General features: G+C 34.2%; 14 protein-coding genes and 2 long non-coding RNA genes across 28 annotated transcripts in view; 5 read left to right on the top strand and 11 right to left on the bottom strand.

Annotated features, from left to right (window-relative positions):
- LOC659716 (venom acid phosphatase Acph-1) overlaps positions 1–798 on the bottom strand; it is a 1525-nt gene extending 727 nt beyond the window's left edge. Inside the window, exons 1-4 of the mRNA XM_015979546.2 lie at positions 533–798; positions 386–490; positions 97–336; positions 1–49 (exon numbers count right to left, since the gene is read on the bottom strand). The exon at positions 1–49 is cut by the window's left edge and continues 134 nt beyond it. Of these exons, the coding sequence (XP_015835032.2) occupies positions 1–49; positions 97–336; positions 386–490; positions 533–637 (499 nt within the window). The 5' untranslated portion in view covers positions 638–798. The remainder of the gene's footprint in view (positions 50–96; positions 337–385; positions 491–532) is intronic.
- Positions 799–1711: 913 nt separating this feature from the next.
- Positions 1712–3348, bottom strand: LOC659580 (venom acid phosphatase Acph-1). Its single transcript, XM_001811033.4, has 6 exons — positions 3189–3348; positions 3033–3137; positions 2740–2979; positions 2386–2692; positions 2131–2342; positions 1712–2082 (listed from the first exon to the last, which is right to left on the bottom strand). Exons 1-6 carry the CDS (start codon positions 3297–3299, stop codon positions 1939–1941), a joined length of 1119 nt encoding a protein of 372 aa, XP_001811085.3. The 5' UTR covers positions 3300–3348; the 3' UTR covers positions 1712–1938.
- Positions 3349–5109: 1761 nt separating this feature from the next.
- LOC659516 (PDGF- and VEGF-related factor 3) lies at positions 5110–28613 on the bottom strand. Of its 3 annotated transcripts, none has more exons than XM_008194589.3 (7): positions 27522–28613; positions 25312–25794; positions 13068–13269; positions 8871–9103; positions 5724–5896; positions 5545–5676; positions 5110–5499 (listed from the first exon to the last, which is right to left on the bottom strand). In XM_008194589.3, the coding sequence occupies exons 2-7, from the start codon at positions 25714–25716 to the stop codon at positions 5376–5378; spliced, it is 1269 nt and encodes a 422-aa protein (XP_008192811.2). In that variant the 5' UTR covers positions 25717–25794; positions 27522–28613; the 3' UTR covers positions 5110–5375. The 3 variants fall into 3 exon arrangements, with proteins under 3 accessions (XP_008192811.2, XP_008192810.2, XP_970909.2); XM_008194588.3 differs by having other exon boundaries at positions 25312–25822; positions 27522–28612; XM_965816.5 differs by having other exon boundaries at positions 25312–25783; positions 27522–28612.
- A 2872-nt stretch (positions 28614–31485) lies between these two features.
- Positions 31486–34425, bottom strand: LOC659456 (uncharacterized protein). 3 transcript variants are annotated; one of them, XM_008194587.3, is made up of 4 exons: positions 34289–34410; positions 34183–34221; positions 32275–32400; positions 31486–32226 (listed from the first exon to the last, which is right to left on the bottom strand). In XM_008194587.3, the coding sequence occupies exons 2-4, from the start codon at positions 34217–34219 to the stop codon at positions 31529–31531; spliced, it is 861 nt and encodes a 286-aa protein (XP_008192809.2). In that variant the 5' UTR covers positions 34220–34221; positions 34289–34410; the 3' UTR covers positions 31486–31528. The 3 variants fall into 3 exon arrangements, with proteins under 3 accessions (XP_008192809.2, XP_970853.2, XP_008192808.2); XM_965760.4 differs by lacking the exon at positions 34183–34221 and having other exon boundaries at positions 34289–34425; XM_008194586.3 differs by having other exon boundaries at positions 34183–34341.
- Positions 34426–34746: 321 nt separating this feature from the next.
- LOC659384 (uncharacterized protein) lies at positions 34747–41561 on the bottom strand. 2 transcript variants are annotated; one of them, XM_008194585.3, is made up of 5 exons: positions 41101–41561; positions 40710–41043; positions 39650–40656; positions 35027–35385; positions 34747–34979 (listed from the first exon to the last, which is right to left on the bottom strand). In XM_008194585.3, exons 1-5 carry the CDS (start codon positions 41459–41461, stop codon positions 34755–34757), a joined length of 2286 nt encoding a protein of 761 aa, XP_008192807.2. In that variant the 5' UTR covers positions 41462–41561; the 3' UTR covers positions 34747–34754. The 2 variants fall into 2 exon arrangements, with proteins under 2 accessions (XP_008192807.2, XP_015834899.2); XM_015979413.2 differs by having other exon boundaries at positions 39650–40647.
- A 3385-nt stretch (positions 41562–44946) lies between these two features.
- On the top strand, positions 44947–48957 carry LOC103312850 (uncharacterized protein). 2 transcript variants are annotated; one of them, XM_008194584.3, is made up of 2 exons: positions 44947–45115; positions 46782–48957. In XM_008194584.3, exons 1-2 carry the CDS (start codon positions 45113–45115, stop codon positions 48750–48752), a joined length of 1974 nt encoding a protein of 657 aa, XP_008192806.1. In that variant the 5' UTR covers positions 44947–45112; the 3' UTR covers positions 48753–48957. The 2 variants fall into 2 exon arrangements, with proteins under 2 accessions (XP_008192806.1, XP_064214860.1); XM_064358790.1 differs by lacking the exon at positions 44947–45115 and adding an exon at positions 46455–46473.
- A 30-nt stretch (positions 48958–48987) lies between these two features.
- fs(1)N (female sterile (1) Nasrat) lies at positions 48988–56419 on the top strand. Its single transcript, XM_008194672.2, has 14 exons — positions 48988–49152; positions 49198–49386; positions 49432–50390; positions 50437–50705; positions 50752–51232; positions 51284–51383; positions 51432–52376; positions 52423–52532; positions 53686–54034; positions 54079–54453; positions 54497–55494; positions 55539–55689; positions 55738–56024; positions 56070–56419. Exons 1-14 carry the CDS (start codon positions 49029–49031, stop codon positions 56388–56390), a joined length of 5658 nt encoding a protein of 1885 aa, XP_008192894.2. The 5' UTR covers positions 48988–49028; the 3' UTR covers positions 56391–56419.
- A 5874-nt stretch (positions 56420–62293) lies between these two features.
- Positions 62294–106587, top strand: DAAM (Dishevelled Associated Activator of Morphogenesis). The gene is made up of 8 exons (XM_008194579.3): positions 62294–62485; positions 96220–96342; positions 99611–99739; positions 100253–100411; positions 100457–100687; positions 100739–102130; positions 104858–105709; positions 105755–106587. The coding sequence occupies exons 1-8, from the start codon at positions 62423–62425 to the stop codon at positions 106202–106204; spliced, it is 3399 nt and encodes a 1132-aa protein (XP_008192801.2). The 5' UTR covers positions 62294–62422; the 3' UTR covers positions 106205–106587.
- LOC659168 (sialin) lies at positions 64579–70525 on the bottom strand. The gene is made up of 5 exons (XM_965495.4): positions 70443–70525; positions 70207–70397; positions 69687–70157; positions 65935–66306; positions 64579–65888 (listed from the first exon to the last, which is right to left on the bottom strand). Exons 2-5 carry the CDS (start codon positions 70232–70234, stop codon positions 65380–65382), a joined length of 1380 nt encoding a protein of 459 aa, XP_970588.2. The 5' UTR covers positions 70235–70397; positions 70443–70525; the 3' UTR covers positions 64579–65379.
- Positions 72923–74608, bottom strand: LOC659088 (sialin). Its single transcript, XM_965420.4, has 2 exons — positions 74508–74608; positions 72923–74459 (listed from the first exon to the last, which is right to left on the bottom strand). The coding sequence occupies exons 1-2, from the start codon at positions 74530–74532 to the stop codon at positions 73072–73074; spliced, it is 1413 nt and encodes a 470-aa protein (XP_970513.2). The 5' UTR covers positions 74533–74608; the 3' UTR covers positions 72923–73071.
- Positions 77089–79635, bottom strand: LOC659007 (sialin-like). Of its 3 annotated transcripts, none has more exons than XM_064359043.1 (3): positions 78515–78540; positions 78428–78465; positions 77089–78375 (listed from the first exon to the last, which is right to left on the bottom strand). In XM_064359043.1, exon 3 carries the CDS (start codon positions 78365–78367, stop codon positions 77093–77095), a length of 1275 nt encoding a protein of 424 aa, XP_064215113.1. In that variant the 5' UTR covers positions 78368–78375; positions 78428–78465; positions 78515–78540; the 3' UTR covers positions 77089–77092. The 3 variants fall into 3 exon arrangements, with proteins under 3 accessions (XP_064215113.1, XP_064215114.1, XP_008192799.2); XM_064359044.1 differs by having other exon boundaries at positions 78432–78465; positions 78515–78531; XM_008194577.3 differs by having other exon boundaries at positions 77089–78465; positions 78515–79635.
- On the bottom strand, positions 80526–82081 carry LOC658935 (sialin). The gene is made up of 2 exons (XM_015979381.2): positions 81904–82081; positions 80526–81858 (listed from the first exon to the last, which is right to left on the bottom strand). The coding sequence occupies exons 1-2, from the start codon at positions 81932–81934 to the stop codon at positions 80564–80566; spliced, it is 1326 nt and encodes a 441-aa protein (XP_015834867.2). The 5' UTR covers positions 81935–82081; the 3' UTR covers positions 80526–80563.
- On the bottom strand, positions 99036–99635 carry LOC107397818 (uncharacterized). Its single transcript, XR_001574833.2, has 2 exons — positions 99521–99635; positions 99036–99472 (listed from the first exon to the last, which is right to left on the bottom strand). It is a non-coding gene; the product is annotated as an uncharacterized LOC107397818 (long non-coding RNA).
- A 5882-nt stretch (positions 106588–112469) lies between the features above and the next one.
- On the top strand, positions 112470–136101 carry LOC658789 (ras association domain-containing protein 10). Of its 5 annotated transcripts, XM_008194573.3 has the most exons (7): positions 112470–112610; positions 121640–121664; positions 134559–134743; positions 134798–134923; positions 134970–135193; positions 135240–135459; positions 135513–136101. In XM_008194573.3, exons 3-7 carry the CDS (start codon positions 134564–134566, stop codon positions 135996–135998), a joined length of 1236 nt encoding a protein of 411 aa, XP_008192795.1. In that variant the 5' UTR covers positions 112470–112610; positions 121640–121664; positions 134559–134563; the 3' UTR covers positions 135999–136101. The 5 variants fall into 5 exon arrangements, with proteins under 5 accessions (XP_008192795.1, XP_970241.1, XP_064214896.1 ...); XM_965148.4 differs by lacking the exon at positions 121640–121664 and having other exon boundaries at positions 112491–112610; XM_064358826.1 differs by lacking the exons at positions 112470–112610; positions 121640–121664 and adding an exon at positions 133700–134052 and having other exon boundaries at positions 135516–136101.
- On the bottom strand, positions 136098–136834 carry LOC658723 (sperm mitochondrial-associated cysteine-rich protein). Its single transcript, XM_008194575.2, has 2 exons — positions 136682–136834; positions 136098–136634 (listed from the first exon to the last, which is right to left on the bottom strand). The coding sequence occupies exons 1-2, from the start codon at positions 136710–136712 to the stop codon at positions 136183–136185; spliced, it is 483 nt and encodes a 160-aa protein (XP_008192797.2). The 5' UTR covers positions 136713–136834; the 3' UTR covers positions 136098–136182.
- A 1266-nt stretch (positions 136835–138100) lies between these two features.
- On the top strand, positions 138101–139873 carry LOC135267190 (uncharacterized). Its single transcript, XR_010335551.1, has 2 exons — positions 138101–139583; positions 139641–139873. It is a non-coding gene; the product is annotated as an uncharacterized LOC135267190 (long non-coding RNA).
- The last annotated feature ends 2665 nt before the right edge of the window (positions 139874–142538 follow it).

Genomic DNA, 142538 nt, shown 5'->3' with positions numbered 1-142538 from the left:
ACTCCTTGGTTTTTTTCACAAAGTTTGGGCACAATGTCCCGAGCAAAACCTAAACAAATTAAATAAAACCAAGGGTTATTTACCAAAAATAAATACGTTATCGTTGGCTTGAGGGACGTAATTGTAGGGAACCGGCTGCCAGTTTAACCAATAATTCCAAACTTCTTCGCCTCTTGGCGGAAACAGCCCTGCAAGGGCGAGTTCCAGCGACATCTTAGTCCTGTTGTAGTCGGTACTTCGCGCTTCGACAATTTCGGGATAGTAGTACGGCCCTAAAAATTTATTGTATCGGTTCCTGAGGGCTTTCCCAATCATGAATTCGCGTTTTTTGCCGACCTGAAACCGCTCAATTATTTGTGTTTCTGGAATTGGGAAACTTATATACATTAGTGAGTTGTCCTAACCCAAACGGGAAGTACTTTTCGTTTCGGTAGGGGTCTTTGGGGTACATTTCTTCAAGGGATGGGGTTCGATTCCCATGCCTGAAAATCTAACTGGGGGTAATTTTGCCGCAAATTTTTAAAACACTTACGACATGGACCAGAATTAGGCTGTCGTCTTCAACTGGAGCACAAGTGATTTCAAAGTTGTGCAAAATTAAAGGCAGTGCCAGCAAGACCGTGTAAATGTCTTTCATTTTGCAAAGGAACTGAAGCCAATTAACGCAAATATTAATTACTATGTGCCTGATACCTTGAATGACTTTTTCGAATGTGCAATTTGTAGTTCACTGTTTTGAATTTCGCCAAGCGAGTGAATAAAGGTGGTATAGAATATTTATCATCAGATTTAGATAATGGTTCCGCGTTACGGTTAGTATAATTTTATTAGTGTATTTAACAATTTTTTAAAATTCCTAAATTACGATTTTCGATATGCAATTTTCCACTTGGAACTGATAAAGCTATTTTGCTGTCGAAGTTATAATTACGTGGATTCCTGTAGGAAATGAATTATTTAGAAATTTTGCATAGTAATGTGCGGATGGATTCTTGACCGTTATTATGGTAATTTTTACCTCAGATCCTCGGAACTAAATCACTGTTTATTTTCAAAATCATACCAAATCAACAATAAAAAATATCATCTACAGGCTGTTCCAGAATTTTCAAAAAATATTTGAGTAATATTTGGGTCACAAAAAATTTTTCCAATACCGCCGTCTTTTCCGATAAAATTGTTACCCACATTTTAACACGACTTTGTGATAAGAACGCGTCTAAACAATTTTCTATTTATTTCAAATCGGAATTTTAAAACAATAATTTTATGTGTAAATATTTGCAACAATTGATAAAAGAAAATTTTTACCGTTATTGTTTTGAAGAGTACTTCTTGTACACCACTTTTACGTACATTCTGAGATCGGACGTAGGCGTTTCAAGCAAGTTAAGCCATCTGCACTCCACACACACTAACTTTCGCGATTAATCTTCGATCTAGTCGAAAATCGGACGCTCTTCGTCTTCATATTTGGGGTTTCTGAACCAGAAACTCCCGCTTTAGAGTCACCATTTAACATCGTTTTAGTTCCAAAGTCTAGAGTAGGACATGGAGGATTTTTCCGAACACCTGTAGCTTTTTAATTTTGCCAATTATTTCCACCATCGAGCTATTAACCTCTAATCTTTTTTTTTGTTCCCTAATTTTAATTTTAAATATTTCAAGTTTCATTAATGAAAAAATGGAGAGGGAAATTGAAAGTGTCAAGCAGTGTCAAGATTATTTATTGGGGATTTAAAATTACAACAAAATTCTTTGTAGAAAATATGCAAACTATTTCCAGAATTTACACAAACACGGACACACTTTTTCAAAGTTTGCCGACGTTAACCGAGAGACACGTTCTGATTTTGATGGTTGTTTATTTGGGATTTGACTTGTTGTCCTTCCTGATGTGGACTCCAGACGAGGAAAGATCCAAATTAGCATCCTGAATTATTTGTGATTTCCATTACACGCGTCCTGACGGGGAAAATACTCGGACAGTAGGTCAATAAACTGGTCCAAAGGGCAAAATTCATCACAGGCCGGAAGTTTGATCGGTTGGGGTTGCGCAGAAGTGTAATCTTCGTAATAAATCTGAAACCATTTTCAGTTATTTATTTGGCGATTTTTCAAGTCAAGTACCTTAAATCCAGGAACGCGGTTAATAACATGAAGCTCAAACAAAATGTAAGAACTGTAGGGTGGTATTTGGGGCTCAAAAACGTCCAAAGTGTGCAACATATTGGCGAGATTGACCTCATGTCCCGAGTAGAGAAAAATTTTGCGATTTTTGGGCACCAACTCCCCCGAAATTTTGGCCTTCGAATCGTCGACGATTTTTTTCAACATACCTCCTACAAACTTAATTATTTTTTGCCACGTGTTGGAAAAACTCACCCGAAGACAGTCTCCTCAGTTCACTTGTGGCACTCATGAGTTCGTACGTTTTGATGGCAAAATCTTTGAGTGGCTGAGGATAGACGTTTTTCGTCCATTCCGGAAGAGTGAAGCCGAACTCTTTCTCAGTCGTTAGACACAGATATAAATGAAAAACATCGAAATAATTATTAACCTCAAGCCCGGTATTTTCCGCAATGTAGTCAAACGTTGTTTTGTGTTTTTTGAACTCCTTTTGCCATTTGGGTGCGGTGACAATCTCGGCGAATTTTTGCTTGAAAGTGGAACAAGTCAAACCGAAGAAAATCTAAAACAGTGGCATTGGAAGAAATTCGATTACCGTTAATTTATTACAGAATCTTGTCTTCGAGGTAAGACATTGAACGGTATGGGTTGCCAGTTTAAACCAGATTCCCAGATTTGGTCGCCAACAGGAGGAAACAATCCGGTTAAAACCAGCTGAAGTGATGTTTTTGTTCGATTGGTGTCGGAACTTTGAGCTTCCAGGATGTCCGGGGAGTAAATTTCGCCCAGAAAAGCGCCATATCTTTTGCGTAGAGCTTTCCCCACTTTGTAAGCTTTTTGTTTACCTTTCTGTGGTCAAAATTACAATTCACACCAAATTAGGAGAAATAATATTTACGTACATTTGTTAATTCTCCGAGGCCGTAAGGATAATACGTTTCGTTGATGAAGGGATCCTTCGGATACAAAGTTCTGGCATCGGTGGTTCTGTCGCCATGGCGAAAAAGCTTCAAAATAATTCACTGAATTCAAGTTAAAAAATCTAGCATTGTACTCACAACATGGACTAGTCGCAAGGTTGAGTTGGTTTCGTTTGAAGACGCAATTTTTATTAATTGTATAATTAAAAGTGTCAGCGAAAATTTTAGAATTACCGTGTGATTCTGCATGGTCGTACTTAAATACTAGAAGAACCTGTTTCAAAGAAAGTCTTGTTGCGAGGTGCGCGGTATAATCGTTTTTTTTAAGAGCTATAATGACAATGCTCATAAATATTTATCAATTTTGATTGTACTGAACCGTTAACAAATTAATTAGCCACATAATAGCTAATTATCTCCCGCACGATGAAGATCTATTACGCTTCAGAAGATCCGATTCAAGAAATGAAATTTTCAGTCTTACGTATTCTGTGACACACTTTATAAGCAGCATATTAATCAAAAAACATTAGAAACTCGACTGGGTATCTAAGAAACGTAAAAACCTTCAAAATCAATCAAATGTGGATTTCAGTTTGAAAAAACTTTATTTTGAAATTTTAGATTTACTTAATTATTTTTCTTGTTTTGTTTTTCATACAAAAAGGTACAAAAATATAAAACTTTGGGCATAAAAAAATAATCTAATCAATGGTTTGTTTACAAACATTTCAATATCAACAATTCCGAAACAAAAGTTTTGAAACAATATTAAATTCACTCAGTAATTGTAGAAATCTGTACACCTAAACTTGGGGTCTTATTATTTTACCCTCTTTATTTGGTGGTGGTTTTTTCAATTTTTTCGCTACGAGCTAGCCATTCTAAAAAATTTAAATATCTTTGATGAAAGTCGATTGAAAATTGCGTACATTTTTATGTAAGGGCCTCTCCACAATGATTTGCATATTCTTGGAAGTTGTTTGAGTAATTTCTTCAAGGGTATTTTTTATAAACCAGCTTTGCGTCTTTGTGGTAAATAAAGCATGTCAATTGATGCAAAATCTGTTTAAAAAATTCCTTCTAATTATTGAAATACAGCAATTATTAATTATTAATGTTTGAGATAATGATACACCGACGCGTTTTTTAACACGTGGAGATAATTAGGTGTTTTCAGTTTTGTCTCCTGTTGAGGGAAAAATACAATTCAAATTGAAACAGCAGCTAATTTTACTATTGCATTTTGTGTTGTAACTGAAATGGTTGTTTTAACGCCTTGCTTGTTTTCCTGAAGGACGTTCAGGCGTTATGTCACACTTGTCCTTTGTAGAAAATTAAAAATAAGGGTTGATTTTTCGAAATTCCATACGTGTAATATTATTATCATAAATAATCACAGCACGCAATTATTACGACACGTACTTATAACAAACTGTTTTAATTACACATTTCTGGTCTGATTTTTCGAAAATTACATTGTTATCTAATTAAATTATTCAATTCTTGGAAAATTTTATTATACTGTTCCGACTTTTCTTAAATACTAGCAGGTGTAGATATTTCCACTTGTCATTCTCCTCTCTACAGTTGAAGGTAAATGTTAATCCTCCAAACGGTGGTTTAAAAAAAAAACAGAATCTTTAACCATTAAATAGCAAGGTTTTATGCTTATTTTTACGTTTCGTAATTCTTTTTCTTTCAGATTTTAATACAAGAATAAGATCCGTAAGATAAGTTAAGAAATGTTAAACATTTTATGATTACTTAAACATTTTGCTGTAGTAAACTCCTAAAGTATTAATAGTTATTCCTAGTTGTAAAATTTAATGTCCAACAATATTAATTTTCAACACTTGGCACAAGTTATATTCGTGGTTATTTATTTATACATTAGAAAAACCAGAAATATAAATTATCTTGCAATTATTGTCGTATAATAAACACATTAATTATCGTTCTTATTTAATTTTATTACTCCAATTTCCTTTGATTTAAAATGGAGCTGAGGTGTATAATGTGTTGCCTGGTGCGCTCTTAGTGCAATAAAACAACCAAATTCCTTGAGACAGTTATATTAATCATCGAAGCTTTTAAATACAGCACCTAATTTGACCTAAAGACTAGGTTTCGGGTACAATAAAAAAAAGACACTTATACAATAAACACATGCACCGTACACGAATTCTTGTAAATTTCCGCCAATTCAGTGCGCTCCGAATTGCGGAAACCCACATTTCACACAAATTAAAGTCACCGTCAAATAAATTCACTAATATATCACTGGCAAAATTGCTTTAATTACACTAAATTTAATAATACGATTCATTTCACGGTCATTTTGCTAAAACTATCGAATTTCTCCTGTTTTCGTTGGCAGCGACCCATATGGCGCATGTAAACCCCATACTCGCAAACCGGAATTCCGCATTGGTTCTCGATGATGCACCTAAAAGAGGGTTATTAGCTCGGTTTTAATTTGGGGGCAAATCACCTTCTGTCAGTGAGACTGAAGTACTCCTTCCCCTTCTTCATCCTGATGCAGTCCTGATTATACTCCTCGCAATCGCAACTGCATCTGGAATCGTACCGGAATTTCGGGGTGAACTCCTCCGGGCATTTGCAGCTGCAACACAATGCTAGATCCCGGAAATGGAACATTAAAATTCTTACTTTCGCATGTTTTCCGGTTCGGAGCCCTGCTTGAGGGATAGTCCGTGAGTCAAGTTAATATTTTCATCGGGTAGTGTTGTCGGCCCTTTCGATTTTTCGATACAAGCACATTCCGTGTGATTGTAAAAAGTCAACTTTTCTACTTTGGTTCCGGGCACGCCTAAGGTTTTCGCCTGAAATAAAACACAGGAAATATAAATTGTGTTGCGAGAAAATTGGAAGATTTATGGCCGATGGGAGATAATCTCGAGACACAAAAACGCTCCGACGACTTTAATCAAAACAAACATTTTTTCAGATTTTGTGTGAACAAAGAATTGCATCGTCCAAGCCTTGGACTTAACGAACATTTTAATTATAATCAGTTTGAGATTTATTACGTCTTGATGCAACGATTTGCGTAACAAATTGACTCTCTCATTAGGGATTATTAAGTTGCAAAATGAATCGTAAATACAGCCCACGAGTTGGCCACAAGTGGGTTAAATAATGCGTGATTACGGGCTACGGTAATTGCTGATTAAGTTTTTAAACTCTTGCAACCTTCTGACAAATAAACTTTAAAAATATTTTAGTAATTTTTCTAAAAATAATCTGAGCTGAATAAAGGATATAATATTTTTAAAAGGTTAAAAGGTTAAAAGATAGGAATTTTGCAAAAAAAACTAAAACCTACTGCCTGCGCCAATTATGTTTGTGGAAAAATAATCTACAAGTGAATAATTCACTCAATTAATTTTAGAAATAACAGAAAATAAATTAATCTTAGGTGAATCAAGACGTAAAAGAAGTGATTCAAATATTTCATACATTTTTTAATAGTGTAATTTCTCTAAAAACATTTTTCAGTTATGTTCCGGGACTCGAGTCCTGGATTTTTCAATCAACTTTTTAATATCTCCAATTAGTTCCTTGAAAAGTTATTATTAGAGAAGTGTTTCCAAGTCATTAAAACAGTTTCTGATTAATCTCGGAAGACAATAAACATGCTCCTCTCCTCTCATAAAAACTTCCCTGTGGAATAAATCTTCCACTCACAAAAAGTTACGAACCGGATAAATCAACAGTTCGTTAACTTCGGAAAAGTCTAGTCGAAGCTGTGCGAATTACACAAATTAGTTGAAGCTAATCTAATTTGCACGTAGGTGATTCCACGTTTATCTCAGTTTTTACAGCGAAACAAATCTCAGACAAGAAATTTTAACTCTTATCTCTGACTTTTCAAGTTGCACAAAAAGCAAACAAAAACAATTTTTTTTACTTTTGTCTTTGGCGCAGTCAGTAGGATTAAACATTAAAAATCTCCTTGCTTTGTTGTGGCGGCTTTGGGCTGCGATATTCGGTTTATTAAAACGTCCCTCGTCAATCATCGCATAAAATCATTCCGCGGTGTGATTAATGTGGAAGCAAAGTAGGAAGGCAGGCGTAATGGCTTGTAAAATAATCGTAAAATCGTGTTTGTTTTCCGAGTCCGTGTCGGGTTGTAATTGCCCGAATCTTGGGCTGAATTCGTTAAAGTTTGTCCTCAAATTATAAACTTGCAAGCATATCAGGTTTTCTCCCATTTAACACTATAAATAGTTTCCGGAAACGAATGGCGAATCTGGGAGCATTGCACTAAAATTCACTCAAGACGTTAGCCAGCATTTCAGACTGTCTCATGAAAGTGGGTTTATTTATTATTCGTTTCAGCTTGAGACCACTGCATTTCCTATTCACTGCATGGCGATCGCGTCCGTCCGATCGATTTGTGATCACTTCACGTCTCGAAATAGGTGCTGTCCTATTATTTTATCAATATTCAAGACGGGAGACTAAACAAACTTTTAACAATAAATAACACAAAGAGGGTTTCAGATAGGCATGAAAATTGCCTATGGTCACCGTCGCGTCTAATCGCCAGACTGTGAAATGACTTGGCTTTTTATACTTTTTTCCGAGGTGTGCAGCGGTATTCCTGCATACGAATGCAATTTATGCCATGCAAAGAAAAGTTGTTTATTGTACCAACATTACTCACACAAGGATAAATCGAAGAAAAATTTAAACCGACACTTGCAACGATTAGATAAAATTGGAATAATTCCCACGTAACTAAAAATCGGACGTTGAATAATCACTGCAACGATTATAATTCCTGTAGCGGCTGCTATTACTGTCAGAATAATAATTACTCAAAGACTGTGTTAATTAGAATTTATATTGTTACAAATAAAACGTCTCCTGCTCCCACATGAGGGAGGAACCTCCACTGCCTCCAGCACTTTGAGAAATCCCCGCACCGGAAATTGTGTTTCACGGACGTTAAAAGACAAGCAGTGCAATTTCGGTCAAAGGTCGAAATATGAAATCCCTGAGAGAATTCCTGTGTGGGTTGTGATGCACGCACTAATTTGTAATCTCGATTATGGTAATTAGAATGCTTCATTTAACTAATAAACCCACTTAGCAGGTGATGAGTCAAATTCTATTAAAAATCTTTGATGGAAAAGATATTTCTGTTAATTAAGTCAACGCTCATTTCACGCTTCATTTAACGAAGTGACTCCTCAAAAGTTTAAACGAAACGAGGGCCGGTTGATTCATTTTTCATTAGGTTTATCAATCAGTTTGAAATTTTTTGATTGATTATGGTTTTAACGCAGTTGGAGGATAACGAGTTTTTGAAATCGGAGGAATGCATTTATTTAATTTTATCTCCTTAAACCGAATTAAAATAATGTCAAGCAGCATCCGAGTCTATTCACCTATGACTAGTTAAGTAGCCGTAAAAATGATTACCTCGAATTAAGTTTTAATAACAATGGTTTTAGAACGCACTTGTTAATCGTCGCTTTACGACAGAATTAGCTCTTAAACCGCATTTTCTTGTTACGAGCGAGATTTACATGCACCTGTGATGAAGGCGTACAAATCCTGCACGAATTAATAAAAAGCCGGATTTATAACGTCCATAAATCGCACCAACATTGTTGTAGAAATGACCTCACTTTATAGGGTGCAAGCCAAAGAATGTCGTCTAAATGCAAAACCTGGCCCCGCCTTGAAATTTTTCAAGAGTAAATCACAGAGCGATCTTGAACAATTGAGGGAGTACTGCATGAAGCCTCCCACACGGAGTGTGGACACATCACCTTTGATACTTACGTAAAAGTAAAGGTGAACGAGGACTTGGGTTTTGGGCCCACATCTGGTCGTGTGGTTAGCGCAACATCCTGTGTCTTCGGCGCAACGATGCAGGATGGTGCAATGAGGAGTGTAGGTTTTGCTAGGATCGGGATGTTCGCTTTGGACTGAGATCACTTTTGGTAATGGTTTGCGACATTGGCCTTCTTGGCGGACCTTCGCGTAGTGCTCCAATGCGGCGTTTATTGCTCTTCCTGAAACGGAGAACGACCTCAATTCGGAAATATCGACAAAAAGCGAGGTTTCAACACTAGATGGATTGCCAAATATTTTAATTGCTGCGCGGTTGGTGGTCGCACGATGTAAAGTGGCTCAAACAGATAAAAAAGTGGACTAGATTACTAGAGTCTGGATCAAAAATATTTCTAGTTGAGTGAAAATAAATTAAAGGCCAGTTTATAGAACATTTTAATTGTAATCAAATTTTAGTTTGAGATTAACTTGACATTTGTCATTGCATTTTAAATGGTCTAGATTTTAATTTCGCTTTCTGTAAACCGACCCAATGAGTAATAAAATAATAGCGTACGTATGTTTTGTTTATTTTTTTAAAGTGTAGTTCTTTGGCACTAATAAAAATAGTAAAAAAAAAATAAATTATTGGTTTTGAGATTTTTAATATTAAAATGTTAATCAATAATTACTCAATACCTAGCAGTTTTTGCATAACACTATATTACCCATTACCTCCATCATAAGGACTAAAGGAGGTTTATCATCATATAAGAAAAGTAATGTTTGGATAATCCAAACAGAAATTTGGCAGATATCGTTCGGATTACAAAAAATTTCGGCATATAGAATTCGTAATAAATGACATCAATAATTCGAACTCGTTCAACAAATTATTCCTCTATCGTCTATGCTATTAATTATTATTGTTTTACAAACTAGAAACATTTATTTTTGTTCGTATCTAAGGATTTGGACACAATGAATATGTTACCGTAAAAACTCGATTTCAGTTAAAATATGATCTTCCTAGGAAAAATTAGTTTTAACTATGCTCTTTAGATAATTCTAGTTTTACCTAGTAAAACTAGAAATATCTCATAATTTTAGTAATAACTAAAAATCCCGAACCAATTTTTCATTGAAAGCTAGTTTGAAGTAGTTTTTATTGGAGTAGTTAAAACCATTCGTTGTTTTTATTTTGTACAAGCGGTACTTTTTTGTTGATTCCTTTTGTGCTTAAGTACTACAGTTGTTTCACAGTGTTTCCTGTTTTGAGTTTAAAATAAATTGTTCACAAACATACAAGTTACTGTATGTTTTACGTTAATTATGTTTAGTCAAAACTAAAATTATCAAATAGTTATAGTTTTCACTAGCTAAAAATAGAATTGCCTAAAAAACAGTTAAAATTATTTTTTCCTAGAAAGATCGGTTTTTAAATGAATTCTGGTTTTTACGGGAACATACAGGGTGTATCAGAAATACACGGTAACATAACTCAGCAAATAAAACATCTTTTCTATTGGTAATTTTTCAATAAAAAATTCGCAAATTTACTTAAATTTTGGTAAAGATAACGTACTGAAACGTGGACCCGCCTATGGGTACAAAAATAAAAGAGCTGAACTATTTTTGTTGTGATAGAAACGGAAAATTTAAACAATTTAAAACAATGAAAATTGTTGCTATGAATACAAAGTAATTATTAAACACTGACCGGCTCGTTTGCACAAAAGAAAGGAGGAAAGCAGTGAAAATTATAAATAAGAATTTTGCAAAACGTTATATAGAAAAGTTGTTTTATTTGATGAGTTTTATTATGTGGTAAAATTAATACTCGTATTTCTGATACACCATGTGTTCAAAAATGGTTGTTCATCAAATCAACTATGGAATTCAAATGCTATGTATACGCCGCTTCATCCAAATGACTATTGTAGTTTCTGTCTAGTGTCATCTCCGTCAAATTTTTGAGTTAGCTTTAATCTCACTTTTTGTTTTATATTTCGGTAATTTTTGTAGTGCAATTTTTCTTTTTAAGATTCGAAACCTTTTTGCTTTATTTTGACGAAAATTAAGTGACACACTACGTTCAGATTCCATAGGTGACTTGATGAACAACTATTTCTGAACACATTGTACAAGATGAATCTACGGAAAGTATTATGTACACAATCTTGAAAACTAATAACCACATAGAAATCGGTGTAAGCTAATTAATTTTGTATATCTTTCTTTGCAGATTTGCAATTTTGTTACAGTTCTTTATACTAAATATTAATTAATTAAATAAATTATTCAATAAAATTAAAAATATTTTAATATTAATTAATCGAAATATTATGATTTCTAGTGTCATTCTGAGATAATTAAGTAGGTAATTCTTAAACAATATATTCTGCATAAAAATATTAAAAAACATTTACGCTAGTCCCAAAATTACGTTTGTGTGAATTTTCAATTTTTATTTAATTTTTTTTGGGTTAGAGCCTTTTTGTAAATCTTTCGCATAAACAAAATTAAATACGTCTGAATAATTAATACATTTTTATTGTAATGAATAATTGTCAAAAAGTAATGAAAAAAATCACATACATAGAGAAAAATATGTATAAAGTATTTAATAGCAAACGCCGATTTTTGAGTGACTATTAGGTTTTGAGATATACTACTCTGACAGATTCACCTTCAAACAACAAAATTACGAAATAAGCTTATCAAAATTGAAAATATTTTGTTTTATCAAAAATGTTGAGACAGGCCAATTTTATTTTTGAAAAGTACACTGTCCTCAACTAAAAATAAAATTCTTTACCTTTTGATTTCTAAACAATGATTTTTTTTAAATAGAAATTTCTAATTTTTTAACCAATCTTGATCTTTTAATTGTTGAAATAGCAAGATCGTAATACTAAATATTACAAATAAGACATCAAACATACAATTTCATTACATTGTCAAAAATTCATAGAAGTAGGTAAGTAAGTTTTAAACAAGATCCTACAAACTTCTTTTTGTTAAATGATTTTTTTGTCTCGAAAAAATGTTTGTTCAGTAAAAAAAAGACAATCGTATACGTTTTCCTTCATAAAACCACAAGGTTTAGAAGATTTAAAAAATATTATGAAATTATTATTATTATTAAATATTAAAAGAAAGTGTCCACAGGTCATCATCATCACACCACATTGTTAAGATTTATTTGAGGAATTAACATCTTTTTTCAAAGAGTTTATTATTAAACGCCATCTCGACAATTAAAAGATTTATGGAAAAGGCTAAAAAGGTTTCTTTTTAAAAATAATGTCAACGACGTCTTTGCTCAAAACCAAAAAGTGAAAAATTTTACTGAGCGAGCATTTCAGCCAAAACATTTTCGGTTATTTCATAATTTTGCTGGTCACTGTATGACTTAAATCCAGTTTTTTTAAACCTACTTTAGTGATGACTGAAAACTGAAACTGAACTTATAATAATTTGTCGAAAAATGTGCTAAATTAGAAAATATATGCTCCACTTCTTCTCTTTCCTGTTTTGAAAAACATGAGTCATCGCTGTGCAGTCCACGTGCCGCGTTATTATCGCTAAATTATTAAAAAAGCCTCTTGTAAATATTTGAAACCGTTGCATTGAACTATAAACCCTGACATTATGTAACCGTAGATCTCGCAGTGAATTCGTTCGAATAAGTCGAGAGATCATGAATTTATCATCACTTCCGAAACATGTGGTAAGTTTCTACAAGCTCAAGCGTAAAATGCATAAAATATGTGGATTATCATCTTTGCTTTTCATCACACCTGAATCCCACTTAATGTGTGATTTATGAACGAAACAAAGCTCGAATCTTTTCGAGTTGTGAGGTCTTTTTTGTGCGAGTAATGAGACACGAAAAGGTTAAAATTTGCGGGCGAGATAATGAAGCGTGAGGAATCTGACCCTTTTTTTAATGACAATCAAAGGGGACGACAATTGTTTTGCGATAATTTGACACGAACTGCCGGCTCTCATGTAGGTAGAAAAGCAGATAAGTAATAAATTAGAGGGACGGCAGCGTTGAAAGACGGAAATCGAGTTAATTGACTGACCGGGGGCTGCAACAAGACCATGATCTCCAGACAAACTCTCATTACGGAAATTGAGTCATTTCGATTAACATAGCGATAACCCTTGGAGATATTATCAATTTGCGAATTAGCATACCTTCGTTATGGGGCTTGAGATCAAGCTGCTGCCGTCTGCTTTCTTCAACCCTTGAGCGAGTGCCGTAATTGTCCCACTTGTATTTGGTGAAAGAAGAGACAGGAGCTGGGGGCTCGGTGGCTTCTTCGTTTTGCCATTCGTCGGCGAAAGGGTCGTCACTGTCGAAGGTTTCGTCGTCGTAATCATCGAAATTCTCGTCGTCCTGAAATGTAACGGAACTTGAAAATATTGACTCTTTCTTGGTATGTTTGGAGGGCTCATTAGCGCCCATATGGACGGATTTTTTCCTAATTTCACCCACGAGAACACTCCCCGGCTATCGCTTTCCAGCCGAATAAAAACAATACGATTCTCATCATGATTTTACGATGACGATCGGCGTAGGTCGCTGAGTTATGGATGAGAGCCGATGCCGACAACAGTACGCCCTTCTTTTGCCACGCACGCCTCATAAATCCGCTAATGATGGCAATTACACCCTGGCAAAACGAACACATTGTCAAGGAAACTCCGCCGCATTGAAATTGCGAAGGAATTCCATCTTCGACATGACAGACTTTCCCACTATCAATTATTAATTTGCCACCGTGTCTTGTCTATCAAGTGGAAATTATTCAACGTCAGAAAGTAAAACTGGAGTCGCCGGTTCGTGGCAATAATACGCATTTGGAATAGCTAAGGGCGAAACGGCTCTCAAAGAACGTTATTAGTGTTATTACCGTAATTATGAAGACCACCACGGGTTGAAAAACGTACTGTATTAATGGTGCGTCTAATGCAACGAGCTTTTTAGTGGGTTTAACGCCGCTTTGTGCTACACATACTGTTATTAGGGCATGGAAATTGCCCCAATAGCCGGCATTCCCGAATATTCAAACCCCGACATTTTACTTAAAATTCTTACAACAAATTCTAATATATCCAATGTATAACAAACTAAAAAGGATTTATTAAAGAGGTATCAGTATGATTATTGGTATTAATACAACAGTACTTAAACTATTTTTTGGAAAAAAGAAAAGAAATGTACTTATACCATCGACAAATTCAAAACTTTTAAGCCACCCTTCAGATGTCTTAACAATTTGGTTTTCCAATATCGTGGTCAACTCTTTAGTTTTAATGCTGTTAATTAATCCAGAAAGCAGAATATTTTTATTAAGTGTTTTATAAACCAATTATAAGTTAATCGATCAATATTTTCAATCTTTTAGTTAAAAAAAAAACTATGATTTTCACAAACGTTTCCACTTCCAGGTCAACTCAACTTTATTTGCTGCTTGAGTTTTTCTGATTTCAGGTTTTTTTGTTAAAAATTCGTATAATCGTTTTGTGTTGCGTAAATGAAACCAGGATTTATGTTCTTTTTCTTTTAATTTTTACTTTAACGTTAATGTTATGTTTTTTTAGTTTTATTTGCCATGATAATGCTGTATAACAGAACAAAATGATGAGCAAATAAGAACTATTGCAATAAATAATACCTCTTCTAAATCTGAATCTGAATTACACTGAAATGTACCCGCTTAAGTAATTCCCCGAATTTTCTGACAGATTGATATAATAATAACGATTTAAGAACACACGTGCGTATGATATGATGTCCGCTTAAAGGACAGATGCTGTCTCCAAGGACCCGAATTGCATTGTCTGCGTCCGTTTATTGGAGAGTGCGCTTAAAAGAGAATCAATATTTAAAATACATTAGCAACAAACGGGACCAACAAAAACGTCTGTTTGTCAGAGGGGTCCGCTTGTAGGAGGTGTCCTTTAAGAGAGATTTCACTGTAAATCGATTCGAAACATTACAAGAATACGTATAATGTAGATTTTATGTTAACATTTTCAGCAAAAATCGTTTTCATTAAAAAAATTGATTTATGCAAAAATCTGTTTTTTTTTAATTAGTCCTGTTCTGCTAACTTAAAATTAAATTAAATTAAACTTAAAATTCAGGTCTAGGTATAGGGTGAATCTACTAGAAGTATTTTTACTATAGGAATCTAAAAAAATAACAATCACACAGATTTCATTTCGTTTGCTATTAAAAATACTCTAAATAATTTTTTCTACAAAAATTTCCCATTACAGTATTTACTCTAGGTATTACTTATTATAAGAACATTAATAATTTTGATTAAATTAAACATTTAAGACCAGTTTACAGAAGCGTCATTAATTTAATTCGCAATTAATTAACCAATTTGGTTCATTCGCGTTGTTAACTTTTAACAACGAAATAAATTTTAACAGAGCTTCCTACCAACCGGCCCTTAATGAAAATTTTATAATTTATATTTTTTAGAATATCTATCTTAAATCGATAATGAGGAAAATTGAAACAGCAAGAGCTTATTCTTCAATTAAATCGCTCTTAATAAAAAAAGTAGTTTAATGTTTTTGGAAATTTTATTAAAAAACCTTTTATTTAATTGGTCTTATTCAGTTGACTGGTATCGCAACATCGACCGTTTTGTTAAATGAAAATTTGGCTTATTGTTTAAGAAACTTGTTATCTATGTATAAAATCACAAAAATAAGTTCTAAGCTCATTTCTAAGTTTGTATTTTGCAGAATATTTCCACCAACTAAACATTTATTTATTTTTCAAAAACAGTAGATGTTAAGCCATCGGTCCTGATCACTAACAGTGGCCGTTAGGTCAGGTCAGAGGCTGTAGATGCGACCTGAAAACTCTGACACTTGGGTGATGGCATTACCACCATACGCATATTTATTTATTTATGGAATAAATTTCAAAAATAGTGTTTTATTTATTAAAAACCATCCTTATTTTATTAAGAAATTAGAAAAAATGGGCTTTAAATTTAATTTTTTCAGCCCATTTAGTTCGATTGAACTTAATTTTCAATAAAAATTGGTCTTTGAATTTTTATAGAGCGTTCCAACTTTTACTTGGAGAGAAAAAGACTAAAGCTTTTGCACTGTGCAAAAATAAAACAAAGCTGTAATAGGCAGTACATTTCTATTTTAACAATAAACGGAACCTTTCGAGATTGGAATCGTAATATCAAAGATATTCAACGTTCCTGACTCATTCAAGGGTAAAATGTTGCTAAATCCGAATATTATTTTCGAGGGTTGGAATGAACAAAATTCCGTATCGAGAATAGTTATCTGTTGAAAATTAGAAATACCAAAATTTTTGCTTTATGCTTCGCTCGTCGAAGCCGCTGTTGTCATGACCGGATCTGAAGCTGGTCGAAAAAGCCCCCTTGTAAATATCAAATTCTTGTGAGAAAAAAGTACCCGGACAAATCCGATACGATTACCACATTTAAAAAGTTCATTCATGTCACGCAAGTGCTCCCAAGCTGTCTGCGTTCACTTTTAATGACTGTTGAGAAGAACAAGAATTGGCCACCTCTTCTTCGACCGCAAATAACAACCAGTTTGCTGCATCTTCAAGGTTGCAATTGCAAATGAATGTACGATAAGTTGCATAATAAGAATTGCGTGATTTCACAATTTACGAGCGAACATGACAAAAGCTCCGAGCTTTTGAATTCTAATCTAAAAACGTAAACAACGTTTACGTGCTACAAGTGTTTTGCATGTTGATGTGAGGAGATAAATGTGGCACGGGTAACTGATTGTTTGAATTAAGTTTTTTCTTGCTGCAGACGTGCAAAATTCGACAAATATTTAGTCGACAGTTTCATTATTCCGAGAATTGCCGCCGGGTAATTTACTTGACTCGAATCAGCAATTTAACACAATGCACGCTACTGGAATCACCCTCTGAATTTTTAAAATCGAGTTAAAAGGCACATAAAATAAATGAAAATTTTAGTTATTCCATCACTGTTCCCAAAATTAGTCAAATAGTCGTCCACCTGCTGAGGAAATTATTCATCGCTACAGTCGGTATAAATCAATGTTTCTCCTCCGCTAATGTCTTCAGACAACGGTACCCAATTAGTACATGTTTAATAAACTAACATGAGCATTGGCACGTCATTAAGACAACACAAAAGAATCTGCTTTTGCACACATTAATAGAACAGCTATTTCTGGAGCTGCATTTACGACAGACAGAACAATAAAATTTTGATCAGCTTTGGAGGAATTCTAAAAGAAATCAGTGTTTTGACGTCTGTCAGCTTCAACTCAAGCAAATTTCCTCGCCTTTTTGTCACACAAATTGAGTCGATAACTTCGTCTGAACTAAATCAAAATCCTATCTGCAAATTTTTCCTTTGTCCGTTGTTTATTCAGCTTGTGCAGCGATCGCGGAAATGCTTACTCAAATGCAAATCAGGCTGTTATTTATGAAAGCACACCCTAGACTTTAATTAAATCAAGAAACGGATTCACACAAAAATGCACGCAGGTGGCATATATCACGATTTGTAAAGTGTGTTCGATGATGGATCAATTATGTAAACAAACAGAAATTGAACAACAAAACAAGTGTTATTTTTAGCACCGCCTTTCACAGCGATGTGCATAATTTAGACACTAATAAATCATTCTTCCTAGACAGACAGTCTGGCGAGAAATTAGAAATGAAACGTTCAATTAACGATTAATTAAACCGTCAATTAAAACAACACACAACAAATAACCGGCGAAGGGCTAGGTCGATTTTTGTGATTAAAACTGACCATGAAGGGGCCATAATTACTGTAATTGAAGCAGATTTCACGTGCACTTTTGTATCGCACCTATCTTTACAACAACGTATCCATTTCAGTTATTTACGATATTCAAACAAAGAATAATTATCTGTGCAAAATTGCACTCTCACTAACCCACTTGCATCTGCATTCCTGCTTGCTTTATGACTGCAGTAATAGTTTTTTTCAGAAACACGCTTCGGTAGCCAATATCAAATATTTACATGAAACACTGACCTAGCACTTGCTTATTATCACTCCAGCAAACCACATTCCCGGCTCCAGACCAGATTCATTGCGGATTCTTTCGACCCGCTCTATAAAAACGTCGACTAATCCTGGAATTATGAGATACTAATCGGGCTAATAAGGGGTTTATGGAGCCCAGGTATTGTTTGCTCGAGACTCGAGAATAAAAATTGTTGTTGGTCAATTCCATTAAAGAGAGATTTATTTTTAATTTCATAAAGCTCCAACTGATTAGTTGTTATTAATTGTAGAATTTACTATTTTAATCGCCGGTTTGCATGTTGACCACACATTAATAATAATTTCATTCCGATAAAAAATAACCTGACATTTCCAAGAGTGTGTCACGTCTGACTCGTGTGATCATAGGTCTATTAAAAGCCTATAAAATCGTACTTATTAATCGGAATTTTCTAATATGACATAAATTGAAGTGAGGCATTTCCGTCAGTTCAATGTTGCGCTGCGTTTTTCCGAATGTGAATTCACGGATTGTGTATTTCGTGCCAAGATTTTCATCGAGTGAGCACGATTCAGGTGCACTTGAATTTATTGCTTGGTAAAATAGTGCCTTTAGCGCCGCAAAATCACAGACTTTTCTCGGCTATTTATAGAAATTACTTAATAAATCTGAAAGTGCGTTATTGATTGTGTTATCGCAGACAGGTCTTGAACTCTTGAGCCATTTCCTTCAGATTTTTGCTCAAAGGTGTTGACGAAGGAAAATGTCCGTCAAGTGTAATTAGCACGACGGGTTGTGTTCGAGACAAGTGGTCGCTGACAATGCCAGACTTTACGTTTCTGACAACAAAACATGCTTGGAATACTCGAAGTGGATTTAAAATTATAACTAGATTGCCTGATATATCAAATATTCCAACACGCTGAGTTATTTTATGGATTTATAAGCGACATAGTGGCTTTGCGTAATCAGGATTGGAACTGACACTGATATATTCCTGGAAGCTGTGAACTAAACTGCTTTCATGTCTTCATAAAAATAGAATAAAAACGCTCTGTAACCTGTTAAGGAAGAATGCGTTTGAAATTTTGATACGATCAGTGTTCGCGCGTTATTGGAACAAATTCCAAAAGGTTGGGATACATGTCGTCGAATCAAATAAATCAGCGTAATTATTTTCGCTTTATCATAATTATCACTAGTTCAGAGAAGCGCGTTTTTGAAGTGTGAGCAGATCATTTTATTTTAATTAAAAGATAAACCCTTTTAATCTCGAAAGTCAGTGACCTGTTTCCTAAATTCAATTACAAGCTCTTATCCAACATACTGACATTTAAAAATTAATTCTGGTTAAAAATATTACATTCTCAAAGTCGGACGATAACTAGGCTTTATTTATTCAGTCAACTATCCTAACCACCGTTCGTTCGTCCGAAATGTGATTTCCTGGATAAAATTCTTTCGACATTAGAATTCAAGTGTCCGATTATGAATGATTCACGCATCCAAGCACTTCATTTAGAAATAAAGCTTTGATTGAGGAAGTGTCAAGGGTATTGATAGTGTTGGACTTTTACCAAAACTTTCGCTGCTTGTCACGCATTTGGAAATTTATGCGTGGCGATGAACGGATGTTGAAGAAGTTTTCTTTTTTTCCGTTGCCTAATTCCCATCGTTCGCAGCCATACGTTGCGAATTGTATTAGTTTACAATTGTTGCCATTTTAATTAAAACAGTCTTAATGGCTTGTTTGTTTTAGCATGAGATCATTGTAACATTAACGTCTCCTCAATTAGTATTTATTCGTTATAAATATGCAAGAGCAGGTCATAGTTGGGCGTTTTAACCAATTGAGTCGCCCGAACTGGGATGATTTAATTAATCCGACATTACGAGCGATTTGAAACGGCTCCACTATAATCATGATGAAATCACAGTGTTTATTTTTCTAACACTTCGGAAAACAAGGAGAGGCTTCTGTGCAACAACACTTGACTATTATCGGAAAAATTTTCACGCCACTTGAAACCTCCTCCGCTAATAATAAATCAAAAACTCGTTGGTTTATTAATACACCGAAAGCACCTGTTGTCTGACACACATTCCCTTTTTTCACACGTGTTCATCGATGGCACCACGTGTGAAATTACCAACTTAATCCTTCATTGCTCTGACAGTTCCTCGCTTATCGAGCCGATTGTGCAACTGCTACACTTGCTGACAGTCCGAGATATTCAATCGCTTGATGAAACCCTACGTGGGCTTATTATCATTATTGAAACTTGCCTTATTTGGCTCGAAATCTCTTACCTGCAAGTGAAAAGTACGTGACTCAGATAATGTCCCCGGTATTTAACGCAAACGAAGCGAACGCATTTTTACACGCGTCACGAACCCGGATTGAAGAAAGAAAATTCCTCACTAACCGAAATTTTTACGATTTCAGTGATATCAAAAATTTGAACAGAAATAGAACAGCCGTTAAATTTAATCGCTTCTCCGAATTTGGAAAAATAAACCCTCTGTACTTGAATTTATTCCAGTGTTAACTGTTTTCTTAACCGGAAGGGCGCATAAACACCTCTATAAAAGTAAAAATAGTAAGACAATAGCTAGACCCTTGCCTCTTGTACATTAATTTAAAAATATTGCTTGTGTGTTTGTCCTCTAGCTTAAGTGGCAATTAAAATCTTGTTAATTATTTTGTAAATCGAGATGTTTTAAATATTTTCGTTCGAGTGAATGTGAAAAATGGATTTATATTTGAAAATCCAGGGTTGTGGGTAATTGGAAAAATGAGATTATGTTCGTCCTCAAAGACAAAGAGGATCGAGTGATTTCGTTTTGTAAAAATAGCGAGTTGCCGTTGTTGCCTTCAGCACTAATTACCTTTGAAATTCCGTCACTGATCGGTTTTCTGTCCGTAAAGATTATCTCCAGCCGGCATAGAGGTGATAAAACATGACGAAATTGTCCAGGCGATGTCCTTTCCCGGTGAAAGTCTCCAATTAGTAATTACAGCAAGTAAAACATAAATTACATATTAAGTGCCTCGGAAAACGACTGTTCACATACCCATACGTTATCATGTTTATTTGTGGATTCCTCTCAAGATAAATAAACCAAGCATATGTTGCTTCCTTGCTCTCGTGCATCAAAATTCTTATTAGCGGAAAAGCCGGTTTCGTAGGCGGTACATTTTCCACCTCAATCACTGTCGATGTCTGTAATTATTGTGCGTGCTTGCGCAAGGAAGAATCTTTTGTTCCACTTTGAAAAATTAGGAAGGTGCAGTTGTTACTTGAGAAAGAGCATCAATTTTATTCACATTTAAATTACTTTCTATTGTTGACTCTTCTTCGGTGCGACGCGTTTTCAAACAACTTTCAAGCTACTTGACGGAAAATTAATACAAGTCAGGAGGGTTTCCATTAAATTGTCCAAATAAAACGTATTTCACCGCAATTTGATCCGACCTAATCTAAATTATGTAAAAGCTTGCCTTTCTTTGGAACGTCGCTGAATTATTAAAGCGCTTGGCGATTCCGACTAATGCAAAAATAGCCCGACTGTCCTATATCCGAGAATTGTATTTACGGATACCGAATTTTATTAGATATAAACGCTTGAATTAACCGAGGCGACCTTTTTAACCTCATAAAAATGCTCGGTAATAATAGATCATTGATTTAAGTAATGTAAATTTACTTTCTAGGAAGTGTAATCTTATTAATCAAAGCATTAGCCGGGTGTCCATCGTAAATTAAACTGCACTTTACATTTAAATTAACTCTGCAGGCTTATGCAAATCTTGGCATTGCAACAAACTTTCAAAGGAAAAATCGCGGTAATTTCCCGCTATTAAATTAGCTTCCAAAAAGTCAAGACTTTTACTTTTATTGCCGGTGATTTGTACCCATACCCCGCAATTTATCAGTTATTATGATAATACCAGTATTGGTAAAAATAGCATGCGATATTTCGTGTTGATTTATCGTTTCAGATTTTCATTTCTGAAAATACACTTGCTTATAGATATATGGGTCCCCTATATTGCATCTGTCAACTTAAACCATAAAATTTTATTTGGAACGTAAAAAATGAGTCTGGAGAGGCACGACTGCAGTGAATCCCACTAGTAGTTTGAACATTTGAACTTTGCAATTTTTTGTCCGAAACTATACAGGGTGAGTCATTAGTGGGTTATTTCTGACGTGTCCTAAGATGCAACCAAAAATACTAATTGCACTTACTACTTAGAACTTCGTTTAATTTTTAAAAACATTAGTTAAATCAACATTAGTTTTTTATCTTTTAAATAATAATAGTCCATAATGAAATTTTAGCAAAACTGTAAAAACAAATTTGATAATTTTCATTTTTTTTAAGTATTACTGATCTGGTCATCTGGAATCAGTATTATTGGTTGCATATTAAAAAAAATTAGAAGCAGCCCACTATTGACTCATCCTGTAGTGAACATTTCACAGGTTCAATAAAAAAATCGTAATTTGAAAATTAAAAGTTTGATCAGGAGAATTATACGGTCCATTTTACGTAAAATTCTATTAACCATCACATTTATTTATATTAGGGTGATTAATTGAACAGCTTAGGTGATGCCACGTCCGGGAAATATAATTAGAAAATATAGGAAAATGCCCCGTGGTGGTCATTTAATGCTTTTAGGCTTGTTAATGGATTCTTTAAATGATGCGTTACGAGGTTAATTTTTTTGTCAGTTGTCAGCGGAAAATAGCCCAGTTTTGTAACCATATTAATTAGGGTAAAGATATTGCTAAAACGATACTAAAGAATTATAGTTGTCGCTTTGGAAAGAATGAGGTGAGCAACTGTAGTTGTTGATTAACGTTAATTTGGGTAATTATTTTTAATAAATGGTCAAACACAAAACCATTTGCAAGTTTTTTAGGTTACTATACTTTCCTATTTTGGAGTCACTCACAAGAAATAAACGCGCCATAGATGGAAATCAGATTGATCGTAAAACGCGGATTTATGTATTAATCTGTAGTTGTTTTCCTTAGTTTTTCCATAAAGTATATTTATGTTTTCTCTACAGCGCCGTAAACAAGGTGGTAAAAGTTTCGTCATGATGTAATGCCATTTCATTGATTTATGTTTTATTGCAAAGTGTTTCGAATTTTTGAAAAATTTGCCCGTCGAGTCGCGTGTCTGATCTCCGAAATTAAAAATCGTTTCCTTAATCGCAAACTGGCTAGTTGTCAAACAAGAAAATAAAAAACGTGTTAGACGCTTGTTCACTTCTGTGACATTTAACAAGCAATTCTTCAGGTGGATACCAAGCTGTCGCAATCAATTCTCCTCCACGACAATTAATTATTCTTGGCAATAACTCACAAACAGTTGCATTTCCCTGTGAATTTTTGCAAAGCTCATCCTATTTTCTCAAAGATTGTTTGAATTCTTTGGGACGAGTTATTCAAATCTAGTTTCGTTGTAAATGTCAATGAATTCATTGAAAAATCCTGAAAATTCGTTAATAAATTTCGTGTGTTGACACGTTGGTGCGGTCTTGTCTGTTATTACCGAAGTATAACTATAATTTGCATGAATTAGATTCATATCTAATGCCTGTGGAGCAATTATCTAAGTCATTAAATTAAAATGAATAGTAATGGACGGCTTTGAGATCGCTTTACGACACTTTGTGTAGGACGGTCAAGTAGCAGCTTGATTGTATCAGTAATGCACCTTTCTAGATTTTGAAACGCGAGGAGGTTCGTCCGATTGTTGCTCAAATTGTCGCAATTAACTGTTTGATGATCAGGCTCCAAGTGGTACAAAAATATTTGCTCAAGCTTTCTCTCGTCCTTTAACACTTACACTTTTAAAATGGGATGCGCGTCACACTTTTTATTATTTCTTTTATAAAAAAAATAATCGCATTATAATAAATGAAATTGTAATTCTGACAAAAAGTAAGTTGTAAGTTATGTTAAGAATGTAATTAAAAGATGAAATGCATGCATTCCTATACGAAGACTATTTTTTTAGAATTTCAATAGGAATGTTTTGATTTTAATTAAAAATATTTTTTAATGATTTATTAACTACAAGGAGTTAGAAGACTGGCTTTCCGTATCTGACTTTTATTTGGTTCTAATCACTTTGCACATTGTTGGATATTAAAATATCTCCTAACTGAATTGAATCTTTTTCTACTTTTTCCGGTTTCAAACCACTTGGAAATTGATCTAGTTGAATAATTAAGCCTAAATTTAGAAGTTTCGCCCGTTTTTCTTTTGATGCCTCCTCATTAAAAACGCGATTAGTCTGAGTGAAACAAATCGCTTTTAAATGATCCATCCCGAGCGAAATTTCAATCTCGCGATAAAGTAAAAAGAGCAGACGTCCGCTGCAGGTTGTGCAGTAGCAGTTGGTTGAGTATCTTATAATCGTATTAATATTTACAGCTCTCGCGAGATGATTTTAGTTGGAGTGGTCGTCGCATCTGGACACAACTGGGTGGTATTGGATGCACTTTTATAAATAGCAAAATAAATTAAGACGCTCGCATTTTATCAACACTCGTAAATTATTTCTTAGATTAAAGCGCGGTCACTTTTATTTATACATACGAAGCACAATCAGTGTTTGACCTACAGCCTTTGGCCACCGTGGACAGCTCCTCGCCTTCGCGGAAAAGCCGACTTACAAAACACATTTTATTTCTTTCTTGGATTAAGTCATCAATTGAACCTTGAAGGCATGGAGATGGAAAAATAGACTTGAATTATTGGTCATGCCTGCGGGACGCTAAAGTTATTCAATTATTAGGTCCACGCACGCAGGAATGAGGAAATTCGCAGCAGACTACTGGAACTCTTTCAAATGAGAGAACAAAGATGCGCTTTGATGTGCCGCTCGAGGACGTCAGTTACTTGTATTTGTTCACTAAAGAAAATTATTGTGTTTATCTATTGGAAAATCCTGACCAGTCAAAACAACGTATTTTTGAATCTTGCCCAACTTCACACTCACATTCGAAATCGTTATGAGCTCATTTTTGAAATAATTGTTCGATGAAAACTATTTTAATCTCTTGAAGTGATTCGATTGAGTCGTCTTTAAGCCGAGTGTTACAAGAGTTGACTGTTTAAACTTCCATAAGCAGCTTATTAAACAGCTTTTGGACAGACATGTTCTGTTCCTGAGATTCTCATAAAATTTGGGAAAGAGTGTGGGGTGCTCCCGAGGTGGAAATAGCGCACCTCAGCCACTCGTAATTAATTAACTCAAGCTGACAGTTGAATGAGGAATGAAACAATTCGATTTGAATTATAAATGAGCCCGAATAATGGACGATAAATAATGAATGAGCCTTTGCGGTAAGTTCGCATCCACTTACCCACTCGTCGTAGTCATTGAGCTCATCGTTGTTGTCATCTTCGTACTCCGGATCGGAATAATCGTCGCCGAAAAGGCCTTCGTCAGTCGTGGTGGTGGTCGTGGTGGTGGTCTTGTACACGTTCTGGTGCCTAATCCTATTATGAACCGGCTGCACGTCGTTCTTCTTCTGCAAATTGTCTATCTTGACCAGAACTCTGTCCAAATTCGGGAAGCGCGAATGGTGCCTCAATTTCAGATTTTCGTAGTGGATATCGTTTGCACTAGTCACTGCACTCTCCGTCGTCGTCGGCCTCTTCGGAAGGAACCGCTCCCGCCATTTGATGTAATCCTGCTTGGATCCTTGGTAGGCCAAAGCCGTACAGATGCAGAAGCCCAGCACTATTCTCAAATCGGCGATCCACATTTTGTGATTATTTCTTACACATTATCGTTAGTTTGGAAAGGACGCGCCGACGATTTACGACAAATTCCTGGATTTCGACTGAATTAAGGCAATGTTTGCCATATACCTGAGGAAGCTCATTTTTTAAAAATTGCCCGTAAGCCGAAAACATTGGGCAAGCGTTTCTTACATAATTTGGGCGTGTGTGTTCTGCTGTGCAAACAAAAATTGTGTTGGGCCGTTTTATTGCTTTATCAAATATTCAAACAACGTCTGAGGGAAACCGCCGTTGCTCTATAATTAATAACTCACTCCTGACAGCGAATCAAAAATTTTTCCAGTTCTGATCAATATGCAAACACAATTAATGGGAGTGCCGACAATACCTGTTGAATAATTAAAATCGCAGACTGATCTACAATTATTTCAAAAACGTCGCTTGAATATTAAAGCCGGCTGACACACTCCCATTTCAATTAGTTCCGAATTTGTCCATAAATAATTCCTAGTTATAGTGAAATTTAGAGGGGCATCGGATAACCCTTTTAATCCCGCATATAAATTGCCTCGGAACGATTTGAATTTGCACCTGAACACGTTTTGCCTTATCTCAATATTGAATTTACCTAGAGGTTAATTTTATTGGGGCAAGAACTGACGTGAAATATTGCCTCGCCGAAAACTACATCGATATTTAAATTGCAGAGGAGATACGCCTGCTATTTGGGAATTTTATGCTTAAAAATGCAGACGCGAGTTGCGAAACAATTTTGTCTAGACGTTTACAAACATTATATAATGTGGAAATGGTATTCAAACCGTCTGATTATTCAAATTTTTCTCGACAATCGGAAATTTGATATTTCAATGAAAGCCATCTAAATTAATTAGATTTATTGATCCCAGGCAACGCTGCACTGCCGGCGCTAACTTTGACCCCCGACGTAAATAATTCGTTTCAGTTTTCAACTTTAATTAATTTAAAAAACTCGGATCAACTCCCATAAACACTTATTTATTGTGACACAGCGCGGGCCAAAAGTGGAAAGTTTACTACATTAACTCATCTCAAAATTTGATCAGAAAACGACGAATGTGATTCAAGTCACCATTATTTATTAGCAAAAAAAGTGGACATAATTAATTAAGACTGAAATGAAAATAATAAATTGTTGAATAACACAATTAAACAATAATAAATTGTAATTAAATCATTTGCAATTATTATTCTCCCAGAATGTAATAAAATAGTTTCTTATATTGCTGAAAAACGGTCAAGCTCTCCGCAGTGACACGTTTAATAATAGATCGTTGATTCAGAAGCTAGTGTCGTAAGACATAGTCATAATCCAGAAATTACAATAAAAGTAAGTTATCAAGATCTGAGCTAGCGAATTAGGATTTGAGCAACATTCTCTCATGTTATGTAATTTCGGAAAAATCTGAAAATTTGTCTCGCTCCAAACACACCTTGAACTGCTTTTACCTCGGCTTTTACTCCGTACCATCGAAAATAATAAGTGTAGTCATCTTTCAAAAATAACAAAACATGAACTAAGCCAACAAATTTCGAAACATTTTCTTTAAATGTGTATACAGAGTTGTTGACAGAGTGATACTCAAAAAGTGAATGAACGGATACTAAATTACTAAATTTGAATTTCTTTGATTCCGTTAATTGATGAAAATCAATCGGTCCTCCCTTTGATCAATTTACAATTAATTATCAGAAATTCCGCTTGCATTTGAACGACCCATTTTTAAGGTCGAGGTGACTCGAAAATAGTGGCGATTCCACTTCCTCAGGTATGCAAATCGCTACTTACATGCCATTTTTCCGGCGAAAATTGCTTAATTTAGAGTCAGACCGGATACACACTCACACAACCGTTGCATTTTCTGCATTTTAAAAAATAATCGCGTGTTTGTGCGAGATTCCCGTACGCGTAGTGCTTTCGAAGTCGCGCCAACGGATCGACTGAGCCTGTGGTGTCTCTTTATTTGTTAAAGCGCATTCATTGTGGTCCATTCATCTCCCGAACTGTCTGATCTCGTATTTCAGGAGGAAGCATAAACACGTATGGAAGTATTGTAATTTGTCGAGGATTTTTACCACCACGGCATTGCGGTGTTATTATCCGGTCCCATAAAATCGGGACGGATTTGCACCGGGGCCATTAAATACGCGAATTTATTAAACGTCGCTCTTATCGAGACTTTGGACAATATTTTACGATTATGTGCGCTTGCAATTTACCCAATTTGCACTAAAAGTCGGCGGACACTGTTCCTGGAATACGCTTCTTGTAAAATAAGCACCTCAGGTCATTTCGTTTTATTATCATTACTCGGAAACTCGAAGCCGAGTTTGCATACATCATCAAAACGCACGTATCAAGTTAATACGAAAACATATTCGGAAATTCCGATCAAATTAATCAGATTCTTTATCGGAGCCAAATATTAAGGTAGCATTTACTTTTAGTATTTACTGTCGTAAATTCGTTTGAATAATGCGATTTTTTCCCGTGAAATGGGCACCCTAGGAGCCGTTATATTCTATTATCATTAGTCAGAAATTTCGAGCAGAGTTTGCATAAATCACGCACTCTAATAAACATTATCCAAACATTAGCTTCAAAATAAATTTTATGATGCGGTAGCAGTGGAAGGGTCACTCATGCAATAAACCTCTTCAAAACACATCAACACATTAATTGGACCAAAAAGATTAACGTATCAAATACGAATAATTAATAAATGCAAAATAAAAACAAGCAGATAATGTTGTTATGGTATCACTTTCGTGTTTCCTTGTTATTCCAAATATGTTTTGTGTGTAAGAGCGTTGTAGTGTAAAATTATCTCATTTTCAGACCGCTGTAGCATGACTTTTGGAAGTTGTGTTAGTCCTTCATGCAGTTTTGTGTCTAGTTTAATGACAGTAGAGCATAAAATGCTACTTCTAAAAAATAAGACAGAATTTTACAAATCCAGCAAAAAAAGCCTAAAACCCTTCAAAAAGCATTAATTTTTGTTCACCCCAAAAGTACCCAAATATGTGTAGACCACCAAAAATTGGGCATACGAAAAACAACGCAGAATCTTACAAATTTAGTGTTTTCTCAAAAGTAAACCTCCGAAAAAGATCTAAAAAAACTTACAAAATGCCTTGTCCCAAAATGGCTTTTTATCTCTAGATCAGCATATGTGGCGTCTTAAAAAACAAGGCAGAATCCTACAAATTTTGCTGTTTGTCCAAAATCAAACAACCGAAGAAGGCCTAGAACCTCTCAAAAAGCACTAATTTTTATGGACCCCAAAAGTACCCAAATATCTGCAGACCACCAAAAATTGGGTACATGAAAAAACCGTTAAAAACCATCCAAAATCATGCAAAATTATCTCAAGAGCACTCTAACAGACTTACAAAATCCGTTGTTTTTAGACATTCCAAATGGCTTTGTATTTCGGGACCAAGCCATTTGGCGCAAGCAATAAAAAGGAAAAACAACTACTTCTGGATTAGCACATTTGGCGTCTTAAAAGTTGAATCTTACAAATCTAGCTGTTTTCCAAAAAGGCCTAAATCCTTCAAAAAGCATTAATTTTTATTCACCCCAAATGTACCCAAATATCTATAGACCAACAACATGAAAAAACAGGGTAGAATTTTACAAATTTGCTGTGACGTTTCAACAGTAAGCTTAAGGGGGTGGTAAAGTGAAAATCTAAAACTCTAGCACAACTTTGGCTCGAATCGCCTTGTTTCGGCGAAAACATCGATTTACTTCATAATATTTTTGGAATATTTGGGTATTTTTGGGGTACATAAAAATTGGTGCTTTTTGAGAGATTTTAGGCCTTTTTAAGACGCCAAATGTCCTGGCCCAGAAGTAACATTTTATGACAAATTCCATAAATGGGAGTCATCCTGTCATAAAATATGCTTCTTTGTTCATCAAATTAGGATTTAATTGATTTTCATTGTAAGAAAAAAGGAATTCGAATAAAATATTTTAAGGCTTTTGTACCTGTTAATAGTTTTGTTAAAAATTACTCATTATCTTTATGGTGTACTTAATTGTGGTAATTTTTAATAATCTCGAACGTAATTAGTTAAACTAACATTACGTAAGTTTTCCGAGATTTCAGAGTAATGACCACAGAAAGGTAGATAACACACAAATATTTAATAAACAATGAAAAAACCTACAAATGTGTTAATGAATGACACACTTGCAGTTACTCTATTAGATAAAAAAATCAAGTTCAAGACTACTGCTTTTCGAATTACACTAGCTTTCAAAAAAAATTCTTTTACCAAGAGATAATCTATACACATTTTGTTTACAATTTACTCACTGAAAACTAAAATATATGTTACATTTGTCTACCACGTCTAGTTTTTTTAATATATTCACTAAAAGTTTTGAAAAATTGTTTCTGATGTCCAGTTTTTGTGATAAACATTTTATTTGCTTCAAAATATCGTCAAGTGAATGTAGATTAAGTCCAAACAACTTTTGTTTTATTTGTGGTAAAGTTATCCTAATAAAACTTGGGAAACTTAAGCGATCAAATGGTAAACGTCTTCATCAAGGTTTAAAGTCTTATGAAAAGAGGTATACCAAGGTTTTTGTGAAAAAAATATGTTAGCCGATTACTCTTGATTACATTAAAGAAAGTGACACCAATCAGTGCAAAAAAAGACAATCTATATCATTTTTAATTTTTCAAAAGTTTTGAATCAGTCTTTTTTGTGATGTAATTTAACAAATTGTTAAATATTTTATTTGCTTTAAAATATCATCAGGTGAATGTAAATTAAGCCCAAACAAGTTTTTCTATGTTTGTGTTTAAATTGTCCCAACAAAACCTGGGAAGCTTAAGCGATGAACATGGTGAATGTTCCCATCAAGATTTAAAATCTTATGAAGAAAGTATTAAGGTTTTTGGGATAAAAATATGTTATTCGTTTACTACTAGACTACATAGACTGACCCTGATTTCAGTATCAGACTTAGGCTTAATGTTGTACACTAGTATTATTGTAGTTCAGAATTTAGATCTTTCATCGCCATAGTCAACAATAAAAGAGTTGTATATTTTTTGTTTAAATTTAACAAAAAATAACTAAAATGTTTACATTACTTAATTTGCCTCAGTCCTATTGACCCCTTTTTTGTATACTCACACCATGAATATTAAAATCAAACCATCATCAATCACCGTTTTATGAATCGCTGAATTTTGAAATATTAAAATTAGGTTCCTTTTGAACAAACTGTCACGACCTTCGTATTGTATTGGTTTTCTAACACAAACGCTAACCAAAAATAACAGATTTAATTGATTTATTGTATTAGGCAAGGTAATAAAGTCATAAATCACATCACAATGAGTGAGTATTTCTTCAGAGTTGGAAAAATTCAATTTAATACCTACCTTATTCAAAATTAAATTAATGACTTCCTTGGGTCGTCCATTATGCCCCGAAAATTATAAATTAAAAATAAAACTTTCCGGCTTTTAAAGTAATTATTCCAGCGAAAACATGAAAAGTGGTTTTTCTTTTGTTTGTTCCTTACCTTTTAATGAAAACCCACGTTTTTGCAAAAGCCGCAAACTTTTAATATAACGTTTATTAATTTCTCAGCCGCATTTCCATTTATAGACTTGTCAAGGTTCATAAGTTTGTTGGATTAGTAGCCAGATGTGCAGCTTTACAAATTACACGTATTTACAAGCGATATTGGGGTGGAAAGCACCCTTTGTTGAATCACCAAATCACGTACTTACATCTGTCATTTTATTGTGAAAATTTACAAAATTATTTATTTCCCAAGTCCAGGCGGTCGCGTAAATCCTTAGGCACGTCAACATAAACCCGCTTAATCCCGTATTCAAATATCAAATCCCTTAGTTTTGGAACGTCGACTTCGTCTCCTTCGCTGGACCAAATGGTCAGAGTGCAATTATTTACTTCATCCTTCAGCAGCTTCATTTCGGCGAGGCTTTGAGCCGCAATTCCCGCCCTAACGGCAAAAGTTATCTCTTGTTTAACGTCATTTTCTTTTATCACTTCAATCATCGCATTTACTTGAGCGTTATTATACGCTAGACCCATCGTTGGTCGAGTTGTCGTCCATCCTAGTGATAACACAGACTTGTCGAAAGCTTTGGCAGTCGATAAAAAGATGTTCGGGTCGACTGGAACTGTCTCAAAGTTGAGAGGTCCCCGAATAATATCCGCATTAATCCACAAGGGATAATCAATCTGATTGTATTGTTTTTTGATAAAGTCGACAGATTTGGTGAAAACCTCCGTTGATTTAAAATCCAGCTTGACACCTTTCCGAACCTTTCGGTTATTTTCATCCTTGTTAAAATTGTAAATCGTTGTTAGGAATTCCTCGAGGGAGAGGTCGGATTGGGTTGCAGGTGGATGACCCATGATGGGAATTAACTCACCACTTCCATTGATTTTGCCATAAATGACGTCAGCTTCCAGCATCATTATAGCAGAACCTGGAAGTGTTTATTACTGGTTTTGCAACATGGTGGAACTTTTTTTACTGTTGAGAGATGCAGCAAGATAAGTTTTGTTGTTCACAGCGTGGGCCCAAGTGATTTTTGTTAAGTTACCGTTTATGTCAGGGAAGAAATCGTCCATGTTTATTGATTCGACGAGAAAGAAACATCCTAGAGGGAATGAACACAATTTCAGGCTTTTCAGTTTTGTACTAATGAAAATAATTGCCAAGCAATACTATCGAGTATCGAGCAAAAACAAACATGCAGGATATTCAGTTGCATTTAAAATCAATTGACTCCAATGATACTAGCATACTAGCATAAAGAACATCGTTTTTGGCAAAATGAAGGCGATTTGAGTCATTCTGAAGCGATTTGGCTACTTTTTTAAGTTGAAAGTCATTGTAAATAATTTTATTTGAATAACATTACTATAAGTAATGCGTTGTTTTTCGCCAAAAAAGAACCATTTGAACATTTTACCTACTTTTGAAACCTAACGTATTAATTTACAACAACCTACCTATTAGGGTTATTTTTTGCAAAGGCAAAATGTATCACTTTGTGTTGTTTCAAGTAGGTAAACACATTATAACTTTTTTTGGGGTGAGTTTTTTAGAACAATTGGTTATATTGTTTGTTTTTTTCTTTTTTTTTTTTTGTTAAAAAATCAGAAACACTAATATTTCGACAAATTCAAAAAACATACCAATTGATTCCTGAACTGAATAAAAAAATTAAGCAAGATTTTATTAAAATTGAACGATGAGTGCACTAAACTAAGTTAAAAATTTCATTTACTCGTAGTTATTTACCCAAAGACTCTATTATTTTGAGGAATTTTAAAGTAGCATTTAGTTTTGCCTTGAAGAAGTTAAACTACTTTTGTACTATTTCGCAAAAGTTCTCAAAAAATCAGCGGAAAAATCACTGGATCCAAAATTAGTACATACTTATACTACTGCGTGGTCCTTAAATAGCTCCACACAATTCTATCCATGGTATGATGGGAAAAAATAGTAAAAAAATTGTATTACGTTGGTGATGTGTTCGTAAGAACTATTAGCACAGTTAGTGGAAAGCGTGATAATTATTTGATTACAATGTACTTGATCAATGCAACAATGATCACTGTGTATTATCGATACTCATGATAAAAACGAGAACTTGTTTTTTCAATACAACTAATTTAAACTCAGGAGCGCCGTAAGTGGCACAGATTAAAGGATTTCTACCCCTATGAAATTTAAACGTAAATATGGTACAAACCGTATCTGCTTTTTTTTGGAAAGATGTGATAAAATTGTGTCGGTCTATTTAAGAATCAACCTGTATATTATTTTGACTTTTGGGGTGTTTGAGCACTTTTTAACCAGAACCCAGTTCCGTCAAAATTAACCGATAATCGAGCAGATAATTCTCAAAATTCGTTGAAAAATGAAGCAATTCTTGCATTTTTCGAAAATTTAACCACACTATTGAGATAAAAATCGATAAACTCGATCGAAAATGACATGTTTTGATCGTTTTTTTGTTATATTAGTCAATATTACCATCTATAAACGCCATTAGCAAGATTTCGACAAAAATTATTGAAAAAATCTCCAAATTGGGTGGAAAATGCTGGTATTTAAAATGAATTAAAATGTTTGTTAGTTTTTTATTTCAGTTGATAAAGAAGAATGTAGTTTGGATTTTAAATTGTTTTTTCGTTTTATCAATTTTTTCTCTTCAGGTGTTTTTCATTAAATTCAAGACATGAATGAATAAGATGAAAACAAAAAAGTGTTATTGTTTATCTTTTTTTATTTTAACGTAACATGCATATTGCTACTGCGTCCATTGAATAAATGCAAATTTAATGAAAGCATTACAACGTTATTACAAAAAGCGTAAAACATGGCACTTAAAGAGCTGCAGCCAGTAATACAAGTCAGATAGAATTCTCACCCAACAGCAGCACTAATCGATAAACTTTCGTGGTCATTCCTAAGAATTCAGATTTTGTTTAATTTACGTTGAAATTACGAAACTAAGTGACTAGAAATCAGCTTACGATTTAATCAGATATGATGGTACTTCAGCTGATAAAAAATAATAATCTCAATTACGATTTAATCACATTTGATGGCACTTCTGTCTCTGACGTACGATTACTCACTGTTTTCGAACGAAAATAATGTTTAAAAATGCAGTAGTCGACTTTTACTGTTGTTAAAAAAAATGTGAGTTGTTTTTATTCTTTACTTTTCCCTTGACCTATTTTATTACTTTGAATGAAAAAGAATTGGGCCGAAAACAACATAAAAATTTGCATGATGACGTTTTAATGCAAAAAAATATAAATTTCTAAATTACCGATTATTCATTTTAATTAAGTTTTCCGAGACATTTATTCAGCTTGAGCGTTTAACTAAACTGATCCATTGTGTTTTCGTCACAATACACATTCAACCGCAAATCGATTCTCTGGTTTAATTTAAACCGGCGCGGTGTTCGCGGCAAATAAAACAATTTTAAATTTATATTTTTTTATTTAAATAATCTTGGTACAATTGAATTAAGCTATCCGGTGTCCTCGGCTTTACTATCGTCAAAGCTTTTTCAAAATGCCTTTTCTCCACAAATCTCGCGTCCAGACTGTCTTCTAAAGCCATCATCGCAGCTTCATGACACACCGCATTCACCTCAGCCCCCGAGTATCCCGGTGTCAAACGGACCAATTCCTCAACATCCACGTTACAAACCTACAAAAAAATAAAAAACTGGACCCGCAAAACACCAATAAACTGACTGGCATTTTTCCGAGTTTTAATTTAAAGATTTCTCGTCTCGTGTCATCATCAGGCAAAGGGACATAAACAATCCGGTCCAAACGGCCTGGCCTTAGCAGCGCCTTGTCAATACGGTCTGGTCTATTTGTCGCTGCCAGAACTGTGACATCACCTAGAGGCGAAACCCCGTCCAACTCTGTCAATAACTGGGCCAAAACCCTCTCTTGCACACTAGTGCTAGACCCTGAACTTCTTTCGCCTCCTAAAGCATCAATTTCGTCGAAAAAAATCACAGAAGGGGCCACTTGGCGCGCTTTGCGAAACACCTCCCGAACTGCCTTTTCCGACTCGCCCACCCACTTACTAAACAACTCCGGCCCTGTGAAATTTTAATTAACAATTATTTTAATAAGGTATACATTTTTTTCTCCAAACGCCTAAAATTATAATACAAAAACAACGTAATTAAAAAAACATTTTTTGTTTTTTGATTGACGAATTTTTTTGTGCTGTCAACTACCTATATAGTTTCGTGTTTTATTTAATGACCACTTTATCAAGATTACAAAATACAATATTTAAAGACCATATTTACGGATACATTATTATATTCTCAATCTCAATCGGAAAACAAGTTAATTATTTGTCGAGCTTCAATAGTAAAAGGTCAGGTCAGGTCAGGACACACATACCGCACGTACAGTGTAAATTATTATTATTTATCATTTAGTACACAAGACACAAATTGTTGATGGTACGAAAAAGATCGACTTAAAAAAGCAAATTACAGTCCCGGGTTCGTCAAAAATGTTAGGATATCAAGATCCAAGTCAACTCTTTAAATTATCGAATAACGAAAAGGATTTGGCGACTTTCGAGCTGCATTCACAATGAATTCGAGTTATCGAAGGTTTAACAGTAAAATAACAAACAGACAAATTACAAGTAAAAAGCAAAAAAACACAAAAAATGAGATTTTGCTTACTAAAAAAATGAGAGACATTAATGTCACACTCTTCAGCAACTAAATTAAAGTAATGTCATAAAATATTTAGGCGACATTAAAAAAATATTGGTACAAGAAGTGGAAAGGTAAAAAGTAAATAGATTGACAGTGAGTAGGGTAGGAAGGAATTAATGAATTTAGACAACTTAAGAAATTTAGGTTGACTCCTTACTAGATTAAAAAAGCTAAATTATTTAAGTCCAGTCTGATTTTAGAATGGTTTATATTAAAATTTAATAGAACTTGTGAATGATCGAAATTTTACCGTTTTCAAAATTTTCATTGTGAACAGCAAAGATGGTAGACCCTATGTAAGAGCAGTATTCTAGCTTAGACCTGATAAAAGATAAATAAAGCTCAACAAGTTTTGGGTAGCAACATTCAAGTTATATTAACCATACTGTACTAGGATATGAGTTAAATCTTTATCCAAATTAATCCGCCACGTGCAAAACTTTTTTATGAACATGTTAAACAATTTTATTCCTAGTTATTTTAACAAAATTTCAATTTTTGATTTATTTTTAAAAAATGTCATTAAACATTACAGCATCACAACAAAAATCCTCTGGAAAAATTTTAGAGATGAAATCATAGAAACAAATAGGCTAATAGGCTATTTCAAAACTATCAAAACGCCAACGGCATTTTCTGTCAAAATTAGCTGTTATAAATTATTCATGCACTTTAAAAAAATAATACCTAATATAATTTATACTTCCAATGAGAGATCTAATCATTAATAACTATTTTACCACTCTAATTAAAAAAAAAAAATATTCTGTAAAATCCGACGTTGGCGTTTTTATAGTTTTGAAACAGCTAATATGATAACAGTTTTTGCTAGAGTTTTTGTAAATGTGAAAACAAGTGTCAATAAATCTTTCTAACTCTCAACATAAACGTGTATCTTGTGGCAATTGAATTGAAATGGGCTGCTGCTAATGTTTTCGCTACAATTTTGACTGAAAAAAAGCCGTTTAAAAAAGAAAAAGGTTTATTTATTGGCTGCTTATAATTTGAAGTTTTCCCATAAATTCATGAATGAGTCCAAAAATTCAAAGTGATTGGTTTCTGCTTTATTATAATGGCCGACCTTAACTGGACCAATCATATTTTAAAACATAATTTATTAATGAATCCAAAAAACTGCAATGATTGGTTTTCTCCGTAATTTTAATGGCCGACCTCAAACGGCCCAATCAAAATGCTTACAAATTTTACAATAAACATCAGCGTGCCTTACGTTGATTCATAAAAGGAAGAGTCTGTCTTTGTTGCATCTGACATTTTCAGCTTTTCTTTGAATTCTACCTCCCTTGGTAATGTTGAGATGAAAAACACCAAAAGTGATATAATGAGAGGAAATAAACAAAGAATGTTGACTTGAAACTATTTCATATTAGTCAAAAAGGTTCAATTGACGAATTCTCGAAATGACGCACGTTGCGCATGCGCCCGCACTTTTCCAATGTGACAATTGACATTTCGAGAAAATCCAACAAAAAAAAAAGATGAAAAGTCGATCATGGTCGGTGGAAACTGCCCCAGGATATCCGAAAGTGCTAAAGGGGGTCATAGGGTTAAAAAAAAGTGCGTGTTTTTTGCAACAAGTGTTGATGTCCGCTTTGACAGCAAAAATACAAAATACAAACAAATAGAAAGTTTAGGGCAAAACACGTGCAAAATTTATATGAGAAAGGACTAGGCACACTTCTTATGGGAATTTAAGGACCACTCAAATTGAGTAATTTTTATATCAATCGATGCGTCATAAAAAACTAAACAAATCATATCATTGCGCCAAACGTGTAGCTTAATTAGGAACGCGGGAAATTGATTTGTCCCATAAGAAAAGCATTGGGGCGGATTTTCGGTGAGTACAAAGAGCTTGTAAATCTTCGAGATTTACAACACTGTGGTATTACTACAATTACTGGATTGGGGGTCAGGTATAGGGAACAGACACTTTTATGGAAATAGGGATTTAAGCGGACAGAAGTTAATATCTCCAACAATAGGAATAATTTATATTCAATCGCGATTTCTGGCGTTCCTAATCAAGCTACACGTTTGGCGCAATGATGTGATTTGATCAGCTTTTTGAGATGCATCGATTGATGTAAAAATTATCCAATTTGAGTGGTCCCTAAATTCCCATAAGAAGTGTGCCTAGTCCCTGCTATACGGAAAATCAGAACTCAAGAACACAGAATATTGTAAACTATTACATTATCTCTAAGCTGATTGAAATCAAAGCTAGTGATTGAAACTTTGTACTTTTACTAATTCATTTTCCTCAATAATGCAGCGACGTCACTCCAACTAACTATTCGTGAAGTCCAATATTTGGTGCAAATTTTTAGTGAAGCAAAAATGCACCATAAAACCTAACGAGCGAATGGAGGATAAGAAAAATTACGAGATTATAAAAAATAATTATCGTGTTTTTTTTTTGGCAAGTTGTGTCTGCGATTAATGGAGCAATAATGAATGTTACAAAATAAAATCACATTCCAATAATTTATATCTTTTTAACAGACTTAATTTTGTTTTTATTCGATAAAAAAAATAAATAATGCATGACAATTTTTGTAATGTTATACATTTACTCTAACATGCTTTCTTTATTATAATAAATTTAATAAAAATCAAAATTTACAAAGCAGTGTTATTTTAAAAATGTTATGTCTTTCTTACTTAGGAAGAAGTACCTAAAGGACAGGAAGAATACACTAACTTCCAACAATTTTTTTTATTTTTATGAAGTAAATTAGGTGTGAGATCCAGTCCTGTCTAAAACCAGTTTTTTAATTCTTTAATTATAAAAATTAATCTTTGGTTATTTCAAAACGATAATAATTTTTAAAGGGCATTTTCCAGTAAGTTTTTTTAATACAAAAAATGACCGACGTTAATACTGTTTTACAGTGACTTTTTGTAACACAATAGTAGTAAATACATAATTCCATTTATTTTTGTCATGGATTAATACTTCCGATAAAAAATTTTGCTTTCAATAATTTTATAAACTATCTGCAATAAAAAATAGTAAAAAATATATCTGACTTTATTATAATTTTTTATATGTACTTTGCGTTTATATTACGTTTATTAAAGTCTATCAGTTTGAGTCGTTTATGGCTCATTAAATACAGTGTACTTTAATAAATATAGGGATATTTAGATTTCAAAAATTTCATTGATATTGCGTGGAATATACATACGATCGATTTAATCAGCATTTCTTCTTTATTTATTATTTATTATTTTTTACCGTTACCAACTGTACCAAATCAACCCTTATAAATTTTTTTTTAATGTACTATTTTACCAATGCTTTTTGTAGTTAATTATAAAAAAATAAATTATCTTAGTTACAAAAGCCAAACATCAAATTACTCCTTCCCTACTTTATATTGATTAATTAAATGATTTTAATATCACGTTGCCAAAAAAGTAAATAACATCCATGTCGAGAAAGTAAACTTTGGAAAAAATGTTGAATTTTATTATTTCTCGGAAGATTTATGCTCAGCTCGGTTTATAAGGCCATTCTTTCCGATCGTGACTGTACTTTATCAGCAGACGTTTGGAGAAAAATCAATTAATTCAATATGATTACATAAGTACCTACCTTTGATTGATAGAAAATTGAGCCCACTTTCGGTAGCCAAAGCCTTGGCAATCATCGTTTTGGAGCATCCGGGGGGCCCGAACATCAAAACCCCCTTCGGTGGGGTCACCCCTAGTCGTAGAAAACTCTCAGGGTGTCTCAAAGGCCACTCTACAGCCTGTCTGAGTATCAATTTAAGATTCTGAAGCCCCCCAATATCACCCCAACGCACATTTGCCACTTCCACTTGAACTTCTCTCATTGCGCTTGGGCGGACGTGCTTTAAAGCCGCTTTAAAATCATCAAAAGTGATTTTTTCAGCCTCGCGTTTGGAGGCGATAAGTCCGGCCCTGGAGCACAACGCGAGCAAATCAGCCCCAACGAAACCGTGCGTATTTAACGCAATTTCGCCCAAATCCGCCTCTGATAAATTATGAGTGACTTGTGATAATAATTTCGAGAGGATTTTTTGCCGGTTCTTGGGGTTGGGAGTACTGATTTCGATTTCACGTTCAAGGCGACCAAAACGGCGAAACACTGGATCTATCGATTCCAGTTTATTTGTCGTAGCAAGAAGGAAAACACTACTAGAGTTTAAATTATCCAACATTCTTAGTAACATTGCAGAGACTCGTTTTTCCGAATCGGTCATTCTCTGCGTTCTTGTGGGACATAAAATATCAATTTCGTCCAAAATTATGATAGTAGGTGCGTGTTCGATTGCCTCATCGAACAAATTTTTGATCGTTTCTTCAACATTTCCGCTGTATTTGCTGTACAGATCTGAGGCATTTATTTCAATAATGTGTGTCTTAAATTCGTGGGAAATAGCTCGAGCTAGTAAAGTTTTACCAGTCCCGGAATTTCCATACAAAAGAATCGATTTGCAATGTTTGAGGCCGTATGATTTTTTTGTACTTAAACACGCATTTATTGCCTCTTTTATGTCTGCGATTTCGTCATCCAACCCTCCAATAGTTGAGAGTAGGTCGTTATTGAGTGTTTTTTCCTTAAAATCGCTGTAATCACTAATTTTTTACTTATACATTTGATAAAATAATAATTTGTGTTAAACAGTTACCTGAATAAAGTCCAGGTAGTCTTGGTCGTAATTTTATAAAAATGACTTCCTTTTATTGTCAAATTCCCAAAATCGTCGGCTAGTTGTTCGCTTTCGATTGATTTGATTTCAAACATTAACACTTTACCAAAAAACATTAAACTGAGTCTATTGTTTACACAAAATATTTTCTCTGCGAAGGTTTTTTGCAACCTGTTGGTCAACTCGGGGGTAAATTCGAGCGATTTTGGTTTATTTAACGCCACTAGAGTAACTCTGTAAGCTTCGGATAATTGCTCCGGAATTGTTGAGACTTTAACATTTTGATTCACCTCCCCTTGGCACAATTTCATAGCTGAAACAATCATAATAATAATTAAAATTACTATTGATTCAAACGTGTGGCAAATACCATGTTTCGTTAGTAAAACCCCCGTTAAACTTTTCTCAGTCGTGGGCCAAACCACTTTAGCTACAGGTGGCAAATCATCGAATTCCAATAACCCCCATTCTCCTATTGAAAGTCCACATAACTGAATTGCACTTTGACTTAAAAACACTAAACTGTCTTTGTCAACCACTCCTTTAACTTCTTCATTCACTTTGATGTCGAGGGTTCCGAAAAGGACTTGGTTTTGGATGAAATTGTAGCTGTTTGAGTTTGGGGGGCAATCATTTGAATGTTTATCGATGTCTTTGTTCGTGACATGGATAAGACACTTTTCACACTGGAACCACGGGGAAGAACCTTTCTTGTTCTTTTGAAGGGCCATTTCAGTGAAATCGTGGGTTTTTATTTAAAAATTTTGAGGTTAGAAACACAAGGACGACCTCAAGGTCGTTTGACAGAGACACCAATAGCAAGTAATAGAGAAACACTATTGAGTTTCTTTTTTTTATGGTTTTTATTTTTTGCAAAATTCTCATAATTTTGATGTCCTTTAAAAAATGTTTACTTGTTTATTAACCTCTTATAAGTAGTGTTTAGTGTGGTTTAGTTAAAATCATATTAAAATAAAACGCTAGGCTGCAACCAGCAATACAGTGTTGACATTTTTGCTTAGTGTAGCATACCTATCTAAAATTTGCATTTTAATTTATTATTATTTTCCGGTCATTATTAATTTTACACTAAAGTATTTTCTAATAAATACGGATGGTAATAGGAAGTAAAAACATATTTTACTTGCATTTGTTTTTTACGAGTGTAAACTTAATTGTAAATGTATTATTTCAATTTTATTTAATTGTGGGTGTTGATTTATTTCTTCAAATTTCTTTTACGTGCACAAGGCTCGAGCTTAGAGCGGCAGAATGTTAAAAAATACCCATTTAATAAATAAAATTTTAAATATCAAACAAAAAATTGAGTACAAATTATTTTCTTGAGTTTCTGATTTTTTTTTCTCTAAAAAATTAAAACTAAACAAATATTTGTTCAGTAATAATGATATGTTTAATTAGTATTTTGCTTTTTTAAACCTCGAAATCTTTAATTTTTTAAAATTACTACGTAATGAAAACATAACTGCACCTGGATGGCTTAAAATATAAGCTGCACCGTAAATAAGAGCAGCTTAAAATTGTCTAAAGCTTCCATAATTAACTATTCATGCAATAGCTAGTGTTGCAACAGCAATTTTATGCAATATTGCTAAAAATAGAGACGAAGGTGGAAGACAACCTAGATTGGATAATAAAAATGAGGTAAAGTGAGAAAATGAGCAATATTCTGCAGTGCCACATAATTGTGAAGTTCTTAATCTTCGAAGTCATAATTATCGTGGTAAATTATGAAACTTTAATCGTTTAATCGTTTTTTTATTAAATAACATTTTTGAACACAAAATCAAGATTTATCAATTAACTAAATATACGTTCATAGCAGCTCTGAACTGATTTTCCAATTCAACTCAACTCTTTCAATAATATATCTAATTTCAAAGATTTTTTCATCAATTTGAACTCTTACAATTCCTTCAATTAGCTCGAATTCTTTTTTTTTAATTCTAAATATGTAATAGCTTTTTTTTAACGTGGTAACTTTGAAATTGGTGTGGACTTTTGGGCGTCCTCTGTCACACTGTTTTTTCCAGATAATTTTGTAGCGGACTGTTGCCTTATACTCGTAGTGTTCGTAATAATTTATCTAATTTTTAATTTCACCTTTGAAAAATGTTGCAATTTAGATGGTAGCTCAACATAAAAATTTTCGAACAATGCTTTTCAAAACAACAAAACAAAAGTTTTTACTTTTTTTATTGAAATCATGGTTTGGTGTGTTTTTCTTTTTGGTCTTTTGCACCTCCCTCTACACCCTAAATATAGTCTTTTTATTGGTACATTTTAATATCTAAACAAGAAAGTTTACACATATATAAGCTGTTTCAAACCAATAAAAACTTATTTTCTTAAATAAGCTTGATAAAATTGTAAAATAGTTGTTAATGATTAGATCTCTCATTGAAAGTATAAAGAATAATTGATATCAGCTGATTTTGAGAGAAAATGCGACGTAAGCTTTTTTATAGTTTTTAAATAGCTAATAGCTCTTTTTCTGGCTTCAGTCATTTATGCACGAAAGCTTTCTTTTTAATAAAATTGAATCAAACTTAAAAAAGCGTAAGCAAGTACTCACTAATTTTAATTTCGTTTAAACGTTTAAATGTATTTAAACTTCACTTATGTCTGTAATAAGTCTAGCTTACAGAAGCCAAACCGGTGCAGTTAGGCCTATCTATCTATAAATTCAAGAAGAAAACCAAAGAGGCTAAAAAACTCCGCTTTATTTTTTCTTCAAAAACGAATGAGACAATTGTAATTTTTGAACAATTTATAAAGCGTATTGAAATAAGAAAACACAATTTTAGATTAGAAATCAAATTGATCAATTCATTTGCATGACTTTCATTCAAATTATTCAGAAAGTCCAACAAATTGTTTCTGATTGTTATTAAAATATACCTAATGAGAATTAAATGGAGCATTTCACCTAAAACAATTTTTTTTTAAATTTATGTAATTAACTTGTTATTTTTATATTTTGTTTAATAAGTAGCCTTAAATATATAAATATGGTTTAGAAAAACTATATTTTTTATCAAGTTTTATTCTTGGTAATGAATAAAACTAATAATAGTAATGAATGATTCAGTTCTGTTGTATGCTCGGTTGTAAATGTTAAAAAAAAAAATTAAAAATATTTTTAGGTAGGTACGTTCAAATTTTCATAATTATTTTTTTTTGTCATTTTTATCATTTATTTATTTAATTATTAATCAAAATTATAATTCTGATTATTTTATTAAAAAAAAGTTCTGTAACCCAAAAATAATTGTAAAAATTAGTGCATAGTTTAAAGATCCAACGACCAGGTTATGTTTTATAGTCTAAAAATTATTGCATGGATAGAGATATTTGTAACAAAATGATTATTTGCGCAGATACGCAATCCATTAAAATATAAATTTTAAATTGAAAGTATTTGAAACAGAAAAAGTGCTATTAGTTCAGGTTTCAGGTGAGTTGAAAATAATAATTTAAATGTAATCAATGTCAATGACAACTGTTTACCATTATAATATTATAAATTGAAGAAAGATACTTCACTTTCATTTTTTAACAATTAGTATTATCTATTTATCTTTACTTAACGACACTTCGAAATCAAGCTGTTCTATTCCAAACTTAGTTTCCAGTTAAATAAATAATAAGCTTAATAATTAATTAATCGTTAGCAGCGCCAGTTGAATGACTTTACAGGTATTAATTATATGATGAATGCAAGTCCCTCTTGTTCTAGAAATAGATTCTTGAAGGATATTTATGTACCGTTCGTTTATTGGCAAAAACTTGACGACTTAATTAACAGCATGTTTGGATAATGCCCCCTAGAAATGAAATTATCCGTACTGCGTTTGAATTTTGAATAACAATATTATTCAGTGCAGTGGCAGTATTTTGCAAGTGGGACTGCCACTTTGAATAATTTATTTTTCACGCAATTCGAAATGTTACGTAAGTGAAACTAACTCTAAATGAGGTGTGAAGCCTGAAGAATAGAAAATTCTGGTTGGAAAAATCGCCACCAGACCGGGGTTAATAATTTATGTCGGGCTTTGAAACTTTGCGCTTTTCCAGTAATCTTCTAACAAATTAGAGTTTTTGTAATTTTATTGCACCTGCAAGCCAGACGTTGATCGCATCTCCTGGGGCGGCCTGAAGTCGAAGTGGGGTTCTTGTTGGTCGTCTTAACTCTCAAATTGCAGGTCAGATAGATTGTGACTGTGAAAGTCTTTAGACGTTCAAGTTCTCTCATATTATGCAATAAATAAATCAAACAGTGCTTGGTGAGATGATCGTGATCTTCATTTGAATTCGCGTAGAAAGTACAAGAAAGTTGGACGGAATATTATACGTGGAAAATGGTAGGTCTTAATCGGGTTAAGTTTAAGTCCATTCATTAGCACAGTCACTCTGGAAATTTCGTGGTGAAATTTTGGTCACCGGTTGCGGAATTTCAGGCAACGAAAAATACAAAAGTTTCTCGGAAAATTATATAATTCACGGATTTACATTCTTTACGTAAAATGCCTCAAAAATAATAAGAGTAGAACAACACCACTTAAAGTCGTTAGTAAAACGGTACTTTAAAGTGACTTCATTAGAAAATTATCTCCTCTTTGAGGATGAAAATAATTACATTAATTTGTGTCCAAAGCCGGTTGCCATAAAAATATTCATTGATTTCCATAACACTTAATTGTCGTAAATGTGAGAAAAATTAACTTTTGTTGTATCCTGTAATTATCCTTTTGTTTTTACACGGCGTAACTGTCACTCTCATTATAAAAATTACTTATCGTTCAAGTAATACGCCTTGTAAACACGCATAATATAGGAAGCATCAAAAGGAATTTAAAAAAACTGGCTTATATAATAAGCACATCTTTTACTTCATAGCGTATTGTTCTAGCAACAAAAACAATAACTTTCCGCATTAAAAAAGAAAAACTTTCATTGACAAAATTTTGTTTAATTCAAGTTTTTGTTCTTAGAATTTAGGCCGGTGATAATTTTCGCATTATGTGTCATTGACATCCGCAATTTATATGGATCTCACCGCTAATTGCTTTAATGCATTGAATACAAATCTTTAGGTCAAAAGAACATGCCAGCAAATTAATTAAAGCTGCACCTTTTTCACTTGCAATGCAGTTGTGAACCTTCATCTTCATTATATTTGAAAACTGAAAAATTTCAATATGAAAGTCAACAACAGGCCTAAAGACTGCATATAATTGACCAATTGAGAACAATATCTCAATTGCAAGTCATGCTACATTCACTTCTAATTGCATAATGTTTTTATTGTGAATTTATTGTAAAAGTAAATACGTATATTATAAACTAGTTGCGTGATACGGAAAATTACGAGGAATTTTTCTTCAAACCGTTAACTTAAACGGAATTGCAATTACACTGAAAAATTATTTAGATACACTTAATTGGCATTTCTTTGCAACTTTCACAGCAAGTTCAAGGCTAGAAGAATTGAGTGTTTTAAGGAAGGCTCAATTACCAATTGTGTGTTGGGCAAGACATTTTTGAAAGTTGTGGTAGCATTGCACTATGAATAATTATGGATGATAGTGTCATTGTTTTAGATATCGTTTATAGGCGTGATCCGCTATGTCAATTTAAGTAGGAAGTGTGTCAGTTTAATTATTTACGGCAATAAGACACGACTTTACCATTTAAGTTCGGCTGTTACAACATTTTACAGGTTTGTGTTAACCTTAAATGATATTCCAATTATGTGTGTCAAGCTATTTAGACACCATCTCCAGCTAGTCATCGACCTGTTAGCACTCGATCGCGACCACAATGGAATTAGTAAAAATAAATCGCCTATTTGCAGAAAGAGAAAGTGATGAGCGGAACAACACAACAGAAAGTATTATAATCGAACAATTACTTTATAATAAAACGAATTAAGAAACATTATAAATCCAGGTTAATTTCAATAAACTGGTTGACCTAGACACCAAATTGCAAAAAAGGGAGAAAGTTTTCTCATTTATTTATTTCCAGATGCGAATTTTGCTTTGGTCAACGCTCGTCCTGGTACACTCACACCCAGCCCAAAAACTCAACTTACCAGAGCTGGACGTTTCAACACCGGAAGAAGTCAACAGTCTAGAACGCGAGGAACCACTCAGTCGCTCCATTGACCCACAAAACAGCCGCAATAAGCTCGATGATACAGTGCAAGTGGTCGAGGAAATACTCAAAGCCGACCCCACTTTACCTCGCTTGACCCGTGGCGAAATTTTAGACCTACTCGAAAATATCACAAGTTCGGATGACCAAAAAAAGTTTTTGCGCGGGAATCGAGACCCGAAAGCTGTGATGGTCGTAATGCCCTATACACCCACCAATGACAAAAACATGGAAGATCTGTATACCAAAGCACCCGTGACTCACATAATCGGAGCTGAGCCTTTTAAAACCAAGGAGGAGGCGGACAAAGTGAAGCATTCGAGGAGACGACCACCGGTTCAATTCAACGATACTGATAACGATTTGGCGAAGAAACCGCTGCATTTGGAAGAAAAGAAGAAATATTCGGCGAGTATCAGTGAGAAGGTTACTAAACCAACAACCATTCCGCGAAACCAAGTGCGAAGAAGACGCCCAGAGGCCACAACTGAAGCCCCAAAACCAACACCGGTGACCACAAACCAGCCCAAGTCGCGGCGCCCTGTCAGGAGGCGAACCACCACGACCCCAACCACTTACCACCCCAACCATCGCTACCCCGAAGATTTCCTCCCCAGTCAAGGAATCCGCATAATTGAATCACCGAAACTGTCCCAGAAAAACGATGTTTCTCTCCCCGATCTCGATTTCGAAGAAAACGTCAAACACGAAGTTTCGGAACTTCCGCCAAAACCACTCACTGAAGAAATCATGGTCCCGGATCACTTGAAAACAGTTATGAAAGACTTGAATCTGGAATCAGCCTTAAAACCGCAAGAAAATCTAGTGGAACACAACCGGATCAAGAACATTTTAGCCTCAATTGGGGTTCTCCCAGATGGTACCACCACCACAACCACGACAGAGGCACCCAATGCCGAAATGGTCGCCGAGTCTTTAAGCCCAGAAATGCGCGATCTTTTGATGAGTTTCGGGTTATTACCGAACCCGAACCCGAAACCGACCCAAAAACCGACAAGGGATGATCAGTACTTCCCCGACAAGGCTGAAGTCAAGCCGGAATCGTACGTCGGGTTCAAACCATTGCCTGACGATGGGCCGAGTCGTGACGACATGGACGCCCTTCTAGCCTCCTTCGGCTTGGGGCGAAGCGCCCGAAGAGGCAAAGTCCTCAAAGCTGAAAGTCGCAGCGACAAACCGGACGAAAAGTATAATTTTGACATGATTCCCGAACACTTGAAAGGCGTTATCAGCGATTTGGGGATTTCGCAGGAACGCGACGGGCGAAAAATTCGAACCTCGTCGGAGAAACAACACGTCTTCAACCCCGATAACCAGTACGCCACTGAGGAAGAATTGAAGAAGCTTGAGCGTCTCATTGGTATGATCAAACAGTTGGAGAAGATGAACGGGACTGCGACTGAAGAAGACTTGAAGAAATTCGACTTGGAAGGCTTGAAGGAACTTGTCAGTAGCCTCAACGGGGATAATGGCACTCAAACTTTGGACCAAAAAGAGTTAGACTCGCCAAACCCGAACAATTTTGACGTGGGGCTTGTCAAGAATGAAATCAAAAGACAGGAAAGTACGACTACAACTACGAGTAAACCGGAGGCGGAAACTCCGTCCCTTACAGCTTTGGAGGAGTCTTTCGGTGGTCAAACCGAAACTGTGACCGAACCACCGGTTCCAGAAACCACAACTCGCAAAACTGGGTTCTACTATTTGGTGGATTGGAACACGTTTTTGGACATTGACGACACGAAAGGGAAAAGGGTTAATTTGAGGTTCCAGCCTACGATTGGTGACCCGAAGAGGTTCTTGTCAGTTAGTGTCCCTTGAACTCTTGCTCAATTATTTATTAATTTTAAGAATGTACATAGTAGCAAACACGTTTGGTGTGGAAAGTGTTCTTAACGTACTCCAGTTATTTACAAAGTAGTAGTAAGTGAAAATATGTAATTAAAACTGGAAGTTTTTGTAAACAATATTTAATTCCACTTCGCTGTCTCTGTGGTATGATCAATTAAATAGTTGATTTATTGAACGGCCCCTGTCACAAAAACCGTCCTTCCCCCGATAAACTATCTCTCCTTCTTTTCTGTTTTATCTCTCCAAATGTGTGTGTGCAAAATGCCGCTGTTCTGTGTAATTTTAGTGTTGGCAAATTTTTTTAATTGTGTGAGTTTGGAACATGTGTGGCATTCTTATCAATACGATCCCAACCACCAAAACCGTGAAGGTACATTTTTTATGATTTTTGATCTCATATTACACAAATTTTTAGAACTCACAATTACAAACATCACAGCCGACGACCAATTCAAGTTTAATTATGTTGCAAAAAGCTGGAAAAGTCTGTGTGATGACCAGATCTGTTACCTTGTTGGTTTTTCAAATAAAAACGTGTTCATTTCCCTTGTAACCCTCAACAAGGAGAAAAACGAATTTTTGCAACAAAAGTCGCAAGAAATTAGTAAGTTTAATAAATTTAAAAACTAATTCATTAACTGAGTAACAGATTTTGAGGAAAATATCACCGACATTGCAATTTTCCAAAACTGGAACTCCAGTTTACAAGATTTGGAAATTGTTATTGTGATTGCGTTAACAACCGAACTGTTTTGGTATAAATTGGGCGAACCTGGCCCTTTTCTTTTTTGGGTTTGGCCCATTAACAAAAATATAAGTCACATCAACTTTTTCGAAATCGAGTATGACACTCACATATTGATAATAAACCAACATTTTTCACAAACCACCGCCGATTTGTATCAATTTGAACTAAAAGACTCGCCGAATTTTTGGCTTCGCCAGAAATTACAGTTGTCTGATTTTGCACAAAGTTCAGCCGTGGTCACTTCAGGCCCTGATTATTTCATGGCAATTCCGCAAAAATCGCTCAACCAGTTATCAATTTACAAAACGAGCGATAATCATTTTATTAGTTACAAAAATTTAACCAGTGGTGGCATTACTAGCGTTGTTTCTTTCACCTGTGGCCATAAATCATTTTTTGCCATCAACGGCATGAATGCGGGGATTTACCGATTGGTTAAAAGGGGTTTCCTGAAGGAGAATCTGTCCAATAGTCACTTCAGCGGAGTGAATTTCTGGTTGCCTATGGACTTGTCCGTTTACGGTGACGATTTTATGTTGATTGCTCAACGTTCGCTGTTTCACGGAGGCCATAAATCTTTCGCCGTCGAAGTGATTGCCTATAATGGGGATAAATTCGAGGAGCATGATGATATCCATTGTTTGTATTACGGGGAGGAGGTTTTGGGTTTATCTTGTCTGCCGGACGAGGGTGGCATTGAAGGCTCTGCTTTGATAAACATTGATAATAATTTGGGTCTGGTGGTTCCGCGTAAAAATCGCTCGAGCGATTTGTTTTTGATCAAAACTGAAATTAGGCAAATTCCGAACCCTCTTGACCAACAATTACAAGATCTAATCAAGCGAAAAAATGAAATAAATGTATGCAGCGGGCCGTTATTTCCAGTTAAATAGATTGGTTTTGCAGAATTTGATAAATATTCAAGAAGAAAGATATAACGAATTGGTGGCAAAGTCACAACAGGTGTTTGATTTGGATTCAGTTAGCGCAAAATTGGATGAAATGAATGCAAATGTTTTGATTATGAAAGAACAAATCGATTCGAGTCCGACGCATTACACTTCGGTCATTTTTAACAATGTTGTTGAAATCAAAAGTAACGTAACAGCTGGAGAAGTGCAAGTTGGGGAAATAGGCGAAGAATTGGCTAACACTCTTCTTGAAGATATTGTCTTGTATAGGTTCACACGGTGTTAACACGCGTCTAATTTATTGTTTCAGGAGAGATAACATTGGGGTCATTTCGGGCCCAAAATTTATCAAAAATCTGGAAACTGAAGATTTGCTTTTTGAAAATATCAACGGAATTAACTCAAATCAACTTCTTTACGATAGTGAAAATATCACAATTGATGGCGATTTGGTTTTAGAGAATCATTTAATTGTGCGAGATCTCACAACTGATCAAGTAAATGGAGCCAAATTTGAGGACCAAGTTATCAATTTGGAGGCGCCTATTGATGAGGAAATTATTTTCGAAAATGTGAAAACAGACAAAGCTGCTGTTCAAAAATTAAACGACCACTTTATTCCAACAGAGGCCCAAATTAACGAGTCGGGTCAACTTGAATTTGAGTCACTTTTCATTCCGTTGAATGTTACAGTTGATCAAGTAAACGGCGAAAATTTTGATAGTTTTTTGAGCCAGTTATGTCTCCGCAATATTAGGAATTATATTCCCGGATTAGTAAATATTGAAGGGGTAATCAATTACGTTTAATTTTTACGATTAGTAAAACACCATTTTTTTCAGGACGTAATCGTTGAAGGAGACGCCAGAATTGAATATTTAAACAATTTGAAATTCCCTTATGAATACGTTTTTACTGATAACATTTTTCCAAACATTACCGGTAATTTTGCGATTTTGTTAACTTGTGGTGCAATTTTTTCGTATTTAGGGGTTAAAACATTCAACAAATTGGTAACGTCTGAAGTCAATTGCGAGGGAACGATCAATGGCATCAATACATCACAATTTATAACTCGCACCACTGACCAAAGCATACCACAAACTACAACTTTCAAAAACCTGAAAATAACAGAAAGTCTGAACGTTGACGGTGAAATAATAGGCGAACATGCGAGTAAATTCCTCCCAAATCCCACTCTCCTAAAAACCGATTTTGTGACGGCCAAATGCCACTTCAAAAATTTGGAAGTTGAAGGGTTGATTGTTTTATCGGACAGTTTCAACGGGAAAAATTTCAAGTCAATGTTGAGCGATGTGGTGTACTCTAGTGAAGAGGAACCCTTTATTGAAGGCTTAAAAACCTTCCCTGAGGGTTTAACCGTTCGCAAAAACTTAATAATTAGCTCGAACAGTGTCACAAACGTAAACTTGGACAGTATTGTTACAAAAAACACCGACCAGGTCCTAAATTTGAGTGTCCTTGATGGGATTGTCACTTTTGGTAATGTTGAAATTGGAGGTTTTTACGATTCTGTCAATATCACGAAACTGGATGAGGACTTGGTCAAGTTAGACGGGGAACAATACATTTCCTCAACTCTAATTTTCGAGGATGAATTGACTGTTAATAAACTTGAGGCTGAAATTGTGCGCCGAAAAGACCGGTTTTTTGACGCACTTGATGTTGAAAATTGCGTCGTTGAGGGAGATTTTGAGGGTAAAATCCAAGGTTTTGATTTGGAGGAATTTAACCAAAATCGGATGAGTTTCACTGAAGACCAAACAGTGGAGGCTGACTTCGAATTGGGTCATTCTTTCGTCACTTCAATTTCAGTCAATAAATTAAATAACGTTGATTGCAGCGAGTTTAGTTCAGATTCGTTACAACTGAAGCTAGTTTCAAAAATTGTCGCCGGAAAGGTGGACATTACAAGTGAGTTTAATAATTGTTTGATTTTTGCACGAAATTTCATTTTTAGACTTGTCTACAAAATCGCTTGAAGTTGATAAAATTGATAACAAATCAACTATGAGTCTTGGCGGTGCCTTGGACATCACGAAGCACAATTTGACCAACCTGGTCTTCAATGTACTGCCGATTTAAAAATTATACTCAGTGTCATAAAAATTGTAACTCCAAGAAGGAATAGGAATTTTTAGGAATAGAAATTCACTAAGTTTTAAGTGTTATGAAAACGAAAATATGCCTAGAGTACGACAAAAAACAAATTACCGACAATTAAATAAACTTTAAAGAAGCACAATTTTTGGAAAACGAATAGGTGGTTTTTTATTTGGCGAAAATGTTATTTGTTTGAAGAGTAATCTAAGTACTATTATGCGATTTTATCAGTCATTGATTAGAGAAGGTTCAGAACAAACCAGAAGAGAAAGCAGACTTAAAAAAAACAAATGAAGTCCAAAATGGTCATCTTCGGATTATGGCAACAATTCAAGTACATGAAAAATTTCTGTGCAATGGTTGAGTTTGAAAATCGTCGTACTTCACTTCTGACTGTTTACCACCGAATTAGGTCATTTGGACTGCTTTTTGTTGGATTTCCTAAGTATGGGAGGAATGAGCTTAGATATGCGTTTTTTCCCACTCCTACCATACAAAGAACATCCAACAGGAAACAGTCCAAATAACCAATTTCAATGGTAAACAGTCTGACGTAATAAAAGACCCACCCATTGGGCAAAAATTTGTCTTGTAATTAAATTATAGCTATACTCTGAAAACGACCATTTTGGACTTCATTTGTTTTTTTTTTAAATGTTTTCTCTTTCGCGCTGTCCTGGGCCTTCTCCAGTCTATGACTCATAACATTGCTTAATGATACTTCGATTTCTATCCAAACGACTAGCAATTGTAGTCCAAAATTTGTAGTCCAAAAATCATGCCTTTTTCAAAACTGCTTAAATTGTTAGTAATTTTGGTTTTGTCGTCTCCAGGCCTAACTGCTCTTTAAGAACACTTAAACCTAAACGAATTTAAAAAAAAACACATAAAAAGATAGTCAGAAAAGCAAAAAATTGGAAGAATAACACTTGCTGGTAAAAGAACTGAAATGTTAAAAACTCTCTTACCACTAGATTAAAATCGTTTAAATTTTAATCATTTATTACTCGCTAATAGTCGACCATTTGTGCTAAGTTTCGTCAAAAAATTCAAATTCCTTCTTGGTGCTGCAATTTTTATGCCATAGAGTATACTATTATAACTAAAACATTTGTTTCAGGATGATGTTTCCTTTGAAACCGTCGAAATTGAGAAATTTGGTGGTGTTGATTTCACTACATTTGTTACAAATATAGTTTACAAGAACGAAACACATGTGACTTTTTCGGGCGCTAAAACATTCCCTGAAGGTTTCACAGTTCACAAATTGATAGAAACTCAAAAAATTAACAACGTGGTTTTGCCCAACATTTTAAGAAATTATGGAGTTCAGGAAATTGCAGGCCCACTTACTGTAGAGGGAAACGTCCAGTTTGGTGAAAATCTCACTGTTGGAACCCTCAACGATGTTTCAGTTCAAGCAATAACAGATTCGTTTCAAGTCAACGATAGTCAAATTCGCATCAAAGGTGGGACGTGTATTGTGATAAAAATTCGTGAAAATTTCTTTCAGGAGACGTTCTTTTCGCCCGCTTGCCCCACATCCACAACCTCCACATCAATTCGGCCCAGCAATTTTTAGACGGAATGATTTACACCGACGACAATTTCAGACTACAAGGGCGGACCACTTTCAAAAACCTGGCAAATTTTGAGAAAAATATCCGAGTGGTTGGAAAAATCAACAACATCGACCTTCCGTCATTTGTGTCCGATATGGTAATGATCACGAAGGACGCTACCATAAAGAGCACTGCCAGATTCACTAAACCTACTTTCATCGACCACATGATCGTAAACAATAATCTCAAAACGCACGACTTGAACAATGTTAATCTCACTTCTTGGGTGGTTGATGCCATCTTCGTAAATCAAGGACTCATGAAAGGTTTGTAACAACTTATTTGAAACAAAATCAGGCAAATTCGTAGGCAAATTCACGTTTGAAAACGTTACAATTGTCGATAATCTACGAACCGATTTTATAAACGACGTAAACATCGACACTTTAGTGCCGTTAAAGACCCAACAAAACCTAACACAATTGTGCTTCAAGACAATTAACTTATTCGAAGACTTGCCTGTGGGCAACTCCACCAATTTTCACAATTTACCAAAAGAGTTCGAAAACACGGTCCTGCTTAACACGGTGCAAGAAATTGACTCGGATGTTGAATTCGCTGGTAATGTTTTCATCGAAAACGACTTGCAATTAACGGGTTTGCTCAACGAAATGGAAATCGAGCGTATTGTCACAACAAACACGGACCAGGAATTGACCGGAGTTTATCATTTTAAATCAAAAGTCAATATCGGGGACGATTTAATCGTTGAAGGTCTAGTTAATGGGATTAACGTCACGGAGTGGGACTCAGAAGGGGTTAAAATATCAGCACCGTACACCCAAAATATCACCGAGAACTGGGTCATCGAGCAAGATTTGGTGTTGGAAGAAACGACCGGTTCTGGAACAATAAACGGCCTCAACTTTGCCAAGTTCAGTCGCGAGATTGCGGAAAAACGCAGCTACAAATACGCAATGGAAAAGGCGCTCGTTGACGATTACACCAACATTTGCAAAGACTTGACTTACATGCGTGACCAGCTACAAAACCAAATCTACAAGTTCAGTTATTTGGAAAATCTACAAATGCTCAATTTCCAAAACGAAATCGAGCAAGTTTTTAGTTTTGAGGACCGAGACAGGGTCTTTTTGTTGATAAGTGAGCGGAAAAATTGCGAGTCATATTTATTCACTTTTGGTGATAAGTTCCGTTTTGTGCAAAGCCTCCACTTTGGTTTAGTTGCACAGATTATCCCAGTCCGTGTTAACAATTTATTGTATTTAGTCGTACGTAACCAGGCTTTCTATTCCACTTGTAAAGTTCAAGGGACCAATCTTTGGCAAGTAATCGACAATCATTTCGTGGTAAGTTAACCAAGTTTAGATAATCACACCGAGAATTTTTTCAGCATGTTGCCAACATCGATGAGCAAGAGCTGTTGCAAGAGTCACTAGTCCCTGGAGTTTTTTACGGGATTAGTGGCAACGAAGTCACCGAATTTAAGGTTTTAACAGAGCTGGACACCGTGGTCAGGTACAGGAAGTGGCAAGTTGATGAAGGTGGAGATAAGCAATTGTGGGAGCGATATTGCAATTATTTATTTTCAGACAACTTGGCATTCGTTCCTAGAGGCTTCGCCACCGGCTTGGCGTTGCGGACTGGGAGAAAATTAATTAGATTGCAGCGTGAAGACCCCATCGTTGAGGATTTCAACTACGAGACTGAAAAAATAATTAGAGGTAACTGTACTGAAGAATTCAATCCGTTTTTCCCCGGTCGTAAAGGCAGTGATCTTGTTGTAATGAAAGTCGGGATTAGAAGCAATAAAAGGAGTTTACTGGCTGTTGCTAGTCACGAGGAGACCAGTGTTAGGGGCAGTTTAGACTTTATTAAGGTATTTAACACTTTAATAAATTCCTCACTGTCATTTTTCCGCCAGATTTACGAAGATGTGTTCGAAGGAAAAATGTTTCATAAAGTCGCGACTTACAAACCGTCGTCCCTACAATCACTCGAGTTTAAAAACGGCGAAACGTTCCTAGTGTTCTTGGAAGATCAAAGCGTTTTACAGGTGTACGAATATAAGGGAATCGAAGGTTTCAAACATAAATTGTCCTCCAAAATCCAAGGAACGGAACTAATCACAATTGGAGTGTCGGAACGCAAACTAATAGGGGTCGTGGATAAGAATAAACTAAGTTTTATGGAAGCTATAATGTTGGGAAACCAACTGGAGGAGAATTTACAATGTACTTTGTAATCTTTATTAATAAAATTTATTGTTGGCAAGTTTAATCATTTGATTCACCCTGCGCTGATGAGTCAGCGGATTAAATTCCCACAACCCCTAAAACAATGAACCCTAAATTCAAGGGTTTCTGTCTCAATATTTGCGAGCAGTCACTGACTTTTCACTTCAGGGTCGTAAACCCGTTCCTTTTTTTCAGGAAGTGAGGTGCTTACTGAGGTATTTATTATAACACAAAAAAGATTTTTTAGCCGAGTGCCAGGTTTATTGTTTCCCGTCGTGAAACGATTAGGAAAAATCGACATTCTTGACTGGAATTGAGCATGAATCATGCGAGTATAAGTAACTGAAATGAGGTTTAATATACGTGACTGAGGGAGGATGAAAGCTCGAGGGAATTGTATTACGTGCAAGTTATCAACCAGCGAAGGATACAATTTTGCATTAACAAAAGTGCAATACTTTAATTATTATTTTTGTAATTTGCCGCCATTTTGACGCTTTAATAGGCATCTTAAAGCACTCAATGTCCACAAGTGCGATCTCATAATAATAGTTATTATTTGACAAAACATTTTACGAAAATTTTTACGTGAGCAAGAAGCAAAAAGAGGGCGTTCATGCAAAATTACCTCCATTGTCATCCAAAATCTTTTTTGACAAAACTTTGATAAAACAAAAATTTTAAATCAATTTTTTACTTTCAAAATTGAGATATACCAACTGTCACAAAAATTCCTAAATCGAATAAAGTAACAATTTTTGTTTAAAAACGGCAAAAAGGGAGCAAATTACAAAAAACATTAAAAAAAAAACTCGTTTCATAAGACTTTAAAGCTCTCATTCTTTCTTTGAAACTGGATTCGTGCTTTAAGACTGGTCTTATGAAACTTGTTTTTTAATGGGTCCAAATTAAATGCACAGTAAATAGAGTAAATGCACAGTAAAAATAATAAATGCACAGTAAAAATAATAAATGCACAGTAAAAATGATAGATGCAAAGTAAAAATAATAAATGCACAGTAAAATAATAAATGCACAGTAAAATAATAAATGCACAGTAAAAATAGTAAATGCACAGTAAAAATAGTAAATGCACAGTAAAAGTAATAAATGCACAGTAAAATAATAAATTCACAGTAAAAATAGTAAATGAGCAGTAAAAATAATAAATGCGCAGTAAAAATAATAAATGCACAGTAAAAATAATAATTGAACAGTAAAAATAATAAATGCACAGTAAAAATTATAATTGCACAGTAAAAATAATAAATGCACAGTAAAAATGATAAATGCAAAATAAAAATAATAAATGCACAGTAAAAATGATAAATGCAAAGTAAAAATATTTAATGCACAGTAACAATAATAATTGCACAGTAAAAATAATAATTGCACAGTAAAAATAATAAATGCACAGTAAAAAATAATAATTGCACTGTAAAAATAATAAATGCACAGTAAAAATGATAGATGCAAAGTAAAAATATTTAATGCACAGTAACAATAATAATTGCACAGTAAAAATAATAATTGCACAGTAAAAATAATAAATGCACAGTAAAAAATAATAATTGCACAGTAAAAATAATAAATGCACAGTAAAAAATAATAATTGCACTGTAAAAATAATAAATGCACAGTAAAAATGATAGATGCAAAGTAAAAATATTTAATGCACAGTAACAATAATAATTGCACAGTAAAAATAATAATTGCACAGTAAAAATAATAAATGCACAGTAAAAAATAATAATTGCACTGTAAAAATAATAAATGCACAGTAAAAATGATAGATGCAAAGTAAAAATAATAAATGCACAGTAAAATAATAAATGCACAGCAAAAATAGTTAATGCACAGTAAAAATAATAAATGCACAGTAAAAATAATAAATGCATAGTAAAATAATAAATGCACAGCAAAAATAGTTAATGCACAGTAACAATAATAATTGCACAGTAAAAATAATAAATGCACAGTAAAAAATAATAATTGCACTGTAAAAATAATAAATGCACAGTAAAAATGATAGATGCAAAGTAAAAATAATAAATGCACAGTAAAATAATAAATGCACAGCAAAAATAGTTAATGCACAGTAAAAATAATAAATGCACAGTAAAAATAATAAATGCACAGTAAAAATAATAATTGCACAGTAAAAATGATAGATGCAAAGTAAAAATAATAAATGCACAGTAAATTATAGCATCTCAAAACTAGAAAATGTAAAATTCCATGTTTCAAGTTTTACATTTTCGACTTTAATCGTTCGAGGGGTTTGTATCCTTTTAGTTTGCTGGGGCGAAGCCCCAGCCTGCAAGCTAGCTACTGAGAGTTTATTATTTAAATTGTGCAAACTGAAACTAGATACTGTGCATATATGATTTTTTTACTGGGTAAATTTTAATAAAATACTTTGCGTGGTTTACTAGTCATTTAAATTTTTTACTGTGCAAAAATGAATTAAATACTGATCATTTATTATTTTTTACTGATCAAAATCGAATTTATTACTGATCGCTTTATTACTACCCTTTTAAATATATTATTATTACAGAGTCACCAGAAGTAGTAGAATCGAAATGTGCGATATTAGCAATAAAATCTGACGTTTCCTGTCGCCGGAAATTAAATTTTCAGATGGCGTGATAAAGTTTACGACTGAATTTTCAATCCACTGCAGGCCGTAACATTGTGAGTTAAAAATCGTTTTTGTTAATGTGTTAACGGACGAAATAAATCGCTCTAATAATAGCCCTCGAGAGTATGTAAAGAATGTAGGTAATACTCCTGAAAATGTTTCAAATAGCCAGCTGCCACCTATTCGTTTGAATAAACCAAGCGGAAGTGTTAATTAATCTTATAAATATTTCTCGGGTGACATATAATTTCAATTTTTAATGTAAATAAATAGTTTTTTCCGATTTGAGCTAACTGTTGCGCCTGGAGTTATAAGTGAGTTTATCGTTTCCTCGGTCATTATCTTACGCTATAGTTAAAAGACTGTGGAGAAAAACTCGAATAATGTTAATCAAGTGGAAGCGACAGCTGGATTATTACTTTAGCATCAAAACTAATGTACCTATTTATTACTTTATAGCGCAGTCTTTTATTTATCATACTTTCTCGCGACTGTATTAGTCAGATTTTAAATCGAGCTCCGTTATAAATCATTGCAACCGTTTAAGAAGCTTAAGAAAATTTACTACCACCGGCTGTGTCACCAATAATGAATCCCGCTTAATTGATAAGATTGCAGACGAAACGTTTCAGTCACAACACTGAGATGTAATCTCTCGTTTCAGTCATTTCAGGAAAATCGATTCAGACGTGCGCGATCACACGGAGGACTCCGGGCCTGCGCTGAAAACCAAACTTTGCTCATTCCACTGCAGTTTACACGCAATTTTTCAGCACAAATACTCAAATTTAATTAACTGAACCACAATAAACAAATAAAAACGCACATTGTGAGAAATTTGATACAAAAGACGGGACAAAAGCGCAAAATGAGGTAATTGTGACTGAACGGTGGTGGAATGAACGATTTGTACCGGACCCGGCCAAAATGTTTGCGGTAGTGCAACGACCGGAGTCGGGAAATTTACTGAAAAGTGGCGGAATTGATTAGTTAGGTTGTGATAAGGACGAGTTTTTCAGTTTTGTAATTCTCCAATCACACTGTTTTGACTGAAACGACCGGAAGGAAGCCAGAGGTACGTTATTATTGAGTTTCACAGAATTTTTCTTATCGAATCAAGTGTCTATTAATAGTGATATCAAGTACCAAACAATCAATAAGTTTGTTAATTTATGATGTATATCTCTCGTGGTTCTAGTCTCTAGGTTTAAATTTAGACGTCAGAACACGTACAAAACCATTAATAATCAGGTGAAATATGACTGGTCTATTTCGGGCAAAATCCAAAAATATTAATTTTGGAAATAACTGTTTTGTCGTAAAAAGCGTTTTATGACGAGAAGAGTCGAGACGTGACATAAACTGACCTTCCAGTATTGAAGTTATGTTGGAGGGAAGCAACGAAGATACAATTTGAAACATTTACCAAGGATTTTTAGTACGTCTGAGAAAGGTCAAGAGGACCATAAAATGAGTTTCGTCTCGTAAATCATTTACGAAAATTGGAAAAGTTTGAAAATTATTTACGATCCATTTTACTACATTACAAAGATTGGATGTTCAAGTTCAAGTCTGTTTCCCGAGTGAAATAATAGCAGTGATAATCGAGTCCATTGTAGTTTATTTTTAGACCGGACTTAGGTGCGCTGGAATTCGGAAGAAAGAACTAAAAATAAACATGCGTGGTTTTGCCACTGAACGTGCAAATGTCGCTTTTGTTTTGAATTTATTTACTTTGCAAATGTGCACAAATTCCTATATTTACGATTTTTACGCGGAAATGCAAATTCATCATTGTTTTCAAAACGCCCCATCGTGCTGAAAGCCAAGTGAGTGATGTTAATTCTTCTTGAGAGCTATCGCATGTTGTAGATGTTTCACATAAAAGGTTTGTTTGATTTGTGGTTTCAGAGACACTAATGTTGTGACAAGCGGGATAAAATTACGCAAAAGTGTATTTATTTAAATATTGTGAGGCCGTTAACTGGAACATCGGCATAGTTGTGCGAGATTTAATTACTGCTTTTGTCCGCCTCGAGGACGATAATTATAAAAACATTGCACTGTCTGGAAATAGCAATAAATATTAATCCAAGTACCATCACGATGCAGTTGATTAATTTTTTCCCCCGTAATTGAAACAACAGACGTTTGCTTGAAAAAGCTAATAACTAGGTGCAAGCAAAGCACATAAACAATTTAAATGACGATTTGTCGAAAGCCCCATCATTTACAATTGAATCCACCCACTGATTATAGAAGTAGTTGAGTGAAGTATCTAAAATAGCAACAAGATGCGTTTCGTTGGTTGGTTTTTATGTCCGAAAGTAACCACGAAATGAGTGAATTGAATGTTTATTTTCACAAGACAAGAATAGAAACGTTACGCAACTTTTTAACCATAACAACAAATTCGAGACCGACCCTCCTGCCAGATTCGACGTTCAAATTATAGATAGTATTGTGTTAGAGGAAACATGATATTATACCGACTACAATCGAGGTGTAATTTAAAATCGAAGGGAACTCATATATTATTCAGGGCTGGATAAATCCACGGGGAACCGACTTAACTACAATGCGTAATTTACATAATTTGGGACGATTTGAATTATCTCACATGTGGGATTGCCCGACCAGATTATAAAACACACTCGCCCAAAACAGCGTTTTGAATCAAATTTTATGAATTTCAACTTTGTACATCCCTGGCTGGCGCGTGCCATGGCATGCGGCCTTAAAAGGCAGCTGTTCATTACGGCACCCTAAAGCACATGCTTTTTACTTTTTGGCACACCCGATATTCCCACACATGTTCGCCAGAACTAATTGCTTCGATAGTAGATTTGCGCAAAATCATCCTTCTTTCTTCCCCGGCATTCCTCTCGTGAAGAAAATAAACTCGCCGCGATACCAGGAAGAGCGTATTTAACCGCGATTTCAAAGGAGCTTCTTTGAATTAAACTATATTAGCTCTTATTAAAATAAATGATCTGGCAAAAGCTTGCTCTTTCAAGCACCGACGACGAGTCATCAGCCACGACAAAAATCTTAATTACGAAATTTCTTTTATTTGATAATCGAACAATAAGTGACCCACAATTCACAATGGTTTTTCCGACCACCATGGGGGTAATTTGCATGAAATGGTGCGAAGAAAGTGTTTTTCGGGGGCCAACTGTTCATTCAAATTTCCATACGGTCTGGGGTTGGGGAGGGGCAAAGGGTGGCTTGAGAATCGAGGGAAGAGTGAACATACACGCACAGATGTGCATGCGTATCGTGTGTGTACCTTTAAACAGCATCAAGTCGGAGGTTTAAAGTTAGTGAACATGTGACAATCTCGATGACCGGCTGTTGCACTTAAATGATCAGTGCTTGTTTTGTGATTTTTTAATGAATGAGTGCAGATTTGTGCAGTGCTTGGGAGAGTGCACCATTGGGAGCTTTTTACCAGAGGTGAAGTGAGCTTTTCGCACTCTTTACAACCTTCTCTCGTTTCCAATTTAAATAATTCTCCGCGTTTGTGGACGGTCTTCGGGCAATCAATCGGCGGCTTATCACTTAGGCGATAAGACATTGACTTCGGATACTTCTCAGAGCTGGCCTCAGAAAGATTAATTTTTGTATGAGACAGGTCAGGATTATTTGTTGTTATTTCAGCTTGGGGTTTCGATAAAATTTTGAGATATTACAAGATAAAAAACAGAGAATGTCTCTGTTTCTAACATAACTTGCCACAAGACATTTGCCGTCACATATTTAATCTACTCTACGTCAACTGGACAGGAGAGGTCCAGGAGAGGTAGGGCGCAATAATTAATAATTTATTTGTTTGTTCGGGTTGGAAGACATACGTTTTTTTAAACTCATTGTTATGAAAAAATTTCTACTGACTTGGAATCTGAAGCTCGATTTCTAGTTTGAAACTGCTTTCACGTTTTTGTGGAAATTTTTGAAGAACATAAAACTGGACAAATTTTGTGTTTACATCGTCGTATTTTCTCTTTTACTAGAAGCTTTTTTTTCGAAAGATTCCTCAATGAATGTGGATTCTAACAAATATACACGAGTTTTAGTTTTGATAAAAGAATACTGAGTTTCCTTGTAACGTTTCTTTTTTGTGTAGTAAAATTTTCGAGATGCGAATTTTTTTTTATCTTAAAAGATAGATCTATGCATAAGCAAGACAAATTGAAGAAAATAGCTTAGATAAGTTTTTGGTGCAAAAATCATTTCGACAAGTTATTGCATTTTGAAAAGTTACTGCGGTCTGTTTGAAATGACATTGTCGCGTATTTCTTTTGTGGTGTTTTCCAGTTCTCTCAGTTTTGTTTTCTCAAAACTAAAACTTGTGTATTTACGTTTAAAACTACATTCATTGAGCAATCTTTTCCAAAAAAAAGACGTTTCTAGATTTCTCCAGAAGGAAGATATGTTTTTCAAAAATTTCTACAAAAACGTATTTTTCATAAGGAAAAACCGAAAAATTAATTTCGGATTCCAATTCAGTAGAATATGTTGAATAAGAATAAGTGTTCAGTAAGTTTTTGAGGTATGTGATCCCAGAGGTAAGGCTGGGAATTTTTACCGATGTATCGATATATCCTTGATCGACATAATTATCAAAAAATATAGATATATCGATATTATTAATCGATAATTATCGATATATCGATATTATTAATGAATCGAGATTATAATCGATAAATATCGATAATTATCAATATTTATTGATATTCCGACAAATTTCAATAATATCATTTTAGTTTAGTTATGATTCAACTTCACAATTTAATTGTGCAATTTTTGTAGAACAATCAAACACGTCGTTAACATCTTTTCTTTTACTAAACAAATTATGTTGGAATAGTATTCTGTTTTTGAACTAAAACGTAAAATAGTAAAAAAGATAATATCTAAAAAAAATAATGTACAAGATTTTATTTTTTGTACAACTGTTGAATGGAGAAGTGAAAAATCTAATAAGAACAATTAAGGATTGCCAACCCAAAAAATTGAGGATGACATCATAGTTTAAAAACAAATAATGTCACTAACAAAATTTGTATGTGTAAAGATAGCGATGTAAAATAAAAAATCGACGGGTTCGAACATTTTTTTGCAAAACCATGAGGTACATAACTACGAGTACAATAATTTATGGTTTCTTTGTATAATTTAGAGATATACTTATGTATTTAACAAAACAAGTATTTTACTATTTCAACTTTTTAAAATTTAACAGTAATATTTATTATGCACTATCATTTATCTATAAATACCTACATTTTTATCGATATACATCGATAAGTATTGAATTTTACGAAGAGATCATAAAGTTTTGAAGTTATAGTTATAGCTGTTTCAAAACTATAAAAACACCAACGTCGCATTTCTTCTCAAAATTAGCTGTTATAAATTATTCATGCACTTCAAAAAATATTAGCTAATGTGATTTGAGAGATATAAAATAACTATTTTACAATTTTATGTATTTTTATTTATTTATTTAGCTAATACCTAACAATATATTTGCAAAAAATGTTCGAACTCGTCGATTTTTTCTTAAATCGCCATATTAGACATAAAATTTTTGTTAGTGTTAGTGTTAGTTTTTGTTTATGAACTATGATGTCATCATCAATTTTTTGGGCTGGCAATTATTATTATAAAGATTAAAAAATAACTTGTGCTGAAACGATATTAATAAATATTTTTTAATAAATAAATATTGATGAATAATCAATAATTACCGAATTGTATCGATATTTTTTAATAATCGATACACCGATAAAAATTTCCAGCCTTATCCTTGACTATAACTAACCTACATCTGCGAATGTGCGCCACTGAATTGAAGCGATAGCAATAAAAGAAGGATCGTTGATATCATAGGTCAGTACCGCAAGTTCATTTTAAGAGTCTTACGAATTAACGACTGACAATTTCAAGTTAAAAAAAATGCCACTTTATTCCTAAGTGTCCACTACAGGGCCAAAAATATTTCATTTTTTCTCTAATACTCATTGCTGAAGAAAAATACGATTAATGTTCAAAGAACATCAATTTTTTTAGTTTTCAGGAATTTTTCCGAATTAAATAAAGCACTGATAGTATTTTAAAAGACTTTGCCCTCTACAGCCCTAGTAGAAGAATGTATCTTGTAAATAACTTTCAAAATTTTTTAACGTGTATTTTCGCCCCTTTAATCGATGAGTAAAGATCAATGTTAAATTTATAGACGATGAGTTTTTCTGAGAATAAATCTAATTACGTATGTATTTTGTAATTAAAAATCAATGATTTTTAAAAAATAAAGTGTTATTTACAAAACGGCACAGTTAATACTTTCAGGGGCTCTCCCCGCGGTTGTCCTTCTTGAGGGGTTCCCTCTCGGGCTCCCTCAAGTCCCAACTTTGCACTTTCCCCGAACACAGGACAAAATAGCTCACGGCTCCGAACCCATAAACCGCGGCCAAAATCCAAAACAGTGGTCGCCAATTTTCGTACGTGTGACCATTTCGTATCAACAACCCAACAATCCTTGTTGAAAAATACACTGTGATTGCTGCAACAGTATTGACTAGACCGCAAATAGTCCCGGAAAAGTTCGGAGAAATGTCCAACATATTCGCACAGTGGCCGGCCACAGCAAACGCATTTATGGCCAAACTGATACAGAACGAAACTAAAACAACCGTGGCTACATCCCCGTAGAAGGCCAAAATCACCATGAATATGCTAGGGATGAGGAAGGCAGTCGTCCCGAAAGTTTTTCGCACCGTGGTTGTCGACAAAGTGTTGGTTTGCAGAAGGCGGTCAGCGATGTACGCACTTCCTAACGATGTCACATAAACCCCTAAAAATTATTTATTAAGACGGGAATTTTTATTGATTTGGCTGACCCCAAGTTGGCAAACTCGCCATCACGCCGTTTTCTGAAATGTCGTAATGCAAAACTTGGTCCAGATAAGACGGTAGTTCCGTTGTTATGGTCATTGTGGTGAAAAAACTGGCCATTTGGGCAATTGCAATGCCCCACACTGGGCCAGACACAAAGATTTTGCGCCAGGGGATATCATTGAACTTTAGTTTAATTTTCACAAAATCTTTTTTGATTTTGCTTTCAATATCTTCCCTTTCCTCTAGCGATATTCTTGGATGTTGTCGTGGCGAATCATAGATAAAATAAAACCACAAAATCGTCCATAAAAGGGCAACACTTCCAGCAGTGTAAAAAATACTGGGCCAGCCGTAATTCGCAATGAGGACACCACCTACAAGAATCTTGTTCATGTCTTGATATTCAGTGGGTGGTATGAATAAAATGAAGTAAATGCTAATGCTACAGAGTTATAGCAAATTCTTAAGTAAATTCTACTCGCTGAAGAACCTACTATTGCTCGAAATATTTACTTTGAACTTTTCGAGAAGTACTAAACTCGTATATCTTACTTGAAAATTTTTGTAGTACCTACTAGACCAAGACTAAGATTTTGCGTGTATTTTTGTAGTATATTCTTCACTTTTATGAAGTTGCTGTTACACGAACTTCGAGTACATGCTACGCGACTAATTCTCATTTATTATTGAAAAATGGGGCCACAGCGTAGCAGGAAAAAAACAGAGAAGAAATTATGATAGAATTTATAAAAGATATTTAAGAAAAAAAATAATTTTGAAAATTTTGTATTTTTCCTAGAAATCATTAGTTTTTGAGTATCGACGCCATTTTTAATTTTGTAAATAGCAACACTCACCTTGTTTACTGTTTTTGATAGTTTACATTTTCATCTTCTCGTTTTTTATCTTATAACAAAAAATTGAAACATAAATTTAATAAAATCAAATAAGAAAATAGCACTAAAAAAAATTAAAAAATTGATAATTACACATAAAGGACTTTATCTTTTTGATTTTGCTTTATTTTATAAGGAGAAATTGTTTGAATAACAGTCTCGCTTAAAGAATCAATCTCAGTCATCGTTCGAAGTAGGTACTACTATGGACAAGTATCTGCTACTAACAAAAAGTAGCATCTACTTCATCCATGAAGTATTTACCCATTGGGTGGTATGAATAAAAATGAAATAAATGCTAATACTAGAAAGTCGTAGTAAATTCTACTCCCTAAAGAGCCTACTTTTGCTCGAAGTATATATTTTGAATTTTCCAAAAAGTACTAAACCCGTAGTATCTTTCATGAAAATTTTTGTAGTACTTACTAGACCAAGAAGTATCGCTAAAACTTCGATTTTGCGTGGGTTTGTAGTATATTCTGCACTTCTATGAAGTTCGAGTACATGCTACGACTAATTCTCATTTATTGTTGAAAAATGGTGCCATAGTGTAGCAGGAAATTGTACAGAGTTAGAAAAAAGATATTTAAGTAAGATTTAAGAACTGTACGAATATGTCTGTCTACTCAAAGATTTTGTATTTTTCTTAGAATTACCTACATTATCACATTACCAAATGCATACTGTAACATTTTTATGCCAAAGCATTCCTTATGTTTAAAGTTAAAAATGTCTGGATATACAAAGCAAGTTTAAAGTAACCCATAAAATTAATATTTTTGTTCATGTTTCAGAAAAATGGTACATTTTGAAACCATTGTAATATATCTGACGGCATTGGTTTTTGAGTAATGATGTTTTTTTTAATTTTTTTAAATGGCCACCGACATTTTTTATTACTATTTTTGATAGTATACTTCTCTATCTTTCTGGCAAGTATAACATAATATTTAAAGTAAATTCAAACAAAAAAAAAATAATGTAAAAAAGTTCAAAACTTATTGATAATTAAATTACACATAAAAGACTTTATACTTTCGATTTTGCTTTATTTTATAAGGGGCCATTGTTTGTTTTGTTTTTTTTAACAAATATAATAATAAAAATATCCGAAAACAATGGGTTACTGTTTTTGATAAGTAAATCGTCAACACCGGAGGGCATCGAGTTAATTTAAATACCGAATGGATTGTGTGTAAAATTTTGACATTTTTAAGATTTTAAAATTGTCCCCTACCTGACAAGAATCACAGTCTCGCTCAAAGAATCAATGGGTGGTATAAATAAAAATGAAGTAAGAGCTAAAACTATAAAGTTGTAGTAAGTTCTTCAAATAAATTCTACTCTTCTGAAGAACCTACTTTTGTTCAAAGTATTTACTTTGAATTTTGCGGAAGGTACTAAACCCGTAGTATCTTCCATGAACATGATTGTAGTATATACTTACTAGACAAAGAAGTATTTGCTAATACTTCAATTTTGTGTGTATTTGTGGTATATTCTTCGAGTACATACTACGCGACTAATTCTTATTTATTTGTTGAAAAAATGGGGCCACACAGGAACAGGAAAATGTAGAGACTTATAGTTTATTTTTTTATATAATCAACTGTCAGTGTCAAAATTCTTATAAAAACCAGACTATATCCACCCTAAAGTTCGTGTCCAAACACTTTTGAAACTGACTGTATTCTGCATTTGACATTTTGAACACCAGATTTGACATTTTTGAAAATTAGACGTTAGTGTTAATCACTAACTAATTTGTTAGTCTAAAGGTGGTCTAAAACAACTAAATGTGTTGTTCTGTGTTTTAATATTGGAGACAACTTGAAAAATTTGTAAATTGAATTTGCTAGATAAAAAATTATACCAACCTTAATTAAACAAATTACTATTTATGATAATGCCAATCTGGCAGCTTTTTGACAGTTGATTATAAAAAAAATCGACTATAGAAGAAATTATGATGAACGAACTTATTAAAAAAGATGTAAGCATTTAGTTATGAACTGTACAAATATAAAAAAATTGTATTTTTCCTAGAAATATATACTGTAACATTTTTATGCCAGAGCATTTCTTATGTTCAGAATTAAAAAAATTAATGTTCACATTTAATGTTCAAAAAAATTCTCGAGCAGGTCGATTTTATTCTTGAAAATGGTACATTTTGACATCACTGTAATACTTGAGCCGTCACTGGTTTTTGAGTAATGTCGTCATTTTTAATTTTTTTAAATGTTTACTATTTTTGATAGTATATTTCTTTATCTTTCTGGCAAGTATAACAAAAAATTGAAAAATAAATTTAAAACAATTAAAAAAGAAGAAAATAACTAATAAGTTATTTTCTTCTTTTTTAATTAATCAATCCGGAAATAATGTTACTGTTGAGGGTAATACCGTTGAAGTATCCTTAAAATATAAAATTTTTGTTATACTGTTTGAAGTGCTTTGGAGTCTAATTGTGAAATCAATTAAATTAAATTAAATTAATGGACAAAATTTACAAAAATTGCATATTACTGTTTTTGATAAGTCAAAAGTCAACACCAGGGGGCATCTAGTTAATTTAATTCCACAATGGACAATTTTAAGATTTTAAATTTGCCACAAACATGACGACAAGAATCACATTTTTTGAAGTAGGTACTACTATGGAGAAGTATCTGCTACTAACAGAAAGTACCTACTTTGAACTGTAGTCTTTTAATCCCAGAAGTAAAGTATTTACTTCAAAAAATAGCATTTACTTCACCCATGAACTATTTAAGTATTTACTTCACCGTACTGTAGTATTAGCATCTACTTCATTTTTATTCGCACCACCCATTATGTCTTGTGTACAGTCCTACCTACAAGAGACGATAAGCCGAACCCAATGGAAGTCGAAGCTAACGCCGTCATAAACATTGAATGTTCTGTTGGTCCGATCCAGTTCGAGACCAGAGGCATCAAAGCGGGCCAACTGGCCCCAATCACAAACCCCATCACAATTCGGGAGACCAACAAGGCGTAGTAGTTGAAAGATGCGATAAGTGGTGTCAGGACGGTTAAAACCGAAGCAACAGCCATTGAATATCCGGTTACTTTACGCGAACCGATTATCTCGGCTAATCTTCCGCTCGGAAATTTCGTGATAGCAAAACCCCAAAAGAAAATCCCGAGTATTTCCTGTTTCTGGCCTTCAGTCCAGTCAAAAGTGTTGGGTTGGTCTTTGGCGACCATTGCGACTATAGCTATGTTAAAAATAGCTTTAACGAACGTATTTACAATAAAACCGCTGGTTAGCATTGCGAATAAAATGCGACGACAAGTGGCAATCTCTAAAATTAACACACCGTTTAATTTGGGATTAATTCTAGTGATAGTTACCTGAAAGTCGGTGCCATCGTGGAGGCATGATTTTAATTGGAATAATTTATCGAAAATGATACGTGCGGTTGCGGTTGTTAATGCGGAGGAAGAGCCAAAGCCGCGAATGCAGATTAGACGAGTTTCGTCAATTTTGTTTACTGGATGCAATTATCGACATTTTTTGACTATATATCGACAATAAATTAATGCTAAAACATTTTTTAAAGATAAAGTTGCGCCTTGAGGCTATTTACCATCAATTGCACTAAATTTATGTCAAAGATAAACGACTGTTCTTTGCAAAACGATAACAATTTGTTTTGATTTATCTCCTTGCTGAGACATAGGAAAAGATTTACAATATTTTTATTACTTTCAGTGTCATCGAAACTGCAGTAACAGTGGCTTACCTTTATTTGTTATCCAGCAGGGCCAATGTTCTACTAAATGTGATTTCTGAACTTGTATTTTATTGGACGACTCAAATATTGTAAAAATAAATGTTAAATTAACATAGATTATTTTTATAATCGAATAAAATTATAATCAAGTTTATCACAAGCTAAAACTTAGTGACGTTGTTTCGACATAATTACTCTTTTAATAATTATACATTTACATATACCTACGTCATTTTTAATAATTTTTAGGACAGTGAGCCTAAATTCAAATTCAAAGAATGAAATAAAAACTACCAAGAGAATAAGGTATAAAAGAATAATACAAAAATAATGCTAAAAAGATATGTTAAGCTGAAAATTATTATAACTATTATTTGGCTTTTAAAATGTTTTGACAGAGCAGAATTCATTAAAGAGATGAACATTAAAAATTAAATGGTAATTATTAAAATTCATTAGGTACCATGTTGATGTCATATTCAGTTATTTTGTTCAGCGAACAAAAGATCTTCTCATTTAATGTTAAGTAGTGTAGGATTTATGGTCGAGACTTTTTTTATTTTTAAAGCATGAGTTAGGTGTATGGATATATGGCTTTTTTGAGACCAAAAAAAGTGCCGAGAAATCGAGGTAAAGTGAACGGTTTTTCTCATTATTTGGCTTATTCTTTGTTTAATTAAAAATGTTAAGTTAACCAGGACCTTTGGGTCAGTCTGTATGAAAATCGGGACAAATTAGGACATGAGCATAAAAATAAGACAAAACTGTAAAAAATTAAACCTGTCCTGGGTAGATCAGGACGGTCGATCACTTTATTCTATTTCCACTAAAAAATTATAACGTAAACGTCGAAATTAAACGAATCCATGAAATAAGCCCATAAGAAAAAAGCCCACAAGATAAATGCTCACACGGAAAAAAGCTCACAGCGAAAAACAGAAATACAGAAATAAACGCACTGAGAAAAAACTTCACATGGAAACAACCCCACATAGAAAAAAAGCCTATACAGAATAAAACCCACAAAGACAAAAGTCCACCTAGAAAAAAAAACCTCAATGAAAAAATTCCAACCAGAAAAAAACTCACATGAAAATAGCCCAGAAGGAAAAAGCTTACGGAAAAAATAACTCACTGAAAAAAAAATCTCTGTAATCATGGATAGATTTATAAGTTTATAGTTATTTAGGTAAAAATAAAAATATTTTAATATTTTATAATTAGTTTTTGCTACAATCCTTCAAGAAAAGAATAAACTATGATAATCAAAAGCGTAACCATTCAATTTTTTTAGACAAAGACATCTCAATTTTATTTGTTGTAATTCTTTTGTTTTACTTACAAATTTAAAATTTTGGAAAACTGATATAGCTGATATAGCTTCGACGTGTAGCTTAATAGCTTAGATTGAGTAATCTCTCCGCATTTCTCATTCCTTTTGGAATAATTTGTTGAATGGATATTCTTGCAAATTATGAATATCAACACTGTATACCGTATGATAGGGAAAGATTTAGCAAAAATTTGACGTTGGGTAGGGAATAGGAAAACGCATTGGAAAGTAAAATTTTTGTATATCGAAAATGTTTTTCCAAAAAATTTTTTTGGTCACAAATTTAAAGAACCGCTGAACCGGAATGATAAAAATTAGCTTATTTCTTTCAAAAAAATTTTAATTTTTATTTTAACTGAATTTAAATAATTGAATGTTAGAATCATGAACAACAAAAATTATTGTCAACAAGACAAAATTATCCGATACTTGTAATGTTGAAAAGGTAATCAAGTAAGATTTTTTTTTTATGTATACCTAATGAAAATATTTCTAGTGTTTTTTTTTTAATAATTTTTAAACCAGAAAAGTATCGGTGCTCTTTTACAACTCCCCGCACTAATGCCTATCGTGAGTTTGAAAAAGATGCCACAAAATGATTTTTTTTATATGAGTTATGAAAGTAGAATATGAAAAAAAAACAGTTTATGAATGAATAGGAACTAGAGAAGAAACGTGATAGCTTATTCTTTCTCCATGGGTTTTTGATATACCTATGTATATTTTTTGTGTGAGCTTTTTTCTACGTTAGTTTTTATTTGTGTGGGCATTTTTCTGTGTGAGCTTTTTTTCTGTGGATTTTTTTCTTGTGGGTTTTTATGTTTGTGAGCTTTTTTCATGTCCGTATTTTTCATATGTGCTTTTTTTTCGTCACCGTAAGATTCACTATAAAATGTGACTAGTAACTAATTTTTCAACTCAAAACACGATTTTTTTTAAAACTAATTATCGTTGAGCATTTTAGCATTTTTGAGGGATTTAAGAAATTTCTAATAGGTAATTGAATTAACTAAATAAGATTTTATTATTGAATACATCAATTAATACATTTGGAGTTTATGCTACAATAAAATATGTAGATATAAAAGCCTCAGTTTACCTAATATAAGTAGATACATCAGTCAAAATCAAAAAACCTGAACATTATATTTATGGCACACTTTTCTCACTGAGCAGTTGCAGCTCATTATTATTTTCGTAATTCTTTGTCTTCCTCTCTTGCATCTTGTGTTCGTCCCACTTCTGCAAATTGCCGGAGCACAAAACCAAATAAATAATAGTCGTGGAGAAATAACTCCCAAACAAAATCCCAAAAAGGTATCTCCATTCTTGGAACGTGTGATCATTCCGCAACAGTTGTGCCACAAGTTTGGTGGAGAAATAGGCACTAAAAGCTGAAACGGTGTTCACTAAACCGCAAATCGTCCCGGCATAGTTGTGCGAAATGTCCAAAATATTTGCACAATGACCAGCTGTACTAACCGCGTTGACGGTCAAACTGATGGTAAATCCGGTCAAAGCGACGGCTGTCGAGTCCCCCCAGAGGGCCAGACTCAGCATGCAAAGGCTTGGGATTAAAAGTGAGACTGTTTCGAATAGCTTTCGGATGGTTGTGGTTGACAAACGGTTCGATTTGCGTAAACCATCGGCCAGGTATCCCGAAGTGAGGGCTGCGAAGTATCCGCCCCAGTAGGGCATTCCGGAAAAGAGCCCGTTTTGTTCAATGTTCACGTGGAGCACTTGGTCCATGTATGACGGCCCTTGGGTGCACAGGGTCGTAAAGCCGAAAAAAGTGGCCGTTTGGCCCGCCACGATGGCCCACACTGGGCCAGACGTCACAATCTCCTTCCAGGGAATTTGGCTGAAGTGTAGTCGCTTTGGCTTGGAACTTTTATCGATTTGGCACTCCAACAGGTGTTTTTCATGCAGCGAAATCCTTGGGTGCTGCTGGGGTGAGTCATAGATGAGGTAGAACCAGGCAAAGGACCATAAAAGCGAGACACCTCCGGCAAGGTAAAACACACTTTGCCACCCATATGCTGCTATAATGAAACCACTCAGATGGTAAGTCAGGGCTACTCCAATTGCGCTGGATGCCAGGCATGAGATAAACACGGAATGTTCCTTCGGGGGGATCCATTTGGCGGCCAAAGGCATAATTGCGGGCCAACTGGCCCCAATCAAAAACCCCATCATCACTCGGGACGTCAGCAAGACGTAATAATTCCAATAGCAGATGATCGGTGTCAAAATTGTTAAAATTGAGGCTAGAACCATCGACCAACCCGTCACTTTACGCGAGCCGATGGTTTCAGCCAGTCGGCCGCTTGGGATTTTCGTGAGGGCGAAGCCCCAAAAGAACAGGCCCAAAATATTCTGCTTCTCTCCCTCGTTCCAGTCGAACAAATCGGGATTTGTGTCGTTCTCCTTTCGGACCATTGCCACGATTGTTATGTTGAAACTAATTTTCAAAACTGCGTTCATTACGAACGAGCTGAAGACCATGAGGCATAATATGCGCCGGCAATTCAAAATTTCTATAAAACAAATGTGAATTTTCTACTGAAGAAATTAGATTAACCCACCTGATAATTTATTCAAGCAAGACATTTTGGTCTGTTACTCGTGTTTATCTGGACGTGGTTTCTCTTCTTGTATCAATTATATAGCTAGAGTGTGGTGTAATTAATTTTTAAATTTATTGGTATTTTTTATCTTTGCAAATTAAATAACTCAAGTTTGGTTAAGGTTGGCGTCAAGTGGCCCTGCTTGCGCCTTTATCGGGCTAATTAGCAGTGTTTGGCGGTACTTTTCGTAGATTGCAGAAGAATAAACAAATTAGAATTTCGAAGGAAGTAAAGGTCAAGGTTTTTCATTTTTTGAAAAATACTTATTTGTCGGAATATTAGGAACAAATTCGTGTAAGTTCTTCTCATAACTTTTTTTGTTAATGTTACTTTCTTCTAGGGCTCGTATCTACACATAGGGTGTGTAATCGGTCTATAACTTTTTTGCTATTTAAAATATTGCCATGCCGTTTTCAATATACAATAGAGTGTTGTATACAGGGTGATATTTTTTAAATAGAACACTCTTATATATTTTTGCAAAATTAGATTCTACGTAAAAAAATAATGTAACTTTATTATTATGGATCTATCTCTTTTCGTTTCGGAATTATTCAACTTTTTGTTATAAGAAAGATCAATTTTTGAAAAATCACTGCGAAGTCGCTTATAAATATTTTCCAACAAATTTGCATCTAAAAAATTTAGAATAAGTTAGAGTTTTAGAAAATAGTAGATTTTTTCTTGAAACACGGAAATAATGTACAGGGTGTGTCCAAACGCAAAAACTTGAATAACTTTTTTATTCGATAGCATTTTTCTAGTGATATGCGGTTTGTACAGTAAATTTACAATATTTCTTAGTGTTTAAAAAATTTAAAAAATATTTTTTCTCTTATAGGTATTAATAATGTTGCTTATTGTATAGATAGAGCAGAAGTAGTACACCTTTATTCTACAAGTAGTTACTATGGTGCGTTATTTGATTTAGTTATTTTTTATCTTACTAATAGAATAAAGTGGCCATTTGGTGATTTTTTTTAATCTACTAGTGATTTTTTTTATTCTGTTGATAATGTTCTTATTCTATCGTTAAAAAGATTTAACAAAAATTTCTTAATATATCAATAATAAGAGAAAATGTTGTATTATACATGTAAAGAAAAGATGGCATTATCTGCTCGTGCTTTTCTTTCCTTGTATAATAAACTACTATTATTTATTTTATTAATAATTCTTAATGAATGAAGTTTATTTATGTATCAAGTATTAATTAGATTACTAATGTAATTAGTCACATTAGTACATGTCAAAAAATACATTACCATTTGATTATCAGATTCTGAGCTAACAAATTTTTTGGAATAAGATATTTTTTTTGAAAAATTTCGAAAAACCATTTAAATTTGCTATGCAAACCCTGTATCATTAGACAGTTTATCAAAAATAATATTGATACACAAAAAATATCATGGTGTTTCATTTGAAAAAAATGAGTTATGCGTTTTGGCACACCCTTTACATTATTTTCATGTTTTAAGTAAAACTCGACTATTTCCTACAAGGTATTCTGAGTTTTTATGTTCCAAATTTATCGTAAAATATTCATAAGCGACTTCGCAGTGATTTTTCAAAACTTGGTCTATCGGATGATGAAAACAGTTCCCAATGCACATTCCGAATGACACCAAAAAAGGGCTTCTTTTAGGTGAAATCTTAGAATTGTTACCTTCAGGAAAGTTTTTATATTAACATCTGATTGATTTTGTCAACAGATTTGTGGCACCTAACTTAAGACTTGGTTTTGTTTGCATAATGTTTCTGTATGAATTTGTAAAAAATTAGATGATTTTTAGGTTTTTTACGATTTTTGGCTAAACCGCACTTAGTACTTTAAGTTCCAACAAGAATAGTAATCGAAACCTATGTACTACGTTAATTTAAAGGCAATAAAATAAGCTTTCCAAGGATATACAGGGTGTTAGGGAATAGCTTATCAATATTTGGTATGTGAATTTGTCATTTATCATGATCAGGCGAGTTAAAAACCCTTATATCATTTTTCCAAAAAGTGCGTACTTTTTGCAGAAATTTTTATTAATCCACCGGTTGAGAGCCACTCTGTGGCTTATGGTAGTTTATTAGCATGGGCATCTTGAGAATTTTTCAAAATTGTGGCTAACATGTTCATTTGTGTAAGTGATTAGAATTCCCAGTCCTGGCAAATAGTTTTTTTTTCATAAAATTTAATAACAAAATACAAACTGAAATAGAAGAATAACGTAGTGGACCAAAAAGTGAATTTACCTCTGCTGTTTTGTCAATAATATTAAAATTTACGCTAATTTTTATAATTCTAGTTCAGCTGTACTCAAAATTTAGGACTTTAATTTCAGAACGATTTTTTGGGAAAACTATGCATTTTGAATTCACATAAATTTTGCTTAATCGATTTGTCTTTGCTAAACCTTTGCCTAACACGCTGTTTAACTTGTCTCATTAGCATATAACGCACTTTAAAGGTCTTTTTGATTCTCTGAAGATAAAAGTGGCAAAACTTTCTTTCCAACGTAATAAAAGCAAAACGTGATTAATAACAAAATTTATTCAAGATTTTGGTTCAAATTTTTCCTCTTTAGTGGCCTTATTTCTTCTCTCCCTTCATTCGTCTTGACCGAATCCCAACTTTGTTTTTCCCCCGAGCAAAAAATCAAATAAACCCCAGTAGCAACCACCTCAACTCCGAAAACAATAGCAAAAACGAAACGCCATTCTTTAAAAGTGTTGTCTTTTCTGAGCAAAGCTGTGACCATTTCCGTCGAAATGTACGCCGTAAACGACGAAAAAGTGTTAACTAGACCACAAATGGTCCCTGCGAAGTTCGGTGAAACGTCCAACATGTTTGTGCAATGACCGGCGCTTGAAATGGCACAAGTTGTGATCGAAATTGTAAAAAGAGTGACAGCAACTGGGGTCAAATACCCCCAAAACACTAAAAGTAGCATCGAAAAGGCCGGAACTAGTAATCCGACTGCCTCGAAGATTTTTCGAACAGCTGTTGTGGACAATTTCCCACTTTTGCGCAAATAATCAGCAAAGTGACTTGAGGCTAGGGACAAAAAGTAAGCCCCGAAGTAGGGAAAACCGGCAAAAATCCCTATTTGTTTGATCTCCAAGTGGAGGACTTGGTCCATGTAGGAGGGTATTTCGTTACTCAGAGTCATATAACCGAAGAAAACTGCAATTTGACCTGCGGCAATGGCCCACACGGGGCCAGACGTCAAAATACTGATCCAGGGAATTTCACTCAATCTCACGTTTCGGATTTTTACGTCTCTAATCTGGCTCTCGATCAAATCTTTCTCTTCTGGTGAAATTCGAGGGTGTTGTTGGGGCGAATCGTAAATTAAACCAAACCAAAGTAGCGACCACAAAGTTGATACGCCCCCAAAAACATAAAAAACACTTTTCCAACCTAGTGCAGAAATGAGGAACCCGGAAACCTGGAACGCAATCCCCGCTCCCACAGCTGTGGAGGCGATGCAAGAAATGAAAATTGTTTGCTCATGGGGTGGTACCCACCTTGCCGCCAAGGGCATAACAGCCGGCCAACTAGCCCCCACAAGAAAACCCATCAAAACGCGAGAAGATAAAAATATGTAATAATTTGATTTAGAAATCCAAGGAGTGAGAATTGTGAGAATTGAGGCTAGCAACATGGAGTAACCCGTAACTTTTCGCGAGCCGATTACTTCAGCTAGACGTCCACTGGGGATTTTAGTTAGGGCAAAACCCCAGAAAAAAATCCCGATGAGTTCCTGGCGCTGGTTTTCGTCCCAGGCAAAAATTTCCGCCGTTTGATTGGTCTTCTTGGTCATTGCGACCACTGCAATGTTGAAAACGGTTTTCAGGACCGCGTTTACGATAAAACCACTTACAGACATTATGGTTAAGATTCGGCGGCAGGTCAGCATTTCTAGAATTTTTCGGATAATTAAGCTAATTCTAAATATTGTAACACAAACCACGGATGGGAGGCATTGCGTTTCTGGCTAAGACCGGAATGTGATAAAGCAACTAGAATTATTGACTGTTTAGTTCTTAAGATAAGTTTTAGTGTCTAGATAATTTTTTATTTATTACAACTTTTCTAACAAAAATTCCATTTTGCTGGTTTTGTTGAACAAAATATTGAATAAATACCGAATCCGATGAGACAAATTCCGGCCGTGATCTAGAAAGTGTACTTTCAGTCATCGAGAGTGTGTCCATTTTGAAGTAAAAGGGCGGTAATTTTCGCCGATGAATACGCTGCGATTGCGGCAAAAGTAAAAACCCACCCTGACACAAATCCTGAAAAGTTTGGTGCAACTTCTACTATGCTTGGAAGGTGACCACCAACAATAGCTCCATTAAACAATTTTGCACTCATTAAAGTCAATAAAGACACAGCTAAACTGTGTCCAAAGATTGCTTGAATTGCCAGACAACCGACAGGAACCAGCAATCCTAAAGCTTCAAAGATTTTTCTAGTTGTACCAACTGACAATTTCCCAGAGTTTAGCGAATAATCGGCTAAGTTTCCAAAAAGTATCGTTACGAAATATTTGCCTAAAGGCGGTAAACTTGCAAATAACCCGACTTCGGTAATGTCGTATTGCAAGACTTCACTTAGATAAGTTGGTACCTCATTGGTTAAAATGGCATAAAGGTAAAAATTTGCCACTTGAGCTATGACTATTGCCCAGACTGGGCCAGAAGTGAGAATGCCTTTCCATGGAATTTCAAATAAACTATATTTTTTTATTTCAAAATTTGCAATCGTTCGCCTAATTTGAATTCTTTCGTCGAGAGTTATTCTGGGATGTTCATTTGGACTGCCGTACACCAAGTAGAACCAAACTCCAACCCATATCAGTCTTACACTTCCGACAAAGTAAAAAATACTAACCTAGACAAACAGAACAATATATTCAAAATATTGTAACACAAACAACGGATAGGAGACATTGCGTTTCTGGCTAAGACCGGAATGTAATAGAACAACTAGAATTATTGACTGTTTGGTTCTTAAGATAAGTTTTAGTGTATGGATAATTTTTTATTTATTACAACTTTTCTAACAAAAATTCCATTTTGCTGGTTTTGTTGAACAAAATATTGAATAAATACCGAATCCGATGAGACAAATTCCGGCCGTGATCTAGAAAGTGTACTTTCAGTCAACGAAAGTGTGTCCATTTTGAAGTAAAAGGGCGGTAATTTTCGCCGATGAATACGCTGCGATTGCGGCAAAAGTAAAAACCCACCCTGACACAAATCCTGAAAAGTTTGGAGCTTGGAAGGTGACCACCAACAATAGCCCCATTAAACAATTTTGCACTCATTAAAGTCAATAAAGACACAGCTAAACTGTGTCCAAAGATTGCTTGAATTGCCAGACAACCGGCAGGAACCAGCAATCCTAAAGCTTCAAAGATTTTTCTAGTTGTACCAACTGACAATTTTCCAGAGTTTAGCGAATAATCGGCTAAGTTTCCAAAAAGTGTCGTTACGAAATATTTGCCTAAAGGCGGTAAACTTGCAAATAACCCAACTTCGGCAATGTCGTATTGCAAGACTTCAGTTAGATAAGTTGGTACCTCGTTGGTTAAAATGGCATAAAGGTAAAAATTTGCCACTTGAGCTATGACTATTGCCCAGACTGGGCCAGAAGTGAGAATGCCCTTCCATGGAATTTCAAATAAACTATACTTTTTTATTTCAAAATTTGCAATCTCTCGCCCAATTTTAATTCTTTCGTCGGAAGTTATTCTAGGATGTTCATTCGGACTGTCATACACCAAGTAGAACTAAACTCCGACCCATGTCAGTGCTACACTTCCGACAAAGTAAAAAATACTAGCCCAGCTACACAGATCAATATGTTCAAAATATTGTAACACAAAAGACGGATGGGAGACATTGCATTTCTGGCTAACACCGGAATGTAATAAAACAACTAGAAATATTGACTGTTTGGTTCTTAAAATAAGTTTTAGAATTTAGGTAATTTTTTATTTATTACAACATTTCTAACAAGAATTCCATTTTGCTGGTTTTGTTGAACAAAATATTGAATAAAAGCCGAATCCGATGAGGCAAATTCCGGCCGTGATCCAAAAAGTGTACTTCCACTCGTCAAAAGTGTGTCCATTTTGAAGTAAAAGGGCGGTAATTTTCGCCGATGAATACGCTGCGATTGCGCCAAAAGTAAAAACCCACCCTGACACAAATCCTGAAAAGTTTGGAGCAACTTCTACTATGCTTGGAAAGTGACCACCAACAATAGCTCCATTAAACAATTTTGCACTCATTAAAGTCAATAAAGACACAGCTAAACTGTGTCCAAAGATTGCTTGAATTGCCAGACAACCGGCGGGAACCAGCAATCCTAAAGCTTCAAAGATTTTTCTCGTTGCACCAACTGACAATTTCCCAGAGCTTAGCGAATAATCGGCTAAGTTTCCAAAAAGTATCGTTACGAAATATTTGCCTAAAGGCGGTAAACTTGCAAATAACCCGACTTCGGTAATGTCGTATTGCAAGACTTCACTTAGATAAGTTGGTACCTCATTGGTTAAAATGGCATAAAGGTAAAAATTTGCCACTTGAGCTATGACTATAGCCCAGACTGGGCCAGAAGTGAGAATGCCTTTCCATGGAATTTCAAATAAACTATACTTTTTTATTTCAAAATTTGCAATCTCTCGCCCAATTTGAATTCTTTCGTCGGGAGTTATTCTAGGATGTTCATTCGGACTGTCGTACACCAAGTAGAACCAAACCCCGACCCACATCAGTGTTACACTTCCGACAAAGTAAAAAATACTAGCCCAGCCACACACATCAATAAGGTATCCACCAATTAGAAAAGTGAAACCTACACCAAAGGCAGAGGCTTCCATACTTGACAAAAATTTCGAAGACGGTGTAGTGGAGTACCAATTGGCTGTGATGGGTAGTAAACATGGAAATATGCACCCTTCTAACACCCCAGTCATCAGTCTTGTGCCCAAAAGTGCGTAATAATCCCACTGTACAATAAAAGGAGTTGCGAGAGTTAAAAGAGCAGCCAGGATGGTACTAAACCCGACTACTTTTCTTGCCCCAAATGTGTCAGCCAATCTTCCACTTGGTATTTTCGTAATCACATATCCTAGGAAAAAAATGCCCAAAACCTCGTGCTTCTCATCCACATTCAAATTAATCGAAGTACCATCCTCTTCAAACATCGCAACTATGGCAATGCTGAAAGCCGAACTAATCATTGAATGTGTCATAAATCCGAAAGCCAAAACAACGTATAAAATTTTCCGGCATGTTAATTCTAAAAGGGCCATAAAATAAATTAGAAGTAAACAAAAATACCGACCTGATAACAGTAAATTTGACAAATTTACCATCTTCAAGTCAAGTTCAGGCACACGCTACACATTTTAGTACTTTTGCCCTGATAAGAATTTTGCGTTGTCCGCAATTAAAACGCAAGGTGACTCGTGATAACAAGTAGTTAAAAACTATGAAAATTGTGGATATTTGTGGTGGTGCGTGGATTAATTCCTGCCATCAAGTGAGTATAAAACTCGAGCTTAGATTCATGGGAAGACTAGTTCAGCCACACTTGGGCCTTTTACGATGCTTTTAACAGCTTTTAACATTCTTCAAGGGGCTTGGACAAAAGCAACCTTCATTTAATTTAAGCAATTAAGGCCGAACTTTCAATCAGACCGCCGTGAAATGCGTCGCTTCCAGACGAACTGAAGGGTGTGTTGTATTGTTTGTTCCCCTCTGGGGAATTTGTCCGCAGCAGACGCTCGAAAATCGATCAGTGGCGAGACTCCAGTGAATGAATTTTGATCGTAAACAAATGGCATATCGAAGCAATTATCTGATTTACAAGCCGTGATAGAATTGTTGAGGCAACTAACAATGTCTTTCGATTGTCTAGACGAGAGGTGCTCACAATGGGTGCTATCCCACACAGACTGTGACATTGATTCGTACATAATCCGGTTTATACCAATGAATATTTGTAATGTTACGACCGAATTTAAATGAAGGGAGAAATTACGAATTGTTAAGTGACGAGTCGGACTGTTCTACTTATTTAAATTATTGTTCAAGTGACGCACTGCGGTCTTCTTTAACCAATAAATTGCAAAACAGATCGCTGAGTAGCACACTCATTCTTAACTGCGTTTAAAACCAATTAGAAGAGATAACACTGGAAGTAGGACTTTTCTCAGATTCTGCTATTTATCTTTTTAATTATAAACAATTATTTATGATTAAATGTGGAGGGCACGACAATGAGAAAATGTTTAAAGGTTAAGCCGTTGAAAACAAACAATAGACGCAGCAGGAGCCTTTCATTATTTTTCCTGGTTTTAATGTTAGACTGATTGAAAAAGTCATGAATTTTTGAACAGAGCTGAAATATTTTCCGTCTTGTATGAGTTCCTGAAGCAATTTGAATAAAACAATAGCCGCGGTCGTAAATCAACTTATTTGTCTCGTTAAATAAATACTTTTGAACCCGCTGTGAGAATAAATAATTGTGTTAGTGCACGAATGGCTGCTTTTTGTTTTATTTGAGCGTATTCCTACAAGACTCACAATTTCGATAAAAATTATTAAAACCTCACTTGCATCAAGTACAAATTTCTAAAGCGATAAAAGGCGTTAATAAAATATTTCAATTTCTATGTAACTTTGTGGTTAATAATAAAATATGACTGGCGTTTTAGCACAATTAGTCCGAACCCGAACAATAAAAAGATGCAAATAAAACGGTAATGAACTACAAAAGCGAGAAACTAGCACTTGAGTCGAAACTGAAGTGAAGGTCGGATACGTGCAGAATACCCGAAAGGTGTTTTCTTCGGTATTACGGTTATCGAATGGCATTGTTTCTTATCAAGATTTGTGAATTTGTGAATAAATCTTGGGGGTTTAGCGGAAAATCGATTTTCCGGTTCAATGTTCAATTGCAAGGAATGGGAGAGAATTGTGTTTTATCACCATTTGCATGGCAATTTCTGTGTCAGATTGTCACACATGGAGAGAGCTTCTTGTTTAAATTCCAGTGGGTTGTTATTCAGTGACCCGTGAGCCATAACGTTCAAGATTAGTTCCGTGACAATTCCATAATTATTTAGAATTTGGAAACAGTGTCGGTACCTGCCGTGATTTCCAATTAGCAATAAAAACGGAAAAGTCATAAAATTAAAAATAAATCATTAATTACTACCGAGTTTATTACGCACGATACACGCATGAATTTGGCTGTAAAAGTGCTACTTTTCCCCAGGTTAACTACCTGTTGAAAGCCACGACGGCTTAGGACTGACATAATTTTAAAAAATGATAAATCATCGATTAACAAATCCGGATCCGTTACAATTCTGTGGTTTTATTAAACAGGTGCGGACAAATCGGTGAAAGTAACTGCAATTTTTCAGTTGTAACCTGACATTGAAATCTCCGATAAAATTCGCATTCTTACAAAAAATGAAGAATTTTAGTGATTCATAGTTTATGGAAAAATAGTCACGAACTATTCTATATTTGCGCAAATACGTTACATTCAAAGATAAAGTTCTAGTCGAGTCGATTTGGTCGTGAAAGTGTTATTGATGTATTCATAAATTCGGTGCCGCATTGAGGAATGTGTAAGTAGTGTTTTTGGTCAGCTTCCGGAAGAATGCGGTTGCTTTTGAACACTTATTGCGAAATTTCATCGAAAAAGTTCGTTATCAGTGAAAGTAGAAGTAATGCATTATTAGCATTGACCTACTCCCTAGAGAAAAATTCTTCGCAGGCAGTGACAGTGTTGGGATGACCATCTTTGTAAACAAACAAAAATTATTACTAACTAATGTAAAGCTGGAATTATGTAATTCTCCAGTTGCCGGACTAGACTTGTATTGAAAAATATTCAAAATTAATGAACTTTGTTGCAAATATGTTTTTTCATGACTCTTTCCACTGTACCGTCTGTTCGCATTCATAATACGGTAATATTGCAATAAATTACCGTTGAGCGAACATGTAAAAGGTGTTCCTCTCAATGCAAAGACTTTTACTGTGTTTATTATCACACATTGTCAATGCTCGCTTTTTAATTTCACTCCATCATATGGAAAGCGTTTTTCTCCACTTGTGATCCGAACCCAACCCATTTTTAATTGGTTAATGAAACGTAAAATTAACGTCGCGGAACGGTAATAAAATAATAATAAAAAGTTGACACTTTCACCACCAGTTCGGTGTGATTTACCATTCCGAGTTGAAAAAGTAGAGATGATGCGTAGGTTTAGTAATTTATGAACGGTCTTCATTAAGCCTACGCCCGTCTAGGCGCTGATTTTTCCGAAAATGAGACCCGGAACGTCCAAGTTCAAGTTCAATGCCTTTTAGATATGCGATATCATCGCACTTCATTAAACATAAGAAATGCTAAAGTGTAAGCAAGTCCCAGGACTTAATGAACTGTTGTTTTATTGCAGCCTCGAGAACTCTCCCATTGAAAAAGTCCAGGGAAAAATATTTATCGACACTTTATTACTTAATTCCTTGTTGACTTAACGTATGCACATACAAATTAAATCAACTGATCGAGCATTCGCTGCCGGTCTTTGGCACGGGCGCACGGGCATGCGGATGACGTAGCATTTTCAATTTTTCGAAATTTGTTTTAGTAGTTCATTAAAATCTCGATTGTTCAACTGTTATACGAATCAATATTATTTATGGCTGAATAAACTCTAGGAATTTCGGAAATTGCATCAAATTATTGCAATCGGCACGTAACATTTCCATTTAATTTTCTAAATTAATTTAATAAAAAAATAGAGTGGATAATAAGTGAATGGGGACAATAAAAGGTGCGGCGCTGCTTTTGCCACCAGGAGACCTTCTATAACAAAATTAAATTTACGGTAGCCATAAAAGTACAAATGGGACGTATTAATTATGTGAAATAACTTTTAATATGGATTTAATTACAAAGGTACCGAAAAAATAATTTATTTACTACTTTAAATTAGTTTAATTATTTATCTACTGTCTCATAGGAAAAGTAAAACAATTTATAGCCTCTTCTTCAGTTAAATGAAATTTTGTGTTTTTCTTAAAAGAACATTTTAAGCTTACCTACTTCCAGTCATTTTAAGGTAAAAAGTCGATCTTTCTGTTCTAATTATTGTTTATTTGACAGTCGAGACGTGCTAATAAAGTAATATCACTTGCTATTAATTTTATAGAAATTCCAAGAATATTGTAGTCATAAAACTAAAGTTAATCTCTAAAGTGTGTCACTTAAGTGTTAATGAAACTGTTACAGACAAATTAAAAAAGTGTAAAGCCGCATTGGCGTGACGAAGGATTTTTCTTTTTAATTGAACGAAGATCACAATTTTTTCTATTTTTTATTACTTATGAAACCTTGTTGTTTAGCTTTTCATTTGCAAAAAACAACTTTAAATGTAAATAACTGAAACGAACATCTCTGGCGCCTAATCCATTTAGCTAAGCCTCAGGACAAATCCATCAGCAGTAAAAGAAATCTCAGAAATTTCATATTATTTCACCCATTCACAAAATGCAAAAAAATAGGTAATATAGACCTAAAACCCTGAGTGTCTGGCCAGTTCGGCAAAATCTCTTGAATTAGATGAAATACTGTCTCAAGAATTGTAAACAGACCTAAGGTAACAATTATCTAGCTAGGTTTGGCAGATTACCTTAATATTCTGGTTCATAAAACCAGCTAATTTGCTTGAAATAGAGTAGTTGAGACAAAACAACGATTTATTATTGTAGCAACGTTTTCTTTGTACACCATTAAATTTTTATTATGATTACCCCAAACCGCTAGGACCCTTCAAGGTAATCACTCAGGCAATTGTAAATATTTTCATATCACCTTTGTCAAAACATCTTATTGTGAGGGTTGCTTATCTTAAACACCATTATCTATTGTAAAACTTTATGGTGTACAAAGAAAACGTTGCTACAATAATTTACTAGCCAGTTACAGAATAAACTCTAAAATTAGCAGAAATACGTAAGAGAGTTCTTTTTGCTTTGGCAGAATCTTCAAAATGAAATGTCTTTTAAGTTCAAAAACAAAATAAATCTCTTGGGGTTAGCTAAAATAGGTATATAAGTTTATTCCAACAATGAGTTTATAAAAACAGTTTAGTGAATTAAGCAAGTTTTTTATTAAATCGCTGAGCATTGGTTGAAATTCAAGCAATTTACTTGCCAGTTTCTGAAAAAATCTTATTAACTAATTGTATTTCAGATTTGAATAAAGTTATGTGGTCTTAAAGGAACTGATATAGTTAAGTGTTAAAAAACGACCATTCTTTTATCATTAGTTTTGGCATATTAATCACTTGAATGAAGTTTCTGTTTCACAAACAATTAAAACAAACAAAATTGTTTAAAATAACGTGGTTCGGAATTATTAAAGCTTGCAGCAATTTTAGCAAAATATCTTTAATTATTAATTTATTAATAAATTATTATATAAATAAATTATTAATTTTATTATCAAATAATAAATTAATAAATTATTAATTTTAATTATTTTTGATTTGACTTCGTTTTCAATTTTTAAAAAAATTCTGAAAAAGTAATTGAATTTTAGGTTCAAAACTATACTAAACCGCCTAGAGTTGGCTAAAATACATCCAAAACTATAATTTTGTGAACAGTTTTTTCACAATCTTGTGAATTAATTAAGTTTATGGTTTTTAAAAGAAATTCTAACTCAGCATTGGCTGATAGCACAGTTTTTTCACAATCTTGTGAATTAATTAAGTTTATAGTTTTAAAACAAATTTTAACTCTCAGCATTGATTGAAATAGCGTAATGTAGACCTGAGACAACCATTTACTAGTACCTGAAAAATTTCTTCAGTTATAGCCTAAAATCGCCTAATAGGCTGAAACACTGTTAAATCTTCTGAAATAAAACATTTTCTGGCTTAAACTATTTACTTAAAAATATCGGTTTTAAAAATTAAAACTCGTCACTCCTGGAGAATACTCCTCGTACGACTTTTGTATAACAATTTCGTTTTCCCGGAATGAAACCACAGCGTGTGTGGGTGTGGTGACCATCAAGGTTGACGAGGTGCAATGTCATTGTTTGGCCCACTGCCAAAGACTGCGAGTTCAACAACACGTCCATCACCAACTGTTGCAATATTTGCACACAAAGTCGTGTATTTCATCTCTGCATTTCCTCATTCTAATGACCGATGATTAATTGCACCGAGGAGGTGCTCTTAATTTAATTAAAAACAGCTCATTTTGATTGATCATCGTGTGTTAGACACGATTTTGAACTAAGATGTGTATCTCCCTCGCGTTTCTCTTGGTGAAATATCGGCGAATCTGGCAGATTACCATTATTGTAATTATGTTGTAATTGAATGGTGCTAAACAGATCGGAATTACATATTTATTACTTGTAATAAGCGACTGTCTATGGTTTCTTTTGTATGCATAATGCGATAATAACACTTCTGGAGTGATATTTATGAAGAAGATTTTTCAGTTGGCTTATTGAAATATTATAAAGCAATTCTAAGACATTACGTTCAAAGATAGTGGTTTTAAATTACCGTAAGTATTAAAAAGCGGAAAATTGCTTGACGAGAAACACACGCCACTGATCTCACTACCGCAATAATTCGTTGACTCCAGTTACGTTGTTACAATTTTTGAGGTATTTATGTAACTTATTATTAAATTATTAATGAGTGACTTTGAGAGCCAATTTATTGTTTCTAAATAATCCTTACTTAGGCAAGTTATTTGTGTTAATTCTTACACAACTGTTCTAAAACTGGGCTTGATCACATCTTCAAGGCAGTTTACGGTATGTTGTTAATTCCCGAATCGATTTACACGCTTTAATTAATTATAACTTTGGTGTGGTATTTAGCACTGTTTATTTTATCAAAGCGGAGTAACCGAAATTAGTTATTGGGAGCACTACTGTTCTAAAATCGACTCGTTCAATCCATAAACATATTTCGGTCAGATAACAGCAAATAATAAAGGAGAACAGTGTCGTAATTGAGTCACAAATCACTACATCGGAAAGAACATGAATTGCCTCTTGAAAAATTGAGTCACTTAAAAGCTTGGAAGACTGTAATCTGATTAGATTATCTGACAGTGCAATCGCCTATCTGTCGTTCACTCCTAGAACATGGAAGTTTCTTATTTTTTCTCCATCAATTGATTTTCACACCTACACGATTGTTTCCACCGAAACAGGAAATTATTTATGAAATTACGGTGTGAACTAAATCAAACATTAATAACGTTTCAACTTTTACAAAAATGATAACTAATAACCATGGGAGATTTGTAAATTACAATTTTATAGCGTTCCTACAAATACTTTTATAGTCTTCTTTGAGCATAAATCTTGCCGATGTTTGTACACGATTTACCATAGAAGAGGCAAATTTTTTAAGTTTCTCATTACCATAAAAATCTTGTCTCATACAAATTGTAAAAAACGGCCTTTGACGGCAGTGGTACAATTTATTCGTGGCTATTAAAGTACGACATGTTTATCTTTGCGATCATAACTAGTAAAGAAGCGCTAAAGATGTTGTTAACTGCCTGCTCGTTTCGAAGACACTTCATAAATTCCATCTTGTGCATAGCACTTATTGAAGATTGATGCCAACTTTTATTGTTACAGGATCAGGCACATGGTGCGTGTTTTTTTTTCAGTTTCTCAACTGGAGCTTACATAAAACCGAAATTTCGCTCACGTTTCCGAAGCTTTTTTAATCAAAATGTTGCAAAATTTAACGAGCATTGTTCATTTATCACAATTTTTCGTCGAGAAATGGCATCCTAGGTGTGTAAGAAGCAATTTGTGAGTGCAATGAATTGCACAATGTTTATTTTGAAATGCTTCGAGAAAATATACAGACACCTTATAAATTTTAATGTGAATTCTCGGGTGGGATGTCCATAAAATCCTATCGATTTATCAAAGAGAATTTACACTTATCGTCCCCTAGAGCCGAAAGTAATTAAAATAATCAAGAACGGAGTACAGTTAAGGGTTTAAAATTCCCTCCTCATTCGAATGGAGTCTCGACGTCTCGGCCCGAACATCATCAGGCTCACGTAGGCATACGTGTGTTCTACAAAGATCTCAGACCTGATCTAGGCTAGGATTGCCTCAAACGTGCCGCCTTCACACGCGGCGGAAATTTTAATTAAAGTTGTAACGGGCGATAGGGGTTTGTTGGGGATTTTTTTAAACACCTAGTTTTTTTTTGTTAAGCCAGCTGCTAAATTAAAATAATGAACAAGACTCAAAAAATGCTTAGACAAAGCAGTGCCGTAGATATTGTAGAGCAAAGTTTCAATGGTTGACGTAATTTCTCGGCTCTTTTTTGCCTTATCTCCATTCACGCCTGAAGAGTATAACAGAACACGATTTTAGATTTCGCACCTACTTAAAATTTGATCACGTTCGAAAGATTGCTGGAGTAATGAGGAAACTTCAAGCCCGCCTCTGCACTTGTTACTGTCCTGTTCACACCCTTTGCGACTTCCGCTGTATTTTTACCACGCTGTTATGTTGGCGTTAAACATTTCTTGATCCTGAATCCTCGCCATGAAATTCCACGCGAGGTCCTTGAGGCTTGTCAACTGGATCAGAATAATGCAGAATACAAATTGTATTGACTTTAACACACTTCACTCAATCACCTTGAACGGGAAAGGATGAAGCGGTATTCTTTGTAGAATTTGCGATTCTGTTGCCTCTAGGTGCAGCTTTTTCCAGGGCATAAATGTTAAACAGTCGCATTTATGCAACGAATGGCCAAATGTCAACGATTCATACTGTGACGACAGCTTGAATTGATAAGAAATTTTGATTTGGTTTAGAAACGCGGTCACGAGCTGCAATATGTGTAACTTGCTTTAGACAACTAATGGACACTAGAACTGCCACAAGAAATCACGAAATTACCCCAAGACCGAGTGAAAGTCTAAATTGTTGTTGTGACAAAAATTTTCAACAACGCCCAATGACCAGTTATTGTCACTAATTTGATTTCCATTTCAACAATACCGATTTGGCAAACTGATAAGACCTTCTGACCTCAAAAGTGAAATAGGTGTGATCACCATTGTGAGAATGCGGAACTGTTCTTATCTTATCTCCAAAATTTCCGCATTTGTAACGACAACTTGCAGTTGGTTTACAAGTATCAACCAATTGTGACAAATATGTAAGTAAAAATTATATTTGCGGACAGTAATTAATATAGCCTTTGGCTGTTTTTCTCCATGAACTGCAAGAGAAATTCTCCATTGATGCAAGCAATTAGTGCTATCTTCATCAACACGAAAGACCTTGTTTAAAATATTTAGCCAAGTGAAAATTATCGTGGGCAAAACAATCAAAATTTTTCGTTAGGACTGACGCAAACACCTGTCAGTGGAAAGCAAATTTGCGAATTTTGGGGTGCAATTAGTAAACCTAGTAATTAAGACATTAATAAATTTTTTAGAAAGCTGTTGATTATTTGCCATGGGGAACACTTCAGTCCTGATTCAGCGCAATGGTATTTACCATATTTAGATAAAGTTAAGCAAAAATTACCGGAACGAAAGCAGTTTTCGCTACTTTAATTAGTATTATTGTCGTTTTCAATTTCAATTCACTACACAGGGACTCAGGATGCGGAAAATTTATGTAAACATATGACTTACACTATTTTCTTTGTGTGTTATATAATGATTAGCGATACTTTACAATTCTTACGTTTTGCTTTATTAGAGTGTGACATTCCGATAATTGGGTTTTTTTAGGAACTTCGAGTCTGCTACAAAAATTTTTAAAAGCTTTTATTTAACTCACTCTGTTGTCTGTCTGTCTGTTTTCATATTTTCGGAGCCAAATTTGAAATGTTCCAGTTGTCCCAATAATTTGAAATTTTGTATACTTACTTAATCTGCGTTACAATGCAATTTTATGTAGTTAATTACACCCTAAGGGAATTAAATGGGATTTTAAAATTTCAGGTTATGTTTACAAAGGGGTTCTCGATTTGTATCTACATACCGTAACTTATACTGACATAATAGACGGTATGTTGGTAATTTCGACGTCATGGTGGATGCACAGTGTAACAAAAAAATAAAAAAAATTTTTTTTGGAAAAAGTGTTTATTTAAAAGATGCACAAAAAGTAAAAAATAATGTTTTTTTAATCAGATGAGATTATTTTTGCTTACAAATTAGAATTTTAAAATTCATAAAAGCTTTAGGAACGGTCATAAGACATACCAATACGGCACTTTTAAATTGAACACCGTTCCCAAAACTTTTATAAATTTTAAAGTCATAATTTGTAAGCAAAATTATTCTCCTCTGGTTAAAAAAAACATAATTTTTTACTTTTTAGTGCATCTTTTAAAAGCTTTTTTCAAAAAAATTTTTGTTAATTTTTTTAGATGATAGCAAATTATGTAGAAAACTCGTTTCGAGCAATTATGTTAATTTAATTTGTTTATAATATTGGAGGCCCCCCGTGCCTTTCTCTGCGCAAATTCCGGACGTAAACAAACATTTTTGTTAAATAATCGTTACGTTGTCACTGTATTTCAAAATTATTTCAAATAAACATTAATATTTAATGTAGTATCCAGAAATTTTGGTAGTTTAGTATTGTTGAAAACAGAGTCATCAATCTCTTGTTTTCTTCTGCGGAATTTCCTCCTGAAACAACCGAAAGTATTCCGATGAAAAATAGCTCGTGATCAATCTCCAAATTTACTTCTTTAATTATTCAATCAAACTTTCTCGCGATGTGGCGCCACAATCGCAAGTGGGTCATATTCTTCGGCTTCTTCCATAGGTCTTCGTACACCTGTTCAGGTAAATGGCTCGTGTTACTAACTCTGCTGTAGTTCACCTGTTGTGTTCAGTGAACGCGCTGCTGCGCTCCAAGAAATGTCAAACGCGCGATAGTTTCAAAAAATGAACCGGCGTGAAATACTTATTTAGTTTTTTCTACAGTTTTATACAGAACAGTGTGGTTTTTGGGTGGGTTCAAACGCCAAAATGTGCAGCAAGGAGCAAATCACCGAAATTATGGATAAAATTCACATGGTATGGCCTTATTTCATTAACTCGGCTAGAATAAAAAATTAGCAAAAGTGTTAGTGAATTTATTTAATCGCGATTAAATTATTCCGGCCGCGATATTTAATGTTTTCGACTTCACACCTCGCGAATATTTTATTGTGCAACAAAAGTATTGTTGTAGTTTATTGTTTTAATACCGCAAGACATGATACAGAAACTAAATGTTGACAATAATTATGTTTACCTAGCGTTAAGTAAATATTACGTCTTCAAGTGTTTGTACTGAATATTAAAATTTTATTTGTGAAATGAAAGTTACATGAAAATTTGCATCGCTAATAACATTTTCTAAGTCACGTTTAAAAAATATTTTAAATTGTGTTGCTTTACTTATATTAAAATGTACTTTTCCTGTCATGATTTTACAATAAAAATTATTTATTATGTAAGTGCACTCTTTTAGGACCATATGTCGCATTATGCAATGTGATTTGCAATTATGTTATCAGGTTCTTCCGCTCTAAAATAAACCAAATGCACATTATTTTTTATGACTATTTAACATTTCATAAAGCAAACAAAATTAGATAACAAAATAAAAAATCTATAGTCAGTTAGTATCAAATATTTGTACATGTTTATTTCCAATTGATTTGTATTTTTTTTCTTTGTTATTACTTTATCATGTATTAAATTATATTTTTGAAAACAAACGTGTTTCTAAATTTCATGTTATTTCATTAATTTTGCTCAAAGTAAATACTGTCATCCATTTGTTTTTTTCTGTTGTTAATTTGAATTTTTTGTCCGTTTAGTAAATATTTCTTCCTTTTGTCGTTAGTTCTCCACAAAATAAGATTCTGAGTCTCAATTTTGAAAAAATTGTTTTTGTGATTTTTTGCTTTGGTTTTCTTTGAATCCCATGCGCCCTTCACTTGCAATCTAGTTGATAAAAGAAGCGACACCTAAAGCAAACTTTCAAAATCTGCGAAGGTTTTGCATGTTCGATTATTTGCATGCAAATGGTAAAAAAATCTTGCCAATGAATAGAAAATACCATCTGCATACTAAAAAACTTGCTAACAACGTCTAGTAATTTTAATAATGTGGTGCCTTAGGGTTCGGCAGAGTCACCTAAATATCAACGTCACTAATTAAATTTTGATCTAAGAGCATTAAATCGCATTACAGAAACCGTATAAACGCAACTCACAATCTGAAATTATGATAGAAAAACGGGCAATTTAGTGATATTATTGGCAAATTGCTTTGAGATGAATTAATGTCTCAGGGCGACAAACGAATCGAGAGATTCCCGGAGATTTCAACGACAGGAGCTCGAGCATAATCCGCCAATAAAAGTCAAGCGCAAGCGACTAGGAAGTGATTTAATTTCAAACTGATAAGAAGCTGAAGGTTGACTGAAAAAGCGTGAAAAATTTCAGCCACGTGATAATTAAAATGCATGTAAATGTACAGTTAGCACGTGTTTAAGTATCAAGGAAAATAATCTAATAAATAAGTTAGAAGTGATGATATTATCCCAAGTGTAAAATTTCGTCATTAGCATTACAATAATTGTGTCCACGTGACGTTATTATCAATTTTTATCACGCCTGAATAATGACAAATGTCACCTTTCATTATTTGCATGCGAAATACTGCCCTCGAGTAAAAGTTGTTTACTTTAAATGGCGTACAAAATGCACCGTTAATTGAATCATTAAAAATTACGAAGTGAAGCGTCTTTAAGGTCGCCGTGTCAGCCTTTTTTTCCTCCGAAACTGGTATCTCCTTATATGAATGAAATGAGTATGAGTATTAAAAATCGAATCTTGTCTTTCGTGGCCTTATTTCCCAAACGATAAAACACTGCATAACTGTCCTACATGCATCCGTTTATAGGTTTCGATCAATTTGTTGCGCCTGAACGAGCTAAAAACGATCGGAAGACGGTGTCTTTTACACGTGCTGGCCTAATTCTTGACCTCAGCACCGATTTTTACGATTGGAGGGAAAAGCGTGATAAATTACGCTGACTATGTTTGGTTAGTGGCGGAAAATCACTTCAGCTTTTTGAAAAATTTGTAATTCATCACCGGTTCGGCTACACCTTGCAGGAAACGACCGCCTGATCTACTTACTTTAAATTCCAACGAAAAATTATTGACTACAAATAACGAGCTTCCGAGAATTGTTTATTAGACCAATTATTGGCAACGTGTGCAAAAATAAATCATCATAATTGCGAAAAACAACCATTAACATGACTTTACCTTCAAACCACAACAAGAAAAAATAATTGCGGGTTAGGCACTTGTTACTAGGACACAGTGGGAATCTTAGGTAATTTGGCTTTTGAGTGATTGTGTCGCAAAGCTGCGGCTGGTTCCGACAATTTTGTAAAATAAAACTACTTTTTGACCCAATATGCGCGTATTATTATTATAACATACAATACACCTACTTTCCCTCTTCAGAATTTTAAATTAAGTTTTTCTTCTTTTGCGCTAAAAAAACCAATGTTGATTTCTTACTTCTTATTGTAAATGCTATTGAGTGTCTACTTCTGAAACGATTCTTTATTTTTTCCATTGTAACACTAACTTCCTTTCAATAATACGCACCGTGTCATAAAAAGGAGCATTCTTCCAACGCTTTTAAAGAATAATTATATAAAATACGCTTGTTAATAACCCTTTTTACTGAAAAGAGAAAGATTGCTTGAGGTGTTGCAAATGGTGTCTTAATTACTCGATTCCATTCGTTCTTGGCCAAACATTTGGTAGAAAACAAATACGAAATCTCTCAAATTATTTGCTTTGGAAAAATGTAGAACAATGCAATTTTTCATGCACCTGTCGGAAAATTTGGGAATGAGTTAGCGTTATGTTATCAAATTAGATCTAGTTTAGTTTGTGCGAGCGCAGTGGCAAGGTCGTAATTCGGAAGTTATCTCTTGCGAAAGCATTGCAACACTAGAAATGAAAAGTGGAGGAAGCAGCGGAATGGAAAACGTTTGTGTTCGTTCAGAATTCATGTCATAATCTCATTAACAATTATGCTTAATAAGCCTCATCGCAGGAATTTATTACATGTCAATGAGTTAGTGGTCTAACGCCCAGTTTCGCTCTCTTCTTATTCGCCTCAACATGCCATTTAAAGCAGCATTTTTCCAGAGATCGGCTTGTAATTACCAGTAGATATAAGCAGGTGTTGCTTGACACTTGAATTATTTACCAGTCTTTCAGCGAGATTTGCGATTCTTACTGTTGGGAATGCGTTTTCAATTGCTGAACTACACGCCCACAGGAGATTTCTATCGAGTGCTATGAAATGAGAGGCTCGAAAATTTAAATATTTGAAGCAGATCCTTGAGTGACTTTCCCGCTGATAGAGCACAATTGCGCTTTCGCTGGAGTGCGTTTTCCTGTTAAAGGGTGTAAATTTAATTGCTTTGATTTCCCACATTTGCGTCTTGTCTCGCTTAGTAGGTTTCTGTGTTTTCGTGATTGTTAGACTTTCTTTCCTGTTTCAGGGGTTGCCCAAGTGTTCGGTCAAACTGCCTGCTTGGGAAAACATAACTAACGCCCTGCCTCGATTCCACATACCAGCCATGCCGGCCGTGCGATCCAAGCGCGGCTGGTGCGGCTGTCTTCAAGTAAGTATTGCCTTTTTGCAGGAAAATCCATCGCCAATTTGTAACCCAATTATTTATAGACGTTGGAAATACAAACTTCCTCAAGCTTCCTGCTGCCATGCAATTTTATTCGAGAGTTAATGATCTGAAACCGTTGATTAAACTGCGGTGTGTGGATCATAAAACTGAAAAACTCGAGTCATTTCTTATAATCTCTCACTCAATCAGGAATTCGAAAAATTACCGGAATAAGTAGAGTCGGCGAGAGATTTAAATATAAATTAGATTCGAAGCTTGCAAAATCTTTTGCCCAACAGGGAAAAATGCTGATGCATTTATAATGTTATTTATAACTACAATTACACCAATATTTACATCATAATACTATATACATATAAAATGAGCACTTACTTTAAATACCGTTACCATTAACAGTTCTGTAAGTTTTTACAGAAGGGTGAGACCCACACGTGTTGAAAACAAGGACATTTATGCCAATCTTGTCGCATTGAATTGCAAATACGACCAATTTAATTGAAGTATTTTTCTCTGAAAGCACCATAACCTCACATAAAAGATACTTGAAATATTTTTCAGTCGATTTTTGTGAATGTGCTTTCATCAAATTACAACAACTAAGCATTCAAGTCAAGTTAATTGGGTTACAACGGGGTTTAAAATGTCTGGACAATAAAGTTGACCATAAAAGGAATAAAGTACTTTTGTCGAACGAACCGGAACAAACGGTATACATTAACAATGTAACAATCCATTTAAATTTTTACGATCATTGTAAATTATCTTCGAAAGACAAAAAGTGAAGCTATTACGTTTTATACAAAAGCTATAAAGATATGCAGGAATTTCATTCAGATTCCTTAATCCACTAAACTGAAAGACATAAAGAGTACGAACGTGATTCAAATGTGACGTCGAGATTGAACTTTAACTCATTGTTACGTACCTACTTTCTTTTTTATTGAACTTAATGTGTCTTTGTGATTAGGTGAAACTACTGAAATATTTCAGTAAATTACGATAAAGTAAGGCTGAACCCTCCAGTCAAAAAGGAAAACAGTAAACAGATACAAAAAATCACCCGTATATGGGCTTGATGTAACAGATTTTTTTGCGATCCCAGATTCGATATTCCTACCAGCATCATTATATCAATTATTTTTATCAATACCCACATTAAAATGGTGAAAGTTAATTGAAAATGTGCCATTTTAAAAGTGACACAATGCAATTAGAAGTAATTCAGGTTATCTAATAATTTCGATTGATTTGTATTGTGTTTTGCAATTTTTTCTCCTTTGCTTTGGAATAAATTGTCCTCGATTCCTGAGTCAAGTGTAATTTATAAACAAGTCTCCTCGATAAAACGAGTTAATTATAGTTAATCACATTTCAGGATATGCAGGATATTAAATCACCTAATTGCTTGAGCATCGTGTTTTTGCCTAGCGAGCGTTCAAAAGAGGCGTGCAAAATTTCGTCCAATACTGAGTGAAAATGAGAGGAACAAGCGAGTAATTTGTTGAAAGAAAAAAACGTAATTTCACTCGGACGATTAATCCGATCATTGTCCGGATTATAGAAAATATTTCGTAATCCTAAACATGTAATAATTTAATAATTAAGTTGTTACATTCTTGGAGTTATTATAGTAATTTCGTGTAAAGTTGCTGTCGCTTATCTCAATCCTAAATTCCTGGCTTTAGATAAAGAACAGTCATTAGCAGCGTCCTTGCTTGGTGCCGTAAGCACTTGTGCACAAATTTCCTGACCCATGTCACTGGAGTTCACATCGTGCCATATGCAAAATGTCAGAAAATGTTGCCATAAATAAATATTTGCCATCCTAGTCCATAAACATACTTTTCCATTTCATGAAAAACCAATCCACTGACACCATTAATACAATATGAAAGCATTGAAAATCTCTTCACACAGATTTACATTGTGAAGCGATTATTCAAATCGAGAGGAATGTGGGGTCAAAGAGCAAGAGTTAAAACGCTCTAAAATTATTTCACTTTTAGCCAAAGCCCTAGTAGCATGTTTCGCAATGCAATTAGTTTTCTTAATTGGACAGCTACATGACTTGATTTTTTGTTGTGATCAGTTCTAATTTGCCAATCGGTTATTGTTCGAAAGTAACTTCCTCAATTAGGCCCAAGGCTGTTTCGAATTGCCACATCACACCCAAAATTAGATTTATTTTCGAATCAGATGCAATTTCAAATAGAAATCTTCCAAAGATCGGCACGCGAAATACCATGAGTAAGATTCTTAAATTAAAACGAAGTAAAAGCCTGGCTGAAAACGGAGAAAGTCTAGATAAATAACACCAAAACGCCTAGAAGAATACCCCAATTACAGCGCTCGTAATCGGAAAAATGGCCCAAGCGATAAAAATCGATGATTCTGGCCTTGACACTCGTAATTACACTAATTTATATAATCCTTTATCTCTGAAATACGAATAGTGAAACCACAAATCGCTCAGATTATGCCGAAGAATTCCCGATTTTTATTATTGTCTTTAGGAGTAAACAACCCGAAGCGATGAGATTATTACGATCTATCATAGGAGAATGCAGCCGAAGACTTTCTCGGCTTGGTTTTTTCGTGATCTAATCTTGAATTATCGTCGGTTTGTAAATCTTGAACTTGTTAATACCTGAGACGGGCCTTGAATCAGACAATAATTCAAATTTTATTGGACATTTAATTGTTTTTGCAAGGTCTGGCTTATTAATTTGCTACACATTGTTCGATCATTGGCTGACCTTTGGTGCAAATCATCGTCATCGTGATGGATTCTTGGGAATTTGCGGGAACGCCTCTGGACTTTTTGTTCACTAGCCTTGAAAAATTTTTTTGTTGACAAAACCAGCTCACCTCCTTTTTTAATATTTCGCAAAATTGCCAATTTCTCTCGGTATATTTGACAGTTTGGGAACACAAACAAATGTAAATTGCAAATTTTTGGAGAAAACAATTAATTGGGACAAAGTCTTTATTTTCGTCATTTTTGCATCAAATTTATGCCAATGATCTTGACAGAGAAAGGCGGTGTGTGCTAGTCGTTTCCAATTATACAATTACGCGGACCTTTGCAAGTTCAAAATCGTCCAAACCATTTCTAAATTTAGAATATTGGAAAGCACTGTATGAATACAACATTACCAACACCTTGGGTACCTGACCGGCGTGTTGAAAATATTTTGACAATTTGTCATTCATGAAAGCGCTGAAATTTTTCATAAAACACCGTTTTCAGGATGACGAACCCCCTGAAATAACCTACTGCGTGGTGGAGAACACCGGAACCCTCACTCTTCAGGCCATCACCCCGACACAACCAATGCCCTCGCAGGAAGAACTGGATGCCAAATTTGCTGAACTTGTGGTATGTTCTGCCGTCACACAGCTGTTGCGATTTAACGGCAAAAGCCTTTTTCCTCATTGCTCAAGTCATCAACCTCCCTAAGATTTCCGGTGAAATTAATTATCGAAAATCGCTGTTTTGAGGCTCAACAGGAAGGATTTTCGTGCAGATGCTGTGAAAGTTATGACCGTATAGCACAAGAATGTTAATTTCAATATTTGATTGACCATAGGCTACCGCCAATAAATCTTAAACAGCTTTCAGCCTTATTAGATCCCATTGTTTGATTGTAAATTACAAGACAGTTAATGATTTATTATAAGACGATGCAAATAAGTGGACAAGACTTTCTCGCGATTTTTTACCTCAGCCCTGCTGCATATCGTAACCAAAAAAATGGAACGGTTTCACGTCCACTAGTTTGTTATTCAAATTTGAATCTAAGATGCAATTTCCTCATAACTATGATATCCTATACAAAAGCGTTAACGGTAATGAAGATGCTTTAGTAATATAGATAATAACTTATTGCAGGAAGAGCTCGACTTGACAGCCCCTAATAAGGCTGCCATGTTGAGTTTGCCATCGCAGAAAAAATGGCAAATATATTGCTCAAGAAAAGGAGGAGAAGACACCGTGGACCAAACGCACGCACCTGAACACTACATCGAAAGACTGCGAACTTTAGCAACAGTACGTCCCCAAAAATAAAAAACTCTTGCTCAAAATTTTTTTCAGTTGCAATACCCTGAAGCCAACACTGAGGAAGAAGTGAGGACACGGACGAAACAAATCGATGGCTTGAAAACGGCACTTCGGACGTCAACGCACAGTTTTGTAATAAAATTTATCGAATTAGATGGCCTGTCGGCACTTTTAGACTGTTTGGAACGTATGGACTATTTCACGGCTCAAAGCTCGATTCATACGAGCATAATTGGTTGTGTTAAAGCTCTGATGAACAATTCGGTTCGTGAATGTTTGGTTTAATAATTTCTAGGTTTAATTTTTGGTTTGTAGACTGGGCGAGCTCACGTTTTGGCGCACCCGACAAGCATCAACACCATAGCTCAGTCTCTAAGCACTGAAAATATCAAAACAAAAATCGCAGCTCTTGAAATTTTGGGTGCGGTTTGTTTGGTGTCGGGTGGGCATAAGAAGGTGTTAGATGCAATGCTTCATTACCAAAAATATGCGTTCGAAAGGACAAGGTTTCAAGGAATCATCAACGATTTGGATCGCTCGACTGGAATCTACCGCGATGAGGTTAATTTGAAAACCGCTATAATGTCATTCGTTAATGCTGTACTGAACTATGGCCAAGGGCAAGAGAACTTAGAATTTAGGTTACACCTCCGATACGAGTTTCTCATGCTGGGTATTCAGCCAATCATCGATAAATTGCGAAGTCACGAGAATGAGACGCTGGACCGCCACTTGGATTTTTTCGAAATGGTGCGAAACGAAGACGAGAAGGAGCTAGCTCGGAAGTTCGAGCTTGAGCACGTTGATACCAAAAGTGCAACCGCAATGTTTGATCTCATTAGACGTAAATTAAGCCACACTGCGGCCTACCCGCACCTGCTGTCTCTCCTAGAGCACTGTCTCCTGCTCCCCTTGGACTACGGCTCCCACCCCCAACACTGGCTCCTCTTCGACCGCATCGTCCAACAAATCGTCCTCCAACAAGACAACGACGTCAAAAACCCCGACGTTTCCCCCATAGATATCAACGTCAAAGAAATCGTCCACCTCCTCGCAAAAGAAGAAGAACTGACCGAAGCGCGGAAAAAAGCCGAGGAACTCGAACGCGAGAACACAGACATGTCAAACAAACTTGCGAAAAAAGAACAAGAGCTCGACCAACGCACCCAGGAAAAAGAGGATATTGAGTCGAGCTTAGCCCGGATTAAAGAACGTCTCGAAAAGGAAACAGCGGCGCATATTGAAACCCAACAACGTTTGAACGAACTCGAATATAGAGCTGCAGATTTGGACAGACAAGTGTCATGTGAAAGGGGTGAGAGATTCCGGTTGGAGCGCTTGGTCAGCTCGGGGAGTATTCCAGACGATGCGAAAGTGCAAGGTTTGAAATCGACGGTGGATGTGGAGTATAAGAGTCCACCGCCGCCGCCGCCATTGGCACCGCCGCCGCCTCCACCGGCCCCCGGGCCGCCACCGCCTCCGAATGCCCCCATGGCGCCGCCGCCGGAACCCTTCAAGGTTGAAACAGTCAAGAAAAATATTCCACAACCGGCGAATCCTTTAAAATCATTCAATTGGTCGAAATTGCCTGAAACTAAGCTAGCAGGGACGATTTGGAGCGAGTTGGATGATACTAAGTTGTACAATACGATGGAGTTGGATTGTATTGATAAATTATTCTCGGCGTATCAGAAGAATGGAGTGACGGTGAGGAAAACACAATTTTTCTGTTATTTCTAAAAATAAGCGAGAACTGTTTAGTAGAAAACACGAAATACAAATTAACTTACGGAAATTGGAAAAGTTTTTTGTAGAAGTCACGATTTAATTTTGAACGTTTTTGGCTTCTTTCTTGGTCTAATTAAAAACATGTTAATCTGTTTGTGAGAAAACATCACATTGGGTATAATTTAGTTAGTTGGTCGCTAGGCCATGTATTAAAAAATTCTGGCGCTAAATTGAACAACAAGGCATAGATAACATACCGCATGTTTAAAAACCAACGCACCAACTCAATGGTGTGTGGTTGAGAAATGAAAAAATAGTAAAAAAATTCAGTGCTGAAGTTACTGATAAATAATAAATTTATTAATAAATGATATGTGGCAACATTGTCTAACAATCATGATCCCAATAAAATCAACAATAAAAATAAATTATTTTTAAAAGGGTTTTCGAGGAAATAGTTCCCAGTGTTGGCACATCTACAAATTTTGATTTTCTGATAAATTTTATTTTAGATTTCAAAAACTGCTAGAGACCGATAGTAGGTAGATTATTTGTCATTGTTTAAGAGAACGATTATTTAATGTAAAACAGAAAATCATTAAAAAATAATGAAAATTAGAAAAAGGTTTGGAGCTTACATTTTTTAAATATGAATTTTTTCAAGATTTTTCTTCTAATCTACACATGCTTCTACACGTACCATTGAGTTGGTGTGCCAGTTTTTGAACACCCCATATAATAACACGATTTTCGATGTATTTTAAATTCCGAAAAAAATCTAAACTGTAGAAAATACTAAAGGTTTTGATCAAATTTGTCGATTTTTTGGTCAATTTTTAACAAATACCGAAAGAAAACAGTTTTTAACGCATTTAAACATTAGAAAAATAAAAAAATAATACTTATAGGAATATCATTTTAGCCTAATTTGGCGAATTTTAGAGCTATTTGAAGTTTTTTCGATTTTTTGGTTGAAAGAGGTGTTACAACGATTCAGAAAAGCAATAATTTTGGATCAAATTGGACGCATTTTGAACTACTTTTAACAAAATTATGGAAAAACTATTTTTTAGTTTGAAAACGTAATTAAAAGTAGGAAAATGCAAAAAAATATACCCTTTTTGACCTAATTTACTAAATCACATGTTTAGGAGGAAAAATGTACTAAATTGATATATATATATACCTAGATGCAAAATTAAAAATGGTAAAGTACTTTTTGACCGTATTGAGCAATTTTTAACAGTTTTAAAAAACTCGTGGAGTTGTTACATCGAAACAATGGAAACATGAAAAAACCATGTTTTTTTGACTTTATTTTGTAATTTTGATGTGGATTGAGTCTGCTCAAAGTATATTTTTTTCGAAAACTCAATAATTCATAATCACATAGCGTTTACTATTAAAATTTTTATTTTATTTCTGTGTAGGTACTTGTGAATATTTACAGATTTTTTTAAATGAGTAAATTGTAGAAAAAAACTTTTGAGCAATTTGTTCATTTTTAGACTTGCTTGAGTGTTCACACTTTTTTGAATGAAAAAATATACGGAAACGATTAAGGCAAAAGTAATGTAATTTTTGACTTAATTGGGCTCTTTTTAGACTACTCTTAACAAAATTTGAAAGAAATACTGTTGTTTGCTTCAGTCTATGTTACCATAAAGTAGGAGAAAAGAACTGAGTAGCTCGAAAACGTGTTTCTTAAATTACAAAGCAAAAATAATAAAAATCTTTTTTATTTCGTTAAATTGACGGTTCATCGCCTGCTTCTTTTGATTGTGGTGTAATTATTTATTGGGAAGACAGACAAGCTTAATTTGGTTATATAATTTATTGGCAACGTTTCGCCACATTTTTTGGAGCTTCTTCAGGGCAATAAATAGGAAACCATTCGTGTAACGTGAAGGAGAACCATTTTGTTAACAAAATAAAAGAAAAAATTTAATTACCCAACAAATAACAAAAATGTTGACTCAATTTGATGATTTTTTAGAAAATTATCGAATAAGTAACAAACAGTGCCATTTTCAGCGTAATTTTTAGCTCAAGAACGTGTTTAACTATTTAAAAAGATACAAAAATACAAAAAGAATACCATCATTAACGTAACTTGTTAATTTTTGTGCCCGTTTGAATTAAAATTTTTTACTCTCTTTATTGAAATAGTTATTTATTCGACGAGTTTGAGTGTAAATCGGACGTTTTATTTCACGAGTGGTTTTTTAAACCTCGAGTGATAACGAGAGGTTTACCATCCACGAGGTGAAATAAATGAACCGATTTACACGAAAACAAGTTGAATACAACATTTTATTCTTCGAATTAGACTCAACAAGGCTTAAAATTGCTTAAAATCTGTTAAAAATAATCTGACGTTTCGTATTGAGAAATGCCAAACAATTGTCAAAACTGTCTTACACAGGAGAAAAATCCGAAATTCTGACAGTGTCGAAGAATAAAATATTTTAAACTATGGGAAAAGAGCAAAAACACTTTCGATTTAATTTGGTGATTCCTACGGCTTCTCTTTTTCAATCAAAATCTTGTAGAAGAAATCTGTTTTTAGTTTAAAAATGCCTGAAAAAGGCAAAACTTTGACCTATTAGTAATTTTACCTGACCTGACCTATTTATAATTTTATAACTATTATGTATTTGCTTGCATTATTTCTCACATTTGAAGTATTTTGAACAATTTTCGCAGAACGACGGTTCGATTGAGGATTTGCGCCAGATGGGCAAGAACCGAACCAAAGTATTATCAGTGATAGACAGCCGTCGTGCCCAAAACTGCACCATCCTGCTCTCGAAACTCAAAATGTCCGACGAAGACATCACTAAAGCCATCTTGAGCATGGACTGCAAAGAGCAACTCCCAATCGACATGGTCGAGCAACTCTTGAAATTCACGCCAAGTTCCGAAGAAGCAGCTCTTTTGGAAGAACACAGCGACGAAATCGACTCGTTGGCCCGCGCCGACCGCTTCCTATACGAAATTTCCAAGGTGCCTCACTACGAACAAAGACTCCGCAGCTTGCACTACAAGAAACGGTTCCAAGTCACCCTCAACGAGATCATTCCGCGCATCACTAGCGTAATGGAGGCCTCCCGCGAGGTGTCCCGCTCCCGTCGTCTTCGACGGCTTTTGGAAATAGTTTTAGCGTTAGGAAACTACATGAATCGAGGGGCTAGAGGGAACGCTTCCGGCTTCCGTCTCGCGTCACTAAATAGACTTGCTGATACCAAATCAAGTGCCGCCAAAGGCACGACGTTGCTTCATTATCTAGTACAAATAATCGAGAAGAAATTCAAAGATATACTGCGTTTAGACGAGGATATTCCACATGTTAGAGTAGCAGCCAAAGTGTCCTTAGGCGAACTTAGCAAGGATATGGCGCAGCTGAGACTAGGATTGAAGGACGTAGCGAAAGAAATTGAATTTCATCTAAGTCAGAGTCCTTTAGCTAACGATAAGTTCGTTCCTGTCATGAGGGAGTTCCAAGCTACGGCCACGTGCCGACTGGCTGAAGTCGAAGACCAGTATCAAGACATGAAGGTTAGTTACTTAATTTGAGGAAATTATTTAACTTATTTTTTCTAGACGAGGTTTGAGCGCGCAGTTCGTCTCTTTGGCGAAGACCCGACGAACGCCCAACCCGACGAATTCTTCGGCGTTTTCGACGCGTTTTTAACCTCGTTCACTGAAGCCCGCCAAGACAACGAAAACATGCGCCGCCGACAGGAGGAGGAGGAAAAGCGAGCGAAACAAGAAGCGGAGTTGAAGAAACTCACCCTTGAGCGAAAGCACAGTCGGGAGGGAATTCTCTCATCGATTAATAAAAGTTTGAGTCTGAAAAATGGGGAAAGTGCGAAGGGAGAGTTCGACGATTTAATTTCTGCCTTAAGAACGGGCGATGTTTTCGGCGAAGATATGGCAAAGTTTAAAAGGTCGAGGAAGAGTCGGGTGACTGGAAATTCGCCACCGAGGCGGAATTCAGTCAATCGGGAAGACAGCAGAGAGAGAATTGTTAGTAGCGGAAGGAGGCAGTAATTTTTTTGCTCATTATTACAGCTTTTGGATATTTGTTGTGCTACTTCATATTTAACGGTGCCCTGGCCTAAATGTGTTTATTTCTGTTTTTTTGTGATCGATTTTGTAATAATTGGACCAATACTTACGATGTAAGCAATTGATATATTTTTTATTATACTAGTGCTGCCAAATAAGCTTCACAATTTTTATCTAGATTATCGTTTGTATTATATTAACACCAATGTATGGATTTTATACATTATAACAAGATTGTATGTTTGTATGACGTAGCTGTAGTCCATGTTTATATATTGATTAAGGTTTAGACAGATTGTGCTCTGCATTGAAATGGAACTGATTATACATTTTAATGTTAAATATACTATTGTTAATTTATTTAACTTATTGTTTTATTCTTATCGACCCTTTTCTGCACTTCTAATTACCAAAAAGCTTATAAATTTTAAAAAACCTTTTAAAAGGCAAAAGAAAAGTTTTACATAAAATTGAACAAATTCAAAAATTTTTTTTGGCTCTAAACTTTGCAAAAAATGTCTTCCAGTTGGTTTTAAATACTGAAAGCATAAAAGCAGTCAATGGGTTTTGTTGGTTGTCTATACTAAAACAGGAAAATAACTTAAATCTACGGAAGACTATAACATAAAAGACGGAACGAGATACAAAATCGCAAGATTTTTTGAATCCAAAAAAATAGTACCGCAGAGTGAAAATGAGAGCGCTTCCAGCGTTGTAACGTCTCGACGCCAGATCGTTTTAAATTAATTTAAATCTTTCCAATACACTAATTAGTAATATTAGAGTAATGTTTGGATAATCCGGACAGAAAGTTTGCAGACACTATTCTGTTATAAAAACGTTCAGATTATAGAATTCATCATAAATGATATTAATAATCCGAACAAGTTCGATTCACAGATCCTTTACATAATCAATTAACCACGCAAATACATATACAGGGTGTCCCAGCGATTTGAAAAAGTCCATTATTGCTCTTTAAATGTTAGAAAATTAATCAGTTTTTTACGAAAGCCCTCACACACGTAAATTTATCTTCAAGCATACAGAGTGTTTTTGAGATTAGCAAACTTATATTTGTTCAAATAGAACACCGAACATTTTTGTAATTTTTTTATGTAACACTGATGTTTTTAAGTTAAATTGTTATTGGTTAAAATTGCTTAGTTTTTGAAATAACTATGTTGCCTTTTTTGACAAAAACACGTTTTTTTAATTCATTACAAAAAAAATTAAGAAATCTATAAATACAAAATTAAAAATGTATTTCAAACAGCTTCTGTTTCTTCCTACAACAAAATCAAGAATTAAAATAAATAAGTGTTAGTTCGGATTACGGAATTCAAACAGTTCGGATTATGGATACCATTTTACACAGTTGGTGCGTTCGGATTATAGGTGGTTCGGATTATCCAAATATTACTGTACTTGTAAAAAATGCAGAAATGTTGAGCTTTGCTTTCTAAGCAGCCTGAGAAAAACTAACGACTAAGAAATATGAGAAAAAAAATTATTTTAATTTTAAAATTTGCGCTTCGTCCCGTAATTTTCAAGACGTTGAGAATAGGGTTGAAGATACTAGAAAAATGTTAGAAAGAAATTTGTAGAAAATTAAATTTTCTTTAAAAAATTCCGACAGACGCAAAGTTAATTTATACCTACTAAACCGTAGAAGATAGAAATATTTTGTCGCATACTTTTTTTTATAGGAAACTTAATCCTTTACAACTTTGTTTCTTGCATTTTTTTCATTCATTTCTTCAACCGTATTCTCAGCATTTTGATAAATATACAACGGTGTGTAAAAAATTGTCGCTTAGATTTATCAATTTGCGTTTCACCTTACATTTTTGGGAAGAGTTGAAAATGTAAAAAAGTGTAAGGTTTAAAGTTGTAGAGAATTAAATTTTCTACAAAATAGGTCCGTGACAGTATATTTTTATCTTCAACGGGTTATGTTTAAATTAACTTTCCAATACTTGACTATCGGCAAAATAAAGGAAATCCATCGCTTGAGCGTCCTTAAAAGACCTTGGGACAATAATGATTGAAGATAATGTTATGGCCTCGTAAATTTTTGTAAAAAAATTAATTTTCTTCAACTTTCTTTCTGACATTTTTCTGCACCTGTAACCGTATTCGTAGCGTTTTGAAAAATATGGGGTAGGTAGAGTGCAACTTGGTAAAAGTTTGAATTTCTTTAAAATGTAGTTTACGAGAATTTTTTTGCATTATATATATATATATATATATATATATATATATATATATATACATATATATATGTATATATATATGTCTTACTCTTAAAAATGCTCTAATGCTCTAATGCTCTAGCAGCTTGTATTTTTTTGTTTGCTATGTGTTAACCGTTATACAAATGCAACCATTTTTTTCAAACTTTTGGCTCTGAAAACTTAGACGTAATGGAACAACTGCGCTCTCTGGCGACATTAATGAAACTATCGAGGACGGAAACGTTTTATTTGTACGTCGTTTCATATCCTAACCTTTAGATATCTGTACTTAAATCATTGAATAAGGTATCTTATTCAATGCTTAAATCTTCCTGTTTGATTTTGATTTCAAATTTTTCAAAATAAATTCAATGGTTTATTTTACGTGTTACGCTAGTTACTTTAGGGTATTTTAATTTTTCGCTTAATTAGGGCGTTCATTTTCTGCGATATAAAGTTAATTGGAATTTTTTTACAGTATTTTTATTAGGTACAATCTAATCTTAGGTACAATAATCGCACAGAAATCAGCGCTTTTTCTTTTGTGCATGTGAATTTTTTTAGATTTTTTTACTATTTTATAATAATAATTATATAATAATAATAATAATTATAATTATAATAATAATAATAATAATAATAATAATTATAATAATAATAATAATAATTATATATAATAATAATAATAAAATAAATTAATTAAAAATATCTAGTTCTAGCAATAAAATTAAACAAATTTTTATTATTTTTAGTCTCATTCTAAAACAAGAATGCTTTAATAACACTTTGAGCAATAAATAATAATAAATAAAAATAAAAATAAAAATAAATAAAATTGTTGCTACAAAAAAATCACATTTATTTTTTACAAATTTTTACATTTTTTTGCACAAAACAAAACTTGAGCATCTATTTTAAAACTACGATTTTAGCAATTTTAAGTCGAAAGATCCTTTCTTGGACCAAAATTGAGTCATGTCACGAGAGGAATTGACCCACTTTCTTCCCCATTTGTAAAAAGACGCTTGGTTTAAATAGTATAATGGACAATATTCAATTTTAAAATTGAAACTGATAATTAAGTGTGCATAAATTCGCTCCAAGCCCACACATAAGGGACCCAAAAAATCCTTCACAATAACACAGGTAGAAAAATGATGAAGTCACTGCTTAGCTATGACAGTTGTAACCTATTGAATGCAAATTTTATTGGAAAAGCAAATAAATCCGACTGGAATTTTCGTCATTTCCGACTCGGGATCCTTAAGTAATTTGCAAATGCCATTTATCTTAGTTTTTAACATGACGGATGTAATTAACATCTAAAAGTTAATTATCTTGATGATAACCGCAAAATTTTTCATAATTTGAACTAGTTTCTTGGTCAGGAACTGTTTTATTAGTTGCCTAAGAATGGCGAAAAATGGTGGTGAAAGATCCGGTTAGCTAATCGACAGAATTAATCATTTCGAATGACATCACTCCAGTAATTAAGAAGACTAAATGTTGACATTTGATGCGCAGAAGGTATTTGCTAATGAAGAGCTTTTTGAGGAAGTAGGAGTAGAAAAAGAGCAAATAATCCGGCTTTTTACAGATTTAATTGAGGATTATAAGTCATGATGTTACTCAATAAATAAATTATTATGGTAGTTTTAGCTAATAGTAGGACGGAATGAAAGAAACATGATAAACCGCAAGATCATTACTATAATATTGCGGTAAAATGATTTCCTTTTCAAGACGGAAAAAAGCAGAAAATCTGTGCCATTTACGGAAAATATGGACCGTAAATATGCATGTTTATTAGATGATTCGTTATGATTAGATTATCAGCAATCATGACGAGCTGAATGATAAACAAATAGGAAGTTCTCTCAAGTTATGTTTTAATTAAAATTTTTCTCGCAGTTATGAAACCCGTTTTAAATATTTAATAAATGTCATATTATGATTAACTGGCACAAAATACACTCACCAAGAATGTGTCAAGTCTTAACAATTCAACATTCGAAAAAAATCAAATAAATGCCGCATTTGCAAACAAAGTGGCGATAAATCAAGGATATTTTTTCAATAATTATTAAACATGGGAAAAACAATTTTCAGATCGTTGATAAATAATAAGCACAAACCCAGATGTGCTTACAAAGAAAAGTAATAAAACAGTATTTTGGTCACATGTGGGTGGAACACAACGGAACTTGATATTTACAACAGTCCGAAATAATAAATAAATAACATAAATTGGGTTGAATAAACTCCCACTAGAACCGAGATAGATCCAAAATTTTGCATCACCACCTTATTTATTAGCTTGTCTGGCGATTGGCCTTCACCTTAAACTCACATTTTTGCCTCATTAGCCATGACCTACAGCAAAATCGCAAATTTTAACCATAGAACTTCCACGAACAAATCTGTTACCGATACGGAAGTGAACTCAATGAAATAATGAGCCGCAAAACCTAAATAAAGAGGTCGTGACTCGAGAAGAAACAACTCATAACAACAGCCATCATAAAAATGTAAATTTTAACCGATGACCCTGCCTTAAAGTGCAGCGAATGCATCAACGTTATTTTTTATTTTGCAAAATTCAATTAAGCGGAATTCTTTCCGATTATACCAACCACACGATAAATTATAAATGTTTTGCTAGGTTGAGGTGTTTTTCAGCTTCCGTTTAAATGTCATGAAAATGCACGGTTCTGTAAAGCGCTCAATTAATTCAATTATTTAATTAACGAGATCAATTAATAACAACACTGACAGGGTATGACATATTAGCGGTTAACGCCAATTTTTATCAAATAGGTGCGAAATATTTTAATTCACATCCTTGTCATGGATTAGTAATTCATATTACGCCCTATTTCCTTAGTAAATTAATTGCAACGATGTTTTTCTCTCTGCAATAATTTATTCCGAATCAGTTTCTGTAAAACACAGAATTTTAGGTTTTCTTTGTTGAATGCATTGACACACTTATTCCTAACAGTCTAACATCTGCAGAATGCATCATTCGCCATAAAGACATATTAATGCAGTTAAAAGAGTTTAATTTGTTGATAAATTCGAAATTTATGGCGTTGTAAATTACATAAAATGAAAGCTTGAATCCACATTGTAAAATATTGAACATAAGGATATCAAGTACATTTTAATGTTCCTATATTTTATCTTTTTCTCTTGAATAAAACAATAATCGCGCCATAATTCAAACGTAACTGTACTTAAATAAAATTGCAAAAATTGTCACAAGCTCAATCAAGCTGAAACCTCTAGTGGGTGTATTTTTATGTTAATTGATAATGAACCAATCAATTTGTTCCGTTTCAATTGTCGCTTAAGAAATAAAACGGCTTGTTACTTTTTCTAGTAACATTATTAGACAAGCAATCACTAATCAGTAATCATTATTTAATGCAGTTGTGCCAACATTTATGAAATTTATGCTGTTAATAGTTGTGAATATAAAATAACTTGTTTATTCCAATGAGTTGCAATTAACTAGTTCGCAAATTATCGGCGAACAAATTGCGGGAGAATATCAATAAATTTATTTATTCTCCACAATGCCAAGTCGAGTCTAATTAAATTTGAAAAATTAAGTCACTTCTCTCCCCAGACGTGTAAACGCCAGACCACTTTTTCAACCCTGAAATTAAGCCCAAGCAAAAACTGCAGCGCACTGTTCATTGAAACACGCAATCATGATAGTGGTCTAATTTTCCCGTAACCTTGAACCGATTAGCTTTTTGTACACGGAATTGAGCTTTTGGCTACCGAATTGACTGAAATCGTCTCCGATTTGAATGCAAAAACTAGTCCTAAACTTGCTCCATTGGAGTACTTGCCCTCGTTTCTCTTCTTTTGGTGACTCAGCTAGCAATTTGGAAACGTTCTGTCGCAAGTTTCCGTCGAAAACCAAGACAATACAATGTTTCAGGACGCATAATTAGTAGTATTAGATGTTCTACGCTGTCTAAGCGTCTTCAGGTGGGGAGAGCTTTCATTGAACGCTCTTTCAGTCATCAGTGGTTCACCCACCAGTCTTTGCCCGACTGTTGTAGTGAGTGTTCTAGCGATTTTTGAGCGCTCTGACATGTGGATTTACCTATGAAATCGTGTGCTTTGTGAATTTTCCGGTAAGTTTGCACACTCTTACTGATTGTAAATTGAATTAAAAAGCTCGACTAGTTTGATGGTTAATTGAGTTCCTTTCACTGAATCCGGGCATTGTTTCGAAAAAATTGCGTATAATGCAATTACGCAAGGTAATGTTACACCTCGAGCCTCGACGGATTTTTCTAAATGGAAACGGAAATTCATTTAAAGGCGCATCTTCTATCGGGCGACCTGTTCTAACGCACCGTTGATATCTCCGGAGAAAAACTGATTGATAACCAGTTTGTAATGAATTTATTGTTCGTTTTGTGGCCGTTAGTTATCCTTGCGTAACAAGTGTATCCGAATCCACCTGCCAAGTTCATGGTGCAACTGTCATTTCCGGTCTAACAGAAATTAAATGGCACTCTGACAATATAGAGAAACGTGATTATTTCTCGTGTGTGTTACTTCCCATAATGTAGACGGGAGGAAGTCTCTTATTCATCGCCGTTTCCGCTAATTGACCGAAAAATCGTTATGATTTCCTCCCGACATTCAAAATCGATTCCGAATAATTGCAATTGTTTGTTCAAGTGGAAAACCACACAAAGGAAGAGATTTTTCAAAATTTGGACGTGGTTCATTTCTTCGAACAAATTGACTGACAAATAAAATAGTAACAGTTGATCGAACATTTTAAAGTAAATCGTCACCGCAACGGAACGTTTCCATTTCCATTGAAAGTGAATTTTATAAAGAATTTTATCTCCAAGCAGCAGATGTTGATGCATCGCTAAATAAACATATTATTTCGCGTACAGTTAGTTTTATGATTGGTTTTTCAATAATGAAGAGCTAATCTTCCAAGCATTGCAAGTGTTGATATAAAACTCCTCCGACGTTTACGACACAATAAAATAAACTAACGGATTATTATATTTGCCCAAAAAGTGCCAATAAAACATTGAAACCTCAATCGTAAAACACGCTCATAAAAATGGGAAAACACTGAAAATTCACTCAAATCACGCCTGTAATTTGCATTGTCCGACTGGACTTTTTCGCAAAACGGAGAAAAGATCACTTTTTCGAAGAGTCGCTCCTGGCAATGACCTCGCATTCAAATCGCTCTCAACTGGGAAAGGACTAATCCTTCAAAAGATGATTGAAATTTAATCGTAATTAAAATCTCAAATAGACGAAGTTTAGGTCAAGTTCCTTGGAACTTTCAGTCACCGAAAATCCTGTTTCTCGCCAAATTGCAGGACACCAATTAAGTAAATGAAAACGAAAACTGAAAACCTTCACTTAACACGCAAATTAAATAATTAAGTCTTTTCTGTCGTTTCGTTTCATAATTATTGGCCAATATAATTGGCAAAAATTGCCGAAAAAACGATTTTATTTTGTTACTCTCCTTGGATGGAGCGCGACATTTATTCCTTTGGTTTTACGACCAGATTTTGTTACTTCTATTAATCAGAATTAAATTTGGGATGTGGGTCATTACGATTCAAGCGGTTAAATGTGCGCAATTTCCAATATGACAAAATTAATAACAACCTTCAGTTAACTGTTAATTTTGATCATTCCTATCGTCTGACAGTCGAGAGCCCCCATAATTTACCTGGCACGAACGGTATAAACCTATCCGCGAAGAATTTCAGACGTTTAGTAGTGAAAAGTGAGCACACAATAAAATTTCAGCTCAGCCAATATGACCTGGAATGCTCGTGTGTTGAAACAAATATTGAGGAACGTGACGGCATTTACTGCTCGAACAGCTCATAAATCTCGCAAATTATTTACGAATTAATTAATTTCGCCCAAACTTAAAATTATTTATTAGCGTGGTTAGCACGAGCTGAAAATTCCTAGACAATCGCAAGGAAAATCAATTATAATTATGTCTTTAAAACAAATTCGCATTTGCATATTCCTACTGTAATTATGCTAATCGGATCATTACTTAGAAGGTGAAATTACTCAATTACTCAAATCAATTAAATTGGGTCGGGAATCGGACAAACGTTGCGTTTTTGCGCCAAAATCACGCAATTGTAATTAATCCATTCCTAGCTAATTAATTAGCGCTGATTACACATTAACACCCAACTATTCTGCCCCCAGGACTGCCAATAATTACCGGATATCGTTCTCGGAAAAGAAACCAACATTTCAATTAGTACTAACACGACATTTTTCAGATTTCGCAAAATTAATATTCCGGAAAGCTGAATAAATAGCGACTAATGACAGCAATAAGGCAATTAATAACCAATCGATTTAATAGTGTTTGGCTGTTACGGAGCGAGATAATCGCTAGGTGTTTATGGTTTTTGAATGGCAATTTTTTAAGTGTTGTACAAACGGCCTGGCAGGTCATTGGCGTAGTGTCACCTTAATTAAACCTACGTGAGGCAAGTCCAGTAGCTATTACCATTAATTTTTATGAAAATGTTTATTTTTAATGTTACTATGTCATGTAAAGCTTATAAGTGTCGATTAAGTAGGTTTGTAGAAACCGAGTTAAATCAAATTCAAATCAAACAACTAAATAATATGCAAAAGAACTCGTTTAAGTCATGCAAGTCGCGTGATAGCAACGTATTAATTAAAACGGTAATTAGCTGATATAATGCAGGTCTGTATCATTATTAAGAAATTGCGTAAGGTCTGCCTCCAACAGAATCTGCGAGGAAACTGTGAGAACGCTTCGAGATATCAACGATAAGTCAGTCTCACATCACGAATTTTTCTTTCGATAGATCTCTACGGGAGTTATTTAATTAGCTGAGGCGAAAACCAGCTGCTTTTTGGAGGGCAATAAAATCGAATTTACTTTCGTATCACGGAAAAATTCGTACATCACGCAGATGTCATCTGCTCGGCCATAAAACCTCTTTATGGCAAAATACAATGTTACATATATGGGGAAACATCTGTCGACTAGAGGAGAAACAATTTTGGTGGAAAAATTCAAATACAAGTTATTAAAATTATCATAAGTGTCTAATTTTAATAAACTTGGTTTATTAGTGAGTCTATAACGTCAGTGAAGGTGCAAAACTGCATATAAATTCGAATTTCCTCAGCTTTTATGATTATTCATTGCATGTAGTCGCTGCTTTAGCAATTGAACAATTCAAGACGCACTCGCTTGCGTAACTGTTTTCTACCCACACAATTAAATATACGTACAATAAATATACAAAGATCGGAATTCTATGTGAGCTATATGAATAAATGCGGAATATTAAACGATACAAACGGGCCAAGACAATCATTTATCTTGCGATAAATCGATGGGAAATTCGAATGTGATACAATGTATTACAAAACCGGTGGCCTACACTTCTCTAATTAACCAGATCATGGTGGTACGGCTCTTTAATGCTTTTCCTCCATTGTTTTACATTAGAACAAAAGATCGGTGTGTGTGGCATCACGATTATTTATTACACAATCGGTGCCGTTCCAAATAAAATCAAACATTTTGCATTCATTAGCACCAAAAATAAATATGAAAGTAACGGAAAATGCGGCCCATTATTTCCAAAAAATTCACAAAGTTTTAGATTTCCCAACCGATAATTTCCATAATTTTGTTTGTTTATACTTATTTTAATTGGTATGCAAATTTTTGATAATTTGATAAAATAAGAACAAAATTGAAATAATTTCCTTGGAAAGCCTTATGAGAATAAAAATTAATAGCCGGAAACAATGTTGCACAAATTTCTACATGTTGTGTGAAAAAAAGTAACGGTATGTCATGTTGTTGCGTATTTTATTACGTTTATACATAAAAGATTTTCACTCACTGTAAGTACGTTATTACATTTTATGCATATAAATATTGTTATTAATGATAATAAAACACTAATGTATGCATAAGGACGTTTTTCAACTCGCATTGCAGACGCGAGGTAAGAAATGGCAAAAGAAAATGTCTGCAATCATTTTATTGCAGTTGCAACATTTTCAGGCTCATCTCTGATTTTTTCAGAGATTACGCAACAAATATTTTCCGTTATTAAGAGGTGTTGGCTGCAGAAAATTATAAATATTTAAAAGTGGGAGTAAATTTTTTACAAGCACTGTGTTGCCTTTTTCTATTATGTTTTTCCAAACGGTAAAAGAAAATATCTCCAATTATGAAACAATTTTTCTATGCTTTGAGAAAGAAAATGAGCCACTCAAATTTGTGAAAAATGTCTTTCAGGCTTCACAATTTTTTTTCCAAATTTCGATGTAGAATAGTCTTGATCACAATAAAATACTGTAACAATTTATTGCATCTGTCGTTGCCTCAAAATTTTAAGAGATTATTCAAGAATTACGAATCCATTTTTTTGTCTGTTGCAAGGTGATGGCTTTTCAACATTCAAAGTCGCGAAGAAATGAAGACACATTTTGTAAAGCAACACTTAAAAAATCGCATTTTTTTTCTATTTGTTTTTTCCAAATATTGTGTTTACGAGGCAATAGAAATTGTAACAACAATCAGTTTTTCTTCTTTCAAGCAACACAAACAATAATTTTATTTTGTAAATGTTAATATTCAATGCCCGAATATAAAAAAAAACAAAAAAAACTAAGACGTGTCCTTTGATAGGTTTTTGAGAAAAAAAACATAAAAATGGAAAGAAATATCTTTCAAGCAGTTATATTTTCTAATTTGTTTTTTGTTTATTATTTTTTGTTATGTTATCCTAACGACTACAAAATATCTCTAACATCTTACCTCAAAATAGTTGCGGCTTCGTTTTTTTTTTCATAAATTAAGACACTGTTTTTCAATGTTTTGGGAGATACTGGCTTTAGAAAAAAGGTAAATTACTAAAAATTATGAACAAATACCTTTGAAGATACATAAATCTTGTTCTTTTTTTAGTTTATTTTTCCAAATTTTTATTTTGTTTGTCCAAATAACAAAAAAATGCTTGCAACAATTTCTTCTATCTGTATAGTTGCCTCAAAGACATTGCTTTCACAGTTTTGAGACACACATTTCTCAAATTGTTTAGAAATTAACGAATCAATTTTTTTCAGTGTTTTACGAAGCATTACAACAAAACACCCAGAACTGCCAAGTAATTTCTGTAAAGCAACACTAAAAAATATTTTTTTGGGAGATGCTACCTTTAGAAAGAACGTAAATCACGCAGAAATACGAACAATCAAATGCCTTTCAAGATACTCAAAGATCGTTATTTTTTCCAAATTTTCATGTTTAGGTAACTCTTGGTTTAAAAAAATGCTTGCAACAATTTCTGGCATTTTTCGTTGCCTCAAGATTTTAAGACATATTCCTGAGATTATTCAGAAATCACGAATACATTTTTTTGGTAGTTTACAGCATTCAAAGTTACGAAAAAATATTCTGTAAAGCAACACTCAAAAAACTGTATTTTTCTATTTTAATTTACTAAATGTGTTTACGAGGCAATAGAAATTGTAATCAATTCAGTTGTAATCAACTGAACTTAGAAATTAGCGAAAAGCCTTTTTAGTGATTTGAGAAATGCTGACTCTAGAAAAAACATTTAATTTTATTTTGTAAATCTTGATATTAGATGCCCCAGTATCCTAAACTCTGCAACAAATTTTTTACAAAATAACTTTGTGACTTCGTTTTTTTTGTAAATTACGACAGTGTTTATCCAAATAACAAAAAGCCTGCAACAATTCTTCTACCTGAGTTGTTATTGCTTCAAAATTAAATAAAATGCTTCCAAAATTGTTTTGATATTTACGATCAAGTTTTTCAGGGTTTAATAACGAAGTGTTGGCTTTAGAACAAAACACTCAAAATTACGGACAAATGTCTTTCAAAGTAGACAGAAATTGTAAAAAAATGCCTGCAATAATTTCCTTCATGTAAAGTTGCCTCAAAATTAAACACATTATTTTCAAAGTTTTGAGACACATTCCTAACACTGTTTATCAATCAACCTTTTCAATGTTTTGCGAGGTATTGGCTTCAAAAAATACTCAAAATTGTGAAAAAATACTCAACAACACTAAAAAAAGTATATTTTTCGTGTATTTAATATAATTTGGTAACATTTTTTAACCCAAAATAATTAAGAAAAGTGGAAATTTTCTTGTTAGCAACACTTTTTTTTATTCATTCAATTTATTAACATAAATGTTAAGTGTACAATTAAAATGAACTCAGAGTCAATATTCTATCGCCTACTGCGATTTTCTAAAAATGACAAATTACAAATGGCAATACTCGATTTTTTCAAATAAAACACTTTATATTTATTGCATCATTACATAGCATTTTTATGAGCTTTTTGTTGATATATTGTTTGTAAACTTTGTAAGATGTTTGAGGAATAAATTGCTGGTTTTATGTTAATTAAAATTTAAATTATTTTTAAAATCATAGTTTTCGTGAAGTACATAAAAAATCTGCGTGTTCAACGCGTAACAAAAGTAAGTTTTCTAGCTCGTGAAAACTTGATTCACTCGCTACGCTCGTAAATCGTTAAACAATCAAATTTTTCTAATTTATTTTTCAACATGTTGTACTTATGTTCAAAAGAAAATCAGGTGAGCTTTTTCAGAAATGACAAGAATTTTTTCAGTGATTTGAGAGAAGCTGGTTCTAGCAATAAATTAAAACATTGAATGACACAACAAGAGCGTATTTTTTCTTATTTATTTTTCCAAATCTTGATGTAACGTGTCCAAACCTGTCGCACATAAACCCATTGTGCCATCTGTCGCAAGCCCATGATGCTATCCACTTCGCGGAAAATTCATCACCGCTATGCCGTGCCATTATTCCGCCACTTCGCATTCCTTCTTTTCAAAATTTCTAAATAAATAAGTCGTTCTTTTCTCAGCCCATCGCCAAAACATGACCGAGTAACGGCCGGAGGACTTTCCGCCTCAAAAACCATTTGTTGGCCGTTCATTACGTAATTGCTATTCTTAAAAAGAATCGCTTGTGGCAAAAACTTAATGTGACACTGCCTTTGTGTCATCCTGCATCCGTCTTCTTCAAACGTAATCATCGGCTGCCTAATTCCCAGAAATATATAAATATAAGTAGTGGTTGCAAGGGCGACTTGCATATATTTTTTAACCGTAATTACAGTGCAATCAAAGTTTTCAGGGAAAAAACCTGTCGCTTTGTACAAGTGTACAAAACGTAACGACCTTTTTATGCCACGACAGTTGGGCAACGGAGGGCCGCGCTTCGGTGACTTCAGCCCTAGAACAGGTGGATTTCTACAAAAAGCTCGGAAAATAATTAAAATTCGTTCGAGTTTCTCTCCAATGGCAGGAAGTAAAAGTGGCTAAATACTTAATTGCTTTAGTAGGCCAGTTGGCAAAATGTTGCCAACAACAAAGAGTGAAATGTCACCGAAAAAGGAAAGAAAAACAAACATTACGCATTATATGGTAATGCAGGTTGAGTGCTTTCGACGTGACTCATAAATTCTTTTGATATTGGGATCGTCTAACAACACTCACTTTTATAATCGTGAGGCATTGTCTCGTTAGGCAAAAACCAAAACCAATTTTACGGCTAAATTAATTAACTAGAAACCTCCGTTTTCTCTTTCTCCAAATGCCAAGATGAAGTACTTAATTATTCCTAAATTTGAGACACTTGACCTCTCCATGATCATCAAACAATCATCGAACATTCCAACCCCGACAATAAAGATAAAGGAACATTCCATCCAGTTGAGTAAAGCTCGAAATTATGTTTTCGTTGTCCAATTAATTCCGTTAATTGCAAAAATCGAATAAATGGCACACACGTACAACATTGCAATTGATTTATCAAGTCTCTAATCGATAATTTATTTCAACGGTAGCACTTACAGCGATTTAATGTGCGTTTTTACAAGGCCCAAAGTCGCCCCCAACTATCTAATTGAATGTTTTCCACTCATTTGTAAAGTGATCGTGACGAAGGAGATTTATGACGATTATTAAAAACCGCACCTGAGAACCGTTTCAATAAAATCAATGCGTACGCAACGATCATATTATTATATTGATACGTCCATAAAGTATCCTTTCACTGACACTTTGGGTCAGCAGTGGCGTAACGAAGGGAGGCACTGCGCGCCCATAACGCCTTTTAGAGCAATTTGCTAATTGCAAACGGGTGTTTGTTACCGTTTTTTTGACTTTAACAATGCGAAAAAATTCCTAAGTCAATCTGTGTCAAGTTCAAATTCGCCTCGAAGGCTCGAATTTTTCACCTGAACGGTATTTTGCAAAAATCAGACACGACCTCGTGAATCGCTACAAACCATAAATTTTATTCATTTGTAACAAAACAAGAATGCAAAGCGGGCATAATTGATATCAATATGTAAATGCAGAAAAAGTGGAATAATACACGTCTTGTGGAAATAAGAAACTATGAGCAAATTATGAATATAAATCGTTTAATTATATGCGACCTGGACTCAAAAAGCATTAGATAAGAGCGTAATGAAGGATCACAAAGCTGAGGAAAATTGGAAAAAAGATAATGACAGTGGTTATAATCAAAGGCAAGAAACTCTCAAGCATTTCGGTTATTTATTTTCCTTGATCGTTTAATGGCCATTATTTGTGTCCAACCTAATGACGATAAATCCCCCAATTATGCAGCACAAATCGTCGCACTCTAATTTGAATAACGCAATAATTCGTTTGAACGTCTTCATTGTGACCAGAGACGTCCAACGCACGGCGTGCTTTCGTTAATGAATTTCAGATATTTGTGGGAACCTTCCCTAATTAAATGTACTATTGTTTCGTAACAAGTTCGACGTTTGCGCTATTGTTAGTGAAAAGCAAATTTTTAGAAAAGTTTAACGGAAATCCGACTGAATCGGGCATACAAGCACGTCCCGTGATGAGAACAGCGCTATAAATTTGTAAGCCCGTCTTTTTTCCCCTTCTGGTGATAAACCGATGACATGTTGGCTGCGACACTTGGAATTTTAGTTAGTCCATAAAAATGTTTTATCGTTGAGGCATTTCTTACATATTTCAACAAGTCAGCGCAAATTTTAAAAATCCTTGGGTTTTGTTGCAGGTTTGAGAGAGCTATAGCAAGCTTGGTAAGTAGTGTTTTTTTCAGTGATGTTTTACATAATAACGGCATCTCGCGTAGAAGTAAACGCGGTAATTAATTTAATTCCAGGGTTAGCGATTACAAAATACAAAACATTACTGAAAATTCGTGATCAGTGAATGGCACCTTTGGTACTGCTGACATTTGTTATTACAGCCCTCCTCTCTATTCGAAAGTATTATTGTTCCCTTTTTAATGTTGGCATCTTTTTCTTGAGCATGCACAAGTGAAACAACAAATCGGGGATTTTCTGCACACATGGTGATAATGAAGGAGGAGGCGTGCAAAGACATTGTCTATTGCAATCGGAATATAAATTAGACGTTTCATTATAGTGCTCCAAAGACAAATTTTAGCACCGCAACTTGTCGCACACATCATAAACAACTCTGTAATAAAATAAGGTTCAACATAAGACAAAAATTTGCCATGTAACAAACATTTTATTTAGATCCATTTCGAATGAATGAGGAACATTGAGGATTAATTAAATTCCTCCACGATTTTTTTGTTAATTCTTGACAATTTTGACGAAATAATTACCTACGAGTGGTCAGGTCACTGTGGCACATAGAGTTCTTCATTAAAGAAATTCATAACTCAAACTTTGTACCAGTAAATTCTACGGTTCATTTTACGTGTATTATACCTACGTTTTAGGCGATTTTTCAGTTCGATTTACTTAGATAAGAAACAATAAAAGGTGTTTAAAAGTTTGACAAAAATAGAAGTAATTCTTTTTTCAACCCAAAAGTGTTGTTTTTCAGCTCATTAATAAGACAATTTCGCTCAAAAACAATATCGAGTGAAAATGAGAAAGTAACATCAGTTTCATTTTATTTTTGTGATTTTCAGGTGTATGACAAGATTTTTCAAAATAAATGAGTTTCGGGTTCAATAACGAACAAAGTTGACTGAAATAGGATCAGTTTCGATCAAAGTTGGTGATTTTTCATACAGTTTATTGAAGTTTTTCAAAAGAAAAAAACTTAATTTATTTGGCCTAATTTTTTTTTATTCTTCGTTTGGTTTATATAACTTTTTATAAATATTTCTTTTTGTGGCTGGATAAAGCCAAAAAAGCCAAAAATAAAACAATCTTGGATTTAAATTGGTGATTTTTTCGGCCTTTTCCACTTCTAGCAAAGACTTACGAAAAAACTGAAATATTAGCTCTAAAAAGTGATTAAATGCCCAAAAAAGACAGAAATAACATTACTAGTGACCAAAATATATTGTTGTAATAAGTTCTTGAACATACAATACATAAATCTTTTGTTGAAAGCAGGTAACCTAATATTCACCTACTTTTAACGAAATTTTTCAAAAATGTAGAGGCGAATGAAAAACAACACAAACGTTTTGGTCCTTCATCTCAAGTTGCATATTATCTGGTTATCTGATTTAAAATAATTTTATACAAATTTTAAAGTTGTAGTGTAATATTTCCAAATTTATTGTTTTGTCAGTTAGTTTTTAACAGTGTTTATTTTATTTTACCTTGTTAATATTAACTAGGATTGACTGACTATAGCCATCTTCAGGCTCTAAACTAATATAGTATTTAGGGCATGCATACAGGGTGTTCGGTTTTCGAGCTCCACCATGGAGATCTATCAGTTATATTATAAGAGATATGAGATTGGTCAAATTATGGCAAAGTTACGCATTTTTATGCTGAACAAACCAAAGAAACTAGATGTTTTTAACATTCTTCAGGCACTTTTTTACAAGGAATCTAAATCAGTCATCCCATTTTCCAAGGCGTTCGTGATGTCAGAGTCACAACTATCAACTTTGGTTTTTCTTATGGAAGCCATATTCACTTTTTGTATTTTTGAAGTGATTTTATTCCTGATTACATCTACTTATCACATGATATAATCGAATCTGCTGATCAAAGTCAATAAAAAAGCACTTTTGCGAAGAGTGCTTTGATAAAAACACCTTTTAAACAAACTAGATTTTGGAGCTAGAAGTTTATTTTTCGCAAAACAAAACGAAACAAAGTTATAAAAATGTTGCTTGCATATTTAATAGAAATGTCAAAATTTAATATGTTAATCAAAATTTTTGGCGTTTTTTTTTTAAAGCACTCTTTGCAAAAACGTTTTTTTCTTAATTTTAATAAGCACTTAAGATTCGATCATATTATGTGATATATGACTTTTCAAAAATACAAGTCTTAAAAATGGCGTACAAAAGAAAAACCAAAGTTGAGTGTTATCTAGAACGTCTTGAAAAAGGCGATGAGAGATTAAAATTTCTTAGAAAAAACAGCCTCAAGAATGTCCTACTTAAAAAACGTCTAGTTCTTTTTGTTTTCGCTTAAAAAATAAAAACAAATATTTCAATTTTTTTTTATTTTCTCACTAAATTAAAAACTAAAAATGACATCAAATTTTCTTTCAGAGAATTGTTTAACATAGAAATGCGCAACTTTGCCCTAATTTAACCGACCTCTTATAATAATTAAGATCCCCTATAGTGGAGCTCGAAAAACGGACACCCTGTAAATACAGAATGTTTCAGTTTTCACGAACTGGCGAGTAGATAAAAAGTGAACTCTAAATTGATGTAAATAAATTTATTAATTTACGTATGAATATACAAAAACTTCTGGTAAGTAGACCTGAAGATGGCTACATGATAAGTGGTCGAAACATGTAGCAAATTAAAAATTAAACTTGAGAGAAAGGACCAAAACGTTTGTGTTGTTTTTCATTCATATTTACATAACGCCTCTCACAATGAATCAAGATTCTGCAATTAAAAATGAGTTGTTTTTTACTATTTTTAGTTTTAATTACCACATACCGTTGAGTTGGTGCGCCAGTTTTTGAGCACCCTTTATCGAACACAACACAAAAATTAAACACTTAACGGTTTTTTAACTTCTAACGGTGTTAAAATTAATCTGCGATGAAGTTTATAGACACTTGTAAAATACAAAGAACAGGAATGTAAAAAATGGCTTTTGGAATACAAAAAAAAAACAATAAAACAAGCAAGTTTTTTCATAATTTATAAATGCAGTCGAACAACGAACAAAATGACCGGTTATTACAGTAAATCATTACAGTTGCGCTATTTAAATTTCACTTCTTTTCTCAATTCGAAACTCTATTGTTTCCGTCTCGCTAGAATACCACGAGATAAAGTAGAAGATTAAAGGAGCAACAATAAACTAAAAAATAAGAAATTAAGCACAAAACTGCTTCTCACACTCATAAAACCGCCTGAAATGATTGATAAGTCGTTACGCACGACACTTGAAAATTTCCGGTGAACAATAACCAATTTTTAAAGCAGGTCACTTGGCTAATCGAAATGGAAAGTGACAATTGGAGATTGATTTCCGCGTTGAAGTTCGTTGGTCCTAATTGCCTTGTATACTTTATCAAATGGCATATAATTTGCGTAAATGACCGGTAAGTATCTAATCTTCTAAATTGCTGAGTAATAATAAGTTCGCGGGTAATTACCCGAGCTTAATTGAAATCGAATTTCCGGTCGATTGGGTCCGGAGTCCGGACTCCGGAGAGTCCGCCAAAATTAAGTCCGTCCACAAAATGAAAGGAAATTTGCCAAAACGCATCTTTAAAAATGCGTTAACACATTGCTGCAAGTAAAGAAATGGAGATTTACAGCTCTTGGGTTTTTTCTTGGTTCACGGGCACGTGCCTCTCGCGCTTGGCCGCCTACGATGTAGCTACGATCGCCGGAAGGCATCACGGAACAGAAAATCTACGATCTTTATCAGATGTGTTCCTTTTTGATTTCACAAAACGTAACGTCATCGGTGCACCATATCGCGTGCAAACCTTTTCAAAAATATCAGCATAACGTATTTACATTCAACTGTCATGTCGCAATTATCGTAATAACTGCGATTAGAATATTGCAAAATTTTATAAGTTTATGTCAGGTGCATTATCACACTGATCGCTCATAACTCATAGGCTAATCGCCGCGTGGGTGTAATTTGCACTTGCATGCAATTTTTTTTTCGGAAAGGATCACGAATTTAGTCGTGAGCGATGATTTCACTTTTTATATCCCCTTTCATTGACATTTATGGCGATTTTTACACCTATAATAATTATAATTAAGTTTCACGAGGCATAGAGATGTTAGAGTTATCACGGCGATCTAGAATGTGAGAAATTTAAAATTCCTCTTGCAACACCGGCGTTTTCATATGGTAATACTTTTCGAAATTATTACCCACGTCTGGAAAAATAGCCATCTAATGTAAAAAGAAAGTTTCACTACACACGTAATGTAAATTTTCACAATTATACTTCAAGAATAGCGCTTGTAGCGACAGGAAAATGACTTGTAACGTACCAACTAATTTCTGCAACAGTTGCAAATACTGATAATATGATAAATACCGAGCTCACTAAACAATAACTACATCTATTACAGTTACAAGACCGAGGTAATTTGAGTCTTGTCAAATTGATTAGTCTCACAATCCGTTTTCACACAACTGTTGAGTAATAAAAATCTAATGTTTATGGCTCCCTGTGATGTCTCCGATAACATCTTTAATTTTTAATAAATTTCGTTCTCATTTTTTACTTTGATAACCATTCTAATTTGTTGTACAGTTAGTAAAAATACCCTCAACTGTAAATAATTGCGACAATAAGCAAAATATCAACACCATAAAATGTTTGCAACGCCAGGAATCCACTGTCTTGGATTATAGAGTTTTGTACGGTCAGGTGCAAGGAAAATACACCGCAAAAATCATGGTTTGAATATTCTAGGAATAGCTGCGTCAAACAAGTTATCCATTTTTCAATAACTTGCATTAGATGCACTAAAATTCAGCTCTACATCTTAAAAAAACTTCAAATTTTCGTTGAGATTTTTTTAAATAAAACTTAACAATCTTCGATGGTCGCCTGCTACAGTTGCGTTGAGACTTTATTTTAATAGCTACTAGTGCAACGAGATAGAAGATAGAAAATTTTTCATTGGAAAAAATCAAATCAGTTTTTCTGACAAAGTGAACACCAGATTTTGTAAAATATCAGCCATTCCATTTTAACGGACGGGACACTTGGCACAAATTTTTAGTTTTTATTTCCAATTTTTATAAACAGTATAAATAGAAGGAACGTAGTATATATATAATAATAATAACACTTTATTTGTAGAAACAAACAAAATGTACTTGTCAAACTGTTTGAAACCTACAATAAGAGCCACATTTGTAAAATTTGAAATACGAGCAGGAAAAAGACATTGATGACGGACGGGACACAAAAAGACTTTGCATTTTTTTTAAACAATTGTTATAAAATTCTGCTAACTTAAAAGACACTAATTACAACAATTATCTTTGAAGTAAAAGTGGAACCTGTTAAAACTTTTGAAACACACAACCAAAGAACAAGGTAATGTGTTACGACTTCTGATTAATTTATTTTTGTTTACACATGATGTACGGTACATGACGGATGTAACAAAATAAATCTTGTGTACAAAAACAACTCTAAAAAATTTGTTCAGACAGGTTTTATTTATTAAAGATTTTAACAATATCTAAATTAGACAAAGAAAATGAAAATTATTGGTCTTGTTTAACGACGTAAGAAATAAGAGCAACATATATTACATCAGGCGTCCCACAAGGTTCCGTTCTAGAACCCATGCTATTTCTAATTTATCTTTCAGATCTGTTCAAAACTGTCAAACATTGTAGTATTCATGGTTATGCGGACGACACTTAATTACTATTCTCTTTCAGGCCAAATCAAGTTCATGACGCTTGCACTAAGCTTAATAATGATCTACATAGTATAAATTACTACTTAACAAGCCATAATTTAAAACTAAATACCTCCAAATGACAATCTGTGTTGTTCTGTTCAAAAAAGGTGAGAAGCAACGTAACAAAACATCTAAAAATCGTAATAAACAATCAACAGTTGAAGCTGGTTCATGTGGTAAAAAATCTAGGTGTCTATTTCGATTTAAGGAACACGTAACAAATATGGTAAAGAAAAGTTATGTCGCTCTTACATCTTTATATATTAATATAAGTTTAATCAATTTCAAACTCAGAAAAAAACTCGGTAATTCACTAGTTCTATCAATCATTTACTACTGCTTTATTATATACTATCCCTGTCTCGACAAAGTTACGCAGTACAGACTCCAAAAAATACAAATTACGTATTGCAGGTTCGTGTTTAAGCAAAAAAAATCTTGTTACATTTCTTCTAAACTATGTGAACTTGGTTAGCTTAAGTTAGACAACGTTTTCGAATACTTCTTATCAGTTTTTGTTCACAAAATTCTGTTATCTTCAACATCACCTTGTCTTTGTAAAAAATTACAATATAATATAATATAAATTATATAATACACAATAATATAAATTTAATATCTACAACTCTAGTCTAAGATTTCCTAATTTATTGTCCTTACCATATTTTCATTCAGCCATGTTTCAACGTTCGTTTACTTATAACGTTGTTTCTGTTTACAATAAATTAAATGCGCATTTGAAATCACTTCCTTTATACAATTTTCGCAAAGGAATTAAAAACTTTTTCTTTTTAAATAAGCAGACAAACAGCGTATAGAATATCAATAAAAATCAATTATTTTTCTTTTACTATTAATATTTACATTTTTCTTTCATTTTCATTTTCTTTTCTTATTTTGATTTTGTTTATCACATTTATTTTTATAATTTAAACTTGATTATAATTATTTTTTCCTGTGGGTTAAGTTGGAGTAGCTTCGGCTAAACTTCGCCCAGAATAAAGACTATTTATTATTATTTTATATGTTTGCCATAACCCATAACGGACGGGACCCCAAATTTATGAAGATAAAAAAGAGATATTACTAATCAATTTACTTACCGATTTCCATTTTCTAAACTACCAGAAACTAGAAAAACACTATTCAAAAATTATACAACAGTTGTAGTGGTTGTAGTAAGTCAGCTGTCCACAGTATTTTATGTTATCGCCTACAAGGCAATCTATGTAAATTTTAGAACCCAATGAATTACTTCAATTTAAAATATTATCCTCTCAACAAAAAAACTCTTTTGTCCCAAAATACATTACATAGTGTATATAGTACATATAAAAATTATTTTGAAAATTTCGGTGTTAGCTTGCATTATTCTTGGAATGGCTGATTTATTAATTTGAGTGTGGAAAAGTGCAACCTCTGTCTTTATGACAATGTAATAATATTTAGTTTACTTAATAATTTATAAATAATTAACAATTGTTATATGTAATTTTTATCAATATCTGAGCTCCTAGTTGGAATGCGAAGATAAAACCAACGCTGTTCGATGGGTAGAAAAAGTCTTTTGAGAGGTAGGGTTTTCAACCCTCAAACAAACTTCCACAAGAATAAAGATATTAACGTCTGAAAATTTCAAAGTGAAATTTTGCTTAAGTACACGCATAATTTCTGTGACATTTTATTTTTTAGGGCTGTGGTATCTTTGTATCTGCTGATTATTATTATTCGCAGTTTTACGTGTGCTTGTATCCACATACTTTAATATGAGAGCAGTCTTCTGGAACGAAGGAGAGGCAGAAATAAAAGGTTAACGATTCTCATAACAATACCAATCAGGCCGACATATGTAGCTACATATTATGTTATAATTTTTACGTCTTAACGAGTTGCTGTAGGTAAACAATGTGTAATTTTGCCATAATACCGGTTAAGCTTCTGAAAAGCGTCCAATTAACGGCTTGACCGGACGTTTGTAATTATATTTTTTCCCATGGGTGACAAAAAACGTGACTTTTTCCCGATTCTGTGTGAACTAAATGAATCATTTGGAACAAAATTAAGTCTGTACATAAACACATATTATTACAGCAAAAGCTGTCTATTACAAGTTGGCCATCACAAGTCCAATTAAGACTTAATAATAATTACGACTTTGCAAAGCTTCACCTTGGACTACCAAATCTTGTTACGCTTTTTCCAGCCTGTAATTTGCTTTGCTTGTCACACACTATGCCATATTCGTTTTCTCTGTATCGATTTGCATATTTGCTCAATAGAATATTTATTTGCGTTTGCTCAGTGACGAAGTGCTACCGAAAAATCTCCTCATTCAGGTGCTAACTAATAAATTATTAAACGACTCACTAAACCAACAACATCAAAGGACGTGGACACCGTTATAATCCGACAATTTCCACACTAGAATCGATAATGAGGTTGTCCTAATATTTTATTGTCACGCTAATAAGATGCAGGATTTATAGGGCTACAGAATCGGATCACAGAAATCGCGAACTTCGACCTTCACCCACGAATTATGACGCAACCTGATTTATGAAAAAATTAAATAAATTGCAAATTTTATGCTTGTCATTGAAACCTACTTTGTTTTACAAAGAGCATTTGCCTTATTTTCCGAGATTGATGGGCTTCCTAAAAAGGAACTTCGCCCATACGACAAATTATGAGACAATTTCATCGGAATAGGAAGCGTAGTAACTTTGTTCTTTGTCCAGAAGGCAGCAAGTTATTGTCATGTTTAATTAGCTTAATTCCGAGCAATTTTTCTTCCGTAATAAGAAGCTGATTACACTGAGTCAGTGTCATGTTCTCATTATGTACGCCACAGTGGCTAATGGTTTACTCACATTTTTGTGGATAAATTTCAAGTCAACGCACTCCGAAGGCAAATGTGGACCTAAATTTGTCCTTTTGCAAAATAGAGCTTGTGGCTTTGGGCCAGATGGTCGGCTAATGGCTTGGTTTGTCGGCGTCGTGATAAAATCGGTGAAAAGGTAGTAAATCAAAAAGAGTTTAAATTATTTATGGCAATAGACCGCTTTGTTCGCGAAGAACCGTAAGAAATGGGCCAAATTAAATAGCAGAAAGCAATTATTTGAGCGAAACGTTTAAAGAAGATATAAATCAAGCAAATTAGTTGCCGGGAAAAGAGAGATAAATGTGATTATACGAACTCGATATTCGTAATGCAACTGACGCCGGCCATTTAAAGTGTTCTTTCCGACAGTAATTAACAAAGACAATTTATGATTGATTTGATTAATAACTTAATTGTAAAACGCTGGATTAAAAATAATCCATAATTATGTCCTTACAAGTCGATACTCACTCAGGACTGTCTCCGAGCTATGGAGTAAGCGAAATTAATTACTCCAAGTGGAAAAAGGCACAATTTACGACATTGTTTATAGGTTATAAAATCAAATGGTGCATTAGTCCTTTCCAATGCTGTTATAAAGCCTCGGCAATAAAAAACAATGTGACAAGTTCGCGAAACCTCGTTAAGATGAATTTATAATAATTTCGGGCCTGTTTCCCAAAACCGCTCTCTATTGATGTACGTTAGTGTATAATCAAAGCTCGGCCACAATTTATGGTTTCATGAAATCGTGAAACGGCGTTTTTGATGTGGCCAATGTTTTTTTTATAAATTACAGTTATTTGGTGGCCGCTCTAGTGCTTAAGGCCTCTCATTCATTTCTTATGTTAATTTACGAGAAGCGCTTTGACGTGAGGAAACTCCATCTCGACATATTCTTTTTCGTATTTTGTATATGTGTTGTGTTTATTTTAATGTGGGTTTTTTAATGTTGCCGCGGGATGATGCACGCGATCACACACCTGGTCTTTAGCTACTGGGTATATGTTTCAAACTGGCCTCGAAATTTCTCTCCAGATGGATTTACTGATTTATTATTCATTGTTTCTGCCTTTTTCATCCAACCAGCCTTCGCGAAAGTTTTAATTGACATCTTTCTAGGTTTGTCTTTGTCGTTTCACACCAAGGATGAAACAATGCATTCGAATGGAAAAATATTCGCCAGCTTTGACACTCCTTCCATAACAAATTGATTCCATAATGTAATGGAAATCGAGTAATTGAAAGCTTGATCTTTATGCCAATTGCTTAGAAGGCTAATGACACATCATCAGACCTCCCTAGTTGCAAAAAATTGCCTGTGTCGTCCTAAATTTAACGGTAATCCTGTTGCATATGAACAAAGACTCGTTATTATTGCACTGGGTAATGAATCAGCAGCTTTGTGTCTTGGCAAACGGTAATTTCATTCATTATTGGGCCCTATTGTACCTTTATAAACACAGAGAGTGTCATCAAGATTATGCAACAAACTTGCATTATTCAAGCGAAACTAAAACTGTTTTACTAATTGGATTGCTAATAAAAGCCCAGAAACGACATCTATATCCTGCTGCAAACCAATAGCTGTATTAAAGCTCTTAATTAATTTTTTAAACGAAACTTATAGCATACGGTATTGAAGATTAACTCGCAGATAAGGACCATTACGATGCACCAATAACCATAACAAAAATTTTTCTTATAAGATAAACGGGGAATTCACTTCCATTTCAGCTATCTTTACTCTTGCATTATTATGTAACACTTTCTAACTAAATGCTTGTGAGAATGTTTCATTATCTGATATTAAACTTCAATGGTTTGGCTTTTAAATGAAAAGTTAGACGAGCCTCACCGTTACCGCGTGAGAAAAATAAATGTTTTCAAATTATTTCATTGCACAAACTTAGATGAATGTTTTTTCAACAGCTGTCCCCAAATAAATAACAACAAAATTGTCTTGTCAAAAACCCAGGCTTTTATCCGTCTCTTTTGTGTTTGACTGTCGTTTTGATTAGTATTTATCGGTGCGGTCATCCAATTAGAATAAGCGCTGGGTAAAAATCGCTTATGATACTTCCTTATTTAATAGATGGAGGCCGAGAACTTGTTAAACACCAGCTTATAGAAACTGCCAATTGCAGGAATTTTTTGTTGCCCGGTATAGGAGTACTAGTCTCGAATCTGCCCACTGTTGTCAAGCCCCGTTCATTTTATAATTTACATCTCGTCCTTAATAAAAAAGCTCGTCATTACGAAAGCAAATGATAGTTAACAGACATTTGTTGGTTTTAGTAGCAAGTTGACAGGCCTTCGTTGCACTATAGGAAGTGAGATAAGTTCGATAATGTTGTTTATTATGCGCGACGAACTATGAAATGCTTTTACAACAGTACGTTGACATTTTTCACAACATTAAAAGGCTTTAACTGTCGGACAAAGCGCGATTTTTCCATTAGTTTCCCGTAGTACGAAATTGAGGAAATAATTGCCAACACATGACAAGTCATCCGAGTTGGATACAAGATATTATACAGGCGGCCTTTTTAAAATGCACATTATAAATCAAGAGGAGCACGAAATTAAAAAGAGGCATAGAAGCACGTCCGATATTACTGTAAAAGCTACTTCACATGTAGCAGCTAATAATATTAAATTAAAATCGCATTTACACAGTCTACGCCCATCAGTATTACCAAAAAAATCAAAGCGAATTTACGCACTAACCTAATAATCATCTTGGAGTCAGTGTTCCCAAAGTGGAGATCCATCACGTGAGTTTGTCGAAATACACGTTATAAAAGCTTAGCTTCTATAACATCCAAATTACTGGCTTGGCTTTATTTGTTTTGATTTTTTTCAACAGAGTGATTACAGGCCACTACCGTTGAACTACTTTATTCCTCCTGAAACGTCTAGGGACCACCTGCGCTTTGTTAAATGCCTCAAAATAGGCGATATTCACGCAAGCGGCCGTTCACTGCCTTACGTCGAAATGATAAATTATTTATGGAACAACACTACAGCGGAGTCTTTGCCAGTGATTGCGCCGATTTTTCCCATATCGATGATGAAGAAAAGATGTTCCAGACTAGACACTAATTAAGAGCAATCGGACGGCTCTTGAACAAAACGAAGAGCTCCATTTTGCACGATCGCCACTAATTCTAGCGTTGTGCAAGCGCTGGCCCCGATACATTATTTTCTTTCGACACGTTAACACGTAAAACTGATCGCTAAATAGCAGAATATTTATCTTTTTCCTTGTTAATTATTACCAATCTGTCCATTTTAATTATAACGGAATGTGTCATTTTACTATAAATTAATCTATCAAGGTATGTCACTGCTAATTAAACTTAAATTGCCTGTCGGTTGAAAATCAACTGAAAAATCGAAATTATGACAATTACTACAGTTTACATTGGCATTTTGCATGTTTGTTTAACTTAATTTATTAACGTGGCGCAATCGCTTGATTAATCACTTAATTCCCCAGCAAGGAAAACCTCCTCGACTTTGGCCATAAATCCCACGAGTGTGTTGACAGGTCTTGAGACAAAAGTTTGCGAAAATTACCGCTATCTAATTTGTTTAAGGAAACAAATGATAATTGATAATAAACGCTGGATGTTATTTTTGATACTATCACTGCACCATGACTTGCAAAGTGTCTTTATTGTAGTAAAAGTGGCAGAGCATAGTAAGTTTTTGTCGACGAAAGTAAGTATTAATATAATGGCCAGATTGAGTGATACGGCTCGTTTGACATAACTGTCTTACACTTATTATGCTAGAAAAAACTTGTCGCTTGTTTATGCGAGACGCTGCCTAATTAATTTCGCAATTAATATGAAACAATGTCCAATTAACAATTTTCGCGATACGGCTCTGTAAAACAAAGGCGCCAAGCTTCGGATTATCATTGCAGACATGTCCCGTGTCGCAACCTGAAACGGAATATTTTACGTTAACTCTTGCTTCAATTAGCTAATTTTCGAAAAAAGTGATTCCTTGTTTTTCGTCCGCACAGCAGAATCTTACGCTCCGTGTCTGAAATTTTAAGACGGTGCTTTACCAGCAAGTGTGGCTAAAGACGTGTTTCCGGCGAGACGTTACGTGCTCAGTAGTCAGACCAAGTTCCCACCGTTTAGAGAAAAAATTCTTTCATGCTTCATTAGCCCATTTTAAGCAATAACTTTATTTCAGATACGATGATGTGGTTGGATGAAGGCAAGAGACGCGTCTTGGGCGACTCGGACGACGACAGTGTCAGCAGTGGCGAGGAGGTGCCCATATGGGTGCGAGGCGAGCAGAGATGGGTCTCTGGCATCACCGGCGAGACCACGTGCCAGGACGTCATCCAGGTGCTCCTCCATGACGAGGAGAGCAGGGTAATTATTCAATATTTTCCAATATTATCATATTTGGCTTGGTTTAATTATTAGGGCCGCCACATCGGTTTGCCAGAACAGTACCATATAACAGAGCGGTGGAGAGGCGTGGAGCAGCCTTTAGACCGCCAGTCTGTCATTTTAGACATTTGGAATGCTTGGGGAACAGCACAGCCTGAAGTGAGTCATTGTGGGCTGAAAAACCGTAAATAATTTTTCTCTCCAGGTCAAAATATCACTCAGACGCATCAAATATGACAGGCCACCAAGTCGAAGAACCCGCTGCCGGTCCGACTCGAGCACTTGGTCAGACCGCAGCGCTTGGAAGACTATCCACCCGAAGAGGCTCCACGCGTTACAGAACGAAAAACAACCATCAAGTACGGAAGAATTACTGAAACTAGTTCTAGCTCAAGGAGAAGTTATAAGACGACAATTAAAGAAGTTGAGGTGAGAGGTGTAATTAATTAAGCGAGTTTCTAAACGGTCTGTGCAGACACAGCGAACACCAAATCGGCTATTTAGAGGATAAGACGCACAAGGCCCGCGTGCGCAAACACGGCAGCAACTACCTCCTGGAGACGTACCTAAAGGGCTTATCCGAGGCTGTAGACCCCGAAAATGACGCCAATTTGTGCGCTGACAAAAACAGCGACAGTGGAGTCATGACTGAAGGCGACAGCGAGCAGTCTAATACCAAGTCGAGACCAGCGGAAGTGAGTTATTTCCACTTTAGCTCTTCCTTTCTAATAATAACGTTAATTTCCAGCAGACGTTTGAGCGGTTTTCTCCCTCGTCCGAAGAGTTCAGCAAAGACATAAAAGACGACGACACGAGCTCCACAGTGAGCGAAGCGACGATCAGGGAACAAATCGAATTATTCGAGTCTATAGCGAAATTGAACAAACGTCTTCTCAAGGAAGAAGAGAGTTTAGTTAGGCTAGATGCGAATCTAAAGAAGTACGATAAGCACAAAACGGACGACTTGGCGAAAGCACTCACTAATTTGAGGACGGAAATGACTAAAAGTGCCTGCGAAATGCAACATAATGAGGTGGTTCTCGAGGAAACGATGGAGATGTTGCTTAATCGGCGGCATTACCTGGAGAATCTTCACAGGGACCTTGCTAATGAAGAGCAGGAGCACGAGATGCTGCAAGCGCTGATGTTCAGCACCAGGAGGCAGAGGCACAACCCGGACAGTTGTAGTCCCTACTACTCACATACCAAAGAATTGTTAGATACCTTAGTTTAGCGCTTTTAATCCCTAATTAATTTAATACCAAATATCTTGTACCTAATTCACGTTGGAAATTTGTTAGTCATTGATCTGAAATATATGTTTTTTACAAACTCGACCTTCAAGAACTTTATTTGAACAACTGAACGATTTACAACAGCAAAATTACGACGGTAGACAAACTGCACTCAAATCAAAATCACTCGTCTTCCTCTTCTTCGTCTCCTCCTTCTTCCTCATCGCCACCTTCCTCCTCGTCGTCTCCCTCTTTGTCACTTTTATCACTTTTGGTGCTGGCTTTCCGCTCTTTCGCTCCACATTCCTTGCCACTTTTGCAACATTCGCACTTTCCTTCCTTGCAACACTCGCATTCCTTTTCGTCACATTTAGATTCTTCGGCTTTTTTGCTCTTGGCACAGCAGGGAAGATGTTGGCAACATTTTGGCGGCATGCAGTTGAAATAACAAGGGGGTGGGCAGTAAAACGCCCCCCATTGGGGGAACATGAATGGGGGTGGAGGGTAACAACCAAACATTTGGTTGCCACCACAAAACTGAGGCTTCATGTGGGAGCAAGGACAGTGCGAAGCGCTCGAAGAAGAGGAGCTAGATATGCTTGATTTCTTATCGTCCAGTGACATTTTTGCAGCTTCTAAACAATTTGTTTTTAAATAGTGAAATTTTTTTATTGAGACGTACCTGCAGCAATTAGGTCTTCGGAAGCACTCATACTTGATTTTTTCTCAAATTTCTTCACTCAAACTGATCGAAAATCATTGGCGCGGTTTTTATAGATAACGGTGATGCCGTGTGCAAATTGGATGCAAAATGACGCATTGTTTTAACTTTGATAAAATATTCCAGAAGGTTTATGATGTTCATGATCTATTTAACCGTTTTTTAACAATTTGACTTTGTCGGAAATTAAATAAAATACAATAAATCGCATTATACATTTAGTAAAAATGTAACAACTTTATTTTTCGTGTCAACGTTCAGTTATTTCAGAATATTGTAATGGAATTTTTTGGTCATGTAACTGCAATGACAAATTTTATTACCAGTTGTTTGTCTTTTTAATAAGTGCAGCCTGTCAACGTTTTAATATATTATCAAAAATTGAGAGTTTAAAAAGAATCGTATAATAGGTTAAACAATGATAATTCAAAGTGAGTCTGCTAAAAATATTTTCTATGATAATTTCATAAACAAACATAGAAATTAGCATTTGCTGTTAAATTTTTTTCTTTATGGATGTAAATTTTTTCAGAATTTTTGTAACCCAATTATAATTAAAATTAATTAATTAAAAATGTTTACTTTTTACTTAATTAATTATTATTTTTTGGAAGAAGTGACGCTGAATTCTGTATGATTATTATTAGTTTTTGAGATATGGTAAAAATATATTTTTATGGGTAAAGTCACTACGGTCTGCGTGTGGAAATGGGCTTCTTTTTTTGTCATGCTATGATGACTAAAAATTCAGTCAGAAATATATAAACAAATAGTATTAGAGTTTATAGAAGTGTCATTAATTTAATTCGCAATTAAATGCGTAATTAACTGATCACGTGACCACATTGATTCAATTTCATTGGTGTATTTGCGTTGTTAACTTTTAACAACGGATTAAATTTTAATGAAGCTTTCTATAAACCGGTCCTAAGAGCCAGTTTACAGAACATTTTAATTGCAATCAAATTTTAATTCTAACTTAACTGGACTGGATTTGTCAATGCATTTTAAATGGCAACTTAATTGAAATTAGTTAGTTAGTAGCTTTTGGAACAGTAATGACTAATGAAGTAATGATATAGGGCATTTTTTTGTTTTGTATATTTGTATGTTGCCGAATATTTTTCTTGCTATATTTCTGTAGTATACTAACCATTTTAAATAAAATGTTAAAAATGTTATGTCCATAAAATTAGATTATTGATCAGTTCTCATTCAAAGTGATTTAAAGAAAACCACTGGTTCTCACTATTTTTACAAATATATAGATAACCCTTAATGCACTTCATAAGAATTGAGAACAAATATGTGTTGCCTATATAAAACCTCATCGTTATAAAGCGAAAGACAAATTACACATGTTCCTTTTATTCACATTATTTCATTATTCCACGTGAAGATTTAAATGAATTAGCCGATTTGGCTTAAAATATAGTACTTTTTGCATTTAACGGTTAAAAGTTTATTTTCACATTTGCCGACACGTGGATTTTCTCTGCGTGACTATAACCCACGCAGTCAGTACTTTCACAACTCTGCTAAATAAAATTATCAGTAAGACTTAAACATCTGCAAATGTTTGCGATTAAATTATTACAATTTTAGGGCGTTTTTTTGGTTATAATAAATCAACAATCCGGCTTCCACAATAAATAGAAATTCTAAAAAAAATCGTATCTCACAGCTGCTAAAACTGTGAAACTGTCTAAAGTAATTGCTTCACATTATGCATCTTATCTTTGCGAAATCAAAATGAGAACAAAAGCGCCTAAGTGATTTCTCCGCGAAGAGAACATCTACTGCGAGACAACAATAAAATTATTAAAAATATTGATAACTTTATCAGGCCAAAAATTTCCGTTAAAACATTTTATTACCGATAAAAAACAAAAAGAAACAAATAGATTAAGTGCTTTAAAAACTAGCAAAATACTCAAAGAAAATAACATAATAAACGTGCTCATCATTAGTGGCTTTGCTAACTTTCTAAAAAAAATAAACTTAAATTCAAAGACGAGGAAATTTAATTTGATTCACTCATCATTCAGCAAATAAATTATGGCAATGCCATCAGTATTCATCATCAAACCTAGTTTACGAATGAGAATATTTAATTGAAGTCTGATTCATCACTTATTGTTCATTAAGGAATGCAGATTCATTGTTTAAAGCTGAAGAAATTGACTAATGAATGAGTGGTTTTTACGATAAACACGTGAAAAACGTGGCTGATGGTTTGCCACACTTACTTGTTTCATATCAATAAAATAACTGCATACTAAATAAGAATATCTCGTTTTTAGCAATTATTTTAGTTGTGTGTTTTTTCCTTTCAAATAATCTTCGTACAGTAATAATTGCTCACGATTCGTGGTGAATGGTAACCAGCTAATTATTAGCATAGATCCAAACATGAGTAATTAGGTTTATGATTAGTTCAGTCTTAACACATTTAAACAGTTGCAATTAAAAAAATTAAGCCACAAGCTGCAAAAATCGAAAAATCTTCGCAGCAACTTTCCAGAACTTTCTTGTGCTAGATCGCAGACGTAGGTGTGCAAAACCTTTACTTGGTGCTAATGATAATGGCCAGTAATGTCAATAAAATTATTTCTTGCAACACTGCGGAAAAAAACATTTTTCAATCCTTGTGTAAAAATGCGCACGGACTGACTTATGCACGCGGCACCACATTTCCGATGGTCCATACATTACAAGCATCTGTGTGGTGCCGTGGGCTTACAAACTCGTATAAAAATCGAGTCAGGCAACACATTATCCATTCATTTACTTCCTTGTGATAAGTAGGTGTACGTTATTTATCTAACCCACACTATGGCGAGCACTGCATGCTGCAAAATTGGTATTTAAACAACTCCTAGTTTACTCCTTTCAATCTACGGTTTTTAAATTTTCGCAGGTTCTGACGGTACTCACACCGTCATCAAGCAGTGCATTTTGAAGACCGACGAAGGGGAATTCGACTGCGAATGCATATGCAAGTGTGAGTGCACCGGCGATTGCAAAAATTGCACCTGTGACTGCAAATGCACTCCAGAGACTGCCCAGAAGATCCAAACGGCAGATGGTGTCAAATACCGATGCGAGTGTAAATGCAAATGTTGAATTTTGTCAATAAACGGGTGAAATTTTTGCTACCAGTTTCGTTGCCCTCCGGAAACGCCAAAGAAAACGGAAATGTCGATACAATGAAATAGTGTCTAGATACGATCGCATTGTTCCTATTTGGCTTCGGTACTGCCCCGGGAATATTAATTGCAAGCTGAGATTCTCCTAACGCAATCTGTCATGCGTAGTGTCCTTGATCTCGGGCAAAAATTTCAGATAACTGCTCTATTAGAAAGGAAGATAAGCCCATGAATGGGAGAAATGCACCCAACCGGAAAAATTCCAACTCGACGCGACGTCGTTCACCCAATTAATAAAATTTTAAAATCGTCACCGATAAAATTACAAATTAGAAATTATTTCGCGAAAACGGAAAAACGATAACAACTCGACAATGTTTCAGAGAACACGACCTCCCTCATAACAAAAATCAATAAAAAACCTCCTTGGTCATACGTTTGCTGCAATTAGTTACCTAAACAGATATTTTTGTTTATGGTGATTAAAATAATTGAGCTTCTGGTACGAATTTTAACAGAGAATTTCAAACTAAAATTATTTTGTAAGTAACGTTATTTTTCAGCCTATTTTAAACTTGATTTTTTCAACAGAAATTGTAGTCAGTGGCGTATTATAGCAGAAACTTAGGAAACGCAAAAATTTCAAGAGGCGCAAAATATTAGAAAAGGGTTTTTTTCTTCAAAGATATGTACTGGTCGGAGCAAAATAAATTCGCGGTCATTATTTTATTTAGAGACTAAAGAGAATTCGGATTTTTGAGCTCTTTGTCAGATGTGACCACGGGTGAAATCAAAAAAATGCTCAAAGCCGATTAAAATTTACAAAGAACAAGTTGATCATACTCGTAACTTAAAAGACGAATTACTTTAAATCATCGACATAGATCTTTCATTTAATGATCACTAAAAAACTGAAGGTGAAGATGAAGACATATTTTCGAATCTTGTAATTTTGCTGAAAATCTTCGTTTATAAAGCGTTGACTAATTGTACACTACTAGTGGTCGTTAGGTCAGGTCAGAGGCTGTAGATGCGACCTGAAATATATATATATATATATATATTTTTAATTGTACACTGGTAAAAGATTGCTTTCGGGATTAAAAAGAGTAAAAGACTACCGTAGATCTATATTATCTAATCTTAAATTGAACGCGCTGTGCATCAGAAATGTAGCTTAATGCTATTTTTGACAGTAAATTACTGCCATAGTATTTGTTAACAAGAATCATTATTGTTTTTAACAACATCTCACACTTTTTAATTTTTTAATTTTGTATGTACTATGTATTTATCACTAATTACTTCAAATATTTAAAAAACAAGTTTCATAAGGCCATTCATAAAGCACGATGTCAAGTTTCAAAAACGAGTGGCGTTAGCCACGAGTTTTTTATAATTTTTTGTAATTTGCCCCCTTTTTGCCGTTTTTAAACAAAAATTGTTATTTTGATCAATTTAAGGATTTTTGTGACGACTGGTAATGTCTCAGTTTTGAAAATGATAAATTAATTTAAAATGTTTGTTTTATCTAAATTGTCAAAAACGGGAGTATGGATGATAATAAAGGTAATCTTGCAAGAACGCTATTTGAAATTTGTGAAATTGACAAAAATACGGTCGGGAATTTGCCAACACTAAATATTTTCGTAAAATGTTCCGTCAACTAATGACTATAATGACATCGCAGTTAATGACGTTGCGTGCGTTAATATGTCTATTATAGCATCAAAATGGAAGCAAAACACAAAAATAACTATTTTTAAGAGACACTTTTACGATAGTTGAGATACACACCATTATCATTATCAAAATTTATAAACAATAAGAAAAGCAGTTAATGATGTATCAAACACTAAAATTTTAAAAAGAAATACAAGGTGGGTTTACCAAATGTATATTTTTACGATATATCTCTAAACCTCTAAACCTAATTAATAGTCATACAAAAATCCATATACGCCTGAATTTTTCTTCTGATTTTTTCTTCAATTGTTTATAACTAAAATTAATGAATTAATTAATTATCACTAAGTTTAGCAGCAAAAAATTGTTATAGGTACCATATGTCATCCGAGAACAAGCAATAATGCTTAGGTAAATGTCGTTTTATCATCAAAATCCGTAAAACATGTCGGTTGTCCAAAAAAAAGATTAATAAAGTAAAAATTCAAATAAACACAACTTCCCAAATAGAAAAAATAAGCTCGAGGGGAAAAGTTTTTTTTAGGTTTTGAGCGCCAAAATTGATTGATACGCCACTGATCGTAGTTAGTTCCAAAATGTATAATTTCCCTCAAGACATTAATTCAAATTATACATACTTCGCAACCGAAACATAGGTATTAAAGCAGAATGTTCAAACTCGAAGACACATTAAATACTAGTGTAAAACTTATTTTCAAAGTGAGCAAAATCCGTTTGGTACATAATCTGACTTCAAGTGATTTTATAAATCTTGTTTTTCGTTTTTTTTCTTTGTTAGAGAGAGTGTTGTATCTCAAGACATTTTTTGATACCTTGAAACAATACTAAGAACAAATGCCTGTTACAAAAAATGTTTAAAGACTCCAAACTCCTATACATGCAAGCTGCTGTCCCAAGGTGTAGACTATGAATGTTTAGTGATTTTTGTTAATAACTTTTTCTTTATTAGAAAATTTAATTTT

This window comes from Tribolium castaneum, chromosome 9 (assembly GCF_031307605.1).
Source record: "Tribolium castaneum strain GA2 chromosome 9, icTriCast1.1, whole genome shotgun sequence".
Lineage (NCBI taxonomy): Eukaryota > Metazoa > Arthropoda > Insecta > Coleoptera > Tenebrionidae > Tribolium > Tribolium castaneum.
The sequence above is the reverse complement of the archived record's forward strand: the minus strand, read 5'-3'. Positions and strand labels throughout refer to the sequence as shown.

Coding starts and splice junctions, on each gene's coding strand:
- LOC659088 (XM_965420.4), bottom strand. CDS start 74,532: ATGTCTTGCTTGAATAAATTATCAG. Junction 74,460..74,507: donor TTGCTTGAATAAATTATCAG/GTGGGTTAATCT, acceptor TTTGTTTTATAG/AAATTTTGAATTGCCGGCGC.
- LOC658789 (XM_064358825.1), top strand. CDS start 133,956: ATGATAATTGATAATAAACGCTGGATGTTATTTTTGATACTATCACTG. Junction 135,194..135,239: donor CGACAATTAAAGAAGTTGAG/GTGAGAGGTGTA, acceptor CGGTCTGTGCAG/ACACAGCGAACACCAAATCG. Junction 135,460..135,512: donor CCAAGTCGAGACCAGCGGAA/GTGAGTTATTTC, acceptor GTTAATTTCCAG/CAGACGTTTGAGCGGTTTTC.
- LOC658723 (XM_008194575.2), bottom strand. CDS start 136,712: ATGAGTGCTTCCGAAGACCTAATTGCTGCAG. Junction 136,635..136,681: donor CGAAGACCTAATTGCTGCAG/GTACGTCTCAAT, acceptor CAAATTGTTTAG/AAGCTGCAAAAATGTCACTG.
- DAAM (XM_008194579.3), top strand. CDS start 62,423: ATGAATGAGTGCAGATTTGTGCAGTGCTTGGGAGAGTGCACCATTGGG. Junction 96,343..99,610: donor GCTGGTGCGGCTGTCTTCAA/GTAAGTATTGCC, acceptor CACCGTTTTCAG/GATGACGAACCCCCTGAAAT. Junction 100,688..100,738: donor AAGCTCTGATGAACAATTCG/GTTCGTGAATGT, acceptor TTTGGTTTGTAG/ACTGGGCGAGCTCACGTTTT.
- LOC658935 (XM_015979381.2), bottom strand. CDS start 81,934: ATGGTAAATTTGTCAAATTTACTGTTATCAG. Junction 81,859..81,903: donor GTCAAATTTACTGTTATCAG/GTCGGTATTTTT, acceptor TGGCCCTTTTAG/AATTAACATGCCGGAAAATT.
- LOC659580 (XM_001811033.4), bottom strand. CDS start 3,299: ATGCAGAATCACACGGTAATTCTAAAATTTTCGCTGACACTTTTAATT. Junction 3,138..3,188: donor CCTTGCGACTAGTCCATGTT/GTGAGTACAATG, acceptor ATTATTTTGAAG/CTTTTTCGCCATGGCGACAG. Junction 2,980..3,032: donor GCCTCGGAGAATTAACAAAT/GTACGTAAATAT, acceptor TTTTGACCACAG/AAAGGTAAACAAAAAGCTTA.
- LOC659516 (XM_008194589.3), bottom strand. CDS start 25,716: ATGTGGATCGCCGATTTGAGAATAGTGCTGGGCTTCTGCATCTGTACG. Junction 13,270..25,311: donor TCAATGACTACGACGAGTGG/GTAAGTGGATGC, acceptor GTTACATTTCAG/GACGACGAGAATTTCGATGA. Junction 5,677..5,723: donor GAACCGGAAAACATGCGAAA/GTAAGAATTTTA, acceptor ATTGTGTTGCAG/CTGCAAATGCCCGGAGGAGT.
- LOC659384 (XM_008194585.3), bottom strand. CDS start 41,461: ATGGCCCTTCAAAAGAACAAGAAAGGTTCTTCCCCGTGGTTCCAGTGT. Junction 40,657..40,709: donor ACTACCTGGACTTTATTCAG/GTAACTGTTTAA, acceptor GTAAAAAATTAG/TGATTACAGCGATTTTAAGG. Junction 35,386..39,649: donor CAATTTTCTATCAATCAAAG/GTAGGTACTTAT, acceptor AAAATTTCACAG/GGCCGGAGTTGTTTAGTAAG.
- LOC659168 (XM_965495.4), bottom strand. CDS start 70,234: ATGCCTCCACGATGGCACCGACTTTCAG. Junction 66,307..69,686: donor CGGCTTATCGTCTCTTGTAG/GTAGGACTGTAC, acceptor AGATTCTTGTAG/GTGGTGTCCTCATTGCGAAT. Junction 65,889..65,934: donor GGCGAGTTTGCCAACTTGGG/GTCAGCCAAATC, acceptor AATAATTTTTAG/GGGTTTATGTGACATCGTTA.
- LOC659456 (XM_008194587.3), bottom strand. CDS start 34,219: ATGACCACGAAAGTTTATCGATTAGTGCTGCTGTTGG. Junction 32,401..34,182: donor TCGATTAGTGCTGCTGTTGG/GTGAGAATTCTA, acceptor CATTCCCTCTAG/GATGTTTCTTTCTCGTCGAA. Junction 32,227..32,274: donor TCTTGCTGCATCTCTCAACA/GTAAAAAAAGTT, acceptor AAACACTTCCAG/GTTCTGCTATAATGATGCTG.